The 123,499-nt window shown below is 39.8% G+C and overlaps 5 protein-coding genes and 2 long non-coding RNA genes across 7 annotated transcripts; 3 read left to right on the top strand and 4 right to left on the bottom strand.

The window, feature by feature from the left end:
- Positions 1-14,757: 14,757 nt before the first annotated feature.
- Positions 14,758-17,662, bottom strand: LOC124170187. The gene is made up of 6 exons (XM_046548881.1): positions 17,414-17,662; positions 17,162-17,299; positions 16,779-16,829; positions 16,483-16,697; positions 16,231-16,396; positions 14,758-15,658 (listed from the first exon to the last, which is right to left on the bottom strand). The coding sequence occupies exons 1-6, from the start codon at positions 17,439-17,441 to the stop codon at positions 15,516-15,518; spliced, it is 741 nt and encodes a 246-aa protein (XP_046404837.1). The 5' UTR covers positions 17,442-17,662; the 3' UTR covers positions 14,758-15,515.
- Positions 17,663-26,826: 9,164 nt separating this feature from the next.
- LOC124170413 lies at positions 26,827-32,397 on the bottom strand. Its single transcript, XM_046549134.1, has 3 exons — positions 32,191-32,397; positions 31,108-31,227; positions 26,827-28,139 (listed from the first exon to the last, which is right to left on the bottom strand). Exons 1-3 carry the CDS (start codon positions 32,395-32,397, stop codon positions 27,969-27,971), a joined length of 498 nt encoding a protein of 165 aa, XP_046405090.1. The 3' UTR covers positions 26,827-27,968.
- Positions 32,398-36,860: 4,463 nt separating this feature from the next.
- LOC124170453 lies at positions 36,861-37,479 on the bottom strand. Its single transcript, XR_006867466.1, has 3 exons — positions 37,399-37,479; positions 37,080-37,246; positions 36,861-36,964 (listed from the first exon to the last, which is right to left on the bottom strand). It is a non-coding gene; the product is annotated as an uncharacterized LOC124170453 (long non-coding RNA).
- Positions 37,480-38,217: 738 nt separating this feature from the next.
- Positions 38,218-59,881, top strand: LOC124170156 (zinc finger protein 12-like). Its single transcript, XM_046548854.1, has 8 exons — positions 38,218-38,621; positions 38,742-38,879; positions 47,283-47,402; positions 47,850-47,969; positions 49,046-49,165; positions 50,370-50,501; positions 56,274-56,343; positions 59,037-59,881. The coding sequence occupies exons 1-8, from the start codon at positions 38,433-38,435 to the stop codon at positions 59,717-59,719; spliced, it is 1,572 nt and encodes a 523-aa protein (XP_046404810.1). The 5' UTR covers positions 38,218-38,432; the 3' UTR covers positions 59,720-59,881.
- A 33,644-nt stretch (positions 59,882-93,525) lies between these two features.
- Positions 93,526-96,060, top strand: LOC124170412 (recQ-mediated genome instability protein 1-like). Its single transcript, XM_046549132.1, has 3 exons — positions 93,526-94,566; positions 94,976-95,355; positions 96,026-96,060. Exons 1-3 carry the CDS (start codon positions 94,454-94,456, stop codon positions 96,058-96,060), a joined length of 528 nt encoding a protein of 175 aa, XP_046405088.1. The 5' UTR covers positions 93,526-94,453.
- Positions 96,061-96,330: 270 nt separating this feature from the next.
- Positions 96,331-97,434, bottom strand: LOC124170411 (putative nuclease HARBI1). The gene is made up of 3 exons (XM_046549131.1): positions 97,007-97,434; positions 96,715-96,918; positions 96,331-96,634 (listed from the first exon to the last, which is right to left on the bottom strand). The coding sequence occupies exons 1-3, from the start codon at positions 97,432-97,434 to the stop codon at positions 96,331-96,333; spliced, it is 936 nt and encodes a 311-aa protein (XP_046405087.1).
- Positions 97,435-98,883: 1,449 nt separating this feature from the next.
- Positions 98,884-99,545, top strand: LOC124170009. The gene is made up of 3 exons (XR_006867291.1): positions 98,884-98,962; positions 99,073-99,143; positions 99,459-99,545. It is a non-coding gene; the product is annotated as an uncharacterized LOC124170009 (long non-coding RNA).
- The last annotated feature ends 23,954 nt before the right edge of the window (positions 99,546-123,499 follow it).

Raw genomic sequence — 123,499 nt, 5'->3', positions numbered from 1 at the left:
CTTTCTTTAGTTTATGTTAACAGTTCTGATTGATATTTTAATCTGGTTGGCAAATTTCTATCAAAATTTTCTTAATGTTAAAGCAATATTTGGAGTCATGTGCATTAGGGCGGATCGCAAAAATCGATTTTTTTCAAATCCATCTGGCCCAATGAAAAAAACGTTGTGGGACCGATCAAAAATAAGGCCTGAAAAATTTGAGACCTCTACGTGAACCCGACCCTCGCTCAAATGCAATTTAGGGGGGGAAGGTCAAAATTCGAAAAATATAAACTTTTATGGTCTTTCCCTATAGATTTTGCCGAGTTACTGCCCCTTTAGGACAAAAATTTCGTGCATTTTGACGTATCTGCCACCGTTTAGCCACAAAATGCCTAATTTGAGTCCGCGCCCGCGAAGAAAATATTACAACGCCCGCGCAGCGTCGCGGATACAAGAGCTGCTAGCCGATCCCGTCCCCTCCCCGCTCGCTTCTCCCCCTCCCATGCCTCGAATGCAGCAAAATTCATCTCGCGTGTACTGCTAGGAGGGCGATTATCTTTGATAATATAAATCGGAAGATGGTAGAAGGTAAAAAACGGTGCGTAGTGAGACGACTTGTCCCTTATTTGGCGCCTCGTCGGCGTTAAACAAATCGATGTTACCAACGTTTAGAGAAGTGATGAAATATTATTAGATCTGCGAACGCAGGAAAGGAGCCTGCGGTCTATGAAGACGCCTTTCGAGTGGCTATAAGGTGTGGGAACTTAGGATATACATTTCTATTCCGGTATTGTCCGACAGCTGTGTCTAAATGGATTTTGGGTGAAGGCCGCTCGCGTCCCCTCCCCGCTCGCCTCTTCCACGCCCCAAATGCACCAAAATTCACACCAAGTGCGTCGTTCTTCGTTAGTCTTACTAATATTTGATGTTTCAGCATCGTCCGGTGAGGAACAATCACGAAAGAATTACTCAAGTATCTGCTTTCCAGTCTGTATTTCTTATATCAGTGTCATTCCTCGTCTTTCGCTGCTTTCAACAAACTTTTGGTGAATTCTTTGACGAATATTTCGTCTGCATGATGTTTAATAAAAAGAATATTTAACTTCAAATTTGGACGTTCACAAATAGATTTTTAATTTCCATAGCGCTAATCTCAGATATAGCCGAAGGAACCGGAGTCTCTCTCCAATATATCATCAGCGTGTAGTCCTTTACGTCGATATTAAAATCCAGCAATTAAAAAAATCTCGGATTTGTCGCCAAACGCATCCTTGCATCAACGCAAATTGGGTCCCTAGATTACCCTCCCAATGGTTATGTCGCAAATCCAAGTCAGCATAGTGCAATTAGCAAATAGACCACTGTAAGGGATGAAATACGGATTTAATGCTTTCCCGACGAATGATGTGGGTAAACTCTCTTCGGGATTCAACAAAATTTATCTCTTAGGATGAGCCCCAAGTCGGAGATTGAAATGAAAAATTAACCCGGTGGAAATCCCGAGATGAGTTCGCCCACACTGCAAGGGATGTTGGAATTATGCTTATAGCAAAGGGATGATGCCTCCTTTTTTAATTTTGTGCATCTACTTTTCACTCCGAAAGGAATCGATAATCGCAGATTTTATAACTTTTGCTAATCCTCCGACGGGGGGGGGGGGGGGGGAAACCTCCAAAAGTGGGACCCTGTTTCTTCAAGTAACACCACACATTCCCCTCTAAACTTGTATTGATAAGTCCTCTTGCCTTTTTTATCAGACAAGAGTATAGTCTTTCGTTCCAATAAAATGGAGCCCTTTGATGAAACCTCTCTTTTTTATCCACAGTAGGCAGGGCTGGGCAAAATACAGGCCGAGGAGTATTTGAAATGCAAAATACCAAAAACCTTGGACTTCTGTATTTGAAATACAAAATAGTACTTTAAATACTTTTTAGAATACAAAATACACTTGTAAGGAAACGAGATTTTTCACTATAAAAATTATCAAATGTTGCTCTCTATGAATGAATTATTCCCCTTGAGGAATACAAGTTTTTCAAAAAGTTTGTCTGACAGAGCTCCCCTCACAGGGGTATGGATAAACCCAGCAAGTGAAAATAGTCTTTCCACTGGTGAAGATGAGCATAGGCATGTATTAAATCTGATGAACATTTTCTAAATATTCGGATAATTTTGTAAACTCGACAGCGATTTGTCAGTAGGTAGCATCGTTTTCTGTGTACGTAAGTGATTCTGGTACACTAGCTTTGATGTATCTTACGAAGTTATGACTTTTGCGTCGGCTAAAGTTGCGGGAACGATCATTGCTTTGCTTGGTTCTTGCATATACCTCTATCACAGTTGGCAGACGCATTTTCCCCGAAGAAGTTCCAATTTGAGTTTATAGTCCTTAATGTTTATTTTATGAGGAAAATAGAGATACAACTCGGCTAATTTCATTTTCTTCGAATGAATTGATGAAGAAAATTTTTGGTACTATTTTCCCGTACAAGAATTGACGATGTTGACTCATCGATCTCCGATTATTCCCTTTTTTTTCCTCAGTTGTTGAGTTTCTTTAGGATTCGATTCAGCAGCCGTCATCTTTCTTTTCGTCAGCTTGTCTTTCAAACTACTTCTTCATTGGGGGAAACGTATGCTCTCATCCTTACACTTACACGCAAAAATATCGCATAATTAAAAATGTTCCTTTAAAATTGTGTGAGTTTTATACTTCAATAAAACCCTACTTTTGGCCTATTTTAAGTTTCCGTAAGTTATAGTACTTCCTGTGGTACCGTTTAATCCATTTAGTCACATTCACAATAGAAGAGAAGCGCGTCACCATAGTTCGCACACCTTTATAGCCACTCGAGAGGCATCTTCGTAGACCGCAGGCTCCTTTCCTGCGTTCGCAGATCTAATAATATTTCATCACTTCTCTAAAAGTTGGTAACATCGATTTGTTTAACGCCGACGAGGCGCCAAATAAGGGACAAGTCGTCTCACTACGCACCGTTTTTTACCTTCTACCATCTTCCGATTTATATTATCAAAGATAATCGCCCTCCTAGCAGTACACGCGAGATGAATTTTGCTGCATTCGAGGCATGGGAGGGGGAGAAGCGAGCGGGGAGGGGACGGGATCGGCTAGCAGCTCTTGTATCCGCGACGCTGCGCGGGCGTTGTAATATTTTCTTCGCGGGCGCGGACTCAAATTAGGCATTTTGTGGCTAAACGGTGGCAGATACGTCAAAATGCACGAAAGTTTTGCCCTATAGGGGCAGTAACTCGGCAAAATCTATAGGGAAAGACCATAAAATTTTATATTTTTCGAATTTTGACCTTCCCCCCCTAAATTGCATTTGAGCGAGGGTCAGGGGTTCACGTAGAGGTCTCAAATTTTTCAGGCCTTATTTTTGATCGGTCCCACAACGTTTTTTTCATTGGGCCAGATGGATTTGAAAAAAAAATCGATTTTTGCGATCCGCCCTAATGTGCATTCCTTTGGGAACTCCCCTGTACTTTACCTAACAATTTTGTCCTTTAAGATTGGTTAATAGAAAATAATTACCAAAAAACACTTGCAAAGAATCCAAAGCATGAGATTGCAACCCTCTCATCAATTATGCGGTATTAATAGACAAAGTTAACATGGAACATGTTGAAATGAGGACACGGTTTGGTTCAGTTTTGAAATAATGGGAAGATTTTGCGTTGATACATACCCCATCCAATTCAATTTGTTGTTGTCATAGAAACTGTGCTTTATTAGGTCAAACACATATTCATGGAAGAAGTGAAATATGGGGAAAAACTAATTTGGCTAAAAATAGGCAAAACTCTATTATATTTCCTTGTGTGTAGAAGTTCTGGCTCTGGAGATTAATGACAGTAAGCGACCAGCCCATGCTTACTTATTCTTGTTAGCTAAGTTTTCAAGGCTATTGTTTCATCCAAATTTTTAATGTAGGTACAATGAAATAAAGGGCATCACCCTCATTGAGGGTGGATATGAGAAGTTTGTATAATTTTTATGTGATTTTGCATATAACTGCTAGGTATATTTTTTTCATTAGGATGCTCTAGTGCCATTTTGCATGTAATTGTGCACTGGGGTGTTTTCTGAAGTGGATATTTGAGGTTAGTATGTAATACCTTACTGAATTTCTCTGAGCAGCAGTGCCACTCAATTTGTGAACACATGTTAGGAAACAACCGTAAAAAATGAATTGCAACAGTTGGTATGTGCATGTCATTGAACCAAAAGATCGGTTAAAGTTGCAACTTAGATATCTGTGTAATGGTTATTACAAATTAGGTCATAGAATCATAGATTACATGTCTGACTTAACTTATCTTAAACGTGAAATTCCTTTCTAGGTATCGCAGCTTCTGAAAGAGCCTCAGCTTTGTTTGCTCTCATTGAACCAAAAATTAGAGCATCAAAGTCAGGGAAAGGAAGAAGAATTAAAATAAGGCAAGGTATTCTTAAGGCAAACTTTGGAGGAACAAGGGAGAGGAAAAATGTAAGGGAAGTGAGGAGAAACTTCATTGTAGATGGGAAATCATGCATAGATAGTCCACACACAACAAAGAAACCTTATTCCTGCGGTGAGTGTGAAAAGTCTTTCACTCGAAAGAGTGCCATTGTCCGTCACATTCTGACTCATACAAAGGAGAAACCTTATACCTGCGGTGAATGTGAAAAGTCTTTCTCTCAAAAGACTGACCTTGTCCGTCACACTTGGACTCATACAAAGAAGAAACCTTACTCCTGCGGTGAATGTGAAAAGTCTTTCACTCGAAATAGTCAACTTATATATCACATTCAGACTCATACGAATGAGACACCTTATTTCTGCGATGAATGTGAAAAGTCTTTCTCTCAAAAGAGTCACCTAATCCAACACATTCGGACTCATACAAAGGAGAAACCTTATTCCTGCGGTGAATGTGAAAAGTCTTTCTCTGTGAGGAGCAACCTTGTCTGTCACATGAGGATTCACACAAAGGAAAACCCCTATTCCTGCGGTGAATGTGAAAAGTCTTTCTCTGATAGGAGCAACCTTCTCCGTCACATGAGGATTCATACAAAGGAGAAACCTTATTCCTGCGGTGAATGTGAAAAGTCTTTTTCTCAAAAGATTCACCTAATCTATCACATTCGGACCCATACGAAGGAGAAACCTTATTCCTGCGGTGAATGTGAAAAGTCGTTCTCTCGAAAGAGTCACCTTGTCGATCACATTCGGACTCATTCAAAGGAGAAACCTTATTCCTGCGGTGAATGTGAAAAGTCTTTCTCTGTGAGGAGCAACCTTGTCTGTCACATGAGGATTCACACAAAGGAGAAACCTTATTCCTGCGGTGAATGTGAAAAGTCTTTCTCTGTAAGGGGCAACCTTGTCTGTCACATGAGGATTCATACAAAGGAAAAATCTTATTCCTGCGGTGAATGTGAAAAGTCTTTCTCTTTTAGGGGCAACCTTGTCCGTCACTTGCAGACTCATACTAAGGAGAAATCTTATTCATGCAATGAATGTGAAAAGTCTTATGCTACCAAAAGAAACCTTGTCTTACACATGCGTGTACATAGGACAGAAGCCTTATCGTTGCATTGATTGTGAAGACTCTCTCAATAGATTTATGTTTTCTCTCATTTTAAAACTCAGTGTTAGGCCTTAGTAGTCTAATTAATTACTGTTAATTAGTCATCACGATAAAAATTCTCATTACCACGATATCGGCATGGGGTAAATGAACGAATTTCCTTATAATGTTAAAATAATACAATAATATTCAATTAGGTCTGTGACCTAATTTCTAAATGTTCAAGGAAATTTACTCTACTATGTTTACTAGGGTCAAATAAATTATTCCTTTATCGTTAACTGCTATTATTAATGGTAGTAATGTGTATAAATTTATGTGGCATTTTTCAGTGTACCCCTCCCCTAAATTTCTCGTATCCCCCCAGAAATTTTTTCGAACTTCCTCCGAACTTATCCGCAGAACTTCTCCCGCTAAGGACTTTTCGCGCCAAGGATTATCGCGCAAAGGCCCTTCGACTCGGCGAAGTCTCGGTAACTCACGTCTCCGGAGAGTCCGGCCTCCGGAAAATCCTGCCTCCGGAAATCCTGCATCATCCTGCCCTCTCTTTTGCTCGGGCGCTCGTGGTGGATGAATGGCGCGACTGACATGGGTTATTTTAGAAAAATTATACACTGGTACTTAGTTTGGTAATGTTTCCTATGGGATCATTAGTTATCACCGTTGTTTTCTGTAATAAATCTGATTTTGAATACTTGTACTTAAAATAGATATTGATTGAAAATATCTCGTAAATATTTTGACAATTGTTTCTTAAGTGCTGATTTCTTGACAATCTCCAAGATTTAACGACGTAACGCTGCATTTATATAAAGGCCATTCATTTTAACACTTTTGATAAAAGTTTGAGGCACTTAGTCTCAAGAATAATTTTCTGTGGCATTGATTCTAATTGTATGATTAAATTATGTTTGTCTGTTCGATGTTACTTCATGTACTGCTTCTATGTAATTTTTATGAAAATGTCAAGTTAATGATAGTGTACGATTGATTAAGAGAGATCTAAAGTATAAAGTAAGTATAATAGAGGACTAACGTCATAGGAGGGAATCGTATTGACTGTTTTAATTCTGAAAGAGCCGATAAATGGCCCCGGAGTTGCGAGCAAGTGGCAAGAGATCCATCGTTCAAAGTCGTTCTAGTTCTCTCTCTTCTCCCCCTTCCTTCCCTGCCTCCCCTCTTCCTAAATCTCCGTCCGCCTCCAAGGCCTCCGGCTGAGGGAAGACGATTTTCGCCTCGGACTGAGAGAATAGTCTCTCCTACCAGCATGCGGTATCGGGACCTTGCGGCAGGGTCCTATAAGAGGGGTTCTTTCAAGCTTGGCGATCTGCGTCCTCCACGAATCCATCGATCTTCTCTTCTACTTGGCTTTCATCATTACCACTAAAACAGTTTTACAACATGGAGCTGTGAACAGGTAATGAAACGGTCTAATGTACGTCAGAGATCGAAGTGTGAATGCCTGGCGGAAGACGGAGGGAATTTTCAGGGGGGCCTCGGGCCCTATAAATATATATTCATACACTAAACGAATAGGCTTTCAAGTTAATAGCGTCACGAAAATGTTCGCTCAACCACCACGGATTATGACGAAATTGTGAGAAGACATATGCTCGAATATCGAATGGAGGTTGGTGGGGTTTTCATATTCAGCATGCTAATAATATGCGTCTATAATGATTCGTTTGACAAGGTACTGCTGCCTCCCTCAATGCGGTACTGGAAAATAGGCAAAATTGAGATTTAATATCGCCAATGGTATTTTGTCGGAAGACGTGGTACTGAGCCACATTGTGAAACTTAAAGGGGCACAATTAAAGAAGGCAATTAAATGTTATCCGTGGACAGGTCTTTGGACAAAATGTTAATATTACTGAATAGGGGAGGACGAAGAGCTCATCAAAGAGGGCGAGGTTAAGAAAGGGCAGACAAAAACCTAATGAATTTGGAAAAGAAAAATGGGAGAGAGCATGAATGGGTTAGAGAGTTTCGGTGTCCCATTGAGGGATTAGCGAGTGTCTGTGGTGAAGGAAGGGTCGGGAATCGACACAGGGTAACGACGCGTTAGGTGGGGCTCAACAGGGAGTAGAAGGGAGAGGAATGCAAAACACATCGGGAAATTGAAATGGTGGGAGAGAGCGCCGCACAGCGGTGCGGATCCAGAAAAATGTTGACAAAAATAGTTATGGACTTTTTAAATCCCTCTTTTACTATGAGAGTTAGGTTGCGATATGTCTGGGGTACCACACTTAATGCTTCCTTTTTTATGAAAATTTTTTTAACTTAGATATATTGCATAACTGTTGCACTTTTTTAACGGAAACGTGCTTTTTCTGTTTTTCTTTGTTCGAAAATTGCTTCATATATAATTTTTTACCTTACTCTGCCAATAATTTTGGTCAAAACAACTTCGTACTATATGCATATAGGCAATATGCTATTATAAAATCTAGATATCAACCTTTTAGGGATGGTGACGACTGCTGCAGGAGTGAGTGAAAGGGAGTAAATGTTTTCGAAAAAGATCGCATACATGTTGAGTTATAAAAAAGTGACGTCGATTTGCGCGGAAAACTAAGTTCGTGGCAAGAAAGAACAGTATTGTAAAGAAATAAGGTGAAGAAAAGCAGCTGCAAGTTTTTGCAAGTGAACGAATAACAGCTATCTTCGTGCGTATCCGCCGTACGCACGAGCGTCAACACGCAGGCATCAGCGCAGAGTAGTCTCGTGGTCAAATGTGTCTTCCTATATTTCATTGAAAAGATTAAAAAAGTAAGAAGTTAATTTGAAAGAGAACAAATTCCACAAGGCCGTACTCTTTGGTGGGCAAAGTGGGGAGGGGGTTGGGAAGTTAAAAGGCTGACAGGGGGGGTAATAAGCGGAAATCAAGCTAAATCATCGTGAAACCAAACAATCGCGCAGCACAAACACTCACCTTGCAGATTTGCTCTAAGGAAAAAATTTCCGCGAATACACACACACACATACTTCCCAACCCCCACTTTGCCCACCGAAGAGTACGGCCGTGGGGAATTTGTTCTCTTTCAACTGTTCAACAGACGTAGATCGTCCATTCACTTATCAAAAGAAGTCAAACATTTTATATATTATTTTCTATTTTATCACTATCCAAACTTCTTAAATGTAACGATAAATTATTTGTATTGCTCGATTGATGTTAAGCGCTTTTCCGACGCAGGGAGAGGAGGAGGAAAGTTTTTTTCTTTCATCGCATGCATGCACGACTTTAATCACCTTTTGGTAATCTTTTGATGTAAAGACGACATGCTGCTTGCACTACTATTGGGAAAACCCACCGTTGGCTTTCCTTCCTTCCGATCCGAAGTGGCAGGAGACCCGTTACTTGAACACCTGCTGCACCCAAGGGAAGTGGGAAGCTGTCCATAGTCGGGACATTCTGCTGTTTCGCATTGGTGCACCACCCAACTTGACTTGATGCTACACTGGAGGCAGTTTGACTGCAAGTAAAATACACGTGTTAACACTAGAATGTCCGGGGCAAGCCGCATACCTATAATGACTGCCAGCGGTCAATTGATCGTTCGCCCTTTTCTTGCGCTCTCTCATTCGTTTCCTTTTAATATTTTTACGCAACGAGGGTAGAAGTGTTTTGGTTACTTTTTATGTTCTGATTAGTTTCACGGTCAGATTTAGTGTTTACTTTACAAAAAATATTAATCACATCAAAAACATTTCTGTAAAATAAAAATGTTTATCACTAGTATAGTTAAAAAATAATACGTGATATGTTTAAAAACTGAAGTAGCATTTCAGAACACGTTTTTTGCTGAATTTTTCTGGGTTAAAATATATATATTTAAGAAGATATAAAAAAGAAAGCATCAAATGAAGCAATACACAGTTGGTCTCAAGGTATGTATGTTCTTAACTCTCTTAGCACGTTTGCAAATATTGTGATTACTTTCACGGCATTCAAATATGCATTTAGGATACATTTATTAGTGTTTAAATGAAATAAATTTCCTGGAACATCGAAATACATTAACTTTTGCCCATTTAAATAAAAAAGGCGATGAATTTTTCTGGGTCAGAAAAAGTGGCACAAAGGAGATGCAAAATGCCAATGTCGGCACTTCTAAAGACGCCCAGTGGGATTCAGAAGAAACTGTCGTCGCCCTATGACAAAAAAACTCTGTACAAACTCGAATCTTGAATGAATCAAGAACGCCTTGGTAGACTACGAGACAGTAAAGAGGCACCGCTTAGATGATGTGACCTAAGTTGTAGAATGAGACGCGTATTTGAATCTCAAGGAGGTAGAAAAAAAGGCTTCGGAATGTATTCCATTTTATCTATCCTCTGAGATTGTGATTAAACTGAAACCTCTCAGTAAGATATCTTCTAGAGACCAAGCGCAAAGGGACAATGAGAGAGGCATAGGGAGAACCGATTGACCCAGAAATATATTTAAACATGTTCAATGAGCGCGTTGTAGAAAATATCAATGGGACGTGCAGAACGGAGGAATAGTGAAGGAAAAAAATAGAAGAAGGAACGATCATGGGAAAGAAAGACGGAGTGAAAGCGAACAAGTTGACGGGGAGGTGGTTGGAAATATCCGTGTTTTTTTATATGTCAGACGGCACCTGGCATTGTTGGCAGCTGCTACGCACGAACGCAACAATAAATTTCAGCTGAATGAATGGTTATCACTGCCCAAAGAATGCCTGGTGGACTTAGTGGTGATTCTTTACGACGACACATACTTTGCTTTCGCTTATGTGTTCACAGGAACTGTAAAGTCATACGTAAAGACATGATAATCAAACTTGAGTAGGATTCGTGTGTGTTGAAGCGCACGATATGATATTTGATGAAACTGACACCAAGGATCGGCAAAGAGAGCTAATTTACGGTATAAAATAAAAAAAAAACGTTCAATTTACTGCTCGGGGTCATCCTAGGTAAAAGATGACATTTCTCTAGACATGATTTTTTTCCACACAAAAAATTTCGTTTTCTGATTAATTGTTCCGAAATGTCAAAAGTCAAAAAATCTCAGCGTTATCGGTCGGAAAATAACAAAAAATTGCGCGAAACAAAATCGCGAACGGTTAATTGACCACCTCCGGTCTTTTTAGTGTTAAGAGATGTGGTTTTTACCCTCCCTCTAATTTCACTTGGATAGGTTTGATTGTAGGTCCGCCGCTAGAATGCAAATCCGCACAAAATTCAAATATATCACATTTCTTACTATGCGGTCCAACCATACCTCTTCAAGTTAAAATGGGGAAGACCCAGGTCCCCATAGATTAATCATATTTTTTAACCCTTTCCAAGTTTCGGTTGAAACTGTTTGGAACTCTTCAGTTAAACGTTTTCTGTCGATGCCCTTCGCCAATTGACAAATACTCTATTGGTAATATTTTTTGTGATTTGTAGTGATCTCGTAAGGAAGTTCAAGAGTTTGGATAACTATAAATCTTGTGATTCATTAATTCGTGACAACCACACAACAACGATTATTCAACAAGAGTTTTAAAGTTTTGATTTTTCGCGTAGAGAACTGCCGGAGTGAAAAGGGAAAAACGTTGACCCGAGAAAAAGGAATTCGAACGAATTTCAAGAGATTTGTTTCAATTAATCGGAGATGAGGAGGCAAAACTTGAGCTTGTTTATTTGTGAATATGAAATTTGCTTATTTCGATGGGAGAAGATTGCGGGCTTGTTAGCGATAAAACTTTTTTTAGGGAAGAATTAAACTTGGTTGAATAAAATAATTGATATCCGTGATGTTGTCTTTCGCAACCTTCAAAGCACTGCAGATTTGTTTTATCCTGGTACTATAACGGTAATATAGGGTTCTCTGGGCGTTTGTTGTAAAGTTTTTAAACCTCTGACTTCGTTAAAAATAAGTGGGGGCAAAGAATGGTGCAGAAGTCTATCTTATAAAAGACGCTACATTGACTCCCACAATGCATAGTATTGATTCATGGTGCAGATGTGATCGTGTCGGCTCTTCTACCAATTGGGTAACTGTCGGAAGATGCCTAGGAATCGTGAGTTAAATGTGTAAGAAAATTGCGCGAGCATCCTGCCAGAAAAATATTTCGTCGTTACGCGAATGAAGATATTTTCCGGTGACTGGTCCAGACTTGGGGTCCTCATATTTTCAATCCATGTATTGATTAATCTCCGGAAGAGCACCCAAACTCAGAGAGCGAATGCGAATAGGAGAGGGAGGGGAGGGATTGAGGAGAATCTGATATTGAAATTTATTATTTTAAAGAATATGAGACATTAAAAATGCTCAAAGGAAAATGTAGGAGTTAACTTTCACCCCATCACTACTCAAAATCTTATTTATATATTACGTTTTTGTCCAAATAGCAGTATCTCAAGAAGCCTGAATATCACATATCTTCAACGTAAGTCAGTATACACCCAACAACCGCCGTTTTTGGTTATTTAGAAGTTTAATTTGTCATTAAATAATACATTTTAAGGAATTCCATTTCATTATCATGTTTAATAAATACGAAAGGTTGTTTATGCTGTCTGCGTTAATATTAGTTTTTGAATTGTAATTCCTCAATTATTTCTATCCCTACAAACACAAAGATTAAATCTGTATTAAACTCGTATTTTGAAATCCACGAAATCTCAATAATATCTAGATTTTATCTGTTGCATAGGTGTTGCTATGTCTTCTTTTTATCATATTATATCTAGATTGAATACATGAAATATCTCGCCCCACGCTACAGATTTTTCAGGGATTAAATACAGATTTCAGTATCTAGATTTTCCAGGGACACATTATAGTAGATTTTCATTTGAACTTTTATCAAGGAACCTTTGCGTTACAATTAATGAAATATACTGAGGATGCTGCCCTCAAGGGAAAACCCTCTGACCACCACAATAATATCTCTACTTATTCACCCCTTAACTCCAACAAGAATTATATAATCAAGCACCCAATAAGCAAAATCTTTAAAAATTAACTAACCACAATGCAATAATAAACTGACTTGAAGGAAAAAGATTGTTTATTTGGATTGAGAAAACATGACTCATAATAAATGATATTTTATTATAAAGGTAAAAATATCTATTTATATCACATACAGATTCCAAGTTTTTCAAATTACAGTTAATGTAACTGAGTTCTGTTAAGATCTTATGCAAACTCCAAACATGAAGTAAAGTGAATCTAATAGAATTCTGTTAACAGTATACACAAATTCCAAGCTTTTAAAACAGCAATGAATCTAATCAAGTTCTATTAACATCGTATACAAATTCCAATCATTTCAAATTACAATGAATCTACTTAAGTTCTATTAAAGTACAGTGATTGTAATAGAGTTCTATGAACAGTGTACACAAATTCTAAGCATTTATAATAACTGAATCTAATCAAGTTCTATTAAAGTGAAGTGAATCTAATAGAATTCTATGAACAGTATATACAAATTGTAAGCATTTAAAATAACTGAACCTAAAATAAGTGTATGCCGCATGTCCTAATGGAGATAGCCCTGACGTTTCACGACCGACTGCTGATCACTTTTTTCAAGGGAATAATGTTAGGATTGGGTTTTTGCTGCCTTTTTATATTTCAGGTGGGAGGGGTATCTCCATGCCAGTTCTCATCACCACCCTGCTCAATTAAACGCTGTGATGACCTCTCTAATTGAATGCTCGATCCGTCTGAGAGACCCACAGAATCTATCTTCAGAAATTATTAAGCTGAAATCCATACTACGTCTTAATGGTTACGACAACAGAGCTATATCCCGAAATTTTAGAGAGATTATCAACAAGGACAACAGGAACAATTCCCAAGACGCAGAAGACATCATTGACCAAAAGAAAGCCTTCCTCCCCTACGTGAAAGGAACGACTCATAAGATCGGGAACATCATCCAGAAATTCGACATAAGAGCCATTTTTAAACCACACGCCCAAGTACGACACCTCGGAAATGCCAAGGATAGGACGCCACTGCAAATTGAAGGAGTATACGAAATCCCCTGCCGATCGTGTGACAAGAAATACATCAGGGAAACCGGACGAACAGTCAAAACTCGGATAGAAAAACACAAGCGGGCCATTTGACTGGGTTACACTTCAAATTCAGCCGTAGCGGAGCACGAAGCCAGTGGACATGCGATCGACTTCGAAAAATCAAAAGTCATCGCGAGGGTGAAACATTTTAAAGCCTGACTCATCCGCGAGGCCATAGAAATAAAGAAAAACAAGAACAACTACAATAGAGATACCGGATTAAGAATCAGCAATACTTGGAACCCAGTCATCCGAAACATTTCGTTATCTTCCCCCTCCAGTCTTAAAGCCCGTATGACACTTGCCAATTTATTGGCCAATATATCGGCGCGCAATATTGGTTAAAATATTGGGTTTTAGGCATCGTATGACACGTACCAATATTTACACCAATATTGGCCGTTATAGTGTTCTAATACCCCACTAGAGAACGCCACATAACACAAAATGACAAAAGAGCATCTCAAGACGCAGATTGATTGCCAATGAGCTACAGAATGGGAGGTGGCATAATAATTGTAAATTTAATAACTATTTCGAGGGGCTGCAAAGATATTTTCGAATTGCTCGAAATTTCATTCGGGTGAGTTCCTTGAATGATGAGAGATAGAAAATATTGTGATCTCATAGGTGAGCCTAGATAACGTAGCGGCTCGTTTTGGCTGGAATATGTTCATCGAATAAACAGAGATTGTGTCATCAATTGGGACTTTCACCCGAAACTTTAGCGCTCAAATCATGAAAAATAGTTTAATAATTGTAATTTAAACAAAATATAGACGCAATCGAGGAGAATCACGACGTTTTTATTCATTAAATATCCGAAATGTTATTTCCGAATTACCCCCTTTAGACAGTTGATGTTTGTGAATTTATGTTCTCTCAAAGTACATATTAATTATTTGAGCTATTCCATGGATTGCTATGCTTCTAAAGATTTTATATATGATATTAAAATTCCGAGGTGAAATGTTTTGCAAAGAGCTTCTAGATTTGGCCACTAGAAGTCGACAAGACTGAGTTCTGATTGGAGATTGGCCTCGAGAAAATAGAACCCGTTCTAAAATCTAGATTGGCCAAGAAATTGTGCCCAATATTGTGAAACGGAGATTGGGCTGGAAATTGGTGTGTGTCAGTGGGTCCACAATCCAATATCCAATGGATTGGCCAATAAATTGGGAAGTGTCATACGGGCTTAACTCCCCACACGCTCCGTCCACCCCTCCCACCTAAAATATAAAAAGGCAGCAAAACCCCAATCCTAAAATTATTCCCTTGAAAAAGTGACCAGCAGTCGGTCGCGAAACGTCGGGGCTATCTCCATTACGACACGCGGCATACACCCGTATGTGACTTATTTTAATCATCATGAGCCGCGAAAGCTTCAATCAAGTAACTAACCTAATCAAGTTCTATTAAAGTACTGTGAATCTAATAGAACTCTATCAACAGCATACACAAATTCCAAGCATTTAAAACAGCAATGAATCTAATCAAGTTCTATTAAAGTACAATGAATCTAATAGAACTCTATTAAGAGTATACACAAATTCCAAGAATTTAAAACAGCAATGAATCTAATCAAGTTCTATTAAAGTACAATGAATCTAATAGGACTCTATCAACAGTATACACAAATTCCAAGCATTTAAAACAGCAATGAATCTAATCAAGTTCTATTAAAGTACAATGAATCTAATAGAACTCTATTAAGAGTATACACAAATTCCAAGAATTTAAAACAGCAATGAATCTAATCAAGTTCTAATAAAGTGCAGTGAATCTAATAGAACTATGAACAGTATACACCAATGCCCAGCGTTTAAAACGGCAATGAATCTAATCAAGTTCCATTAACATCGCATACAAATTCCAAACATTTTAAATTACAATGATTCTAATCGAGGTTGAGCATCCTTCGCTTGCTTCCTCCTGTCCCTTGCACCAGCCTGCCGCAGCCACTCTGCCACTGCCTTTCCAACCTCTTTTCTAGAGTGGTTGGCCAAACATGGTCTCCCCTGTATCACTTCTGAAATGAAAAAAGAATTCAGTGCCATAAAATTCCCACACGCAACATCTTGTTCTCACTAGGCTGACAAGTCAAAACCCAATGGCAACAAGATAAACAAGAGTGCAACCATAAAGAAACAAGGATTCTACCATTGTGAACTTTTGAAAACTAAATATATACTTGCATTTGAAAACCACCTTCACAAGACCAAACAGTATACAACAATTTAAGATCATGAGATATAATTCATATAATATTTCCATGAGATGTGTCACTTTTTAATAGAAAGTGAAGGTAAATGAAGTTATCTTATGGTTAAAAATGACATTACATAGTACTCTAATAACTTTAATGTTATTAATTAAAGGTGAAAGAAAATGCCATGACCCAATCCAAATATTGAATACCACAACTTGACATTTGGATGATTGCTCCACAGAAGTTATTAGTTTACACTGATTTCACATTAACTCCTTAATGAACTGAGAACAGCAGAAAACAATGCAGTGTGAGCAAAATAAACCTGCTGAAAACTAATGAGGTGAAAAAAATTCATTGGGTTTAAATATAAATGCCAATGCATTACTTACCAAATATCAATTTATCAAGCCTAGAATCTTTGAAGCTAAATTTATTCCGGGCTGGGACTCCCTTATAAGTAAAACATTTCCCCAAAGCATCCGTCATTGCATAGTACATTATCCCATTGACGGCAGTCACCAGTGAAGCCCCACCCTGGATCTTCAATACCCCTTTCTGGAAAGTGAAGGGATCGTTAGACATAGAAGTGAGAGCAATAGCTAAACAGGCTGTCATATAGGAAAATCATCTCCTCAACTTACCACTAACTCCCTGAATGCCACGTCTTTCAGATCATTCTCTATTACTTCATAGTCCTCGACAGTCCTCAACGGGAAATTCAGTTCAACATCTGGAACCCCTTGAAAATGAGAAGGTCTTTCTTTCAGGTTGTTCACTGCTGCAACCAGTGATTGTGTCGTCTCGAGTAGGAGAACATTAGTTGTCTCCACTCTTTTTAGCAAAACGTCAATCAAACCTGATTTAAAATAAAAGATGCACTTAAAGCAATTTAATTTAAAACTTCCACATAATTTAAAGAATACAGTTGAGTACTTACGTTTATTTTCCTTGCAGCCACAGTTGCATGCCCCACCACTGGAAAATTTATCTGAAATACAAAATAAGTTTTAATGGAACACTAAGCAGAAGGAAGAGAATAGAAATCTCATTATGTCCAAGGAAAGCATAAAATATACTGGCTTAATATTTGAGTAGACTTATGACTACGCAGTTAGACATTTGCTTCTATGAAGATAAAATATTTACTACACTCCACCGCCTATGAGGCCAGAAAATGAATATTAGAATGAGAAAACATGACTAACATAACTAACTTCATAGAAACAACCAATACTGATTAGTAGTATTTGCAAAATTACAAAAATGAAACCATGTTATGCACTGAATCCAACTCTGAAAACAAATTTGTGAATTACCAACCTAAAGAGGTACTGGTATCAGCATTAATGGCTGAAGTATAGCTTGTAGAGGGCCCTTGACTCTCCATAAAAATTGCAGCAGCTTCTGAAGTCCTTACATTATGCGAAATGAGCACAGATTTTTGTCTTGGTGTGGTTTCTATTACACCATGGGAATGAATATTATATACAAAGCATTATATACCATCACGTATAAATGCAAAATCACAAAGCAGTCAATAAGCATAACAAAGAACCATAGTTAATACTTCACCTTTAACCATCTTTGGAGGAGATGGCATTTTCCTCCTCGGGCAATGATCACTATCATCATCACTCTCATACTTTGCCCTATTCCCTCTTTGACCTCATCCAAGGACCTTATCGGCATCCACATCAGAGGTATCAATGGCTACTAACTCCAGCTCTCTGGCCTTCGCGTATGAATCTAAGTGAAGAATTTTACAGGTTATAATCTTTCATGCGAAAATAATTAGATAAGAATGACAGTGGAAATCATGACAAAACCATAAACAAATTTGACACTACTAAAATTAATTCCCTGAGAGTTATGCCAAAATTCTCAACTAATAACAAGATTCCAAGAATAACCAAATTTGCTCACCACAAACACTCTTAGGAAATTTTCTAACCCTGAACTTACTCCAAGATGGGTGTGACAGTGCATGGCTGGCAATGATGAAGATAATCTGCCTATCAGTCATTCCACTAGGGTAGCAATACATCATGGTACCCTTACTCTCCAACAGCCACGTAGTAGGCACTGCCTTGCAATCTGGCATGTCACCCTCATTGGCCGGTATGAACTCTACCACAACCCAACTATCCATTTCTATCACTGGTCACTGTACCTACTTTATTTGGGGATGTAATTAAACTTCTGAGCAGTAATTCTTCTCCAGAATTCAAGTTATACACTATTTCAATACCAGGTAACCTCCCAACCCTACATCTATATATACATACACTAAAACACCTAACAATGAAATCTAATTTGTTTAACAAATGCAACATCACTTCATTTGAAATCAACAAATTATGATGAACATGGTAGCTAACACAATATTAACTTATTTATGACGCATCACAGCAACATAATAGGACTCTGGAAATTCCAAAGTCACATTGGGAACACACATCCCTTAGTGCCTAATGGAATTAAAGGGCCTATTATGAACGGCTCACCGCATGCGGTGTCGTACGGCCCCGAAGCACGTTTACCGCCTCCGAGCGATTACGAGTGACCACCGGTCGGTGTCACACCACGGCTTGGGGGTCAATATGATACCACGGTCAGCTACCCCGGTGGTGAGATACCGACCCCTAATGGCGGACGTTTGTTCACCTTTTTCGGGTCAAGCTGGCATTTTTAAAACTAAATATCCGACGATAGAGACTCGGAAGCCCTCATATTTTGTGTTATTTATAATATTAATGTCGGAATAAGCGTATAAAATATAAAACTGGAGCAGTTGAACAAAAAATTATAATACCTAAATAACATCGTTGTAGCAGTCTGAGCCACGGCCGTTGGAGATGGATAAGTTTATTGTAAGTTGATCTTCATTCATTTATTTAATTAGAACAATTTGGAATTTTTTTAAATGTCCACTATGTTTTTATATGCAAAAACTTCTTCTATTTCTGGATAGGTACAGGAAAATTCGTCGGTAAGGACTACATATGCTTGTATTGTAAGGTGAATACAGCTGTTGCTCGCCCCTTGGAGATTTCTACGAACATCTTTTGTGGCAAAATAGTATTTTTTTCACGTGACAACTTCTTGTATTGTAAGGCGAATACAACTTCTGCTTGCTGCTTGGAAATTTCTAAGAACATTTTCTGGGACAAAATAGCATTACTTTCAACGTGATTACTGCTTGAATTTTAAGGTGAATGCAACTTTTGCTCACTGCTTGGAGATTCTACAAACATCTTTTGTTCCAGAATAGTGTTATTTTTAATGTGACAACTAGGTACCGTTAATCACAGTGCCAGTGGTTGTACTGCACAAAGTTTGACTACGATGACAAATATCTGCCAAGAGCTGTAATTATCAGTGTTCCATTTTGACTGGTTTGTAAAAAGTGGTATTACGCTATCGAGAAGTGTCTGGTAGTAATGTAAAAATTGTCAGTGGCCTTTTTAACCTTAGTTATTCAGTTGTGTTACCTTGGCCCAAACTTAACTCCGTAGAGATTACGTTTCACGACGAAGTTATCAAGTTCAAGGCTGTGTGTGAAATTTGTTTATGCAAGTATATCAATCGTACCAAGGAATTGTAATGAGAAAAGTCACTTGTGTGAGATAATGTGACGCTTAAAATCAGTGATTAAGTAGTAGTTTTTATCATAGCGAGCTCTTCATAGTGAGGTATACGTGATGAATATAAGAATGGTAGTGACTTCCAGTTTTTGATTATCGTATTTGCCTATTTCCCTTTATTTATAATGGCCCTGTAAACCATAATGGTTGCCACAACGTTGCAGCAACGTCTCACGGCAACCAACTGGGAGTTCCATGCAACGTTGTGACAACGTCTTATTTACTGCCAAACGTCCTCCGTACTACGTTTTCACAACGTCTTCACAACATCTTTGCAACGTGACACGTAACATGATTGCAACCTGCCTGCAACCTTCTGTAAACCATATAGGTTGCCACAACGTTGCAGCTACGTCTCACGTCAACCAATTTACTGCCAAAATTTAATCCTTACTACATTTTCACAAATCTTCGCCACCGGAAGCGTAACGTGATGCAACCTTTAATAAATAATACTTTAAATTGTGTCGTTTCAAAGGAAATTTTTTTATTATTCCTTATTTACAATTTGTTTTCCTTTCCTCCACCCTCTGATGCCTTGACTCAGCGTGCCTGAACCAGTCAACTGCCTTCTCCTTTATGTGCTTATGGCCATATTCCTTTAATGTGGGCTTGCAACGGAAAGCATCTGAAATTAAATTTTAGTAAGGATTTTAGACACAAGTAGTTTTATTGAACAGTTCCCATTTTGAAATAATTTTATAAGCACAACATACCAATAATACAGGCACACGTTCTGGTGGCACAGAACTGGATTTTTTTAGTGTTCATTTTGGAATGGCCGAAAAATGAAAATCTCCGACCAAGGTTATTGGTAAATAGGTGGTATAACATGCCGAAAACACCCTCAGTAATGTTATTCCGACCTCGTCTGCATAACTCTACAGTCTGAAAAATCAGAGGAATTTTTACAACACAAAAAAAACTCACAAATAGCTACTTATAAAAGCCCATCAAACAAATGACACTCAAAAGTTTTATTTTACCAGAGCTGCGTGGAATGGCTTTTTGAGGAGTTCCACCTTCAGGGCATCAAATTCTTCCATTGTATCCATGGGGAATTTCCAGGTCAATAATAAGTCGTTGTCACTTTCATCTGGCATCTGGCAGTTCGACTTAGCTCTTTTCAAAGCCCGAATTTCCTTTAAAATTTCCAGCTGCGTCTTCTCAATTCTCTTTAAATACTGAAGAAGGTCTTCAGAAATAACTATGGGACCAGCAGAAGTTTACATTACTAAAAAATATGTATAATGTACTTTTCATCTTATTATAAAGGTGAGAAGTAAATTGACTATAATATAATTAAGACAGTAGTTTTTATAGGGCCATTTTTAAATAGATGCACTTAACCAATAAGATGTGATGGTCAGCTGATGAAATCAGCAGGATTAGTATTGCACTTGCCACCTAGGTCAGAGCCCACAAATTTGGACTTTCTATGAGGCAAGAGTTGGCAAATTACTTCATATGAAATGACAAACAAGGGTTTGAGACACGAGCTTGGCTGCATATACTTAGTCATTTTCTTGAGCGATTCTATTATCATTACTGTCATTACATGAGATCTTGAAATGACCTCGATAATTAAGGCGTAAGCAGTTAATTTTCCCACAAAATCCACCTGATAAATTTAAGGCTGGAGAGTGGTTTCTTTACTTTAGAGAAATAAAAGTTTAGTCCAAATGTTAATGAAATAAGCAAGCACAACAATAATTGAATGTCATTCAAAGAAAACAGAAATTATCTCATGATATTTTTTAGAACAGCCAATCTTGAAAATCATAGGAATGGTAATAAAAATAATCGAATGCTAGGGTTGTATTGAAAGGGAGAGTACTAACTTTGAATACAACCCAAGAGACTAGAGAGCATAATTCAATTCTGGGCGCTGGACAGCACAAAATAACAAAAGTAATGTCCTTGCAAGAATTTCAACAAAATGCAAGGATGGATTGCTGATAGCTCTCAAGGAAAATACCTAAGCTACTGACATATGTTGGTCTCATTGAAGTATTTAATTAATAGAAATTTGAAAACTTTACTTACAGCTTAGAGCCAAATGAATGTGTGTCTGTCCAAACTTATGTTCCCTTTAAGGCCTTCCAATAAATAATATTTTGCAATATCATCTAAGAATGATGCTCTCAACCCACGCCTTGTTGCATCTGGTGGAGTAGAACCCCCAACTCTTTTCAAAAAATCAATCTGAAATAAAAATTATTATATTAGGGATAATTCATTGAACCAAAGGCTGTACACATCCACTATGACAATTTTACATGAAGAATACTGGGTGTCCCATTTATCTTGATCACCCGAAATAACTTTTTGTGCAGATGGAAATTCAAAAATGTGTCAAGCAAATGTTCATTAGCCGTCAGGGGGACATTAATTAGCATGATTGACTTCCTTGTAGCTTTATTATTTACAAAGATATGAACAGCGGTATGTCTTTTTAAAATGGCACCCTATATTTTTTATTTGGCAGTTCATTTCCTCTCCTAAAGACTTATTCAAAAATGTAGCACAGTGGACCATTAACATAAACACAGTGTTATGAAAAATGTCTGACTCAATAGCACTTAGTGCAGGAAGGCGGGTATTGGAACTACTCCACCAGTCATTCATAAAAAATATAGGGTGTCATTTAAAAAAGACATACCACTCTTCAAATCTTTGTAGAAACAAAGATACAAGGAAGGCAGTCATGCTGATTAATGTCCCCCTGAGGGCTTATGAACATTTGCTTGACACATTTTTGAACTTCCATCTGAACAAAAAGTTATTTCGGGTGGTCAAGATAAATGGGATACCCTGCATAATTGGAATCAAGATCAAACAGTCTGCTTGCTTAGAAGAAAACAATATTAGGGAGCCAACGCATCTCAAAGTCTTTGATCACTCTATTGAAAAGTGCTTCAAGCAAACATAAAGGAAGATGAATCTAAACCATTTCCTATACTGGGCTGGGTATTAATAATATTACCACAGATAAACTGATATTCACTTTATCATTATGGCCCAATGGTTTTATCCCTGAGTAATGTGCACAAATAGACTTGCCTCCAACAAATCAAATCCCATTACTTATCCCCTCTTTAACAAAATCACAGTGACATCTTTAACTACAAAAAATTATCAAAAATGAGACACAAAATTGATTGAAATGTTTTCTTTTAATAACAATTACCTGATTGGAACTTTGATCCAAAACTTTTTACATCATCATGAAGATGTTTTTGACATGAAGCTACACTTAAACCCACTACACCTAAATGAAAAATAAACACTATAAAAAATGTAAATAACTTTAAATGACTCAATAAATAGTAAAGCCGAGAAGTTTTTCTTCATAATCCTCCCACACTACGGTGATGCAATGCGTCAAGCATTAAAATAAATTTAAGTTTATGCATATGCAATGTTTTTCAATCCACAGAAGATGGATTGACTGAGCTGTCTCAGGAAGTGTGAGAAGGTTGAAAATATTAAGAATATGCTTCATTTAAAATAAAAAATGTTGCAATAAGCAACACTTCTACTTACCCAGATTCTGATGAAGGAAGCAAAAGTAGAACTTCAGCGGTTGATAAACTTTTGTTGGAGAAGTTTCGCAAACATAACACTACAAAATTACGTAGTAACAGTAGATGATTGCCTAGGTGCTGGTGAAACAAGTAAAAGAAGAACTTAAGAGGCTGATATGCTTCGGCAGGATCAATTCCGCTCACGAAGAACACAACACAGTTCACGTAACATTATTAATGTGCACATGAATACGACAACGGCCATCAAACGGCCATGGCCGTTGGCATGTTGTTTTTCTCTCGATGGAAATCGACTATTGGTGGAATCGACCATCGATGGTATCCACAATCGATAGCTCGACATCGCGGGCGGGAGTCTAAATCTTGGTAGGCGAAAAATTAAGTTTCGCCTTATGACTTGAGGAATAAATCCCACTGGGAAATATATCTTTTTTGTATCATCGCCTTAGTAGGTTAAAAAGCACGAGTGAAATCACATTTCGAAGAACATTCTTCTTTATGAAACGAGGAAAACTTATCAGGGCAGGATTTTTTTTACATCTTAAGGGAATTGATTGATTTTTTAATTAATCTGCATTTCATAGCACCCCAGGTGGACGGCGTTCTTGGGTGTTCCGAAAATAAATGATGAAACACACTGTAACAACTGTGACTCAGTTATTACATACACAAAAGCCTACTGTCAAAATATATACCGCGAATATCCCACAATGGTTCGCAATGTCTCTGGGACGAAATAGGGATATAAGGGATCAAAATAGGATATTCCAGGAATATCCTCTGCTGTGTGGGTACCTATTCTTTTAGCTCAATATTTTCATATTTTAATGAATGAGGGAAAATTGTTGTAAGGACGTTGCAAAGCAACCTGTCTGCAACGTTGCAAAGAGACCTAAGTAGCTCTGCAACCTCGTGCAACCTGTCTGCAACGTTGCCAGGACGTTGCAAAGAGACCTCAACAGCCCTGCAACCTCTGCAACCTCGTGCAACCTGACTGCAACGTTGCTGCAACTCATTGTGTTTACAGGGGGTGTGAGCTTGAATCGATTGTGGATTTCACCTGCAATTTGGAAATAAGTTGTAGCTTGTGTGTGTGTGTTGGCCGCGGAACCGATTCACGATCTCACATGCATGTGAGATCGTGAATGTAACATGTTTAATAACATGTTACATCCACGATACAGTGAAACATGTTTATATTGTGGGAACAGTGTTTTGCTGTGATTGTGTAACCGTGAATAAACCAAAGAAATGGCGAAACTCTGTCACATTGCATTGAGATAAAATTTTCTTGTAACCAGAAGTGCATATCTTGTGTTTTTAATTCTCTATGGCTTTTCAAATATAATAGCCAAAAAGTTATTTTTCACTGTTCAAATGTGCCTTTCGCGTTCTCTGAATTCACATTAGGTTCCATACCCCGATTCTTACACGAAAGGAATGCAGAGCAACAGATGCTTTGTCATTTCACAGATGTTGAGTGTTATATTGTCTGTGCTCTCTAGCTAAGTATCGGTGGTGGATTTTCATGTAATTTTTAGAATGCGCATTTTGGTCATAGCTCTGATGGAATTAGTGGTTCACCTTGCACTAAAAATACTTCTACCGCAATTTGTCGATGGCCTGTCATGCAATTTGCCACTAACTGCGTCTGCTCATACGTGATTTTTAAAAATATTTCTTCCACGTGGCACTGCTAATTATTGTTTTATTCAACTTTTTATCCCACAAGTATGAATAAAAGAGCGAAATTTGTTCATTTGTTAATTTTTAAAGGAGAATTAACGTAAAACACATCCCTATTAATCCATAAATACTACTATTTTTGTTATTGACTACCTCGGATGGGAATCTCTGTCGGACCGTAGATTGAAAAATAGACTAAACCTTTTAGATAAATTCAAGAGCAGTGTCTTTTCTGAAGAAGTTAATCATATCTTGCAGACGCCAACGTACTATGGAAGATCAGATCATATAAATAAAATAAGAGAGATAGATCGCAGAACAGACAGATTCTGAATGTCATTTTTTCCACGATCAATAAGAGATTATAATGGCAGCAATAGAACTCGTAAATAGATTGCATGACTTGTAGTGTAGCCTACTAACCCATGTAAAACTTAATGCATGTATCTGATATTTTATTCTATATTCTATTTCTAACAGCATATAATAGTAGAGTTTGTAATAATACGGGACGTTTTTTGGACGGTGTGGTGAGCATGTGGGAGTCCAAATGCATGCTGCATGCTGGTGATTGATCACCCCCTGCCAAACACCCTAAAGGTGGCTTGCAGGGTATTAAGTACATGTAGTGGAACAACTGTTGCCGAAATATTCGTCTGCTAGAAAGTTGCCGCAGATTTGGAACACCACAAGCCCTTCCCATGGGCTACAACATTTTCAGGTTGAAGGAGCTCAGAATTTTTCATACAAACGTCACTTCCACCACATCGCTCTTCACCGACCCCTAGAGAGTCTCTCTGCCTGGCGGTGACTCTCCGACCCGACCATTCGCAATCGCAAGGGACGGTGTGACACCGTATACGGAACGAAAACTCTGCCCGGCCGTGCGCACCGACTTCTCGTTCGTAATAGGCCCCTAAGCCTTGAAATAAATAAAAAGTTAAATTACCATCCTAATAATTCAAACTTCTCATATTCACCCTCAATGAGGGTGATGCCCTGTACTTCCCTGTACTGCTTTTAAAAGTTTTGGATGAAGCCGTGAGGTATTAAAATTATGCTTAGCCCATTTATAACCAAATCAGATTTTTTCCATATTTCAGTTCTTCCATGATTACCTGTTACACCTACTAAAGCACAGTTGCCAAAAGCACAAAACAGTGAATTGGATGGGTTGTGTATCAAAGCAAAATTTTCCCATTACATCATAATTAAACCAAGCCATTTTCACTCATTTCAACAAGTTCCATGTTAATTTTGTCTATGGACACAGCAATTGACATGGGAACAGGAATCATATGCTAAGTATTCTTCACAAGTAATTTATTGGGAATTATTTTCAATTAACCAGTCTCAATAGCAAAATTGTTAAGTAAAGTATGCTGGAATCCCATATGAATGCACATGACTGCAAATATTGGTTTATATCACTGAAGCATGATGAAATTTTTACTAGACATTTGCCGACCTGATAATATTCCCCAGAAGAACTATTAACATAAACTAAAAAGAGTATACATAGAAGACAAATTCAGATGCTTTATCCTTCAAAGGGGAGTGTCCAAAAACCGAATCTCAGAATTCAATCACATTTTACTGTTATATATAGTGCCAATGGAAGCTGCCCTTTAATCAGCCACCATTTGGGGTTATATAACCAAATTGTTTAAACTAAAATGCAGTTAAACATTTACAGGTCAAATGTAGTCATGCATAAGAGCCACTCTGCAAAATGAGCATTAGCGCAGTGGTTAAAGTGCCGAGTTGTCACTCAAGGATTTAAGGTCGAGACAAACATAAAAAATGTCGGTGAAATTTATTGAAATATTGATGAATTCCTCTGTAACATAGACAATAGAATCAATGTATGAAAAAATTTCATGGGTGGTAGGCAAAATTTGATTGAATGCTGAAATTTGTTGTTTTAATATTCCCATGTCAGATTTAGCTACAACTCTTTTCTGTGAAGAGTCAATTTCAAGCACTGAAGAGCACTCACCCACAGTTGCCCATCCTGAACCAGCCCTCCATTCCCCTTATCAGTTGGCTGAAAGTAAGCAGATTTCAGATTTACCATAAACAAGTGATACCTCTTTACTATTTTTTTTTAATGAAACAAGAATATTAACTTCGAGTGAATCTCTAGGACGAATACCAAAACAAATGAAGTGACAACACCAACAATTGACCTAAACACAAGCCAATGATACACTCAGTCCTAAATACTAAAATATACAGTCCTTCATGGGGAAAACAGGAGGGCAAAAGAATAAAAAAAGGCATGGGACAATTAATATGGGGCAAACGGTCTTCTTCAAAGCTAGTTCTTTCATTCTTGATTGGGGGATATAGAGGACTTCTTCGTGAATCTTCTAACCGTAGGGGGGATGTATTGGGGGATAACTGTTTTATTCATTGATTCTCAGTCATGGATGCAGATGACCTCCTCGGCTGGCTGCTGTCGGGGTCATTGTGTCTTCCTTAATCGTGAACTGAGAAAATATTTAATTTGAGGCATCGTGGGTTTATGTTATTCCTCTTGGCATGGGAAATCTACCCTTCTCTTCTCCTATTTCCCCTTCTTCACCACTCTTCACATCTCAGTCAATCCTCCATGATTCTCTTCTCTCTCTACCTCTCCTTCACATGACAGGCACACACCTTCAGCTGACCGGCACAGCCTTTGGCAATAAAATGAAGCCAGGGTCCAGGTGTCACCATGAGCTGAAATTCGTCCAGATGTTATAACCCACCGAGGCTTAGTTTTCTGGGGCAGGTGGGGGAAATCCGGAAAGAAGCAAGTTTTCTTAGAATACCCACTATGGGGAGGGTGGTTTGTCAAAGAATGTTCTCATTTTGTAGAGGGAGGGGGTATTAATTATGTCACCCTCTATTCCCTGCTTATAGGTGCTGTTTGGATGGAGGGGTGGGGAAAAATGGTGACATTTCACCGGTCACATACCCAACATGGAAGAACCACGACATCAGAAAATTGGGAAATCGTGGGGGGAGGGGGAAACACTTTACAATCGAGCCCATTCATGCTTCACTATGAACACAAACACACTCATACACGATATTGCATGAGCTACCTTTCTGCCATGAACACTGATATTAGGTTACCCATAAACCATGCCATGTGGCATCGGTTACAGAACATTGTGCCCAATTTTTAAAATAGTGATCAAGGTTTCAAAATAGCCCATGTTTGCAGAATTTGGATTACAGGATTACTCCCAGATATCACTTTCATCCATTAATTAAATTGAATGAGAATTTTATGCATATCTTAGTGGCATCAGTCTCCTTGGGAGATATTTCTTTCCTGGCTAACACCAGTATAGAGTCAAGATCTGTCACATTGGCTCCTGTGCATTTAACATCCGCCTCTTCACCTTGGGAAGATGTTGAGGCCTGTGCCTGCATATGAGTCCACAATCAGCATCATTAAAGACGGGGATATGGAAATAAAGAAATAGCTTTGTGAATTTGCCAAAAAAATTATTCCTATTACCCAATATCATTGATACATATGTACACACCACCCCAAAAAACCCAACTGTGAAATTTGTTAACAGCTTGTGCATCACAATTATATGCACCAATTTGTACAATAATCTATCATCATTTTTGATAAAAAAACATTAATTTTATCAAGAAAAGGTAGGATAAGTATCAAGTAAGAAATCACTACTAATGTGTGAATGAATATTTGTCCAATGCTTGAATGTGTGACTAAGACTTGAGTCAAACTTGAATTCCTTCAAAATACTGTTTTCACTGTTTACTTTGACTTGTACTCATGTAAAAAGCGGTTGTATTCTATAAATTGCATTTGCTAGATGGAGGTGAGTGATGATGATTTACATAACGGTAAGTCAACGTTGTTCCATTTACAGCATGCAGCAACAATGAATGATTTATTGAATGTCACTGTTCGGTGGTGAGGTATAACAAGTTTTTCATTTCCTCTCATACTCGAGTTGTGTACTCTACCAACTATATACTTACAACAAGCTCCATCAAAATAACCTCACTATGGTCAACGACAAATCCTGAGTCCCCATCATAATTTCCCCTTTACAGTTCACACAATATCCAAATCTGATATAGTAAGAATACGCCTTACATAAACTCTTTTTTGGGAACAAGTTTTCTTTGGCAGGAACGGCTAGAAACTGCATCATCAACTGATTTAGTGGAAAGGCAACCGACCATAACCAACGTAACCCAATTTCATTTCAAATTTATCATTCATCATTAATGTTTTCTTTTTTCATTTTCAACGATTTACCAAGGAATGACTCAAATCATTTGGTGTATTCAGCCGCACTATACTTAGTGATCAGTTGATCATCATAACACGATCACTGAGTGTGAGTGTAGCATATGCAACAATCGGTAACATGAATTTCACTTATTTTCCTTCCTAATGGAGTATGTCTCTTTATGGAAGTGAGGCTTGGACGTTGACAGCAGCAGATATGTCGAGAGGAGGTAGCATGTCAAATGTAGTATTACCTAAGAATGATGAAGATAAAGGGTATTGACCGTGTATGTAACAAGGAAGTGCTAAGAAGAGAGGGGGAAATGACAAGTCTTCTAAAAACCCTTAGCAAAATATAGAATTGTGCAGTTGGCCACATTATGAGACATGATGGTGCAATGAACACAATTGTAAATGGACAGGTGGAAGGAAATAAGGGCAAGGAAGGGCCTTGAATGAGTTTCATAGCACAGGTCTTTAAGGATGTAAAAGAGAAGAAATAGTTAGCTAAAAAATGTCTAGAGGATAGGAGAGCTGTATCAAACCAATCGTATGATTGTTTACTCGTGATGATGATCCTTCCTTCTGCTTTGTGGCCATCGGAAGAGAGCATAGTAAATATATCTATGCTCACAAAAGTGGGAAGTGCCATGACATCAGAGCCCTCACTTGCTCAGCAAGAAAAAGGTGAGTGATCATAGCACCCGTATGCCTCCAACCTGTTCAGTGCAGTGAGTCGCTCAATTTGAAAGATTTTTTTTCAAGAAAGACACACAGGGTTCCCACTTTAACCTAGTAATAAAATTCATTTTTTTCCAGGTATTCATAGTCTTCATATTGTCAAATTCATGGTCAGTTGAGGCACCATTTTACAATGAATCATTGATCAAGTAACAATCACAGGCCTTACAGCAACTATAAATTTAACAAATGTGGCAGATTCAGTGAATGCAAACACAGATATAAAAATTCTATTTCTTATGACATCACCAATGGTTAGAAAAATTCAGTGCTGGCTATAGGTTGTGAGTGGGAAAATAGAGGGAGAAGGGTCGCACGGAAGTTAGGTAGTGTCTGAAATTTCACCAGGGTTAATGAACATATCTAAGTTAGTGGTTATCCAGATTTGGTGAAGTCTGATGGCCAATGTGTTTTAATGGAACACGGACCAATACATGCGCTTTGTACATGTGTGTGCAGATAAATGAGTGATTGACCTTGAAATATGATAGTCGTATTGATTCTTTTTGATCCATCAATCATAGTTTTTCAATTAAGTTTCAGAAATTTTTCAGGTTTGATGACTAAATTAATGGCATATTTATGGTTTTAAGGATTAAGCAGTTATGCGGGAGCCCCGGACAAACCTCTATTTTAGTCAGAAATAAAAACCTTTGGGAATTCAATTCCCTTGATCTCCCTTACCAAAGTGGTCAGAATCTGTTTGGAAATGTATGAGTAAACTTCAAAATATGAATAGAAATGCAGCCCAAAAGTTTTTTCTGTAATTTACATGTCAAGTGCCAATGATAGTTCTAATGAAGAATTATGACCCATGTCAAGTTTACTTATTCAAATTTTAGAAAGTAAGCATAAAGCTTTTGTTTTTCTGGTCAAGCCTGAATCATAGCATCATTTGTTTTGTCCCTCTCTGATCAATTGAGTGAACGTTTTTCCATACCGGATAAGTATCAGCTTGAGATATCATTTTTCTGAACCACACAGCCCCTTCCTCTGTCACTTCTCCTATCATTTCTGATATCACAGCTCTATGATGTTCCCATGATTGACAAGTACTGCGCTGCAATCTCTCCATACCAGTAACCATTCTGATTGGCTGATATGAGGTTTCAGCAACAGAAAATGTGACCAGACGAGTGATGGAAAAGTGATGAGAATCCTCAGCTTCATAGTGATCGTAAACAACAATGGCGCTCGATGCTCAATTCAGAAAATCACTTGATTAAACAAACAAGAGTGATTGCTGTAGTGATTATTTGGAAATGACAAATAATGATCACGTGAAGTGTGTGTGAGTCGTCAGTGATATTGGAATATACCATGGAGGACTGAAGTTATGCAGTAGCAAAACTGCACCAAACAAAGGAAAATTACACTCACCCAGTCATCCGTTGCCAATGGCTCTGAGACATCAGTCGAAATTATGGCTGGATCTGTTGTGTGCATCACAGAATAATTTCCTTCAGTGAGAGGGTCTTCGTTCTCCTCTTTAAGATTAAACTAGAAGACAATGCTGAGTGTCAATCAAAAAAGGCATAATAATAATACATGACAATAATAATGCTAATGCATATGAGTATTAACAATAAAACCTCCTCTTTTACTTGAAAGCCAAAGTATTTTGCACAAGATGTTAGTGAACAACTACTATAAAATGACTAGTTTATTCTGCACACATTGATGTGGAATGCTTCTGAATTTGCCTGGCACAGTAAAATCGGTTAAAGTCTTCACCTTCCAACCCAGAGGATGCAGGTTTGCATCTCAACTGGGTGGCCTTCCCTAACCACGTTTTGCCTAAGTCTCCAGATATATGCCTCTCCTTCAACTTGATCGCAAGAGAGGACTTAAAAGTCATGAATTTTATCAATCAATACAGGTGAAAACACTTGTATACGTTTATCTTAGAATATGGGCCTTATGCTCAGTCGACACTATGGGGTCAACCAACCCTTGATACGCCATCAGCCCCAACATGAATCGATCACGCCCTAAATGTGCTATAACAAGCCCTACATATGGTCAATTTTGAAATAAATTGCTCCAACATGATCTAGGGTACCTGAACCAAACCTACACCTAAGGATGCCGACTTACAAAAATTATTGAGGGGGGGGGGACAAAACCTGGGATCTCGCCCCAGGATATTTTATGAGTAGTGAGTTTAAAGTAATTTAAGCATTTTTGAAGGGTCATATGATCAACATTATAACCCTGATAATTCAAATCTCGATATCTGGACACCCCAGGGAAAATCGACAAGCCTGAAACATTTTTCCTCACACCCATTACAAATTTTTGAGGGCGTTGGGGCCCCTCAAAAATTCGTTATGTGCTGGTGACTACCCATAGAAATGACTACAGTTACACTGGGCAAAAGAAATATCGTCATTTATCATAGTAAATCCCTACAAATTAAGGTCATTTAACTAAGGTTTTACTGCGGATAAGAATATAGCTTACCAATATATTAGCTCCGGGTTGTTGGGAGTCTGGCACAGGTATGTATATTTCAGTCGTTTGCACTGAGCAAGTGAGACGTGGGGTGCCTTGTATCTCATCTTGAATGAAGTCTTTTGTGTCAGCAGAAGACCCCAGTTTGTCATCAGCTGCCTCATCCCCTTGGATACTCTGTGGAGAAAGTAACTGTGATAAACTCACCTCCTTCATTGTCATCAAATGAAGCATATTTCTAATCTTGATAATACCAGATTTATAATGTGTCATTTCAGGTAATACCTAAAAATTGACATGCGTCTTTAAATCAATAACTCAAAAGCCAAACAACTACTGACACCAAATTATGCAGGATGATACTTGCTATACTGACTCACATCTAGTCCATATTACAACATCCTTGGGACCATGGAATAAGAAAATAAATATTTTCAGCAGTGGTGTCTTAAATATGAATGTTTGATGTGGAATATTTTTTTGATGCGTATCCATTGCTATTGACCTCTTGTTTATATGAACCCAAATATGAAATCTAGGAGGAAATAGGTAAATCTCACGTGTGGCCACTTTCTGAGGCAAAAAAGTATGAAATCCTCATCTTGATTTTGGAAGAGAGAGTTGTAGGGAAACGCCCAAGAGGAGAAGATAATGTCCATGGGCACAAAACGTCATAGATAGCGTAGCAGTTAGAGATACTTGGGACCAATTACAATGGTCAAGAGAGTATTGCCAGAACAGCCAATGCACTGGATATTGTTTGGCATGAGAAAAAAGATAAATAAGAACCTAAGAAATTCTGTCAGCTCCACATCAATAGTCTGGTGGATGAAACCCTTTTCATCTAGTCGATTTTTCAATTCAGCTTATTAAAACAACTTGTCTGTTTCCACACTATTTTATTTTCACCGACCATGGTTTCGGCAACTGATGCCATCGTCATGGTGACAAGTTGACAATGGCCAATGTCTTGACAATGGCACAAGTTGCCGAAACCATGGTCGGAGAAAATAAAATAGTGTGGAAACAGACAAGTTGTTTTAATAAGCTAAATATCAAAGATTTCCACCCATTCACGCCGGACACTGTCCTTTATTTCATGGATGTTTCAATTATTAAACCTCATCACTAATTGTAAGTAAAATACAAAGTAAATTCTTTTTCCTCTCTAAATTTATGTGAAAAAGTACTTTACCAAAGAAATCTGCATAAAGTTTAAAATATTACAAAAAAAATCTCAAAAAAATGTCATTTCATTCTCAAAAAAGGCAATTTCTGACCTTATACCCAAAATGCAATAAGCTAAATTTATTTAAAAAATGCAAAACCATTCCATTCCAAACACTATGGAATTACATACAAATCAAAATTACAATGAAAATACCCAGTGCAAATTTTACTCAAAACACTTTCGTCAACAACCCCAAAAAATGGAGCATATCTCATGGCAAGCCATGGATGTGAAGACTGTTACGTACGATAGCCATCTCATTTAATAAAAAATAGTAATTCATCAAATAAGTCATCTTTAAATGAAATAAACAATCCAGTACACATCTTAGCCATGCACTCAGAAAGAAAAAACATATATGAATGCCATAAAAGAAAAATTTGGAAATCCGAATATAATTTTGACTATAAGATTTATCAAAAAAAATATATTCTTTAACCAAAAAAAGAAAAACTTATGAATACTGCAGTGACATAGATGGTTCCAGAACATATAGCATACTAGAATTATGCAACATTGATGCACAAATAAAAGTGAAAATATAATATTGTAGGTAACTAATTAACTGACAGAGTAAACTGATTGATTCATTAAAGTTATATCACATAAGTTTTCTTATTTTTTCCAAAATTTATACAAAACATTTAAAACGTTTAAGGACTTTTTGCAACTAGATGTTCCAAAGCCTTGATAATGGAAAATAAGTTTCTGAACCGTAAGCAGGTATGTTATTATGAATAACGCAAACCACAGGAATTCAAATTAAAATAAAAACAAGAGTTCAATAAAAACATAATATTTTTCGTACGTTAAAACCTACCTATGCTTAGCAACCGATGAAGAAAGTAATCTACAGAGATTTTGTTGAAAGAACGAGGCAAACGTCGGGCGGAACACACACGTCTTTATTGCACGGACGACAGACAAGAAGAGAGAACAAGGCTTGAAGTGCACAGCAGTACACGAGAGAATGATACATAACAAATGAACAACGAAATGCCACTGGAGTGTAAACTCAACACTCCCTCTCACTCTAGGGACATTGGCAGTGAATTAAGTAACAATTTATACAAAACAAGAAATCAAGACAGTCCCAAACAGTCTTTTAGTTTTGAATGTTTAACCTTGCATAGACTTTTAGTCATAATATCTGCCACCATTAGATCAGTTTGTAGGTACTCCACATTCACTACATTTTTCTCAATCAATTCCCTAGTAAAATGATATCGAACATCAATATGTTTTGTCCTTGCATGAAACACTGGGTTTTGGCACAATTTGATAGCACTTTGATTGTCACAATAAATTTTTACAGTTTCCACAACATCTAACAACTCTGACATTAGGTATCTAAGGTATACAGCTTCTCGAGATCCCTCGGAGAGAGCTACATACTCGGATTCAGTGCTTGAAAGAGCAACACACTTCTGCTTTTGGCTTCTCCAGGTGATGGCAGCTCCAGCAAATTTATATACAAAACCAGTGCATGACCTTCGATCATTATGATTACCAGCCCAATCAGCATCGACATAGCCAGTAATGCTTTTGCCTGTAGGCTTAAACACAAGTTTTTCATTAGCAGTGTGCTTTAAATATTGTAGTACTCTCAAAGCACTCCTCCAGTGCTCACTGGAAAAACAATTGTTAACTCATACATACACAACAATTGCCACAGCTCATACATAGCCGGAAATGGTAAGAGATTTCCTTGAACATTTCAACATGCTCTGGTTACCCAAGCGAGTACTTTATAATGGATTTTGACATAGCCTAGTGGATATATTGCCTTTTGGTTTGTCATTTCCGAACTTGAATGTCCCACTTTGTTAACTTTGATTGCTTTGAAAACACGTAGTTGAATCAGACTACAAAATATCTTCACTTATCACCACTGAAACATCAACTGCAAGTTAATAAGCACTTTGCACGGAGTCAGATTGAGAAACGCAACTTGCGGGAAACTGGGCTAGTTTCACTATTCCGTCACCACTATACTTGGTCGTCGGTATCAAACCAGTCGGTAAGGTTCCCCCTCCTTCTCAAACAGGGAAAATCCGAATATATCCGAAGTTAGAAGTCATCTAACGTGTCTCCACCAATGAAAGAAGGGTAAAAACAAGTGAAGACTCATTGGCACAGTTTGTTGTCGTCATTCTCGATCTTTTTATTTGCGGAAATTACGACTTATTGCTAGATTAAGATAAACGATATTGGATAAGTTGTTAACAATGCTTATATAATGTGTGGTAGTAATGCTGTACCTACAGAATCGAAGGAAACAATATTACAACATCACAATAAAGTTTGTATGTGATGGAGATTGTTGTTGCTGGAATGGATTATTGAAACTATCCTTGAGATCGTAGTTTCTTTTTTTAAATATTGGTTCCGTATATTGCTATTTATTCATGATTTGGTAATATAGTTGTCATTAAGTAAGTTCCGTCTAAATGTTATCAACGGAAGGTTATGCCATTGGCACCGTAGCAGACGAAAATAACATACCATGGAACGTGAACGTAGGATTCAAAAGCAAATGTAAATGTCATATTAGAGGAACAAGTTAGGAAATTGTTATAAAAATATGGAACTGGGTGTAATTAAAAGAAGTGTAATGACGAGGAAGTAAAGAAATTGTGATTGGGTGAAATACATATGTTTAAGTTGCGCATTCCAAGTGAGAGAAAATGATAATATTGCGGTAAACCTCATACTTATTAACAAATATCTTCTTTTATCGCCAAGGGAATCAATGGCTGACGATAAAATGAAATATAGTTGCCTGTTACAAATGAAAGAAACAGATACCGTTGTGGCAAACTTCATACTTAAATAAAAAGATCTTATTTCTATGCCGAGAGAAACGCCAAATGATGATTGAGTGAAATAATAGTTGCCTATTCAGAGTGAGATAAAGTGATAACATTGCGGCAAAACTCATATTTAATCAAAAATATCTTTTTTATGTCAAAGGAGCAAATAAATGATGATAGAGTGAAAGAAATCCTATTACAAGCGAGTGAAAGTGGTAACATAAATGAGAGAAAGTCATTATATAGTGGCAAACCTCATGTTTATTAACCAATATCTTATATTTATGTCAAGATAATCAATATAGATGTTGACACAGTGAATTATAGTGGCCTATTCGAAGGGGCAGAAAAAGATAACATTGCAGCAAACCTCATTATTTACTCGGTGATGAGATAAAAACAAAATAAAACGTTCAATGCGCACCGGGGAGTTGATGAAACCCACTAGTCGGTGGCCGTACCGACACCTTTTTGCTGTCGGTACGGCTACCGACGATCTCTCGCCCTCACGTCGGTGCCGCACCGATCGGGTTCGTACAGAATCGCACGACTTCTTACCGGGAGTCGGTGTGACGTCGCACCCGACGAATCGGTGCCGCACCGATCGGTTTGGAGTTACAGAATACGGCCCCAGGTTTGCGTCCGATTCTAAACATATCTTTTTGAAAACACTAAATTCCGTGAGCTTCTTCAGACATACTGGACACAGGTTGCTAGGCAGACCATCTCCCACAGCAACCTAATATAGCAATCAACACGCTATACATTGAAAGAATATGAAATTATACTCATAACACAGAATAAAGAAATCAATATGAAAAATAAATATCGATAAGATGTATCGAGCTACTTACTTCCAAACCGAGTAATCCATGAATGGCATCCTTCACAGTTACTCTGCAAGCTACGTTTGAAGTGAATATGTTGTAATAATAATCATTATTCTTCATGCATAGTCTGCACAAGTCCGTGACAATCCCGGCAGTACGATTCATGCTCTAGTTTCAATCACTAATTCAACCTTTAAATAAGTTATATCCTCGATGAAATCATCTCCACATAATAGACTGAGATCTCCAAATTCGTCGCGAAAACTACATTCATGAATACAGTATATATTTTGAACGCTCACGGAGAAAGACTAGTTTAACTTTTAAAAATAAAATAACTCACAATGACCTCAAGAAAAAATACACCACAGCAAAATGGATAGAGACGATTAACGAGAATACTCACGAGCAATTTTAATATAAAATCATGCAAGCAAAGATTGGCTTGCATTGGCTGTCGGCTAGTTTTAACTGATACCGCTAGAGGCACAAACACATAGCAGGCTTACAATCAGTTCGCGTTCTGAATATTAATAGAAGAAAAAATGTGTTTATTTCAATTGTGATCCCCGCCGTCTTCCTATTAGTAGAGGTCGACGAGGACTATAAATACCTTAAGTCTCATTAAAGACTATGCAAGCAACATTAATGCTAATGGAAAGAAGCACTGTGTTGCGCGGTGATAGTGGACACATTAAACGACTATACAACGATAGAATTTTTAAAAACATATAGGTAAATTAACTTTAAAATAGGTCTGAAAAGAGTAGATGAGGTGACTAACTGTCTCTTTAAATTATAAAATATATTTAAAATTATACATATTGAGGAAATACGTTAGTGACACAAAATTAACTTTGAAAGAAAGCCATAGAAAACAATTTTCTCATTTGAATATTATGAGTGATGCTTTTGAATGATGGATTTTTTTTAATGAGAGAAGTAGGAATATTTTAAATATCAGGAATATAAAAATACACATCACACTCATTTTATTGGCAAACTCAGTCTTATACTTTATATTCACTTCTGCCGAAACGCGCCTTGATTAAAGGCCTGCTATGTGTATATGCCTCTAGCGGTAAAAGTGAAAACTAACACTAAGCGAAAGCAAGTCAATCTTTATTGCATGATCTTTTATTAACGTTGAGTATTACAGTGAACTGCTAACATTATCCATTTTGCTGTGGTGAATTTTTTGTTGAGGTGATTACGAGTTATTTAAATATTAAAATTTGAAGTTGTCTTTCATCGTAAGCATTCTAAATATATGTTGTATAATCAAATGTATGTAGTTCGCGCGACGAATCTGGAGATCTCGTTCTGTTTTGTGTTGATGATTTCAACGACAATTAGGTAAACATATTTGAATATTGAATGAGTGATTGGAATTTAAACATGAATCGTACAGCCGGGATTTGCGCCGCTTCATCAGAAAGGGATTCTGAGGGTACCTTGTGCAGACTATGCATGAAGAATAATGATTATTATTACAACATTTACACTTCCAACGTGGCTTGCAGAGTAACTGTGAAGGATGCCCTAAAGAGTTTGCTCGGTTTAGAAGTAAGTGGTTCGATGCCTACGACTTATCTATTTAGCTTTTATCATGTTGCTTTCATTATTCCTTGTGACCAGCATCATTTCGCACTTCTTCAATGTTTAGTGTGTTGATTGTTATCTTAGGTTGCTGTGGGAGATGGTCTGCCCACCACCCTGTGTCCACTATGTTTGAAAAAGCTCACGGAATTCAGTGTTTTCAAAATTACTTGTTTAGAATCGGACGCAAAGCTGAGAAAATGTTCTGGGATTAATTGCTTTTGGGTGAGTACTTTCGTTTATTCTCTTTTGAAGACTGGTGCATGGTATGTTTCTGAAAATGTTGAGTGAGAGTGTTTGGTTTGAGTCGACAGCAGTGAGAAATCCAGGTAGATTATTATTTGTGGATTCAACTTGTTATAACAGTAATTTGATTGGATTAATTCAAAAATGTGATTCATTATACACTTGATGTCACGGCTTGATAAGTAGAATATTGTATGACTTATTGGAGCTGGTAAATCCTACTGTATTTTAAAATTACTTAAATTAGAGATTAAAAATAAGTAGAGCATTATTTTACTTAATTGATAATATTGGAGAACTTTAAAGGTCGTCGTTCATGGTTGACGGAATAGTGAAACTAGCCCAGTTTCCTGCAAGCTGTGTTTCTCAATCTCCATGCAAAGTGCTTGTTACATTGCAGTTGATGTTTCGGTGGTGATAAGTAAATACGGTTTGTTGTCTGATTTAAGTATATTTGTAATGTTGCAATTATTAACTAATTTCTTCCTATTTAGTTAATCGCACCAATAGCAGAGCGTACAAAAGGAACTGGAACGTCTTTCTATTTCACTTACTTTACGTAAGACTCACAAAACAAGACATGGTTACACGTAGCAACAACATAGCAACAAACAAAGACAACAATCGTAAACTAAACAGACTACTGGTAATATTAATATGAACCGTATAAATGAAACATAAGCAATAAAAATCACTCACTCCAACACTTCCCCTTGATATTTATCAAAATAAGCACATCACCAACACTAATGTTCAATGTCCCCATTTCACAAAAAATAAACAGCACTTGCAAAAATGGTAATGTAACATGACAACTCTTAAAACAAAAACAAAATCACTTTACTTAGGGAACAGTTAGCCCAATCCTTATGGATAGTTCTCAAGTCTTTCTACCCGTCAGAGACTTCGTAAGTAGGTCAGCTAGGTTGTCTCAGGATATTACATACTGCACCTTAATCAGGCCCCTCTCGACGCAGTCCTTGATGAAGTGGTACTTGATGTTTATTGCCTTGGACCTCTTGTCGACCTCATCCTTTTCAGCCAGGGATAGGGCACCAATGTTGTCACCAAAAATGCAGGACTGTACACACCTCTCACTGGCCCCAACATCATGTAGAACATTCCTCAGCCACAGGCACTCTTGAGCAGCCACAGCCATTGCCACGTACTCTGCATGCTTGGTAGATGTGGCGACAGCTGTCTGCTTTTTGCACCTCCACTCCATAGGACCACCAGCTAGCAGCACCACCAACCCACTGGAGGATTTTCTATCAGCCTTACGTTGTTGGCAAAATCAGCATCACAATACCCTTCTACTTTTTCATTAAATGGGATTTTGCGTAATGGACGGTCAATTCCTTTCGAGTCAGTCAGTCCAAACTCATCCAGGATCCTTTCAATGTAAGCACATTGGTCAATGCTCATGCAATGATCGCCAAATATCAGTGCATGGATTGATAGGAAGTCTGAGATCTCTCCAAGCTCTCTTATCTCTACCTTGTTGTTTACATTTTCTTTGAACTTATTGAGATCATCCTCTTCATCCGCCCAAATTGCCAGGTCATCCACAAATAATCCCATATAACTCTTTCTCTCTTGGTCAATACTTTTTAGTGTTTCCAGTTAAGTCAGTCTTGATTTTGAATTTCTGAGTGGGTCCAGCAACAGTCTTCCCCTTAGGTCTGGGTAGGATATCCCAAGTGTTAAGCTCCGTGAGTCTTGCTGCTTCTTCATCCATAGCTTCTTTCCAATTGTACTTGCTTGGGCTGGCCTTGGCTTCCTTCAAACTTAAAGGCTCCTCCTCAATGCATTTGATGGCAGATGATGTGGCATATGCTGAACAGGTTAAACATGATGTATTGCTGCATTCATCATCTATGCGTACACATATCTAAAATTTTGGCCTTCTTTGTGACTGCCTTAGGACTTGGGGTGCCACCTTCTCCACTCCCACTTCATGGTGGTTGTTTGGTAGGTCAGGGATATCATGAATCACAGGATACTCGTTTCTCAGGTCATCCCGTGATATACTATACTCTTCACTTTCTTCAGAGACAGAGAGTAGCAATTCAGGGCAATAGTAATTGGTTCTCTTAGGAGTCTTTCCTGGGGTTTCCTTACATTGGAATTGTTTTTCATGAAAAACGGCATCCCTCCTTACAATGACCTCGTTTGTTTCAAGGTTGAGTGAGCAGTACCCGTCCTTCGTATTTTCTTCGTATCCAATCGTGTGGACCAATTCGAGAGGCCTACTTGCTCTTGAGGTGATAGCAGGGGACAGCTTCCTTGTCAACTTCCCCTGGATGCATGTTTCCCATCTCTCTCGGTCTTCTTTCTTTATTCTACTTGGCACATGGATCTTGCTGATTGTGTCCTTCCTTGCTCTGTCTTCTTTCATTATTCCACTTGGCACATGGATTTTGCCTATTGTGTCCTTCCTTGCTCTGTCTTCTTTCTTTATTCTACTTGGCACATGGATCTTGCTGATTGTGTCCTTCCTTGCTCTGTCTTCTTTCATTATTCCACTTGGCACATGGATTTTGCCTATTGTGTCCTTCCTTGCTCTGTCTTCTTTCTTTATTCCACTTGGCACATGGACCTTGCTAATCGAGTCCTTACTTCCATAACCGGGCCTCTTGTGCCAAGTTTCCATGGAATTCACTTGGAGTGCATCTTCTTGCCTGGTTGGTATGTTTACTTCCATTGCATACATTTTATTAGTAGAATTATCCTTCAATGCCCGAAATATGGTCTTCCCCTCCATCACTGCTATGGCAATTCCTCCTTCAAAAATTATTTTTCCGCCTTTCTTAGTCAGGCGGTGCACAGATAGATTGCAGTAGAGCTTAGGTACATACATTACTTCTGTCAAGGTGATTTTCCTCTCTGATATCACCTCAACAGTCCCGATGCCTTCTGCTTATAACTTGAGTCCGTCACCCATTTTTACAGATCCCTTTCTTGACGTGTCAAGCTCCTTGAATGCGTTTATGTCGCCACACATGTGGTCAGAAGCTCCAGAGTCAACAAACCATTTTCCCTCTGATTCTCTGCTTACGTATGCATGGGCACCACCCTTAGCCCAAAGAAGTACGGCTTCCATTTCCTTCTCCTGCTCATCTTTCCTTGCACGGCTTGCCACTGAAGCTTTGCCATTGGCATCTTTCATTGCCTGTTGCTCCTTGAAATCGAGCCACAATGGACAATGCCTCGCCATGAGACCAAGTCCCTTGCATGAATAGCACATCATTTGGCTTACGCTGTGTTCTCCTTTCCATTTACTTTGGGAACAGTTGCCACTCTGACTGTAATGCCTGTACTTTCCACCGCTTGGCCTGCTATTTTTCTCATTGAATGGCTATTGTTTCCTCCATGCTTGAGGACGTAGCTACCAGTTCTGACCTTCTTTCCTCCATTAGCAACCTTTCTTTTACATTTCTGGACGTAAGATCTCCAAGGTTACCTTCAAATGATCTTACGAACGAGTCGTACTCGGACAACGGTAGCCCCATGAGGAGAAATGCCGCGAAACACCGGTCGTCAATAGGAATTCCGCCCATTCTCACCTTTTGGATGAGCTCGTGCATCGTCGATATACACTTGGGCATTGACTTACCAGCCGTCTTATCTAGCCGTGCCATTTGCTTGAAGAACAGCATTGTGTGAATAATGCCGAACTCCCCGTACATTTGCCGTATCGTGTCCCATGCTTTCTTCGCGAGTTTGAGTTCGCCGACATCATAAATTGTGCAGCTATTCAGAGCATCGAATATTATGCCGCGCGCCTTTCGGTTGATTCTCAGCTGTTCAGCATTGAGCCCTCCAATGGCGTCTTCTTCATCGTCATTTTCGTGACGGCGTCGCCAAACCCCGGGTCAATTGCATCCCAGCAGTTTTTGTCGATCAACTTCGCCTCCAGTCTCTTTGACCATGGGTAGTAGTTTGATCCATCGGCATTTAAAAGCAATTTCGAATCTCTCGTTTCTTCGGTATCCATCGTTTCGTCCCCACTGCGTCCGTTACTCGTTGGCTTCTAACAAGTTCTTTTATTTCCGTATCTTATTCCTTCTTACTTAAATCGCGCGGTGTGAGGGTGTTCTGGGCAAATAACCTGTTGCAATCATTAACTAATTTCTTCCTTCTTAGTTAATCACACCGATAGCGGAGCGTACAAAAGGAACTTTTGTACGCTTTGCTGTCGGTGTGATTTTTCATTGGGTGGCAACCTGACAAGCATCCATCTCCAACTTGTAGGGGGCTGCAGATATACTTGATTGTAAAACAATAAAGCCTTTCAAGTTGCAACCCAGTGCCAATGATGGATTCAGCAGCTGAAAGTGCTTCTGAGAATCCTCTCCTACTGGTGACCTTTAAGGAAGGATGAAAGCATACACACATGAAATGGAATCAAGGAGTTAACTGCCTCATCATACTTATGTACAGTGGTGGAAAAAATTAACGCAAAGCTCGTTGGCGTCTGAGAGCGGCCAGTTCAGGAACTACTTGTCTTCCAAAATTTTGCCCTCGCAATACTCTCATACAACCGGGAGTTTTAAAAGCAATAGCCCTTATACCGGGGAAATAATCATACCCGTCGTATTATGACAAGGCGCAAAAGATCCAGCTACGAATTCTTCGCCATATTCTCCGAAGTATGCTTCGCCCTCGACTCACCTACCATGGAATCTGCTCTCGTCCGGACATCGTGGACACAGCCAACATATTGAGCATTGAGACTGCCTTAGAACCCAATCGTTCCGGTGGTGTAGTGGGTAAAGTATCATGCTTCGAGTCAGAGGTTCCACGGATCAAGTCCCAGTGACGGATGACTTGATGCTGCACACACACACACACACACACACACACACACACACACACACTGTAAACATTTTTCTGATCTTAAAACTTCGCAATACCTATCATTAGGTCCATAGGAGGTTGCAAGGCTATTAAATTCTTTCGCGCTCATTTATTTGTTGAAATTCAACCACCATATTGCATAGCCACTTGGGCAGTTGACTGTGGAGTGAATTTTGACTACCAGTTCCACGTCGTCCAGTACCGCTTCAAGGCCCTTAACATTAGCTGCATGTGCGATGTGTCACGGCCTACTACTCCTCCCTCATTTCAAGGGAAAATTCCTTGGAAGTTCCTCAGAGCTGTGTGAAGGCAGAACATCAAGCCGCCCAAACTCAGTAGTTATCAGTCGGCTAATTTTGAGCGTTTGCGTATGTATTTCATCAGAAACGTTGAGCAAACGGCCAAGTTAACAGAGGTTAGACATACCCTTAAATTGTCCAACAAAATGAGCATTACGCAATCATTTTTAAAATATCTCATCATTATTATGGAACTAATGTTTTTTCGAAGTCATAGAAATATTGGACTATTCGCGTTTTCCGCTATTTATTTAATCTCTACTTCGAACTTTTCGTTACCTTTAGCACTCAACACAGGTTAAGGAATAGCATAAATCTCACAATCAATCATTCGAGGTAATTTCGCGTCAGAAATGGGGTTGTAAGTCATTTATGATAATTTACAAACTAACTTTTAATAAATTAAAAATGATTTCTCATAACCTTCACCTATCAATGAAGAAATTTTATTCTTGTAATTATATGAATTACCATTCATTGCGACATCTTCATTTTATGGCCGAATTTCCAGTATTTTCTATTCATTGAGGAGGAGCGATAGAGTTTTGTTTTGTCCGTGCCGTGAATTATAGAGTGCGGTCGAATTTTCCCATTGTCTTATGAAAAAATATATTTCCAGTAAGCCACGTAATGCTTACAAAAATTTACCTCATATACAGCAGACATTTTCTTTTCACTTTCTTACGAAGGATTTACTTCCATGATTGTTGCATAATTGAAATGTGCATCAAAGATGGACTTCTGAAGCAGTCTTCGCAGCAAAAGAAAAGTAAATGAGTTTAATTGTGGACATTCAATATTTTTCGGAAAACGAATCGGACAAAAATGGAGTGGACAGGTAAAAGGCTGCAAGGTGTGTTTCAGAGAAGAGGAGAATTATGCAGGAATTGATTAAGAAAGCTAGCATCAAAGATCGGATTTGAGTGAAAGAAATATTCACTAGAATTGGAAGAAATAAATTCGAGAATCCATTGATTGATTATTCCTGAACGAGAAATTCACAAGAAAAAATATATCAGTCCATGAGATGCATCAACTTTTAGCAAGGAAATATTAATGATACCTAATTCTGTTACCACGGAAACAAATTCTAAATAAAATTCATTCCCTCCTATTGATTCAAAAATAGAGTCGAATTCCATTAAGTTCCTTTCCACCCATTCAAATTTCGAGTTTCCTAAATAACTTTTCAGTATGTGAAAATTATAATACTTTTCTGATTCTCATTTTACGTCAGTTTATAAAACTGAAAAACATTTAACGCTTAGTTCAAATACATCTATTTTGATAAAGATCAAATTTTTAATTGATGTTGTTAATCAAACATGCGTTCATATGGATCATCTATGTGATTAAAAATTAAATTTTGAAGACATTATGAAGTTCAAAAAACTCTATTTACTCCTCTCATTTCACTGTGAAAGAAATCGTTTACTGAACAAATTAATCAATTTCTTCGGATAACTTCATGAAAGAAATTATTGAACCTTAAAATGACCATAACATATTCCATTGCCTAAATCAATTCGGCTTCGCATTTCTTTTCAATTGCAGTAGGTTACAAGTTGCTCTAATATAATCCTCGGGAAACTATTATTAGGCGTAGAATATTAAGCAAAGCATTGCAACACTGAACTGAAAACAAACAACTGATTTCTCGGAGGTGGCTCATAAAAGTGCTTTCATTCTGCTTTGAGGAACTCTATACGAGTTTTCCCTTGAAGGGGAGAAGAAGTGTAGGCCGTGACACATCGCACATGCAGCTAATGGTTAGGGGCCTTGAAACGGTGCTGGACGACGCGGAAATGGCGGTCAAAATTCACTCCACAGTCAACTGCCCAAATGGCTATGCAATATGGTGGTTGAATTTCAACAAATAAATAAGCGCGTGAGAATTCAATAGCCACGCAACATCCTATGGACCTAATGATAGGTATTGCGAAGTTTTAAGATCAGAAAAATGTTTACAGTGTGCGTGTGTGTGCAGCATCAAGTCATCCGTCACTGGGACTTGATCCGTGGAACTTCTGATTCGAAGCATGATACTTTACCCACTACACCACCGGAACGATTGGGTTTTACGCCAGTCTCAATGCCCGATATGTAGGCTCTGTCCAATGATGTCCCGAGGAGAGTAGATTCCATTCTAGGTGAATCGAGGGCGAAGCATACTTCGGAGAATATGGCGAAGAATTCGTAGCTGGATCTTTTGCGCCTTTTCATAATGCGACGGGTATGATTATTTCCTCGGTATAAGGGATATATTGCTTTTAAAACTCCCGGTTGCATGAGAGTATTGCGAGGGCAAAATTCTGAAAGACAAGTAGTTCCTGTACTACCAAATAAAAAGAATGGAATCTGACATATTATGCCTGCATATTTTTTTAGATATGCAATATTGGTGGATAATTTTATACTCCACCACAGTAACAAAATGCAATATGAACTGGCTAGAGTCCATCACAATGCATTATGTGGCACAGAATACCTTTATTTTGTGATGCACATGACCAAATAAATTCACCTCATTGATCAACCAATTGTAGCAGCATGAAGTGTTGATGATGAAGTTGGTGGACTTATATAAATATATATATATATATTTAGGTGGGCTTCAAGCCTTTTACCCCTGGGTTGGTGACAAATACCTGGGTTAATACTGCTTACTCCAATGGCCATTTATACCTTAAATTGTACTTAGCCTCGCCAACTGTCTGCCTCCAATTCTTTCTATCTTCTGCACCTCATCCTTCCATATTTTTTCAGTCTTCCTGGAGGTTGTCTTCCATCAGGGTTTTCTTCCGAGACTTGTTTTACTAGGGCCTCTAGCTGTCTTTGTATTGCGCGCCCTGCTCATCACAATCTGCAGCTCTTAAGTTTCAGCAACTATGTTTGGCAAGTTGAAGTGTTGAGTTCCCTGTTGTGTTTTATTTACCAGATTTCATTTTGTCTTATGGGTCCAAAATATCTGCTCTAAAAACTTCATTTTAAAGGTACATAATAATTTTTTTTCTGTTATTTTGTCAATGATCCTTGATTCAGCTCTATATAGAAGGATCGGTCGTATTGTGGTTTCATACATTTAAAGTTTGGTTCTGATGGATACAGGTTTTGATATTAGGAGTCTGATGTGGACATACATACTTCTACTACATCAAATATTATAAAAAATATGTCATTATTATTAGGACTTTATTGAGTGTTGTGCTGCATTCTTTTCCAGTGTCGTATAAAAGTGGAGAATAAAGAATCTCAAAGAGAAGAGAATAATGAAAGGCTGCATGGAAGAGCTCCAGATGGAATTGAAAGTGATGCCATTGACCCATTGGGAATTGATGACATGGTAAGTGAACACTGTTTCCTTTTTTAGCACAGTTTAGTTATGTTGCAAATCCATTTCTGTCCAGACTTGTTTTACTCAAACCTCTAGCTCTCTTTGTATTTAGCTACTGTGTCTGGCGAGTTGAACTGGTACCTTATTTCCCTGTTGTTTTTCATTTTCCTGCCATACACCGTCTCTTGAGGATTCAAAAAATTTCCTTAAAACTTTATTTTCAAAGATAATTAACTTTTTTTCTGTTCTGTCATGGATAATTCATGATTCATAGCCATAGCAAAGGATACTTCATATAATGGATTTAAAAATTTTAACTTTGGTTCTGATGGGTAGAACGTTTGATGCTTGCAGTTTGTTGATGGCATTTATACTTCTACTAAGAGTAATATTAATGTTAAAAAAAGGTTGTTATTATTTGGATTTAATTGAGTGACACAAGGCAATCTCTTCCAGTGTCATGTAAAAGTGGAGAACGAAGACTCTCTAAGAGAAGTGAATTATGAATTGCTGCATGCACCAACTCCGGATGGAATTGAAAGTAATGCCACAGACCCCTTGGCATCCAATGACCTTGTGAGTGTACTCTTGCAGTGGTTAGCGCAGTTTTGCTATTACATATATTCATTCCTCGGTTGAAAATTCCCAGGATGACTCTGCAGAAGCACAGAATCTTCTCCCTCACTTGATCAAATGTGAATAAGAACTGAAGGGCTTTGTCTCTCATGCAAAAATTGTTCAAAAAGAGCGATTCGTTGTTATAAACAGAATAGGAGCATTCAACCATGCTAGGAGGTCTCTTTTGCTCAGTTGGATGGCAAAGAACAGTCATGTCAGCTATTTCATTTAAGTTGGTCACAAAAATTTCATGCATGGATGCATTTGGCCAATATGAGTATTCTTGAGTAAAAGAGGAGATTTTAATGTTATTATTGTTGTTATTATTATTATTATTACAGTTGAACCTCTATAGATCTTCATGGAGGGGGCCAAAGTTTAGGCAATTTGATCTATGAAGGTTCACTATAGAGAGGTTTTAGTGATAGGCACCATTTTTTCATATCCTTTGGAAATGAAAGGCTCTCCTGTCTTTTAAACCTTTATATTTGCGCGTTTAAATAAAAATGAGTTAATGAATATATATTAATCAATTAATGATAACAGAGAGCGAGTGCTATGGCATAATTTTTACCAAGATTCAAGAGAAATTGATGTGATCTCTCTCAATTCACCAGTCACTTAAAATGATTGGGATAGTTGGATACCATTTTTCTTTTTAACTGTTAGGTATGCTCTCATGTGGAACAAAATGGCCATAACTAATGGTTAGCGTGAAAATTTCAACATATTAAACGTAAATGAAAAAAATAAGTGTGAAACATTTATTGCTGAAAATATCATTCCATGTCGCGGCTGCATTGATGGTCTCCAGTTGACTCGGTATGATCTACGTAGGTAGTTAGGCCATCTCGGGGGTGTATCCTTGTAAAGGTTTTATGAGATAAAGAGGTTTGCCTATAAATTTACATTTTAATCTGATGGGACCTTATTGGTGGTATGAAGTCTGGAGGTTTATGATGTAAAGAGGTTCATTACATAGAGGTTTTACTGTATTTGTATTTTTTGGAGTGACACACAGCATTCTCTTCTAGTTTCCTGTAAAGGAGGAGAACATAGACCCCCTTAGAGAAGAGAATGATGAAGTGCTTTATTGGACAGCTCCTGATGGAATTGAAAGTGATGCCATAGACCCATTGGCAACTGATGCCTTGGTGAGTCTACACCTTTACCTTGTTTAGCACAAATTTATCACCATCATATGTCAACAATCATGAGATAGGTTTCACACTGTATTCTGATGCACTCTCATTATCTGTTAACTTTTTTGTGTTATGTATTCTTCTCCTTTACATTTGTAATAGCCTGTCTGATGAAACAAATTTAGTCCATTGCCCTTCTCCGTGTCCACTTGAGCTTCAAGTATGATCTTTATCAGGCCATTGTATCTCATGATATGGCCAATTTAGTTGTCCCATCTTTCATTTATGTGTTTTAGTTTTATCTGCTTTTTCTTTCACTCTCCTTATCACTTTCTCATTACCTTCTCAATACATGTGATTTATCATCATTGTTTATCTTTACTTTCACTTTATCTTGCTGGCCTTAGTAATTTTAAATCACTAGAATTGATATTAATGACCTGAATGATAACCTCAAATAACTTTGAAACCCAATATTGGCAGTACATATGTATCTTCTGTAAATCTGTGTTTTTGCAATGGCACTGTAATCTCTTGCAAAGGGCTCCCTCCGTATGCAATTTATCATTATTAAAAACATGGTATTTGGAGGTTGGCAATACGGGAGTATTGCTCTGGGGATCATCTCAGAGATGTTTTAAATGAAGCATTTGTTATAGATCATGTTAAATATGATACATGAGAAGTTTAGGTTCAGCATTTTGCGGGTGATCACATCTGAGACTTTGTAAATAAGGAAACAAAACTCTGACATTCGAGAAAGAAACAGCATTTCCTGAATTGTGGAGCACCTCACGCAGCTTAAACAAAGTGAGAGTGCAACAAGGAACTGCCAAAATCGAGACTGCTAGCAATGAAGCTACAAAATTAGCAGCCAAGTACTTTTGCTATTATTAGGTGAAATTTCCAGAATACCATAATTTACCAATTAAGTGAAGCCCAGCAAAACCAGGACTTTTCAATAAGGATAATGTATTAACTACAAGACCTTACAAGATTACGGGGTCTTGGTTGTCCACATGTCAAACTTGAGAACAAAATTTAAAAAAATTAAAACTCCTTGCACTGTGGTGGTGTGGCAGCCTATGGTGTAGTATGTAGGTACATGCTGGAAAAGGATCTTAAAATTTATTCAAATGCCTAAATCTTAATATAGATTATTTTAATTTATCTCTATTTTTGTCATTAATAATGCTGGTTGTGGATTCTCTTTCAGCCCCAGATCTCCACTACTTCTGGAGGTGAAGAGGTGGATGCTGAGGGCAGAGGAGCAATCATGACAGACCGCGAATGGAATCTGGTTGGGGCCAAGAAGGAACCATCTCATGTTGAGAATGATGACACTGAGGTATGCTTGAAATTCATAGAAACCCATTACCTTCATTCATGAACTGATACTTGGTGGAAATTCCAGATTTTATGTACAGGAAATGAAAGAAACTTTGACTCTAAAAATTCATGTTGATGACATGAAGAAACAATGAGAGTAAGGTGCCTTCATAGCTCTGCATTGCATCAACTTGACGAGAGCTCCCGCCCCATCTGCAATATTTGCCATTCATTGCTCTAGGGCTGCTATTCTGGATGGAATTACACCACTCTATTCGCCGATATTATACTAGGTGTAATATTATTGCATATTGCACCCCTGTGGCAATACAGTATTCTGAACGGGTGTAATCTGTGTTTCAATTGCATTTCTATAGCGCCGGTGCAACTCTGTATTCTGAAGGGCAAATCGCACCAGGTAGGGCTGTAATAATATTACACCGTCTCCCAAACTGGGCTATTTGGTATTTGTTAGGTTTTATGGTCAATCAATCAATCAATCTTGATTTTCTCAATGGGGTTTTTTAGTCAGTGAAGAACATAATGGCTACACAATGACTATCAATGACTATGACTATTATCAGGTGCTTCTCTCCCTCGCCTCTGGCTTGCATCCACCTTACATGTCCTCGGCTGCCGGATACATGGAATGAGAGGGAGGGAACCTTTCGAGGGAAGGAAAAACACACTGAGGAAGGGAAAAACACAAGAAAGGGAAGTCAAAGAGGGAATGGGTTGGGTTCCCCGACACTCCCTGTGCCTACCCCAACAGTATTACATGCGGTAAAACATGTGCATAGTCATGTTGAATTGTTTTTCTGAGATTAAAGTAACCTTAACACATTTTGAAAAATGGAATAGTAGTTAAAATAAAAATGGCTATTACTTTATCTTAATCTATGAAGTCTACTTTGTTTTAATTAAATAATTGTAGCATGCATGATGAATATTTAACTAGTGAAGCCAATTGTGTAGAAATTAACATTCCCGCTTCATGTGTGGAGCACTAGCTTGCTTCATCGACAGTATGTAAACAATAACAATTCATATAATGAATTACCAGTTATGGCTAAAATTTTCTGCAATTAATTCATATTTACAATGCGTAATTTTATTTCAATACTTGACGTGCGATGAAAACATACTCAGTGTGGGTTATCAGGTCAGTTCTTGAAAATTTTCAAGCTTGTTTTAACTCACTGACTAGCTTAATGATATAATAGCTTACAATGAAAACAAATGATACCATATATTTTGATCAGCCATTCATTTCCTCAATTTGACAGTATGCACAAATACAGTTAGATATGGATTAAACATCTGCGCATTTAATGTTTTTCCTCATTTAAGGTTTATTTTTTGAGCTCCGGATTCATTCTCTATTAACACAATGTGAGCATTATCCTTGTTAAGCATTTGCACAGCCTACATTTTTCCACAATGTGTCATAAAAATTTTCCCTACACAAGATTTTTTTCCCTGTGTAACGTTTTCTCGTAACATTTCATACAAATTATTATTCAACCATTGCTGATGATTGTCACTGGCATTAGTTTTGAATAGGATGAGGGTCCATAAGGTATCATAGGAAGGTATTATTTTTATAGTGTAGGTATTTTGCATATTGCATTAAGATAGGGTTTGCTCTTGGTAATAGATGCATAGTAATAGAACTGCATTTTCACAATTTCTTTATAAGACGATGATGATGTGACAAGTAATGCATGAAATCATTTAAGTTTTGTTGGGTTTTGGAGAAAAATGAATGTAGAACTGCATGCCACTTAAAGAATTGTGGTGCACAAGAGGAGTTAAATTTCCAGAAATGCAGGTTAGCAAAATTGATTGCTAAATGAGCATATTCATTATTTCTTGCATCACTAATGTCATCATATTTGGAAAGAGTCACTATTTTTCAAAATGAAACATCTTTATTTCACTCGTCTTTTCTAATGATGCAATGATGACGATTTTTCGAGTATATATCGCCGCCTACACCTCTCTTATGCAGAATAAATTGTCAAAATGTATTGAAACCTCTGAGAAATGCATACAAATGGAATTATTAATGTTAATAACCATCCACACTAACATTCCCTGTGGGATTTTGCTGTAACTCCATTTTTATTCGGGAAATGTCCAACTTCTACTAGGTGCCGTGGTGACAACAGTAAAATTTTAACCTAAAAAATGCTGATGTCAGCGTAATGCTATTAATATATTTCTTGTATGTACTGCAATATGACTAAAAATAATGATCTCATGGAGAAAGCGTCGTAAGTTATAATGCACACAAGGTACGAATTTGGCTCTTAATAAGCACTTAATAAGAATTCGAAAAATATTTGTGGGATACATGTAAAAATAACTTTTGGCCAATTGTAACTAAAACTCCATATCAACAATTTTTTTCATTGGGAAAATGGAATTGATACTTGAGTTCATGAGCTTAGACTATCTTGAAACTTGGAAGGAGAAAATCTCAAGTTACGGCTGCACAAAAGGCAGGAGGGTTGAATTATAATATGTTTCGCCCAAAGGCTCAAATTATTGTACTGAAGACTTAGGGTCGGATGGTCGGCAGGATGGGCTTATTAAGTTGTATGAGAGATTGGAAAAAAATACAATGTATTGTAGAACCACCTTTGAAGCCAGTGAGCAGTGTTTCAGAACAGAGAGTTCGTGACTTGAAATCATGTTTGTGATCAAGTCGGAAGTGTTGAGGCAACTGAAACCAAAGGGAATACAAGGTAAAACTCTTTCACTACGCCACAAATTGACCAACATTAGACTCATAAATGCATTTTTGATTTTGGGATGGCTTCGAAGCTTTGAAGAAAAGAGAAAAATTATTGAGGAGGTGGATAAAAATCCTCGCTTGAAGAGACTTGACTTGGCAAAGAATCGGCTTGTACCAGTTAAAACCTTGAACAGCATCATGATGAAAAGGGAAACAATTTTAAGAGAAGCCGCATCATTGGGTGTTTTATCTAAGCATCGCAAGCACTCAAAAAAGTCCCCATTTGAGGAACTAGAGAGCCACCTACTCACCTGGTTTCAGCAAGCCAGAGCTATCAATTTACCCATAAATGGCATTATGCTGAAGGAGAAAGCACATGAAATAGCTACAAGACTTGGTTTTGATGATTTACTCGATCCAGTGGATGGATCAGTAAATTCAAAGTCAGGGGTGGACTGGTGTTCAAAAGTGTGTGCTGAAAGCAGCAGCATAAATGAAGAAACTGTGGAATGCTGGAAAAGTGAGCGAGGGAAATTAATTGAAGGCTATGAGCCCTGAAACATTTTCAGTGATGATGAAACTGGGCTTTTTAATCCCCCTCTACCAAAAAAACACTAGCTTTTAAAGTTAAAAAGTGCCATGGTGGTAAACTAAGCAAAATATGGTCAATAGTTCTTTTTTGTTGCAATATTGATGGGAGCAAAAAGTTGAGAGGCAATATAAAGATGAAGAAATTGCATGTATGTTTTCCATGGAGAGCTGGGTCTCAGATGTCAGTAAAACTTCATAGTGCTGTAGTCAATCGGGAGATGTCCATGAGTCACCTCCCACATGGGGTGATATTACCAATAGTTAAAGCAAAAAATGCAGTCACACATTTACACAGCAAACATATTGCCATATAAACTGCACCTCTGATAAATTGTGTCGAAAGTCAAATGGTAATGCTGCCTGGGTACCATTCCGACGTCCTGGGATTGATTCATATGTTGGCAATTTTTTCACAATTTCTTTCCACTTTTTGTTTTGAAGTCCAGCTATTCATCATTATTTCCATGTTTTTCATTGGAAATTTTATTTTCTGCATGGAAATCTAATTCTGAAACGCAGCGGCATCTGATGTTTTCCGGTTTTTAGACATGGAAGCCTACTTTCAGTCATGTTATTTCCACATCCCAACTTGAAGTGCTTTCATGCTAGACGTACGTTTGGATACTCTAAATTTTAATTATTTGACCATAACCAGAATATACTTATTTGGGGAAGCGTAAATAAATTCTACTACTTGCAGGTCCAATTCTACTATTAGCAAAGATGCACCCACATTGAAAACTCAAATCTTGCTCAAGATTCAGAAGGCAATGACTAGCACTGTCTTGTCTTTTCCCCTGCTATTGGGTTGGGTGTGCAGGTGTAAAAACGCTCATAAAAATCTTATGAAAAGAACTATTGAAGTCAGAAGAAAGAGTTTCGGGGGTTGGGCAATGAGGCTTCTGCTGGAGTTTTGGGTGGTCATCCATCTTTTCAGCAAGCAGTCACTATTGTATACAAGTCATTGCTAACTAGAAGATATGGAGAAGCATCTAGTTAGCGAAGTTTGCTTTCACTTCCCCCAAAAAGGGAATGGCATTACAAACTAAAATTTATATCCCAAAATAATCTTTATTTTTTGTTAGCTTATGGTAAGGGGAGTATTAACCCTTAACTACTGGCTGGTAAATTTTTTGTTTACTTCCAGGGTGATTTGGCAAAATTTCTCAGCTACTTAGTAGCTTCAAGTCTATTCCCCCCATTCCCACCAAACTGGTTTTTGTCAGTCTATCTCACCCTTGTGACGTATGAAAATTGTGCAAAGGTATCTGGGGACTCAGTATGTCCCCATTCCACTAGTTACCCCTGTCGATTTCTGTAACAATAACGCCTGTTCGTTGTCTGTTCAGTTGGCTGTTCGTTTCCTGTTCCTTGACCAAGACAGAACAGGCAGGCGACTGTTCATGGAATGTAAATTGGAACGCCTAGTCTGTTCCTTGTCTGTGAGAAAAGGGTTACTTGTCTGTTCCCACCCTGCTAAGTAAGCGGAATTCTCTATTCCTTACTTGTTGGACCACAGCCATGGAACAGGGAACTGTGTGCGGTCAGTTTGTTGCATTTTTTTAGGCTGTTAGCTCCCTGTTCCTTGTCCGAGTAACAACAGCCAGGCGACTGTTAGTAGAATGTAAATGTGTCACTGTTGTTCCCGAAATGCTTGTTGCCTGCATGTTAAGGAACAAGCTGCAAACAGAGTGCATACTGTTGGAAGGCTGTTATTAAGTTGTTCCCATTTGTGTATGGCCCGAAATTGTTCGTAGGCTGTTTATACTCTGTTCACTTAATCTCCAACAGACTACCAACAGACTTCAAATGGACAGCAAACAGGCATTGCTGTTACAGAAATCGACAGGGGTGTTATGGTTACTTCGTTTTTTTGCATTGAAGTAATTACCATTGTGAAGTGAAGTGGTGAACATTAATTTATTTTTATTTTTTACATAATAATTGAATTATGAGTTCCCAGGACATGAATGAAGAGAAAATTAAGTATGATTTTCTGTTTTCACAAAAATGCAAAGTTTTTCTGAAAATATGAAATATGAAAAATATAAAAATTTAATAATCTATGCCTGTTGAAAATAATTTTAGCTTGCAAAAATGCGTGGTGGTTTTGGCAAAATGTCAGTAGTTATTAAGAAATTAAATAAATAATTTGGGAATCTGGTATAACCCACATAAGTACTAACGTCTCAAAAAACCATGCCAGTGGTTTAGGGTTAAAAACTCCATGTAAACCATGTAAAATAAGATATTTAGTCACAGTATTTCAATAAAAAAATTAAAATCTGTGGAAAAGGTTTACTTTGTGACTGAGATATTATTTTCAAAAAGATAGCATTTTTAAAAAATATTGCCTTTCATTTTGTGATGTGGGAATTATAACATTTTATGGGGATGTGATATTTTTAATGCCATTGTTTTCTCTGTGCATTGCTGAATTTTGGAAATTCCATTTCTTAGTTTCAGTATACTATTGCTGAGAATGGAGAGAATTGGACAATGGCCCTTGGGTCTGCATCAGAAGCAGTAGGTGAGTCCTTTATATTGATACCTAATAAACTCTTAAGACAGAGGATTTGTAATAACTGATTGTAAAGGATGAAGCTCCTGAATCAGTCATACATCCAGACTGTCTGGTTACTTTTACTTACTTACCAAAAGGCAATAAGATTTATTTTTATCTACTCTTGCTTATTTGTTCGTTGCTTTTCAAATGAAACCAAATGAATTTTCCTCCTCAAAGTCTGAGTATTTAATTACTATTTCCAAAGGGCTTAAAATTTTTTTGTAGTTCGATGAATTGCAGCAGTTTTGTCAAACTAGATTTTCATGTAATTGGAGCCAATATTTCACCTTTGTGATCAGTTTTAGTGAAATAAACTTGCAGGAAATCATCCATGCACAATGGTTAGAATGAGAGCACAGTACCCATATGTGAATGACAATTCGTATAAAATTGGGGAACTTGTCTGAATGGCTGAAACTTGATCTTGGGATTTGTTCAACTTTTAATCTGCGGAAAAATTTTTTTTAAACTCGGAAGAGCATAGTTTGTTATTAAATTTATGAGCACTTGGCAACTGTGCTTTATTAGGTCTAGCAGTGAAGTGTTGAAGTTGACACCTTGGACTGAAACATGAGCGGGATGTAGTATGGAATTGAGAAGTACACTCTGGAAAGGAATCAATGCATCGAAGATAGAGCTCAAATTAGCTTTGTTGCACAAGTTTGATGTTGTAATTTTGCAGAAAAATTATACGGAGCATCCAGTCCACACACATTTTTTCTTTTGAGTTAAGTCTTACACCTGATAATTTTATCCACCTTCCCACACCCCGCATACAAAAGTTACTGTACAACTTAAAATATTTTTGTTTAGAAACCAGACCCTATTTGAGGGTAGATATTATGAGTGACTTATTTGGATGATAATATATCTTATGCATGGTATGTGTATTTTCTTGTTTGAATATTGTTGTAACTTTCCCTGCTACCATAGATTTGACCGTATCCCTGGAAAAACTGATGTTTCAAGGGTAGGCTTATCCTCCGTGTTTAATATACCCTTTTACACGATTTCAAGCATTTGGGGTGGATCAGTCACAATGCCATATTGCCAAAATTGGCTCCATAGCAGCAGTGACATGTTCGATTACCATTGAAGACGTTAGTGGCTTTGTGTTTATGTATGTGTCGTCGTGCATGATTGTGTTATTGAGTAAAAACCTTAGATATTTCTGTTTACGCAGTAAAAGGTCAAGTTATGACGCAACTCAAACATCATCATTGTGTCCTTGGATTTGACGTGAGGCATATTAAAATGTTTGTCGTAGAAAGCGAAACATCCTAGATTTTCGTGGATATTAAGGAAAGAATCATCTACAGTGCAGTTATTGTGTTGTGAATGCCAGGTATTTGTTATTACAAATGCAAATTTATTGGGTAACTATAATGGATTTTGTTTTTAGGGATTTCAACCATGCATAAGGTATTTGAGCAGTCTCTACAATGATGTGGTAAGGTTAGAATGAACTGTAAGATTTGTGGTTTACCGCTGAAGGTATGAAGACTGCATCATGTCCTACTGCAATGGATGTTAATTCTTGAAGAATAATTCATTGAATTCATCAGTTGTAGAGCAGTCATTTTTTTATTTTCCAACTTTGTTTACTTTTCAATTTTCCAATTTTTACAATTTTTGACTGTTTGAAACTAAATTTATTCTGATTTTTATGAAGTTTCATTCTGGAGAAATTCAAAATTCTAAAAAATAGATTTTGTTTTGAGGGCAGCTTCAGGAAATGGGTAAATTATATGAGGTAAAGTCAGGAAAATTGGAAAGTTAATATTATTGTACTAAGGGGAAAGCAATAAACTATTACTTACTATAAGCAATAACTTTTATGTATGAATCAGACATGACTGTGATTGTTGACAAGATTTAGTGGTGATTATAGGAAATATTTCCCGTCTTTATGGCAAAACATGTTAAGAGAATTCTGACAATTTTTTTACCAATAATGGCCATTTCAGAGAAATGTGCAATATTGGCTTTAAAGTCAAGAATGATATTTATCTAATATACGCGTGGCATTTGATGTGCGTTGTCTCAAATCAAACTCATATTTAAAGTCAAGAGCCAACGAATTATTAATTGATTATGCAATGAAGTGTTCTATGGGTTTACTGTGCTCCTTCAATGCAAGAAAATGAAAATGATCTATATTGTTTATTGTTGCCTAAGTGAAATGCCACAAAATTGAATAATTGTAATTGTTGGAAGGTGATTCATTTAGAAAATATTGGTTTAATCCAGAATATTCAATGCAAAATTAATCATCCACCATTTTTAATATAACTTATGGATTATAAAAAATAAGACAATCTTTTCCTCTCATTTTGCCCTGTTAATGAGAAACTCTTAAAAGGCTCTGATTCCATTTTACTATAGCAATCATTAGCCAGATATCAGATAAGTATTGAAGTTCGCTTTTATTTTTTGGTTACTTTATAAAATAGCATTGTGATGAACAGAATTTATGGACAACTTTTTTACTTCTCTTAATACTTCCTCTATTTATCTGCTAAGTTAATGATTGATTAAAGTAGCTACACCTCTATCAATAAAATGTATTTTGTATCCCACCAACCTTCTTGGAATCAAGTAAAAGATAATAGATTTCATATCCCATTTTGATAATTTTATGTGAAATTCTCCTTCAGGGCTCCTAGCTCATGTCAGATCACCCGTGATAACAGCATCAGCTTCTCATCTGCTGGCAGAAAGAAATGTAAGGATTGATCAATGTAATGACCGTCTTGCTCACTCAGCCTCAGGGGCACTCATTGAATCCGAGTCTGGAGCATCTCATGCAGAGGAAGGAAGGAATGTGATTGATAAAGACTTGGAAAAATGTGGTACTATTCATCGCGATCAGACATGTGGCAGCTCAAGGGAAAGAGTTTTCTCATGCAGTGTTTGCGCTAAGACTTACTCTCAAAGTAGTGACCTCAATGAACACAAGCTAACTCATACAAGAGTGAAGTCTTATTCATGCGAAATATGTGAAAAGAACTTCTTTGGAAAAGGTCATCTAAACGAACACATGCGCACGCATGCAAAGGAAAAGCCTTATTCATGCAATATCTGCAGCAACTCTTACCTTCAGAGGCGAAGCCTGGATGAACATATGCGGAACCACGGAGGAGAGAAACCGTATTCATGTGATGTTTGCAATAAGTCCTTTTCCAGAAAGAGAGTCCTCGTCACACATTGTCGGACGCACACAAAAGAGAAACCTTATTCATGCTACATCTGCAGCAAGTCCTTCACTCAGAGGTGCAACCTGTACACACACATACGCATACACATGCGTACACACATGAGAGAAACCTTTTTCATGTGATGTTTGCCATAAGTCGTTCTCTAGAAAGGGAGAACTCGTCATACACTGTCATATGCACACAGGAGAGAAACGTTTCTTATACTAAATTTGCATCAAGTCTTTCTGACGTCATTCACCCTTTCTCTGCTGTTCAATCTCCGAAAACCTTCCCCTCGTATACAGTGAAAAGGTTAAAATGCGTTTCGTGGGCCCACGAAGCAGGTACTTCCAGGATGGGTGTGGTACACACTCCGAAGGGTCGCTAATCCGCGACCCTATCCTCGACGACCTCACCCACACAGGGCCTTCTCCTCGACCCTACCAGCAATCACGAGCTTCTTTTAACCGTATTTCCGCGATGAAAAATAACGATTTTGTTAACTTTGCTAAAAACGTGGCTGCGAACAACCGGAAAATGGCCATTTCAGCAAAGTTAACAAAATCGTTATTTTTTATTCCAGAAACACGGTTCAAATACGTGCTTGATTCCTTGATTGGCATGAGTGCGATGAAAGCAATCATTTCTTGATGATCGGATTGATTGATTGATTGATTGATTGATATTCAAATTGCAGGCAGAGCGGTCACTTTTCGTGAGCTAGGCTGGTAGGGTCGATGATACGGTCCTGCGTGGGTGAGCTGGTCGAAGATTCCGGGTCCCGGATTATAAACCTTTCGGAGTGCATCGGCGTAAGTGCTGACCGCATGGCAGGGACGAAGAAAAAGTACGTCCTCAGCAGTCTGCCGCGCATACGTACTATAGGTACGTCCACAGCAGTGAAAGGGTTAAACACAGCGGTACACTCACCAAGGCTAAGCCTTATTCCTGTAATCTCTGCTGCAAGTTTTTAAATCAGAATTACAACTTTGATAGGCACAAATGCATACGCACAGGAGAGAAACCTTTACCACAATGCATTTGCTGCAAGCTTTCTCTCTGAAATTTTGCCTTGACAGTCAAATGTGAGCTCATTGTCATCTGGTGGGAGTGTTATGAATAGGCATTAATGAGCCTTCGAATTGTGTTCATCTGTATGGTGGTTTATGCATCTGTCTTCCCCTTAACAGCTCAATTATTGTTGTGTTTTAGGTTTAAATTTGCCTTATTATCACTGTGCAATGGTCTTTCTTAGTCATGTGACAATAATTAATTTGGTCTAGAAAATATCGCCACCCATTGTTGGGGCTTAAATATGGGACCCCTGAAAAATGTAGGGTCAACTTCAGTTGAATTACCAAAAACGCCCCTGTTAGTGTCCTTTTCTGGCATGAACCATTTGACTTTTCTGAACTATTTAAAGATATTGTATTTCATTTACATGTAACTTCACTTTTCCTTGGCTTGGACTACGACTTCTGGTGATTTTATGTTGAACATATTTTTTGTGATATTAATTAACCAAATATTAATTAATTAAAATATTAAGTATCACTGTTACAATGAGAACAACTCGGTATGTATTGAGTTTTTATTCGTTCTACTTTTACCATATTACATGGCTTACCTACATTCAGCTCTTCTTAAATTTTGTAAATGGTTCCCTTAATTTTGAAATGTAAATGATACGTAATAAAGCCTTACCATAATACAGAAAAATATGTAAAATCTCCTCTCTCATTGGTTGTGAAAACTGTCGAGAAAGGTTTTCTTGCAGGAAAGGGTGGGGTTTCCAAATGGCTCGTGCAAGAAGCCCCACCTTGCTATTCCGAAGAATGAAAATCACCCCTTCGCTCAGGAACCAGTCGGTGTTATAATAACCCGGGAAATAGCAACTTTATTCCGATTCCTTTCCCAGAATTGCAGCTATGAAGCTACTTCCGCAACTTCAAACAAGGCACCGCGTTAGCGTCACGATGCGCACCCTAGAGAGCCGGTGCTTCAGATAGCCACCGTCCAAATACATAGGGATTTCCCGTGAACCAAGTGGTGCATGACGCTAATATTTCGCTCTATCCCGTTAGTATTCTTCCTGGTAAATAAGAAAGGTGTTGACTATTTTTTGGTATTCTTCTGTTCTCATTTTCTTTGATGAGGTCGCATATGCTGCATTAATTATTTAAAGCCTTCAATTATTGCTATTCAACAAAGCTGTGGGAGAGTGATAAACTTTTTAACTAAACATGCATGGTTCGGAGTGAGCTATGGCTAGTTCTAACTTGTTGATTCCATGATTTGGAGAAGTTAAATTAAAAATGTTGTTTTTTATCATTTCATTTCACTTGTAGTCACATTTTTATTAATTAAATACGCTTGTGAAGGCAAAACTTATATTCAGTTATTATTATTGTTGTTACAATAGACGTAGTGTGTTGTAATGACAGTACAAATGTATACATCAAACAGATTACCAATGTTAATATATCCGCTGCACAGAGATGAATGCCTAATTTGTGCCAGTGTCTATACATCTATACATTCCCGTGCAATTTAAGTAACGATCATTAGAAAGTGATCTTTGTTGAAAAGTGATTGTCTAAATAGATATTATTGCTACTTGGATGCATACCCTTGGAGAGATTATCATGTTTTCTTATGTTTTCTAATGTGCTATAAGGTGAATAACAATAAATTTCTTGCTCCTCCAATGAATGAGTCTGTTTATGATCCCATTCTGATTCCATTTGTGTGTCTTTGGCCGTAAATTCACATTGAAATTCAGTGCCGTTAGTAAAGACTGTATTTATTTTGAATTTTGACAGATGATTGGGCATTATGCCGGCCCTTATTTTTGAGTATTAAGAAAATTTATGTTTTCCTAGTCTCAAAATGTTACAAATGAGTTTTTTATTCACATGTTAAAATTTGGTTATTGTAAAATAACGGCAACCCGTGCCCCAAGGGCCCTAGGCACTGAGGACCATCTATTAAATTTTTTTGGAGCAGAAAAAGTGCTATTTCTATGTGAAACGTAAAAGTAAAGTCCTTTTGGGCCGATTTTCTGTTTGTTTTGACCTATCTCTAACCTTTAAGGAGATATCGTCAATCGAAATGTAACCCACCCCCCCCCCCAAAGTGCCACTCCGCACCGCGGCGCCGCTGTAGTACGGCCTGCACCACTTACTAGACACTTCCCCTCCACCCCCTAAGCTCCCTCGACAAAATTTTTGCTCCCACTGGCAAGATCTAGCCTCTGAAGATATGTGCTTGCGTTATAAAGAGTTAAATTGCCGTAACAATATTTCCAATCTGATTGATCAATTTATTTTCACGCTGCCCATGAATTGCAGTAGTCATCAACCAAAATAAAATACATATTCAGAGTACTTCTAATCTTTCACTGACACCACATATTTGGAAATTTAAGTGTTCTTGCGCACCTTAGGGGCTGTGCTACGATGAATATTTACACTTAGTAATAAATTTTGAAAGCTCTCTTCCTTCTACGTGATTGACTTAGAACCTTGAATTTGTTTCACCCCTCCCTCTGCACAATCATTTACAACTTGTGGACCCCGAATAATTTGCAAATCGTTCTTGGATGTTCATCCCAATCTCGCATGTGCGAATCAAATAACGGAGTCCGTATTTACAATGTATTAAATAGCTTTCTCAAATTAGTAGTGACAACATTGGATATAGTTACCTTATTCATTTCTTTATGTTTATGGAATGCCTTCTTCGGTGGATCATATTTTCCATCACATGTCCACATACGGCGTATCACGTTTTCCTTTTCATACCTATAAAGGGATCCGTCAAAGAATGACAGGCTTACAACTCCTCATGCAGGTACCACAAGTGGTTTCAAAACCTCTTTAGTACTACTTTCGCTATGTCCTGGTTAACTTAGTTACTTTCAGTCGCGCGTGACGTAATGGGATAGGAGTGGGGGGCATAGCAGAAAGCTCTTCCAGCATTTCCGTTGTAGTTCGTTATTAAAATCCACAGATGCTTTATATTAAGCATTTACAAAATTAATGTTATTATTCTGAAATCAACTGAATATTTTCTATCGTTTATTTAACCCATTAATGCCGAGAAGATTTCAATGTATGATTTCAACCATGGAGATTGATTGAACTTGATAACTCTGTGTACCCTTTGCAGAACAAGACCTAGGGAAAGAGCCTGTTTTAGATTAACGTAGTGAATAATATACTTTGTCTTATCATAAAGAGTTGTCAACAGTTTTTGGTGTTTGCCACCAGGTAGAATTTTATTTTCAGTGCACAGAGGAAAATGGGAGTTCAAGTCATGCAGTTCTCGCGAATATTCGAGGTCAACCTCAAGAATATACCCAACTTCACTTTCATCTGAAATGTTTTCTATATTTCAATTTTCAATTTCCTGGAATGAGAGCCACTTAAAATTTGAGAATGGTGGTGGATTCGACCAGGCCCAACCGCACAGATTGTTGGTGTCTAAATACGTCAAGTAATTTATATTTTCTCTAGATTTATAATTATCCATGTCCTTGTTTTTATTGTTAGATTTATAAATATCCATGTACTTGTACTTTATTTTAAACGCCGTCTTCAAGTTGTGTTGAAGCCTGAGACAGTCGCTCAAAGCTTTTTTATAAAAAGTCAACAGCGATCCGAGTTCCCTCAATTTTGTCGATTCCCGCTGAGCGAAAAATTCCCTCGATTTAATTTTTAGTGTTTCCCACTTTATCCCCGGGATGAAATGAGTGAATCTACAATTCCATTCCCTCCATTTATTTTTAAAATCCGTTTGCAGATTTTTATCCTGAAAAATATTTGTATTTATTTTGTGAACGCGGCCAGATTTTGTGTGTGTGGTTATTATTTACGGATACAATTAGGACGACTAAATTATGGTCGCTATATTTTACTGGAATACTTTCCTGTGCTTTCAGACTTACATCTGAGTTCCTTTGAAGGTAGAACCGATCAACTCTTGTCGCGTAAGTTTTTTAATTAAAGTATAATCTATTTTACCTGAGGCGTCAGCCAACTCATTCGTGTCAACAGCATTAAAAGTGCTGAGTAACGTTTTTAACTCCTTATTAATAGGATAAATTATTTTTTGATCGTTGTTAAAACTGTCCTTTGCGTCTATTATGGCATTAAAATCACCCCCCAAAATTGTCTTTGTTGTAAATCCATTCATGTCAAAAGGCAAGGTAGATGTATAGAACTCTTTTATCTCTTGATGTAGTCTACTGCCCGCTGGGGCATATATATTTATAACTTTAACAAACTTAAAATCTACAATTAAAATTCTACCATCTGGACTTAAAAAGTATCGAGTGGTTTAAAAAGATTTTTAAGTAATAACCCAGTTCCCCTATTCCCGTTTGAGTTAAAAATAAAATTACAATTGTTTCCATTCCAAAAAACTGAAGGGATGACTTCTTGTAATAACAACATATCACAATCATTTGCCAGAAAACAATTTATCACTTCTTCCACTTTGTGTCTTGCGGAGATGCCACGTATATTTAAAGTCCCGATCTTTAATTGGCTCATTGGGATTCTTTCTGCGAATCCCTCTTAATTACACCCTTAACCTTTGGTGTATTTTTCCTTCTATTTTTTTGTTTGTCCCATAAGTCTGAATCGCTGAACTTTTCACTCGTACTCTTTTCCCCGCGATCGTCAGCTGTTTTCAAGCCGACTTTCTCGTCCGTCAGCTGTTCGCCTCGCGATTCCTTCACCGCGTCGGCCAACACACACTTTTCACTCCCTTCCCAAACTGGTTTTTCCTCACCCTCCCTTTGCCCATCTCGCGGCTTCTCATGCGTGACGGCCGTTTCACTCTTCCCACTCCCCACACCTGACTCGCCTCGTGGTTCGCCAAGCGTGACGGTAGAATCACTCCCCTCACTGTCCCTATTTCCCTTTCCCTCTCCTGTCTCGCCATGCGGTATTATTGTATCGCCAGGCGAGGCACACTCCTTACTCCCCTCTCTTCTTTCCCTATCCATTATGGAGACCCAGTCCATGTTAATGCTCTCGATATCAGAGTCCTCTTCCCTTTCGCCTGAGGATCCCTTCCCCTGCCCCAAGCAAACCAATCTCCCTGACTCAACACACTTGGTCGTGGAAATTTCCACTTCCCTTCCTTCGATCTTCAATTTTTTGGCATTTTTTACGTCTTTAGCCCGATCGTCTTTTTCCGTGTTCTTATCCGATTCAGAGTCAGAGCCACCACTGTTTTTCCTTACCCTCCCTTCCCTTCTCCCCCTATCTCCCCTTCTTGCCTTTTTCTTAATGACTGATTCTGTTTTCCCGTTATTTTTCTCCACTATTTCACTACCCGATTTCCTGAGTGTATCGGAACTATTTAATCCACTGCCTTAACCCACGAGTTTTTCTTGCTGATGACATGTTTCCATTAACTCTTCCTCCTCATTTGTCATGGCTTTTGCCGCGTCACTATACCCTTTCTTTAAGACCACCATGAGGTTGGGACATTTTACTCTCAGGTGGTCTGTACCCCCGCATTTTGAGCACGTTTGCACCTGTCCATCGTAATGGACTAGTGCCCTTTCCCCGGCCAAGTTTAGATAGCTGGGGATATTTTTGTCTAGAACCATCTTAATTGTCCTATTTCCATTCTTAGTTTTAAACCTATACTCTCCTCCCCATTTAGTCTCGGTATAGTCAATAATTTTGCCATAATCCTTAAGGACTTCACATACCTCGTCCTTCGTGATCTCGAACGACAGCATGCATACTCTGACGAACGTAGTCCTTTTTGTCGCTGGTTCGATCCTTACAAGTCCTCTTCTATTCTTCCGTGAAGGGAAGGGCACGAGTCCTTCAGCTTCCAGGAGGATCCTTTGGACGACCTCCTCCGAGGTCATCTTCGGGAAAGCCGTTTTCTTGAATGGCCCGAACTGTAGTCGTACGAGCTCCTCTTCTTTCACTCCAATCTCTTCCTCGACGAACTTCACAAGTTCATAACTGGTTAATTCGTTTAGCACTTCGGTAAGCGTGATCTTAATTGTTGCAACACGTTCTCGGGGCATTGCAACAACTAAATGCCGTCGCGTTTCCGCGCTCAACCACTCGAAAGGCCAAAAAAACTAGCGCTACTGCGCCGCGTAGAGTTTAAAACAGAACACTACCGCGTTCGCCGAAGAAAAACGGGGCCCGGGCGGATGCCGAAGGCAAACGCCGGGCAGCGAAAACCTGTTTGGTCGGACAAGCGGATCGACGGAGCTCGCGAAAAAGACGTCCGCTACATGACGGCGGGTACATGACCGAATCCTTAAAAAGTTATCATGACCGTGGCGACTTGAGAATCGGTGTAATATATGGTATCTTCGCGAGCGTGTTTGAAGTAAATCCTGTTGGATAGTTACCAATTTCAGACAACCGTCCCGTGATGCTTAAGCAACTCTCAATTCCGTTATTTCTTATAGTCCATCTTAGAAAATGTGTTACTGAAAAGGGACCTCAGTAACGGTGTGCTTGTTGGTGTAATGGCGATTTATTTCAACTGTAATCACTCGGTAAATGTCGCCTGTTTTATTTTCTACTGTTTAATGATCGATATAACGCAAGGAATTGGTAGGCAATAGGTGATTATGTAATTCGGATATGAAAAAGAGTATCATCGTAAGGGAATCATTTTGAGAAAGATAATTCTCGGCGTTCCAATTGCTTCATGTACATCTTCCGGACGGTGTTAAGTGAAGTTTCTGGGGGAAATAGTTTATGAATGCAGCAAACCGGATACAGAAATATTTTCTTGCAATGAAATGTGTGAGAAATCGTATCCATCGTTCGTGGAACAAAGTCTTTTTCACTGTATTCATAATGTTTTTGTAATTTCATTTCTCTCTCCCAACACCAAAACTGGTAATGAATTGTGGAACAGTGAGTGGTGCCACTTGAAATCGTTTCATGGGAAGGAAATGGGAGTAATTCCATTGTGCGTGAAAGAAAATGTTATGCAAACCCTCGTACGCATAAATTTCGACGGAAAAGTGTAAATCGTTCTCCTTAGGGTATTGAAAAAAATTAAAAAGTAACACCAACAGCACCCGGTGTTCCCAGGCGGTCACCCATCCAAGTACTATCCGGGCCCGACGTTGCTTAGGCCGTGTCTCAATCCAGAAGGGTGCACCCTGCGCCCTGTGCCCTACCCGCCCTTGGGGTATCTTGCGCCCTTCGTGCTCTTCGAACCGACGCCAGCGCCAAAGATGGAATTGGTCATTATGCGAATCATAAACAAATGAGTCACGGTTTCCAAAAATTCTGATTTTATGCTAACATAACCATAATAAATGGTTTTTATTGTAATAATTGTTACAAATTGGTTCTTATCAAAGTAAGAATATAATTATTAAATAAAAAATAGCAAGAAGCCTGCATGTGCTGCTTCATTAGTTTTAAGATTGAGTCGTGTATATAAAATATTTACTATGTTTATCACGTGAAAAGAATTCCTAAGTGTAATAGAAAGATTGTTTAGGTGTCGTTTAGGTTATATACATCTGATTTTTTGGACCATGGTGAGGTTAAAGAGTACTGGTACAACCACTTAATTACGGCTAGACGGGAATTCTGTGATATAATGATTAACTTTCCATGAACCAGTACCACAGTTGTTGTACCACTACCTCCAGAAACCACTCCACTTGATTGAATTAGTTTTAATATAATGATCAGCTGAATACAAAAAGTAATCTTGATCTTAAGCTAGGCATACTCAAGTACCTACTAATACCATGCCAATGCCTCGTACCACAAACCCTGCATCGACACAAGCTGATGTGTTATGGAACAAAATGAGAATACACGCTACGGAGGGATTAGGTGAATGCATGCTTCATCCACATTCACGAAAAACTTACTTAAACATATTCACACACATTTACGATTACAATCTTCACTTACGATTCTTTTTATTACGATAAATAGTTTAATCTATGTCGACTTGAATGAAGAGAGAACACGTTTCGGAGGTACTGAAAGAAAACCTTCTTAAATATCGAACTTGTGGAATTAATTCCTTCTGGTAACAATTTATTTGAGCTGCAATTGCCAACAGACTAAAATTAAAAAGCTTAATAACCTTCCCGTTCACAAAATGGATGCATATGATACGGAAGAACTAATATTACCTGCACATACGTAAGTAACCTAAGCAACCATTATGCAAGAATCCTAATGTCAATACCGAGGTTGATGCAAAATTGAGTCGGACAAACACTTGCAATATAATAGCACATGGTTCGGAGATGAGGATTTAAGAAAACGGGAAATAATATGATGTTGAGGTTGCACTTCACATCATGCCGATAAATATTGCTTATTTTTGCCAAATACGTACCTTATACACGGCGGCGTGTAACCTATGCTTTGAAGCAATAAAACAGCAACCTAACCTTCAATAGCACGAAAGCGAGAGCACATGGGACGTAAGACACATTTAAGGATTGTAGCTTCATTTATTATTTGTGCAACTCAAGCTTCGAATTACAATTATCCCTTTAAATTATACAACAGCATTATTTAGGGCCATGGAACAAACCATTCCCTTGACGCCAACCTTTATGGAACTGACACTTGTCCACATATTACGCTTTCATCCACATAATTATCACGAAAACTTCCGTTCATTTGTTTAAACAACATGCACTTAAACAGGCATGAACAATCGTAAGTGGTTAATCCATTCCGCCGGCGTGGTTATCTCCGATCCTTCCGTCGCGTCCACCGCTGAAGGGCACGTAGGTACCTTTCTCGTACCCTTCATGCCCTTCACTCCACACGCCCTTCAAACCCTTGCACTGCGCGTATTTGGACGACCCTTACCTGACGTCACTTCCTGAACGTGACGTCAGCAAGGGCACGTAGGGCGCATAACCGTGGATTGGGACACGGCCTTAACTTCGGTGATCGGACGAGAACCGGTGTATTTTTTTCAAAATTTTCATAATATTTATTGCCAAAAATACAACAGAAAATAATACAATTATCAATCTAATGAATTTTTAAAATTTTCAAAAAAAAAACAAAAAATGAGAATTTAACAATCAACATTTGACAATTTATAGCTCTTTCATTCCAACATCCTTTGAATTGGAGGCCTGGGGACTCTAACGCCCGGCCTCAACCACTACACCCCTCCGCTAACAAGCCGGACGTCGATCCACCAGGCCACCGTCGCCTGTTGCACTAATCACATAAAATCATTCATTAAGAGCTTCTGCAAGTCCTCTATGGCCAATTCATTGATTCAAATGTTGTTTTATTTATTCTTTCTTTTCGTAAAGGTATACCTTTTCGTAAAGGTATACATTTTTTTATGGAATATGTGTTTTTCAGTAACACAAATCGCATAGTATTGTACATTTACCTTATTATCACATAATTGAGAAATCATCACAAAAAAGAAATATGTTTTGGGTTTAAAATTTCGAGTACATTCATTGTTACAAACCAAAACAGCTAGTTCGGTAAAGTTAAAATACAAAAATTAAAACCTTGTAATTAAAAGTAATTTACAGTTTGTTTTACATTTTAAAAGGTGGTAGTATTCATCTAGCGAACAGAAGGTACCCTAACAACACCGGATATCCTCCGGATATCCGTTTCAGGTCCGCTATGTCCTATCTAGGTCCGCCGGCAATCAGGATATCCGTCGGATCTCCCACGGATATCCGAAGCCGGATGATCCGAAAAATGTACGAATGGGATGATCATAGGATATTCTGTTACAGAGCTATAATAACAATAATATACAATTGTTACCATTATTGCATTCAGATTTGCACAATACCAATGCAGTTGTACCATATTCATTGATGAAAACTAAATGAATACAAATAACAACTCTGACTGCAAAAAAAATCGAGTTAACATTTGAAGTTTTTCCTGCAATTTTTGGTTTTCGCTCATTTTTAATATAGGTTTTCTGTCGATTGCAAGCATATAGCAATGCAAGCAGAATATCCGTTTCAGGTCCGCTATGTCCTATCTAGGTCTGCCGGCAATCAGGATATCCGTCGGATCTCCCACGGATATCCTAAGTCGGATGATCCGAAAAATGTCCGAATGGGATGATCATAGGATATTCTGTTACAGAGCTTTAATAACAATAATATACAATTGTTACCATTATTGCATTCAGATTTGCACAATACCAATGCAGTTACAGCAAATTCATTGATGAAAACTAACTGAATACAAATAGCAACTCCGAATGCAAAAATTATTCGAATTGGCATTCGAAGTTTTTCCTGCAAGTTTTGGTTTTCGCTCATTATTAATATAGGTTTTCTGTCGAATACAAGCACCTATAGTTTGGAATTGGTGATTATAGCATTTACAAATTTCCTCCACAATTATAATAATTATATTTTTCGTTGGAACCATTATATTACATACTTATCTAATAATAACGGATTAAAAATTGTATTTCTATTCTAGAGAAACTAAAATCTGCTCTAGAAAAATTTGCCCTTACGTTTTTAAAACAAATAATGCACTGTTAAAAAATCTTTGGGACTACGAACCTCCGCTGAAACCAAAACACCGCCTCCCCAGATGTGCCCTCAACCCTTCCCATATCCCTATCCCCTAATTCCCTGTCAAGTATTAATATGCCATGACTCTTCTAATCAGTAAAACGTGATAAACTAATCTGCCTGCATTATTACTAAACGAACCCCCCAGGAGACAGCTGCAAAGCTGGGAACTGCGGAAAAAACCACGACAAATATACTTGGACTTGGAAAATCGTGTTCCGAAACTTGCGCCATAATGACCGGCGGCCATCTTATATAACATGTGACTTACAGCGCCCACAGCCATCGCCACTAAAGTTGTGTTTACATTCGTAGGTACTGTATTTTTGACTTTGTGAATTTAGCTGTACTGTGAAATCTTATTTTACAAGCAAATTTACGTTGACGTACGCCATGGAAGAGGAAAATGATCCCTTGTTTGCAGTGGAGACTGGCAAAGAGGGATTAGAAGAATACAGTTTGTCAGCATTGACCCATCTACTGTTTACTGACCATTTAAATTTAAGTAAACGGAAAATTTTTCTCTATTCGATAGTAAACCAACGAACTTGTGTGTATCTAGCCTTTCAGGACTAATTTATTTCTCAGTGTAATTAATATTTTGTATGATCTTTGCGTGATAAAATACAATCCATTCAGACCGATTAAGTTTAAATATCAGTTCTCGCAGTAGAATCCATTTTTTAGCTGTTCTTTATGGCATTTAAGTATTATTCTCTATCTCAATGAACTCGTATATGAAGGGTTTTTCTCACAAATGAATAACTATTGAGAATATGTCGAAGAATTATAGTAATTAATGAGCAGTTCAGGACATAGCCATCAATTAACTCTCTCCGATCATTATCATTTAGGTATTGATTTGTGTCTTTAGTAAAATATTCGCTAATGCCTTACAGTTAGGAGAGGATGCAGAAAAATACATCTTCTGGAAAATGACGTGAGGTCCTCCGAGGATAAAAACAACCGTGTGAATGCCGGGATAAGAACATTCCAGTCTCTCCAGACGCCCCGTAACTAGGAAGAGAAAAATTCTATAGCTACTGCAGGAGCATGAAGAGCCCAAGGAGGTGCAAATGTACCATGTAATCCCCGGAAATGGTAACGAGGAGGTTGATGAAGATAATTCGTATCTATTGATTCACATTCTTCCGGAAGGCATGTTTACACTGTACATTAACTCGTAGGAGTCATTGTCTAAATGTGTGAATGCATAAATTTACTCGAAAATGCACCATGTTATAGGCACCCAACTTGTGTGAAGTTGTGTGCCTAACCATTGTGTGTTAACCCTCATATGGATTTACAAATTTAGTTACGTCGTTGGATTTTCGGCGCCGCAGCGGCGCCGCGTCATTTTTTGCTATTATCTTTCAAAGTTAGCCTGAATTTACAAGTTTTCTGATTGATAATGGTAAATACATCTATTATCTTTATTTCTCTCCGTGTCTTGCTAGATTTAACCCATTCTTGTGGAAGTTATAACAAAAAATCTTGAACGCGCTATTCTTTTCCATTTTTTGCCGTAATTCTTTCTATTTTTGCTCCCTTTGTCTGTTATTTTCGAATGAAAGTTCTAATTTCGCGTGTAATGGTTGTTTAAAATATTTTTTCTGATACCTGCTGGACTAACTCCGCTTTTTAATGTTTATATTTTTTATATTTTAATGTATCTAAATACTAAAAATGAGCATCGAATAAAAGCCGTTTATGCCCATATGACATAATTTTGCTTCACTGCGTCCACCCATATGTTTTATTTTTGTAGTGTAAACTGAAGGATAAGTTTTTAAACGTTAATAATGAAACAGCTGTAGGTGAAGTGAGAAGAGACGAGTGTTACTTTCGTGATTTTTACAGGATTCTGGCGATCAAGGCAAATCTTACGAATATTATGGGAGCTCATAACCTGCAATGAAAAAAATAAAGTGCTCTAGGTTTTGAATATGGGATATATAACGAATATGGGATAATTAGCGACGTGTCCAACAACCCAACGCCGCTTCGAAAGTGGAGCTAGAAGAGCCGGTATTTTTTTCCGTCCGCGGGGCCCCATTCTCTCACTGAGGACGTTTCCTTAGAGATGGACAAGTAAATGTGATGCACGGGAGTGTACCAGATGAGGTTTTACTCCTGGATTGGTGGGAAATCCAAGAAAATAACTTCTTAGAAGTATGGGTTATAGGTGGTAGGGAAGAAGGAACAGGCGCCTATTTTCTTTCGTCCAGCTCTACGTGAGGGACTGAAGGAAGAATGTTCTGGGGTGACAAAAATACCTTCAAGCTGGGAGGACTTCCCTCACCTTTTCTTTCCGTAGCGTTTCACTGACCCAAACACTGAGACCATTGAGACTATCCATACCTTCCCACTAAGCTTCCTTATTCGTCATTCACCGCCTTCTTCCCCCCGCCCACTAAAGTTGATTGAACTTCTCTCCATCCTAATGACCCACCCGAGCTGGACCTTCTTGGAATGAAGGGAGGGCCACCAAGAGGCGTTTTGACAAGGCTTTTGTTCCCTGTCCCTCATGCAGCGATGGAAAGATAAAGAAAAAGCAGGCTATTGTATCTAATTGTCTCCTTGCACTCCCAACCTTTTTCGCGATAAGGGTTTTCTATGCTTACCTGGCCTAACGATCTGGGTATTCCCCGATCCTTGTCAGTCAACACACTACCACCCCTTCACCTCAAAACGGCCTACCTGGCATTCCTTCTCCTTTCTCCTCCTCACTCACCCCTTCACGTTAGTAAAACCCCCAATGAATAAAATATCTGTGCATTTGAGTACACAAAGAAACGAGAAATATATTTACACATTTTCACTTCACGGTAAATTGTCTATTCTCCTATTCATCATGAAACGATTTCTACCAAGTAAATACTGAACTAATAGTTAGGAAAAAGAAATTATTTTCTATCACACAATTAGTTGGGTAGTAATCTTGATTTCACCCCAATGGTAAACTGTCGCGTCATCGGTAATCATATAAACATCAACAATTTAGCATTGACTATCGTAGCCGCAAAGGAATATTTTCGAATTAGAGGTACAAGACATATAACAGTGACCGTGCAATGTGTTATTCACGGTAGTCAGTGAAACCTCTGAATCTCCTGGCAAGTTACAGTTGCTCATTCAACGAGAAATATTCACATGACGGTGAGGAAGCATTATTCTACGAATTCGGACAATGCATTGTGTTAAAATTTTCTTAGAATTCCTGCTTGGTGTAATTCTAAACAGAGTAAAACTGGGATTTACTCAAAGGTGACTATGACCACGTGGACGCGGAGCGGAGAAGGTGCCCAAGCAAAACTAAGACGGAAGCCATGGAAAAAACAACCTAGCTTAGCCATGAGTTTCTATGAATGATTATTGCAAAAAGATGAAGTTTTATCAATGAACATTATAACGAGGCAAACATAAAAAATCTTAGCTTAAAGAGAAAGCACAATTGATATTGTAATATTTTCCTTTTGTTAAACAATTTCACTTGGTTTATAAGTTAAAAAATTACATAATAGGATTATAAATAGATCATAGCAATTCATACGAAACATAATTGCTTTGACATTAGCGTTCAGAGTGCAGTCCCTGACGTAGCGACGAGGAAATTCTCGGCCCAAGCAACACTAAGTAGGAGACCCAGGAAAAAACAACTGTGGCTAGCCATTAGATTCTATGAATTATTCTTGCGAAAAGATGAAGTTTTGTCAATGAACAATATATCGAGGCAAACATTATGATTCCTAGTGAAAATAGAAAGAAAAATTGGTATAGTTATATTTTCCTTTTGTTTAACAATTTCATTTTGTTTATAAAGTTTAGAAAGTTAAATAATAATATTAAAAATAGATTATAGCATTTCATACGAAACATAATTGCTTTGATATTAACATTGAGAGTGCAGTTCCCGACGTAGCGACGAGGAAATACCGAGCGCCGCAGCGGCGCCGTAAATCCAACGATGTAACTTTTTTCATTAGAGGCCAATAAAATGTAAACTATCGACACTATGCTAACAACATTTTATATGTAGACGAAGAAAGCAAAAAAAATTGAATACTGAAAATTTCAAAATGATCCATTGGAATAGAAAATTTTTACACCACTTTTAAAACCACGAGCGCCGCTCAGGCGCAGATAATCCATATGAGGGTTAAAAATGTTAACGTTGGAATAGAAATTCTTTGTCATTCCTCTTACTCAGGTGTTTATTATTTCGTTGTTTATCTCATTTTAGTCTATTGTGCATTCCGTGAAAATAATCTACAAAGCATTGCTCTGCTCACATGTTTTCGCACTGTATTTACTTAGTCATAAGTGTTTTGGAGTTCAGAGATTAGGTGAATTTATTGGTCTTACCTATATGGACAGTTTATTTTGTGCCAATGTAAGCATGAAATTTGTTTCCATGTTACGGGTTTGCGTCCGTTATAAAATAGAGCAAGAAACACCTCAGAGCGGGGGCGACGTAAAAAAACGAGTAATTTTGAGGATGCGAAACGTACGGGATAATTGGAAGGGGAGGTTGAGGGTGAATGACCACACGTATTCCTGGGTTGCGAACACAAGAAATGCATTTATTGACAAAGATCGTAATAATTAAATTTAACATACAAAAATATGGGGAGTAGCACTTGAAAACATGTTAGTAGGGCCGGATTGTCAAGGATCAAATACAAAATACAAAGAAACCAAAAATCAATTTGATAACATAAAAGTAAACTTGAAATGAACTGCATTTAAATCTTTTCGCAAGGTTTAAAAAGTCCTCTGCTGCACCTTTGAGATTGAAGATTCACTAATCGTTCCAGCGCTTTCTTGCAATGGGAAAAGAGGGGGTAGGAGGGAGAAACGTTCTCGACGCTGCTTCGACCGGGGACAGTGTGGGGACACGGTTGGTTACTGCACCTTATTCGGGAACACGAGGTGGTGACGTGGCCGAGTAGACTTCTCATGCGCTCGTGATGGTTCCTCGTTGCATTTTCCAAGCAGACGACTGGGGAGTTGCCAAGGTGCTTTCTCTCTATCTCCAGTAGCCTGTGGCTCCAATGCTCCACCGCCTCTCTCCAACGTTGGTGGCTCGATCAATCTCGACCGTCCTCTCCACCGTCTATCTCCGATGTTGAGTGGTTCAATGAATCTTCGACCGACTCCTCTCCACCGTCTCTCTCCGGTGTTGAGTGGTTCAAAGACTGGCTGTCTCTCTCCGATGTTGAGTGTCCCATCACTGACTGTCTCGTGAGAGGGGAAGGGAGGGGAGGGCAGTGGTTCCACTAGCGCGCTCTGTCGGGTCGCGATTCACCTTGTTTGCGCGGTATTTAAAAAAAATGCTATTCACACGCACACATGAAACAATTACATTTATACCGAATACACTCAAATAGTAACAAAAAGGAAAGGGTAGGAATTGTGACAAGTGCTACTCTTAAATGATAATTAGCGCTGCCGTTACATTGCCCCCACGACGAAATTTCAAAATTTTCGTACAGAAATTTTGAAATTTTGTCTGTCGGACGGCTAGCTGATTCCAAAAAGAAATTTAAGGCAAAGATTGTGAAAGAACCCAAGATCGCAGGTTTAGGAGGTCAGATTGGGATCAGTGCGGGATTACAGGTGGGTATCCGCTCTGAGATAATCCTCTGCGTCATGCCTCAAAATAAGGCCTCAGGTTATGAAAATTGAATACTCCGATATCTCTCCCTTCAGAGTTCGTTAAGTGACACGCATTTGGACCAGACATTCTCGAAATTTGAAACGGGCCGGTATATAAGTGGAAGAACTTCCGGAACAGTTTAAGCTCCGTGCTTGATTCACGAGGCGTTCGCAGGAGTACCTTTTGTCCTAACGAAAAGGTGCGTGTTTTCCCTCTCTGGTTACGGATGCGCGTCCTAGCGGCACGCCTCAGACGCTGGGAAGCAAATTTCAATAACACTTCTTGGGTGGCGGAATCTTCCATATTCTGGAGGTTCACGCCATCGGGGAACTCAAGTGCAGGTTTATGGCCAAAATGCAGTTCTTGAGGGGTAAGATGTGTGGACTCATGGGTACACAAATTGATCCACTTATTAATCCAGGGGATTAACTCTGGCCAGTTATAGTGTTGCCTACTACAATAAACTCGAAAGAGTCTGGATAATTCGCGCATAACGCGCTCACTAGGGTTGGATTGTGGGTGACGAATGGAGGAATATACAACTCGGACATCTAATCTTTCCAAATCCTCGCGCCACCGCCTACTGGTAAATTGCGTACCGTGGTCTGACAGCACCCTTTTGGGCACGCCACACAAATTAAAATAATGTTTAACGAGATGATGGAGGCAGTTCTGCGCCGTGGGTTTGTTCAAGGGATATGTTTGGGTGAATTTGGAAAATACATCAATTATAACTAAAATGTACTTATTTCCTCTTCTTCCTTTTGGGAGGGGGCCATACACATCAATGGCATACAAATCTCTCGGTCCTTCGGGGAGTATTGGTGCGAAAGGGCCGCAGAATTGTTTATTCGGAAATTTTGTGCGTTGGCATATATCACAGGTGTTTAAAACTTTCCTTACGTCTTGGCGTAGGCAGCGCAAAAAATATCTGATTAACAGGATGGCGCTGGTCTTTAGAGCACCAAAGTGGCCATTTTCTGTGTGAACGGAAACAATAAGTTCCTTTCGCAACGTTTCCGGAACCCATATCTTTGGTTCCCACACCAAGGGATTGACTTCGTTACGCGCACGACGTAACAAGATGCCATCAAAGATTTCGGAAAACAATGCGAGTCTACGCACGCGCTCAAATTTAGGATCGGCGGTATCCAACGTACCCTCCAAATAGTTAATAACAGTGGTCAATTCGGGGTCAATACGCTGGAGCACGCGAATATTGCGAAATCCTTCTATGGGGAAGGGGGAGACCATTAAATCTATCCCTAGAACGCGAAAATCTTCTGCGTGAGAGGGCTCATCTCTTGACTCATTAGACGGGTTCCGACTTAACCAATCAGGTATTTTATTCATAGACCCCGGGATGTACCTGATTTCAAAATCAAACTCTTGCAAGTACAACGCCCAGCGTGATAGTCGACTATTATCCAAGTGGCACGTCATAAGAAACGTCAGCGCGTGGTGATCAGTAATAATTATTAATTTCTGACCCAGAACTAAGGTTCTGAACTTGCGCAACGCCCAAATTATCGCAAGGGTTTCCTTTTCCGAAGTGGTATAAGCAATTTCGGGTCCCTTTAAAACACGACTGATAAAGGCTAAGGGGACTTCTTCATCCGCGGTTGTTTTCTGATATAGTACGGCACCTACGCCGCGATTGCTAGCGTCGGTCTGTAGATAAATTGGCGACGAAAAATCGGGGTATTGCAACACCATAGCGTTAACAAAGGCCTCCTTTATTTTAGCAAAGGCTTCCTGATGTGATTGGGTCCATTTCCATTTGGTGTGTTTGCGCAACAGCTCCAAAAGGGGTTCAAGTAAGCGGCCGTAATTCTTGGCAAACCTAGCATAGTAATTACAAACGCCCATGAATCCTTTTAGTTGTTTCGGGTTTTGAGGGGGTGGAAATGATTGAATGGCTTCTATTTTCATTGGATCAGCACGAATACCTTGGCGGGTCAACAGATACCCTAAGAAAGGGACTTCTAGCTGACAAAATTGGGACTTTTCGAAGCTAAGGGAAAAATTCGCCGACTGAAGTCTTTTAAATATCGTCTCCAGGTGGCCTAAATGTTCCTCAAACGTTTTTGAAGTGATAAGGAGGTCATCAACATATGCGGTGACGTAATTTCGTGTGTCTGGACCTAAGACATCGTCCAGACATCTAATAAGGGCCGCACCACTGTTTCTCAAACCAAAAGGTACGCGACAAAATACATACGTGCACGACCGGTAAATGAAGGCCGTGTATTTTTGGTCTTCGGGGTGGATGGGAATCTGCCAATACGCAGATACGAAATCTGTGGTTGAAAACCATTGCGTGCCATGTAATTTATACATGATCTCGGGGATACGGTGGGGTTCATCATGCTCAGGGATGGTTACGCTGTTCAACTTTCGTGCGTCAATGCACAAGCGCAAACGGCCGTCTTTTTTTTCACAACCAATAAGGGACTTACATAGGGACTTGGGGATTTTCGTATGATGCCTTCCTTTAACATTATATCAATTTGGCGATCTACTTCATTTTGGTGGGCAATGGGGATTGGATATGACCTTTGAAAGAAAGGTCTCTCATCACTCAAGCGGATCCTATGAACAACCTTGTGAGCGACTGAGGGGGAGGGGCTAAATACGCGCTCGTATTTTACGAATAACACGTTGAGCTGATGTCGCTGCGCGTCATCCAACACTTGGGGAAGGGGGGGTTGTGGCTCACCTTGGAGTTCGGTCGGGCAACTATACGCGATTGCTATCCCTTCGTTTCCGGGGGATCTGGGGGGGGCTTCATGACATACAAAATTAAATATCCCTTTCGAGAAATCAAGAATTATACGGTACCTGGATATAACGTCCATACCAAAAATGACAGGAACAATTAGGTCTGGGACTACAAGACAAGTAACCGACAATTCCATTTCATGGACACGGCATGTTAACAATATCTGTTTCGTAATGGGCTTAGATTTTTTGTTGTTCGCACAAAGAATTTGGGATCTTCTAATAGGAAATACTGGGAGAGTGGGATCACGGGATAATAAGGTTTCGTACATGTCATATGATACGACTGAGATTGCACTTCCTGTGTCAATTAGCACGTCTAGGATTGTGCCTTTATAATTTACCTTCACTTGGGGGGTTAATAGTTCGGGTCGTGCGAATACTTCTTCGTGCAACAAATCATGCGGATCATTCCCTACTACTTGGTAAGGTAGGACCCATTGGGGTTCACTACCTCTCGTCTCTCGGTTCGGTTCCCGGGAATGCTTGGTTCCGAACCTACTTCGTTTAAAGTCGACGAAGGCCGGCAGGTATCACTGGGTCGTGTTGGGTGACGGGGTGGAAAGGGGAGCAAAGGTGGAGGTGAAGAATGAGGGGTGGTAAATGGAGGGATGGGCCTGTTTGTTCGACCATGTGGTCGTGAGTGAGGAGACTCGCTCGCTGGCGAGGGAGGGGAATGAGAGGAGGGAGGGGAATGAGAGGGGGGAGGGTTAAAAAACACGTGGTTCTGAATTCCTCGTTCTGGAGGCGCGATGTTAAATGACTCGTTGGTATCGCTTCGGGTAAAGTTTCTGCGTTGGGAGGGACGTTCCTCGCACATGTAGTTTACGCTGGATTTTTGCTCATGACGATCAGACCACGCGGGCAAACTCTCTGCGGAATGGTCATACCAACCTAACAGCTGTCTTAAACGTTCAATTGATACGGGACCCGCCGAACGTATTAAATCTTGGATGTTTATCGGGAACTGCTTAATGATAGCGGTTAAAAGATCGGGATCGTTCAGGTCGAATCCGCTTAATCTAGCTAACGCGATCTTTCTCGTGAAGTATTCTTTCATGGTCCCATGGTTGGGGCGATGATATTTCCCAGTCGTCACCTTCATTTTATAAGAATACCTGGTGTCGTAATCCCAGTAATTCTCCAAGAACTTTGCCTTAAACTCGGCGTAAGTGGGAGGAATTGGGTCTAGCGAATCACTCCACATTTTTGCCTTGCCTTCCAGCAAATAAATAGCAAGACGGGACTGATGTTCGGGCAGAGCATTAGTGAAATTGAAATAGTTCTCCAAATCTCTAATAAAAGCCAAGGGGTGTTCCGATTGCCTTTCTCTAAAAACAGGTTTAGCTATTGGGACAGGAGTCACGGTTTCCCGGAAGGGGACGGGTCGCTCGGTACCTAACTCGTTGATGCGCCCATTCAACTTGGCTACTTCACATTCAACACGTGGTATAATCCCTTTCAAATCCGCGATTTCGCGTCCTAAGTTCACCGTTACCTCTTCGTGAACATCGGAAATTTCCTTGCGGCATGAATTTATTTCTGTGGTTTTTGCCCGGGACATTGTTTCGAGTTGGCTTTCAAAATTATCCTGAACTCTTTTTGTTTCGTGTCGTATCTCGGCACGTACATTTGCTACGTCAGACCTAAAGGCTTCCAATTTGGTATTAATACAATTAATACTCTTCTAATGGGACGCCGCGAAGCTAGAGAAATTATTTGTAATCTCGTGTTGGAACGCAATCATCTTCCCTTCTATCTGAGATTGAACACGATTCAAATTGTCTGACATTTTCCCTTCCACAGCACTTAAATTATCAGACATTTTTTGGACTAGTGCGAGCAAACTGTCGAGTTTATCAGGGGAAGTGACGGATGGGGGGGAATTCATCGGGGATGAGGCGACGATAGGCGTCTCGTCCTCCACTTCAGTTGTATTCACCACGGAGCTCGTCTCCCATTGAACCGATAACGTCTCAAAATGGCTGGCCAAGGATTTAAACGGGGTCTGCTCATCGCTTTCGGAGTCGTCATCCGACCGCATTTTGGTCGTCGCGTCACGGTATTTAGTGAATGCTGTCTCCAAATCACTCATCTTAAACAAAATTAATTATCCACGTCGTTCCTTTTTTTCTTACTCGTCCGTCTCACACATGAAATTAGCAAATAAATGGTAATGACCACAAATAGAAACTGCGGAAAAGAGCACAGAAATGGCCTCTGACTCAAAACAATGAATATAATGTTAAGTTGACGATTTAACACGTGGCGCGGAGAAAAGTTCCCATTCCACTCAAATAGGTATGGAGAGGCCACGCTCCACCAAACAAGAATGACGGCGTCAAATGCGTGATCAGGCAACGGCGTGGTTGCGGTGCCACTAAATATCTCGTCAAACGAAAAATCGGGTGAATTCGTGATCATGCAGAAATGCGTGATCGAGCCCCACACGTTGGAGCGCCAAAACATGTGACGAACGGGTTTGCGTCCGTTATAAAATAGAGCAAGAAACACCTCAGAGCGGGGGCGACGTAAAAAACGAGTAATTTTGAGGATGCGAAACGTACGGGATAATTGGAAGGGGAGGTTGAGGGTGAAAGACCACACGTATTCCTGGGTTGCGAACACAAGAAATGCATTTATTGACAAAGATCGTAATAATTAAATTTAACATACAAAAATATGGGGAGTAGCACTTGAAAACATGTTAGTAGGGCCGGATTGTCAAGGATCAAATACAAAATACAAAGAAACCAAAAATCAATTTGATAACATAAAAGTAAACTTGAAATGAACTGCATTTAAATCTTTTCGCAAGGTTTAAAAAGTCCTCTGCTGCACCTTTGAGATTGAAGATTCACTAATCGTTCCAGCGCTTTCTTGCAATGGGAAAAGAGGGGGTAGGAGGGAGAAACGTTCTCGACGCTGCTTCGACCGGGGACAGTGTGGGGACACGGTTGGTTACTGCACCTTATTCGGGAACACGAGGTGGTGACGTGGCCGAGTAGACTTCTCATGCGCTCGTGATGGTTCCTCGTTGCATTTTCCAAGCAGACGACTGGGGAGTTGCCAAGGTGCTTTCTCTCTATCTCCAGTAGCCTGTGGCTCCAATGCTCCACCGCCTCTCTCCAACGTTGGTGGCTCGATCAATCTCGACCGTCCTCTCCACCGTCTATCTCCGATGTTGAGTGGTTCAATGACTCTTCGACCGACTCCTCTCCACCGTCTCTCTCCGGTGTTGAGTGGTTCAAAGACTGGCTGTCTCTCTCCGATGTTGAGTGTCCCATCACTGACTGTCTCGTGAGAGGGGAAGGGAGGGGAGGGATGTGGTTCCACTAGCGCGCTCTGTCGGGTCGCGATTCACCTTGTTTGCGCGGTATTTAAAAAAAATGCTATTCACACGCACACATGGAACAATTACATTTATACCGAATACACTCAAATAGTAACAAAAAGGAAAGAGTAGGAATTGTGACAAGTGCTACTCTTAAATGATAATTAGCGCTGCCGTTACAGTATGTTTAATAATTTTGTCTTTTAGAGCCATGCATGTTGTATTTGTTCACAGAGAAGTGCCATTTTTGTTAATTTTATAAGCTGAAATTTATATGATGAATCAAACGATTGTTTTATCTGGTTCTTGTCAATATTCAACTGTAACCAAGTGGTTATCATTCTTAACTAATGTTTGCTACAATTTTTCATTAAGGTCACTTTACAACGTTGAATTTATTCATTGATACGGAAATGCAAACCCAGAAATTGTATCATCTCAGGTTTATTAGTAGGCTTAGTTGGAAGCTTGGGTATATAGATTTTACCTATAAACAATGTCATTGTTGATGTGATTCTTCAAACCATTGAAATCTCAAAGCATAAGATGTTACGATCTTCCTTGGAAATCATTTTTCTGAACTTTCAGGGTATGACCTGTTCCATTGGAATTCTTGGATTCACTAAATTTAAATTGATCCAATTCCTAAGAGGTAACATTAATTTTGAAAGTCAGTTTGCTTGAATGTAATAACTCAAAGTAAATGAAAAAAGGCCTTACAAATGACAAAATAAGAAATATTAAATAGTTTTTAATGCAAATTTGTATCTTTTTATTTAATCAGTAGTCACTAGTTAAAGCATTAATCATTCGAATGAAGGAATCTATTTGGTGTATATTCTTGCAACAATATGCAAAAAATGGTATTAATATCCGGATGGGGACGTCCTATGGATATCGGATTTTGGGACATGCGGATGGGTCACGGATATCCGAAGGAAATCCGGCGATATCCGTCGGACATCCGTCGGATATCCATAAGTCCCAAAATCCGATATGCATAGGACGTCCGCTGCCGGATATTAATACAATTTTTTGCATATTGTTGCAAGAATATCGGATTTGGGACATGAAGACTTCTTCCACCTTGATAAGGTTGTCTATCATGTGCAGGAATCTTTTTGGTGTATATTCTTGCAACAATATGCAAAAAATTGTATTAATATCCGGCAGCGGACGTCCTATGGATATCGGATTTTGGGACGTATGGATATCCGACGGATGTGCGACGGATATCGCCGGATTTCCTTCGGATATCCGTGGCCCATCCGCAACGTCCGCCTTGGATATCCGACGGACATCCGTCGGATGTCCATGTGTTGTTAGGGTATATCTTCCCTAACAACACCGGATATCCTACGGATATCCGTTTCAGGTCCGCTACGTCCTATCTAGGTCCGCCGGCAATCAGGATATCCGTCGGATCTCCCACGGATATCCGAAGCCGGATTATCCGAACAATGTCCGAATGGGATGATCATAGGATATTCTGTTACAGAGCTATTATAACAATAATATACAATTGTTACCATTATTACATTCGGATTTGCACAATAACAATGCAGTTATACCATATTCATTGATGAAAACTAGCTGAATACAAATAACAACTCTGACTGCAAAAAAATATTCGAGTTAACATTTGAAGTTTTTCCTGCAATTTTTGGTTTTCGCTCATTTTTAATACGAGTTTTCTGTCGAATGCAAGCATATATTTATATAGCAATGCAAGCAGGATATCCGTTTCAGGTCCGCTATGTCCGATCTAGGTCTGCCGGCAATCAGGATATCCGTCGGATCTCCCACGGATATCCTAAGTCGGATGATCCGAAAAATGTCCGAATGGGATGATCATAGGATATTCTGTTACAGAGCTTTAATAACAATAATATACAATTGTTACCATTATTGCATTCAGATTTGCACAATACCAATGCAGTTACAGCAAATTCATTGATGAAAACTATAACTGAATGCAAATAGCAACTCTGAATGCAAAAATTATTCGAATTGGCATTTGAAGTTTTTCCTGCAAGTTTTGGTTTTCGCTCATTATTAATATGGGTTTTCTGTCGAATACAAGCACCTATAGTTTGGAATTGGTGATTATAGCATTTACAAATTTCCTCCACAGTGATAATTATCATATTTTTCGTTGGAACCATTATATTACGTACTTATCTAATAATAATGGATTAAAAATCGTATTTCTATTCTAGCGAAACAAAAATCTGCTCTAGAAAAATTTGCCCTTACATTTGATAAAACAGATAATGCACTGTTAAAAAATCTTTGGGACTACAAACCTCCGCTGAAACCAAAACACCGCCTCCCCAGATGTGCCCTCAACCCTTCCCATATCCCTATCCCCTAATTCCCTGTCAAGTATTATTATGCCATGACTCTTTTAATCTGTAAAACGTGATAAACTAACCTGCATGCATTATTACTAAACGAAACGCCCAGGAGACAGCCGCAAAGCTGGGAAATGCGGAAAACAACAACGAGAAACATACTTGGACTTGGAAAATCGTATTTCGAAACTTGCGCCATAACGACCGCCGTGGCGGCCATCTTATATCACATGTGACTTACAGCGCCCACAGTCATCGCCACTAAAGTTGTGTACGGTTGTGGACACAATCGTGGGTACTCTATTTTTGACTTTGTGAATGTAGCTGTGTTGTAAAATCTTATTTTACAAGCAAATTTACGTTGACGTACGCCATGGAAGAGGAAAATGATCCCTTTTTTGCAGTGGAGACTGGCAAAAAGGGATTAGAAGAACAGAGTTTGTCAGCATATTGACCCATCTACTGTTTACGGACCATTTAAATGTAAGTAAACGGAAATTTTTTCTCTATTCGATAGTAAACCAACGAACTTGTGTGTATCTAGCCTTTCAGGACTAATTTATTTCTCAGTGTAATTAATATTTTGTATGATCTTTGCGTGATAAAATACAATCCATTCAGACCGATTAAGTTTAAATATCAGTTCTCGCAGTAGAATCCATTTTTTAGCTGTTCTTTATGGCATTTAAGTATTATTCTCTATCTCAATGAACTCGTATATGAAGGGTTTTTCTCACAAATGAATAACTATTGAGAATATGTCGAAGAATTATAGTAATTAATGAGCAGTTCAGGACATAGCCATCAATTAACTCTCTCCGATCATTATCATTTAGGTATTGATTTGTGTCTTTAGTAAAACATTCGCTAATGCCTTGCAGTTAGGAGAGGATGCAGAAAAATACATCTGGAAAATGACGTGAGGACCTCCGAGGATAAAAATAACAGTGTGAATGCCGGAATCAGAACATTCCAGTCTCTCCAGACCGCCCCGTAATTAGGAAGAGAAAAATTCTATAGCTACTGCAGGAGCACGAAGAGCCCAAGGAGGTGCAAATGTACCATGTAATCCCCGGAAATGGTAACGAGGAGGTTGATGAAGATAATTCGTATCTATTGATTCACATTCTTCCTGAAGGCATGTTTACACTGTACATTAACTCGTAGGAGTCATTGTCTAAATGTACGAATGCATCAATTTACACGAAAATGCACAATGTTATAGGCACCCAACTTGTGTGAAGTTGTGTGCCTAACCATTGTGTGTTAAAAAAGTTAACATTGGAATAGAAATACTTTGTCATTCCTCTTACTTAGGTGTTTATTATTTCGTTGTTTATCTCATTTTAGACTATTGTGCATTCCGTGAAAATAATCTACAAAGCATTGCTCTGCTCACATGTTTTCGCACTGTATTTACTTAGTCATAAGTGTTTTGGAGTCAGAGATTTAGTGAATTCATTGGTCTTATCTATATGGACATTTTTTTTTGTGCCAATGTAAGCATGAAATTTGTTTTTATGTTATAACTTATGCATGTTTAATACTTTTGTCTTTTAAAGCCATGCATGTTGTATTTGTTCACAGAGAAGTGCCATTTTTGTTAATTTTATAAGCTGAAATTTATATGATGAATCAAACGATTGTTTTATCTGGTTCTTGTCAATATTCAACTGTAACCAAGTGGTAATCATTCTTAACTATTGTTTGCTACAATTTTTCATTAAGGTCACTTTACAAGGTTGAATTTATTCATTGATACGGAAATGCAAACCCAGAAATTTTATCATCTCAGGTTTATTAGTAGGCATAGTTGGAAGCTTTGGTATATACATTTTACCTGTAAACAATGCCATTGTTGATGTGATTCCTCAAACCATTGAAATCTCAAAGCATAAGATGTTACGATCTTCCTTGGAAATCATTTTTCTGAATTTCAGGGTATGACCTGTTCCATTGGAATTCTTGGATTCACTAAATTTAAATTGATCCAATTCCTAAGAGGTAACATTAATTTTGAAAGTCAGTTTGCTTGAATGCAATAACTCAAATCATGTAAAAAGGCCTTACAAATGACAAAATAAGAAATATTAAATAGTTTTTAATGTAATTTTGTTTCTTTTTATTTAATCAGCAGTCACTAGTTAAAGCATTAATCATTCGAATGAAGGAATCTATTTGGTGTATATTCTTGCAACAATATGCAAAAAATGGTATTAATATCCGGAAGGGGACGTCCTATGGATATCGGATTTTGGGACATGCGGATGGGCCACGAATATCCGAAGGAAATCCGGCGATATCCGTCGGACATCCGTCGGATATCCATAAGTTCCAAAATCCGATTTCCATAAGACGTCCGCTGCCGGATATTAATACAATTTTTGCATATTGTTGCAAGAATATCCGATTTGGGACATGAAGACTTCTTCCACCTTGATAAGGTTGTCTATCATGTGCAGGAATCTTTAAGGTGTATATTCTTGCAACAATATGCAAAAAATTGTATTAATATCCGGAAGCGGACGTCCTATGGATATCGGATTTTGGGACATATGGATATCCGACGGATGTCCGACGGATATCACCGGATTTCCTTCGGATATCCGTGGCCCATCCGCAACGTCCGCCTTGGATATCCGACGGACATCCGTCGGATGTCCATGTGTTGTTAGGGTTATAACATGAGGAATAAATAAATATGATTAGATATTACATGACAGTGTTCAAATGACTAATACGCATTGTTTTATTTCTTTGTTGGAAATCTTGGTACAATATTGCAGAATGGCTTGCGTGTAGGTTTTTTCCTGATTCTTCCTTCTAGGCTGATTGTTACAAAGATTGCAATAAGTTTTATAATGATGTTTCTTTTGAGTGTTGGGATGATGTTGAATTTTAGTTCTAGAAGGTCTCTGTCGGTTGCACTCCCTCCACCAAAGGTGCCCCATTTTTTGTAGGGTGTTTTGATTTTTTACCAAAATATATTTTTTCTGGCACAGCCTAAGATTTTGTGTTCGATGTCATCTGTGGTATTGCATGTTTCGCAGTTTGGTGAGGTTAACAGTCCACATTTGTATTTAATTTCGTTTGTAATTATTGTTTTAGTCATTGTATAAAATAGATTGCTTTTTTTTGCTATTGTGAGTTCTGCTTTGCTGAAATTTCCCCAAGCTCTGACCCCGGGCGGTGGTATTTCTATTGCTTTATTTCTTTCGGTTAATTGTTTTTGGTATTCGTCTTTCACGTTTGTTGTCGTCTGTCCAATTTTCTTTCTGTATTCCGTTATTTGTTTCTTTAATTGTTTCAGTGGGGGTATGTTTTTCCCTTGTTCCATTGCTATTTCCAATAAGTTGATTCTCGGTCGATCTCCTGAAGTATATATTTTATTCAAGCTGTTTAGGTGGATAATCTTCGCCTTTAGGCCTGCATCTTCTACCTTTAATCCACCTTTTTCATGGCTCGCGTATAGGCTCTGTCTTTTGGTTTTTATAATGAAACCTCTCCATAGGAATCTCTTCGTTATCTTAATGATCAATGCATGATATTTATTCGGAAGCGGCCAAGTGTGTGCATAGAACCGTAGAACCGGGTAGATGTGGACGTTTATGATGATTATCCTCGCTGCGAATGGTAGGTGTTCCAGTTGGAAGTTGCTGCATTGCCATTTGATTATGTTTATAGCATTGGTCTAGTTGTTTTCGATGGTTTGTCTTACGTTGGTTTCCCATGGTATGGCGATATTTTTCATTTTGTTGACCGTATTCCACGAGTGCGTGTTTTCTATTTTCTTAAGCCGCGGTAGTTTTGATTTCTTTTTGTTTATTTATATTCCTATTGGTTTTTATGCTTCGAGGATTTCGTTTACTTTATTTAAACCATCTTCTGTTTCGTAAATATGGTGACGTCATCTGCATACACAACGGCGGTGTATATTTCTCCTCTTCTGTATGTTCCTATTTTTTTCATTGAGTTCTCTGATGAGTGGGTCCAAGGCTATGGCGTACAGTAACATTGATAACGGGCATCCTTGTCTTACTGAGCTTTTTATTGAGAACTTTCTTGACAGCATGTTTTGAAACCGGATTTGTGCGTGTATGGATGGATATATGTTCTTGACGGACTTTGTAATCTGGTTCGGTGGGTTCATCTTTTCCGTGATACGGAGTATCCATTCGATACGTATGTTTTCAAAAGCTTTATTTAGGTCCATTCCTAGTATGCCTGGTTCTTTATCCATTGTTCCTGGGGCTGATGTCAGGATATCTCTGATTGTGTTAATTGCATCCGTTGCATTTCGGGTCTTTTTTCCCGCATGCTGATTTTTGTGTAAGAGATGGTTGGTGAAGGGTTCGATTTTATTTATAATATATAAATTTCATAATTGGCATTTAGCAGGGAGATTGGTCTGTAGTCTTGCACGTTCTTAGGATTTTTTATTTTTGGGATTAAGGTAATCGTTGCCGCCTTCATTTGTTCGGTCAGGCCATTTTACATGATGTGGCTCAGTATTTTGGTGAGTGCGGGTTTTAGTTCTTCCCAGAAAGTTAGGTAAAATTCATACGGTATACCATCAGGGCCCGGGGATTTTCCCTTCTTTAATTTATCTTTTACTGCTTCGAGGTCCTCTTGCGTCACTTCGTACTTGAAGTCTTCTTTGCATTCTGTCGTGAGTGTTTGGCATAGTATTGTGGTCGGGAGTATGTCGTCCTTTCAGGATCCGTATTTATTGTATTGTGCTTTGAAGTGTAGTTCTGCTGCTTTTATGAAACCCTCTTCATTGGCCTCTCATCCGTCTTCCAGGGTGGGGAACTTTGTGTTCTTCAGCTCTATGATTTTTTTTAATGTGGCGAGTGTGATGGGGCCCCAATGTTCCTTGAAGATTTCTCTCTGCCAGCTTTTTGGTGCATATTTTTCCATCTCCAGGTCCTGAATTTTCTATTTTAAGTCCTTGATGGTTTCATACTCGGTGTTATTTCCGTTGTTAATGTGGTTTGTGAGTACATCTCGGTAATATTTTATTGTGTTTGTTTGTGCGAGGCGTGTTTTTTGTGTAATCTTCTTCATTGCTGCAGTGATGTTCTTTTTGAAGACATCCTCCCACCACAGGGAGATGTTGCCTTCTATAGATGGGTGGTTCAGGAGTCTTCTTATCTGGCGGGCAACATCCTCTCGTGTGTCCGGTGTGCTTAGGATTATGTCATTAAGCCTCCATGTTCTTGTTGCTCTTCTATTTCTGTCAGTGGTTCCTTTGTTTAGCGTAATCAGTAAAGCGTTGTGGTCCGACGTGGTCATTGGTATGTTATGGAAGTTTCTTAGGCTCTTTTTTAATGATTGTGATGTTAGAATGTAGTCTATTCTATTTATTGAACGTGTTCAAATTGTAGTATATCCTGGGTTGTTTGGGTTTGCGTGTAGTGCTGCATCAGTCGCCGAGATGCTATGTATGAGTAGTCTTAGTGGTTGTGAGATCGGGTACGTGATATTTTCGGAGTTTGCGCTACTGTCGTTCCTTCTGTAGATTGCGTTGAGATCGCCACCTAATACAGCTTTTTTATGAAAGCATTGAACGTATGGTAATATTAGGTTGGTGAAAAACGTTTCCCTTTCTCTTTGTTTTTCGCATCCAGGGGGGGCATATACATTTATTATGGTGACGTCTTGTATCATGATGCTTAGTATTCTGCCAGAGTCGTGTGCGCGTGTGTGTGTTACTGGAAGTGTTGATTTAACTAGGGTGCATATTCCCAGGTTTCCCTCTCCAAAATTTTCTTAGAACCCGTTCACATTACGTCCTTTTTACGCCGGTTAGCCCCGACCATGGTTACAAAACGAGGTGTGAACGCAAGTTCCCGTTAACCGTGGTTGGGATTCTGACCACCGTTTTCCGACCATGGTTGGCGGTAGTTCATGCGTGTGTGAACGCAAGTTGGTTAAAAGCTGGTTAGAAAAAGAAGAAGGCGAAGCAGCAACGAAGTGGGATAGGAGGAAAGAAAACAGAAAATAAAGTTTCGAAGAGGAGACGGCCGTTATTGTTGAATTATATTCGTCAGAATTAATTCAAAGGAAAGTGCTATTGATTTTTTCCGTAATGTGTTGTTAGTATGAGATTTTAAACCTGATTTAAGTTATGCGATATACTTTATAGTTCGTAGTGAATTAGCTATTAGTTCGTATTGTATTGTTATGGACAGATTGAATAATCTATATTAATATTTTGCTAGAATTAAGTAAAATGTGCGAAACTACCATAATAAAAATCCGAAGGTCACAATGATTTTAATGTTTTGGTAAGAGTTCTTTGTCCCAGTTTGAAAAAGATCACTTATGATCATCCTTGAACAAAAGTTCTTCCCATATCAATATAATGTATCAGGCTAACGGCTAGTCAGATGTAACGATAGAAAATAAATTTAGAAACGTCGGGTGATACCACATATCGCAAAAATTACCACGTTCTCTCTCTTATTTCATAATTTAAATTTCAACGATCGTCACATTTCTGCAAGTTGTTCGTCCACATTTGAAGAAGAGGCAAAAGAGTTTAAATTTACGGTATAGCATCAGATTGGATCATGTCCTTTGTCAAAGTCAGAAAACAATAATAGCTAAGAATGTAATGCAGTGAAAAGTGTATCTCCATCCCAAATCACAAGTGTCTCAAATTGAGGCTCAAGTCTCAAGATTAGGTCCTCGATTTTCTTCACCTACATCAATGATTTGTCGACACATCCGAATCATGGGCAAGTAGTAGTATATGTTGTTGATATCAACCTAATTATCAGTAATATTCGCTTTCATTCGTATTAAATAGAGCAGTAGAAGAATGCAAGCCACACTATGGATGAAATGATTGGTTGGACAAACACATTTGAATTACCATCTACGTAGCAAGGAACAATGATTTTCGACGCTGGAATGCAATTTTTAATTCATAAGCAGCTCATAATATGCACATATGTTTAAATTCATCATCAATATAAGTGCAATTAACACAAGAACTTTTCCCTGCACATTCTATATTTCCTTCCAACAAGTTATTTGCTCTTGTCAATTCATTTTTCACTTGGAATTCCTCTACCACTCATCAGATGTCGCCAGGGTCTAACCATGGTTTAGTGTGAACGCGCGTTGGTTCTGACGTCATCTTACGCTGGTTAAGAAAGATGTGGAAAATGTGAACGGGGCATTACATATTGTAATCAGGGTCTACCCAGATTGCATCTTTATACACTTCCTGTTAGAGAATTACATCTGCTTTCACTTGTTTAAATATACTTAGGCCGTGTTCCAATCCATAGGGTGCACTCTACGCTCTTGCGCTCTTACGCTCTGAACGGCTCTTTCGCTCTTTCCTGTGCCCCGTTTACACCACAATCGTCGCGACGTTGATCCGTACGATCGTAACCTCAAAACGTCGTGTAGACGCGCAGAGTTACCATCGTAGGCCTTAGTACCTAACACTGCCGAACTTACGATGGTTAGCGCTAGTGCGCCAAGAAAAAAGAGTAAGGAAATGAAGATCGATGCATAGTCTTTCAATTTTTATCCAGCCTTCCCGCCTTTTTAGAAGCAGAGGAGAATGGATGGAGATAAAGGCAAAATTTTTTCGGAAGAAGAGGTGGAGGTGCTACTCAATATCTTCTCTGATGACGATATTCAAAGAAGGTGAGTTTATTGTGCAATATTTGTGGGTATTTAGTGACTTTATTTTTCCGAAATCAAGTAATTTTAATCGCTACTTACGACAAATTGTGTTGAGCACATGGTGTCGTTTTTAAAAATACTAATTTGAGGTATGGTGCTTGCATTTAGAATGCTCTGATGGTTGTTTGGAAAATCATTTACCACTTGTAACAAATGTGTGATAAAATGTTGTACAAGTGGATAGAATAACTCAATTCATTTGAAAGTCTTAAGTCATGAAACCGTAAAATGCTGAGTGCCTCATTGATATTCGGAATTGATTACGCGCTCATAACACATGGATTAATACGTAAAAGGTTATCGTGTTATCTACCCTTCGTAAAGTGTCTTGGTGAATAGCAAAGCATAGCAATGTGTTTATCTTTCGTGTTCTAATTAAACGACGAGGATGTTGAGGTGCTACTCGCCCTTTTCTCGAATAATATTATTCAAAGAAAGTAAGTTTATTGTACAATATTTGTGGGCATTTGGTGATTTTATTCTTCGTATATTAAGTAATTTCAATCGCCACTTACTACAAATTGTGTTGAGCACATGGTGTCGTTTTTTTTAATACTAATTTGCGGTATGGTGCTTGCATGTAGAATGCTGTGATGGTAGTTTGGAAAATCATTTACCACTTGTAACAAATGTGTGATAAAATGTTGTACAAGTGGATAGAATTACTAAATTCATGTTAACGTCTTAGGTCATCAAACCGTAAAATGCTGAGTGCCTCATTGATATTCTGAATTGATTACGTGTTCATAACGCAGGGATTCATACGTCAAAGGTTACCGTGTGATCTACCCTTCGTAAAGTGTCTTGGTGAATAGCAAAGCGTAGTAGTGTTTATCTTTCGTGTTCTAATTAAACGCTGAAGTGTAGGTTCTTACGCTGTCCAGGAGATGTGCCTACGTGAATTATGTGTATCCTGAAAGTAATTACGGTCCTACACTCAACTATCATGGGTTTCATCTTTTTCCTCGTTCCTCTTCCTTTATTTTCGGTGTCACTGTTATGACTTCCTTGTTGCTGCATAGGCTTTGAAATTTCTTTCCTTCCTAACTAGTATTGGAACAGAAATTTCCATTCTTATGAAATGATTTAAATTAAGTTCTCTCGTCTCGGAAAACTTCTAATCAGAATATCCTATTGAGAGCAAAAGGTTTCTGGGGCCCTTGCCTTGCTTATGTTAATGGCTCATCTCTTGTAAATGCTGAATTTCCATAACTTTGTGAATGAAAGTGGGCAATAACAATGGTACATTTTCCCTCTTATCATAAGAAATACTATTTTTAGTCAGTTGTTGCAAAGTAGTTGATCACTTTCTTTACTTTGAATAGGTTGCAGAGCAATCAGAGGAGCCATGTGGGAGTGTGGGTGGAGCTGGCGGAGCGGCTGTCAACCCTAGGATACCCTAGGTGTGCTAGCCAGGTCAAAGACAAGGTTAATAACCTTAGGCGGAGGTACCTAGGGTTGAAGCGGGGGATGCGGTCAGGGGACTCTCCGCCGAAGTGGGTGCATTGGGATGTACTCCATAAACTTTATGCCACTGCTCCGGCGGGGACTCCTGAGGCAAGGATGGACTCCCTAATATCATCGTAAGTACTAACTCATAGAATGTAACTTGTGCTTCAATCACGTTATCAATTTAATGTTGCTTAGAGATATCTCTCCGTGGTAGCTTTTCATTCATTTTAAACAATATTATATGATGGTAAATATGTAATGTGAATAATTTTGTTGCTGTGAGCTAAGGCATAATTGAAAGATGCAAATCACCTAACTAATGTAAGTGAATGCTTGTTTGAATGAGTGTAACCTGGCATTGCACAGAATCACCGTAACTTGGTAACCCATTTGCTGTTTAGTCACTTAAGGACCATAGGGAATGGAGTCCTCAATCGGTTCCCTGTGTTTTCCCATTTGATATCATAGAAGTTCTAAATAACTGGCACGATTCATATTCCATTGTTTGACAAGTAATACTTCCTTAATATTGTGTTGCAGACAAGTGCTCTCGGGTGATGATGGGGGTCCATCCACCTCAGCTGGCCCATCCACCCCAGCCACTCCAGCCACTCCATTAATATCGCGGAGGAAGAGGAGGAGTGAAGCGGACATCACAACGTACCTAAGGTCTTCGCATGAAGAGTATATGGGGATGCTGAGGAGCCAGGAAGAAAGGGAGGAGAGGGCCCTGGACTACCTAAGAATGCTCGTGGAGTCGGTGGTGAGAGGACCTCCCTCCAACTATTCTCTCCCATTGTGCCACCCTAATGTCAACATCTCCCCTCCTTATCCGAGCCCCCCAATTTCCATACCTTCTCCTAGCCCCCCCATCCCCACACCAACCCCCAGCCCCCCCATGCCCACACCAACCCCAAGCCGCTCTATTCCCATGCCAACCCCAAGCCGCTATATTCCCATACCAACCCCCAGCCCCCCCATGCCCACACCAACCCCAAGCCGCTCTATTCCCATGCCAACCCCAAGCCGCTCTATTCACATACCAACCCCAAGCCCCACCATCTCCCCAACAACCACCAGCCCCACCATCTCCCCAACAACCACCAGCTCCACCATCTCTCCAACAACTGCCAGTCTATGTACATTGTCCTCTGTTCAGTGCATTAGGAAAATTGTTGTGTTGCGTCCCAAAAACCTGAAATAAAATTTGAAAAACTGAATTTTATTGTGTCTCAGTTGCTTTTCAACCCATTCCTCCCCAACAGTGCTAGTTTTCCTTCTCATAATTCGATGAGAATATGTAATTCATATATTTTGCTTGTGTAGCTCAGCGATTCGTGAGGCATAATGATTTTTATTCTTGAAGATGTTTCATTAGGTTTGTTTCTGCTGTAACAATTTCCTAAGGTAAGAGTGATCTAGCTACCACAGTTGACAGGCCTCATAAAAGCGAGTGAGTATGTAAGGGTTAGGAAATGGTTGAAGGATGGTCCATTCTCACAGCGGGGTTTGCAAGTGAGGGGAAAGGCCCATGAGGGATCACATTATTGCAGTACTATGTGATAACTTTATGTGCACTGGTCACTATAGGTTATGAGCTAGGTACTAATGTAAAATGTAAGTGATAGTGATAATTTACTTATGAAAAACTCATTTCTGCTCCATTCTTCCCTAAGTACTTGGGAAAGGGTCTTTGTAATTATGATATAATTGCTTAAAATACAGTGCCTGCTGGCGGGTTTTACAGCAAGGTTAGAAATGAAGGGCATAACTTGGGCTGTTTTCCTTCAGGTAGGAACAGGGTTGTAAGGAAAGCTTTGTCATGGAGAACAATTACCCTGGAGTAATTGGTAGTCCTGAAAAGGACTGGTTTATGAGTTGAGGATTTCGTCGAATTATTGCACAGCATCATAAAGTTGCTGCGCCAGAAATTCTCTCTTCTCTTCCCCATCAACAAAATTGTCCCCACCAGCTTCATCTTGGGGTTGCGGAAACATATTCTCAGCAGCATTTGCTTCTTCGAGCCAATCCGCCCAGAACACCTCCCTATTTTCCTCACAGATGTTGTGTAGGATACAGCAGGTATTTATCACTTCCACTAGCCTTGCAACGTCCACTTCAGAGGCTTTAAGGAGGACTCGCCATCTGCCCTTGAGGCGCCCAAAAGCATTCTCCACTACCATCCGGGCCCTAGAGAGTCTGTAAGAGGTTACAATAAATTAAAATTCAGAGGATAACATGACTATGACTTCATGATGGGTACAAAACAGGAAACCCACCGGTAATTAAAATGCTCTTCGTGGGGTCCATTTGGCCTCGGGAAAGGCTTCACCATGTTGGCTCCCAGGGGGAAAGCCCCATCACCAATTAAATGGTACTTCCCAGGTAAGCCGCCATTAGTGATGACATCCCACAAGGCACTAGCCCGCAGCACACCAGCATCATGGACCCTCCCCGGATAGCCACTATTGCAGTAAATGAACCTGCAGAAAATAAAATGTTTTTGAATATATGTATACGTGGTCAGCGTGAAGTATATAACATTATTTTTAACCATTAATGACTACTTACCTATACTGACTGTCCACTACAGCCAAAAGGATGACCGAGTGCCACCCTTTGTAATTGTAATAATCAGCTCCTCCGTGGATTGGGGTCTTCATAGGTATATGGCACCCGTCAATGGCACCGATGGTTCCCGGGAAGTTCCACTGGGTGCGGAAGCAGTTCTCCTTGGCGGCCATTCCCTCCTCCGTCGACGGGAACACTATACATTCCATAAAATATCTGTCAAGGACAGCTCTGCAGAAGTCCCTTACAATGACATGCACAGTAGCTTTCCCCACGCCGAAAGCAAGGCCTACCACTCCATAATCAGCCCCAGATTTTAAATAGAAGAGGGCTACAGCGACCCTCTTCGCCACCGGTAGGGCAGGCCTCATTACCGTATCCTGTCGACCGATGAACGGTGCCAGTTCTCGGCATAACATGTCAAACATGTCCCTAGACACACGAAATGTTTGAAGAAATCTATCTTCCGGCCAAGCAGGGACGTCTCTCTCCCATACCGCTTGGGCTCGAATATAAGCCCAAGCTCTTCTCACGGCTCTTCGTCGCCTAAAGTTCATTGCAATTAACCGCTCCAGACGAGCAATTTCAAATTGCATATTCTGTCGCCGGTTCCGTATCATACGGTATCTTTGGTAAGCAGCTATAGCTGCTATTATGTTACCGAAGTCCATGGCGGTTTCGACAACACAAAACTAAAATGAAAATTTAGAAATAATTGTCAATCAATGGAAGGCCATTCACAAATATTCAGCATAGGCGATTTTCCTTTAAAATATTATTACACGTATATATACACAATTGCAGTTTTACAACATTAAATCGTTAATATCATTCACATACTATCTTTCTAGAATTATATTTACCTTCGCGTGGTCACTTGCAGTCACTTGTTATGACACAATTCCCCAACGAGGGCAGCACTGAGTTACGATGGTAACTTTTAGACGTGTAAACGTGCAGTAGTCGCGATCAACGTCGCGACGATCGTGGTGTAAACGGGGCATAAGTTGGTGTGTTCTTTTTTTCCTCCACGATAAGTCCAAATTTATCCACTGCCGATTTAATAATCTCAACAGTAGTTCGTGATGATTTTTTGTACGTTGTTTTTGGCATTCTGAACTTCACACGGAAAAATCGAATTAACGGACAGAATGCCTTTCAACTTTCCAATCAATGCTTAGAAGATCAAAGTTTAAATTACAAGAACCTTACAGGGTAACTTATCGCACGTCAAATGTTTTCGCCGATTTCTCCCTTCACTTTTTTCCGACGCTGTGCATGTGCTCCGATGTACGCCGCCATATTAACTGCCGAGCTGTAGCGAGGAGGTCCTTCACGTAGAAACGAATTCTTCATTGAACTTTTGAGAAGTATGGAGTATGACGAGAGCTCACTGGAAAGTTGGTGCTGCAACTCCAGCATCCGGGGGAGCGAGAGGGAAGGGCGGCAAAAAAAAGTGGAGTGTTACACTTTTACAGCGACAGCACGACGGCTGCCGTAAAAGATTTAGGCGGGTATATTAAGGACCCCATAGTCAACGAGGACTTCAATATAACTTGGGAAGGTCGCGAAGAAAGAGTTCGCGTTACTCAATGTGGCGATAAGTATTTAAATTTGTACGAAGTATAGTGTGTGCGGCAAAAATTAAGCGGCCTTAATTGCAATAAATATTGGTTTTGCTTTCCTTAGGATCAATGGAGGAAGCCAAGGAGTCTCAAATGTATTTCGAGAGGCTCATGGCAGTCAATGTGCCCATCAAAGAGGCCATTGAGCTGCGCTGCTACCCCGCACATGCTAATATGCGCATTAGGAGGGAGAAAGCTAAGTACACGACCAACGCGAGACGGCAGGAGTGTGTGGCGGCAATACCGGCCGGAGATGCCGTAATTGGGAGCCCCGTGCCGCTTCGAAAGCCTGACGCTATTTCCGAGCTGACGGAGGAATTGCGGAATGCGGGTAAGTGAAATATTTATATACATGTATATGTAATCGGCGAAATTCAACCTAGATCATTTACACATTTTTTCCAATTCCATTTATATTTTCATTATTCTTTCCTATTTTAGGGAGTGAAGCGCAGAAGGGAGACATATGTTTGAAATATGCAGCCATATTTCATGGCGGTGGAGAGGAAAAGGTAAGAATCATGTCATTTATGGGGTCTGGGTGAAGTCCTCCATTCTGTAACAAACCTAGTGGAATTATCATGTAACCTTGTCAGAGGCATTGTATGCTGTGTTCCTTGCTATCCTTCTCCTTATCGAGATAGGTCGATATGACCCCACTGTGGTTAGTCTAGTTAGCTATCTATTCATATTGTGAAGGTTTTTATTCCCTCCACGTAATACATTTGCGGCAGCAAGCCACTGTCTTGCACCTACCTTTTAAAGGCATATTGCCGTATCTAGCGCCTTAGAGTGAATTTACTCAATTACTCATGCCTATCTTTCAGGTTGTACTGTACCCAGGGTACAAAGTGAGTATAGGACGAAATGCTAAGGCAAAAATAGTCCATTCTGCAGCCGGGAATCCGGCGAAAATGCAGCGGCAGTTGCTGCGGGAATCAAAAGGGAGGGAGTACATCATGAGCCACTCGGCCACTGGCCAGAGGTTTGGCGCAGATAAAAGTGGACTCCCGCCAGCAGACAAGGATACCTTGAGTGCCGTGGAACGTGAGTTCTTTCTATTTTTCTGCAAGATAAGGCTGCAACTTATTCAATTGTTAAATGTTAATTATTATCTCTCAATCATAAAGATGCGTGCGATTTTTTTGTGGTGTTAACGCAAATCTACTTTTTTCACAGTGTTCGTAAAGTTCAAATGCTCGGGGATGCCCACTCCAGCGGTGGCCTCAACCTTAAACAAATTGGCGGGGAATCTCCGGATGTATGCCCAGCGGAGGGAGGGCAAGAAATACAGCTACCCCCGAAAGTCGACGAAGTAAGTTACATTTCATAAAGAATTATTACTCGTTACTTTATACAATTAAAGAAGTACAGTTCATTCAAAATGACTGGTAGTAAAAGGTCTTGCTCGCCGCAAACCTAAGTTCGTTTTATCCAAATTTGAAATTCATTGGGTGTTTTGTTATTTGAGGTCCGCTGCAGCCACCATGAAGGCAGCCGATATCCCCGAGGACGTGCGGAGGATGTTAGAAGGTTTGGAGGAGGACGGCGAAAATTCTATCTAAATTGCATGTATCTCATTGAAATGTATAAATTGTCACCACTTGTGTTATTTTTTTAGTGTTTTTTTCATTTCAAAATAAATGTGTGAAGAGTATATGTTGTTCCATTGTAATGCAATACTTCCGTTCAGTTAATGCAGTGAAATTAGTCCCTTATCATTAAGGCGCGATTGTCTTGCCGAGTGTAATTATATTTTGATGGAGGAGATTCTATAAGAAAGTTGGGTGAGTACTGTGAGTTCATCTGTGAATTTTAAAAGTGGAAGTAACTCGTAGGTGGTGAGAATCTAGTCGCAAACTGGACTTAACACTGTAAGAAGGTGGAAAACAGATTCACCGTAGCAAAAGTGGGAAAACCAGATTCAAACCTGTAGGATGGTGAAAATCAGATTCAAAAATATGGGGAAAGAGATTCAAATCTGTTGAACGGTGGAAGCCAGATTCAAATCTGTCGAATAGTGGAAATCAGATACAAACCACCCGCGAAGGAAATGAGTAGGAAAACAGCCGCCATATTGGACATTTCCAACTGTCTTCCTACTACTTTCCAGCTGTTTCAATTTTCAAAACAGATTCAAATCGGAGGGAAATCAGTGCGTCAAACCTGTTGGAAATCAGTGTCAAATCTGATGGAAATCAGTTTTTCTTTGCTGGGTTATGATTCAATTTTATTTACTCTTTTACTGCAGAAAAACTTCCCTTCTACAGAACATATTATACACACATCTAAAATTTTATTGATATCAATATTTTCAAATTCATGACTTTCAATTAATTCAAACAAAAAATCATTTTTTGGAAGTTCTTTAACACACACAGTGGAGCACTTGTTTACAATCGCTTTAAATTTGCATTTACAGATGCAAGTACTCTCACAATCACAAAGTTTATACTTCACAAACATTTTCACAGTAGCAAAAGAATTGTCACCACAAAGGACCAGAGATGAATCATTTTTTAAGCCACCACTGCAGACATAGTCCCTCCCAACAATAATACTATTTTCTGTTCTAATTTTATTAAAAATCCAAACTTTTGGCACATTTTCAACATGGCAAATATCCATAAGCATTTCAATAGTTTCCATTAAAAATGCACTTGGTTAAAGTTCTGATCTTAGGGTCCCAAAACAAATGTTGTGCCATCAATCTCTTCCGTAAATCTTATGCCGTGATGCAGCCTTGTCACGTAATTCTTAGAAGTGGAATCACAGCAAAGCTCATTTATGGCTGCAGGTAAGCACTTACGCAGCTGAAAAGACTCAGAAATTTTTATTTCTGCTAATCGAGTTCCTGTGACCTGGGCTTTAATTTGGCCCAGTAGGGACTCCAAGGGAAAGCAGGAACTTTCATAGCCGGGTCTATGTAGACGTACGTAATCTGCCAAATGGGTCAGGGCATGAAGATGAGCAGACATAAACCTTTCTCCATATATAGCAGAAAACTCTTGGACAAATTTCTTAATGCGTACCTAACTCCGCAACATCAACATCTACTGCCCGAACAACATTTTGGTTGAGCAGGTACATAGCTTCAACCAACAGAAAATAATGACAAAAAACTTCAGGAATTAGCATGTCATGCAAAACAGGGATGGAGAAGTAATATAACCAGCTTTTATACTCAGCAGTTTTATAAAATGGCATACATGTTTCAACGCTCCTAGGAGGGCGAGTGATAAATACATGGGGTTTGAGTTGTCTTGGTCTCTTGTCAATGACTTTAACTTCACGGTTTATATTACATTTAAGCTCTTTGAACCAGGGTTTCAACCACAGTTCCATCAAGCGCTTTGACACACCAAAAACACAATGCATGAAATCAATTTTAGAGTCAGAAATGAAATCTGGCATAATTTTCGATTGTTGAAGCATACCTTTAAAACCAAAAACAGGCTTCTTCGTCTTTTCAGCTTCAAGGAAGTGCCTCTTTGAGGCTGTTGCAGTTCGCAGGAGTGCAATTTCATCGTATTCATAACAGAAAACTCAACTTTTGCATGAAAGTAGTACAGTCTTGCCTTTATTAAGGCATTTAATACAGCCAACAAAACCATTGAAATTTTTCATATTATACATAATCGCCTTGGCTGGCATATCAGCAATGCTGCTTAGCACAAAGCTTCCTCACTGTTTCCAAAGACCTATCACAAATAATAATTGACATGCCATTCTTGAGTGTTTCAAACACTTCTATGAAATGGTGCAAAACAGCATTGAAATCAGGTTTGGCGGAACCACGCCATAAGCCACCTAGCACAATGTTTTCCATCAAAAATCTTTTAGAATAAGGAAGTTCATTTATCACAAATAATATGGGCCATAAAGTAATTTTGGAAGAGTTAAATAATCACATCCCATCAGTATAAATCATGAATGTGAAATCATAAGCACCCTTTAAGTACTTATTGAACTGCTTATACAATCTACCATCAGTCCACAGCTGCAAATTATCATCATCTCCCCCATTACTGTGAAATCGATGAGTTAGAGCAGAACAGAAATCACTTTGGAGAATTAGTTCCTTGATCTGGGCTACTACATCAAAAATAAGTGCATTGGCTGTTAGTAGTAGAGTAGTAGAATTGAGATAAAGGGTGCGTCGACGGCAAGGTCATTTTGCACCACTACTCAATCGTTTAATTCAACACTCATTATAAATGGATATTTACGACGCAATTTTTAACATAAAATAGAGGGAAGCTTTTAAATTTTGTTGAAAAGACCAATTTCCTTGAGAAACAAAATTGTACTACTTAGATTGGTGGGGTGGTCTCCTAGAATAGATTCTAGGTCCCCATCCAGATTGAACCGTGTCCGCGCATCACGGTATTTGTCGCACTCTGTCAAGATATGTCGGATGCTTAAAGGGCACCTACACTCGTCACATTGAGGAGCTTGCTTCTCTTCGGTAAAAAGAAAGGCATGAGTCAGAGGGCAGTGCCCTATACTCAAACGAGTGATAACAACTTCCTCTCTTCGATTGATCCTGGTAGAGGAAGGCCAAGCTGACGTTGTATGTTTGATGCTTCGCAGTTTATTGTTATTCAAAGTCCTCCACGACTCCCTCCACTGTTCAAGTAAAACATTTTTTAGTGACCCTCTTAGGTCTTCGTACGGAACTAGCGTTGATTTAGTCTCTTCGTTAGTAAGAGCTTCCTTGGCCAACAAATCTGCTTTTTCGTTTCCACGTATCCCCGCATGTCCCGGAACCCAAAGAAAGCAAACACTTATTCCCTTGTTCATGAGAGTCAGCAGCGTGGCATGAATGTGTTGAACAACTGGATGCATGGGTAAGAAGCCAGAAATGGATTGTAAGGAGCTAAGGGAGTCGGTGCATATGACAAACGAGCCATTTTCGTCACTCAAGGCTTCCAAAGCCATTTTATTTGCGAAGAGTTCCGCCGTATAAATGCTGCACAGCGGATGCAGCTTCGCCTTAGTGGCTCCATGTAGAGGAGAGAACGCTGCACATGCACAGGCAGAGTTACATTTCGATCCGTCCGTGTAAATGGGGATTAAATTGGAGTGGTTCCACCGAAACTTAAAATACTCACGTTGGTATTCCAAGGGAGTAGTGGAGGATTTTGGCCGAGATAGTAAAGACATATTAACTGTAGGAGTGGGAGTCAACCAAGGTGCGTAAGTTGAGTATGCAACAGGGTATACGTCTGGTAGTTTAAAATCACATCCGGGAATAAAATCATTAAAACGAATACTTACAGGTCTCGTTGCCCTAGACCTTCGATTAAAAACATTTAAAAGCCGAGGTTTAAAAAGTATGTCGTAGCATGGGTGACTCGTCATAGATAAAATTTTGGATACGTAACTGCAAAGCAGCCAAGTCCTACGGTAGTACAAGGGAGGTTCTCCTGCGTCAGAGTGGATGCTTGGAACTGGGCTGGTTCGAAAGGCCCCAGTGCAGAGTCGTAGCGCGGCGTTGTGCAAAGAATTTAACGCTCGTAGATACGATGGGCGGGCAGATGCATAAACAAAGGAGCCGTAGTCTATTCTAGACCGCACCAATGTGCGATATAGTAGGAGTAGGGTGGTACGGTCTGCTCCCCACGATATGTGACTCAAAAACTTTAAAATATTTATAGACTTAGAACAACTTGCCTTCAGATTATTGATGTGATCTCGCCAGTTGAGTCTTTGATCCAATGTTAGCCCCAGAAAACGGATTGACTCCACAAATGGGAGATTTCTTCCGCTAAGACGAAGTTTAGGAGGAAGGTGGACGCCTCTGACACGGTGGAAGTGAACGCATTTGGTTTTCTCAGTTGAAAATCTAAAACCGCTACTATGGGTCCATTGGTCTAATTTGTTCAACGTGAGTTGGATCAATCTCGATATGTTGGCCACTCTAGATGACCTGTAGAATATCGCCAGGCCATCAACGAATAGAGTGGCCATTATCGGCGTCTGGATGTATTTAGCTACGTCGTTGATCGCAATAGCGAAAAGCGTCACGCTCAAGACGGACCCCTGGGGGACTCCGTTGTCGAGAGGGTAGGGACGCGTTAGGAGCTGCCCCGTCCTTACTTTAAAAATACGGTTTGTTAAAAAATTTTGAATAAAAGTTGGTAAGTTGCCCCTAAAACCCCAATCATGCAGAGTGCGTAAGATTTTTCTGCGCCAAACCCGATCGTAGGCCTTCTCTATGTCGAAGAATACCCCAACCACGTGTTGGCGGAGGATGAAGGCTTCTTGGATATAATTCTCGATCCTCACCAAGTGGTCCAAGGTGGAGCGGCCTCTTCTAAATCCACTTTGAACATTGCAGAGAAGGTTTCGGCGTTCCAACCACCAAATGAGCCTCCGATTAACCATTCTCTCCATGAGCTTGCATAAGCAGCTGGTGAGTGAGATCGGACGGTAAGAATTTGGGTCAGTCCTATCTTTCCCATGCTTGGGTATGGGGATGATGACACTCTCCCGCCAGGTTGAAGGAAAAGTGCCTGCTACCCAAAGTTGATTATAGGTTCGCAGGACTTCCAGCAACGCGGATTCCGGGAGGTTACGAAGGAAGGCATTGTGGATTTCGTCTGGTCCTGGAGAGGTATCATGTGATTCGTGGATGGCAGAACGCAACTCCCACATAGAAAACGGAATGTTGTAATCTGCCGTCATGCACGTCTCCTTAAAACAAATAGGGATGGTTTCTAGGCACCGCTTGAAAGAGCGAAAAGATGGGTCGTAGCTTTCGTCGCTGCTTATTTTGGTGAGTAGCTGGCCGAAGATGTCGCCGATGACAGGGAGTGAAGTTATGGTGGTTCCGTTGACTTTCAAGTAGGAGACCCCACATTGCTGACGGCTACCCGAAATTTGCTTCACTTTACGCCATACCTGATCTAGTGGTGTCCTAATATTAATACTAGAGACGTATTTCATCCAAGAGTTCTTCTTTGCCTCTTTCACAACTTGGCGGGCTTTCGCTCTTAGGCGTCGGAATGCGGAAAGGTTATTGGCCGTGGGATACTTGTTGAAAATTCTCAACGCTTTCTTACGAAGACGGATAGCCTTGGCGCATTCATCGTTCCACCATGGAACGGCAGGCCTCGACGTAATGCCCCGAGACCGTGGCACACTTATGTCCGCCGCGTTGATGATAGCTGCCGTTAAACATTTGACATTGGAGACGCTATCGCGGTTTTCATCACATATATACTTAAAATTTTCTTTAAAAGTATACCAGTCGGCTTTCTGGATAACCCAGCTGCCCGGTCTGATAAAATCAGGGTTAAAATTTCGGTCCTTGGAAAGTAAAATAGGGAAATGGTCGCTTCCACTAAGGTCGTCGTGAACGCGAAATGAAATTTTTTTGACCAAACTAGTCGATAAAATACACAAGTCAATGGAGGAGAAATCGCCGCTAAAAGATTTAAACGGGTTTTTTCGCCGTTATTGAGTAAAAATAGGTTAAAATCACTAATAAAACTTGATAAAATACGTCCCCTGCGGTTGCACTGTCCCGGGGTGCTTCCCCATAGCCGATCGTGAGCATTAAAATCTCCGAGTAAAATAAAAGGCTGAGGTAGCTGGTGAACAAGGGATTCTAGATTAAAACGTGTGACGGGTGCACCCTCCGGCAGGTAAACGTTGCACACCGTTATCGCCTCGGGAGCGTGCACCGTCACCGCTACCGCCTGGAACGGTGTGTTAAGATTTATTCTGGAGGTGTAAAGTGCCTCCCGAACAAAAACCGCCACTCCACCATGGCCTCGTTGGCCGCTGGTATCGTCCAATCTAAAAGCGTTAAAATGTTTTAAATATCCCTTGTCCGTGTCCTTAAAATGTGTTTCCTGCAAACATATACAGGACGGGTTAAAATCACTTATTAAAATGTCTAGCTCCTCCTTATGCCGATAAAAACCGTTACAGTTCCACTGTATGATAAAAGCCATTAAAATTGATAAAAATTAAATAAATAAATAAATAGATAAATTAATTTAAAACTGCCAGAGGGAGAGTCAACGCTTAATGCGTCTTCTCTCCTTAGCCTTCGCCCGGATGATTTCTGACTCGGAAATATATTCGTCTTCTTCCATAGACTCTGGTTGGCTACGCGTAGGCGAACCAGATGGACCCGGGGACTGAGATTTTCCACGCCTGCTTTGCGTGGCCACGGTGGGTGTTGTGGTTGGGTTCTTCTTTGAAGAGCCCTGACTAGCATCGTTTTTTTCCGGCGGTGTGCCCTTCTTCGTTGCCGGCTTGGTAGCCTTATCCGGCTTCGCTTGCTTTGCATTCTTAATAGTATGTTCTTCCTTATTTTTCTCTTGCGTGTCTGTATTGTTAGTTTTCTCACTGTCTACTACGGCAGCATACGAACGGGAGAACGTAGGCGCGATGAGTGTTCTGTATTTCTTTCGTGCTTCTTGATATGGCAGCTTTTCCACGGTCTTTATCTCCATTATTTTTTTCTCTTCTCTCATCTTGGGGCAAACACCGCATGGGGCTAGGAATGAATGGCCTTACGGAAACAGATTCGTATCCCACATAGACCTTGTCAGGAAGTTTGTCACGACAGAAAGTGAGGATGACGGACGTGCTGTTGGTCAGCTCACCGTTCCTCTTTGTCTTTAGACGGCGGCAGTCTATTACACCCTGAGACGCCATCTCACTCTTTATCTCATCTTCAGAGACGTAGAGTAGGTCGTAATGCGAAATGACTCCCCGACATGTATTGAGTGTTTGGTGCACCTGGACCTTAACGGGTATTTCGTTAAATTTTGTCATTTTCAATAACTTTTCGCTTTGTGTTTCGTTGCTGGTTTTAATTAACAGTGATCCATCCCTTAATTTTTTGGCCGATTCTAAGTCACCGGGTATCGCTGCCGACAGAACTCGTCTTATTAGAAAGGGAGATACCTTTGTCAGGGTCTCACCATCATTAGCGCATCTCATAACAAGGAATTTACGACATGCGGTAGACTTACTTTCTCCCCCACCCACTTCCGGACGGGATCTTTTCGTTGGAGGAAGAAAGTTGTTATCCATGGACTCAAAACAGAAATTCATCCCCTGGGCTCCCCACCCACCACGGAGCCACACATTCGGGACGCCACACCGAGATCCGGTGTGGTCGCCAGGGCTACCCGAGGGACATAGGAACCTTTGATAGGGGATCTCTTTTGGGTTAGAACCTCCAGCGCGGGGGCCCTCCGAACCCACGCACCTTCGGCCGCCCTACGGAGACCCCCATATCTCCAGCACTAACCCGTCCTGGCGTACGCTCGGAATGAGCCGCCAAGCTCCCCAGCCGCCAGGAGCCGATTGACCGAGCTGGGCTCTTTTCGGCCGCCCGCTTTTCGGGGAATCCAGGGCCGAAGTGGGGTGTTGAACTCCGGCCCATACCGGGTTTCCGACGCCCAGCTGGGTGCCGGAGAACTCACCCACCAGGATTCCCTTTTCCCCCTTGTACGGGTCTCCACGCACGGCAAACACGTGGGTGAATCTGGACGCCAGATGTTTCGGCTACTCAGCACAGCAGAGTCACATGCTGTCTGGACGCTATCCTAGCGTACGAAGGGTTTTTTGACGAGGTTGTGTCCCCGGTGGGCTCGGGTCCGTGGGGGCGCGACTCCCCAAAGGAAGAGATTACTCTCTTCCCCCCGTGCGGGGTAAAATTCCATAGGGAGGCATGAAAGGATGTTCTGAAGTCCTCCACTGACACTGGCGAAATATTCAAAATAAAACAAAATATCCAAAATTTAGAAAAAGAGATAACGGATTTTAAGACATCCGAAAATTGTAACGATTATGTGGAAGGGGAATTGTCTTCGCTTTTCCACCTGGTAATTGGAAAAAGAAAGCAGAGGAAACCAGGATAGAATGTATCGAAAGCGAAGACGGAAATCGGGTATTGACAGAGGGGAATGAAATAAAACTGTTTATTTGCAAATACTTTAAAGAAAATCTGGAACCGGCACAGACGGTCAATCAAGGGCACTTTACAACTAAATTGCAATTAAGAGAGGAAGGGAAAGAAAAAGTAAGTAAAAACTTTGGGTTTGAGGAAATGAGTAGAGCAATCAGGGAACTAAAGAAAGGGAAGGCTGCGGGAAACGATGATCTGGGCTCAGAATTTTACTTAGGCTTCAGCGATTTGATTTCTCCGGAGTTGTTTGAATGATTTTTGTTTTGTTTGTCACAGGGGAAGCTTACAAGTTCGCGAAGGGAGGGAAAAGTTATCCTCATTCCCAAAATTGCAATGCACAAATAAATAACGGTCTATCGTCCAATAACTATTCTAAGCACGGACTATAAAATTTTCGCGAAAATTATAAAGAATAAAATAATGAATGCAGCCGATGACATAATACACCCATTGCAGTATGCAATTAGTAAGAAAGGAGAGAATAGAAACACGGCTACTAGGGTAATAAGGGATATAACAGCTGCAAAGGACAGTCTAGGTGTGCCAAACTTACAACTCTTGGCAGTGGACTTTGAGAAGGCTTTCGACAAAGTCAACCTTTTGTTTTTAAACTCAGTAATGGAGAAAATAGGATTCCAAAAAAGGACAACAGATGTAATAAACACCCTATATAATGACCCATATGTAAAAATAGAAGTGAGTAAAAATGAATACACGGAATGGATACCATTGGGCAAGTCCTTAAGACAGGGATGTCCCCTCTCGATGATTTTTTTCTGTATACAACTGAACCCCCTCCTAGATATGACAGGAATGTTGGACTAGAAATGGACTCCTTTAAGATCCCATACATAGCTTATGTGGATGATGTGACGATCATCCTAAAAGACGAATAAGCTCTTATAAAAACATTTTTTTTTAAAACCAGCCTTTATATTTAGATTACAGGGGATGAGCAACGTTTATATATGACACAAAGCAAAAAAACTCAGTGACCCCGAAAAACCAAAAGTGACGTATTAAAAAAGTCACTATATTTATTAAATTTTCAGTGAATGGTAAGCCTTCTATGTTTCAAAATGCCACCCCTATGCTTTTAAATGCCTACCCCTATGTTAAAAATGCCACGAAACACGAAAATCGACCATTTGGAACTTCTTAGATCAAAAACATGTTTTGGGGGGCTATAGGTTGACTGGGGGGTGGTTACAGGGGGGTTGGAGAGAAAAAGTTATATTTTCATGTATTGTCATCGGAAATGAAGAAGTGTGCAAAATTTCAGCGTTTTTGCTTCACAGGAAGTGAGTCAAATTTCAGTTACAAGATTTGTACCAGACAAACAGACAAACAGACAGGTTGGTGAGTTGATATAAAGACTGTAAAAAGAACACAATCTGGTCCACAGTATTCTGACATCGTTCTCCGACATTAGCGGCATGTCTGATAATAGGAAAATACCTGCTATCTGTACTTAATCAGTAAAGATAATTTTAAAACGGATTTGTAGGAAAACAAGGAATCAGTGAAAATAATGGGGATTCAGTGGGAAAGAAATGTAGTTAGAGCTGTGGAAAACAATTGGGAGAAATTGAAAAACGCAATGGTGGGAGCATGTATGAAATCGCATGAGCGAAAACTGAACCTAATCCAAAGAGTACTCATTTTAAACAATTGTATTTGAAGTAAAATGTGGTATGTGGGCCACGTACTGCCACCACCAAACCACCTTGCTGCTAAAATTGTCAAATCCTCAAATATTTTCATATGGAAAAGCTATGTTTTTAACTGGCCAGACATCAGACGATATTTAAATGGGGACAAGGTGGTATTAGCCAAACCGATTTTTACAGCAAGGCAGCAGCCTTATTTTATAATGGTATGCTTAAAGCTTCAGAACTAGCAAGTCCTTGGGAAAAAGCCTTAACAAAAATGGCAATCAACAGTCTAGGGAGTACACCGATTTTTAAAAGATATATTAAAGATGCCATGAGTTTCCTCGAGAAGACAGACGTGGAAAAATTAAAGAATGTTAAATCCATATATACCGTCTTAGTGGAAGGGATTGTAATACCAAATCGTTGAGCCTACATCCCACCAAAGGTACTTTAAACTGTAAGAGAGTGTGGAAAAATATCAAAAATGTAAATATCAGTGTGAATAACAAATTACTAATTTTTAATGTGGTTAATAATTTATGTACAACAAAGGAAAAACTAAAGAAAATCGGTATGGTCACCTCAGAACTTTGTGAATGTTGTAAGATCACTGAAGATTTACAGCACAAATTTTTTACTTGTGTAAAAGTAAGAAATATATGGTGTAATGTCAAAACTATGTTTAGGAAGCTAAATACTTTTGGAGAAAAAGATATGGGTGATCTAAATATTTTATGCTTGGAATATACCCTTTTTCCAAGCTTTAAGATGGACGCACTGGGCCTTATATCGGCGTCCTTTATAAATCAGATTGTAAAAAACGAAGGTACCTTTGACAAAAACTTTGAAAATATGGATTTAAACCTTTTAGGTCAGGAGGTAAGAAATATTCTGAAAGTGTTTTTTATTTTCCTAAAGTGTATTTTAAACATAAATGACTTCCTCTGTAACCTAACAATAAAAAAAGAAAGCCTGGTGGATAGAAGCCCAATCAGTGTGAAAAAGAGTAGTGTGGTGTGGGTCGGGCGTTCGATTCCCCAGGACCCCAATTTCCGATTTTTACTGTGGGAATTTTAATTCAATGTCATCTGTGTTTTGGTATATGGTTAAAATCTATTAGTATCAGTTTGTGTGAGTGTTTCACTTTGATGAGATAATGTATCTTTGTATATGAAATCCCCTTGTAAAAAAAATCTTCTTTTTGAAGTGACTGTATGGGTGTTTAGGGACGCTCTTACAGAGTGTTTTTAGTGGAGAGTGCAACCGGTAGCGGTGGCCTGGTGGATCGACGCTCGGCCAGTGAGCGGAGGAGTACAATGTTGAGGCCGGGCGTTCGAGTCCCCAGGCCCCCAATTCGCCGGAACAAAGTAAGAGGGTATGAAAGGTCTCCAGCAATCGATATTTTTACAGAAATGTAACCATGTGATTAATGTACCAGATTTGATTTGCATTGTTTTTTTCTTACTGGCAATAGATATGATTTTATAAACAAAATACCACGTTGAATACTCGGCGGAGAAGGTCGTGTGTGGAACGAGCGCTGAGAGTTTTTTGACCGTGTGTTGTTTCCCAAGCCCCGGCGATCGGCTTCGCGATCGCCGGGAGCCTTGCTGAGTGCGGGCTCGTAAAGTTGTTTGCGAACTAGCGACGTGAACTAAAAACGTGTGACACACTCAAGTGTGTTTTAGCAAGTTTAAATTCTAGTGCCACAGGGGTTAAACATGGATTACCCAAAGGTTAATACCCTGTGCATGGAATTTGAGAAGAATATAGAAGCACCTTAGCCCCTTGAGATCCATCATTTTATCATGTCCGAGCTCGGGGTACGATCTGAAGATGCAGTAGCGGTTGTTATTACCAACAAGAGAAGAACGGATTTTTTGAAGTTAAAGATGGAGGGAAAAATGGAGGAAATACTCGCCGCAGGCGAGTTAAGGAAGATGGGCAACAGGGAGGTAACGATATCATCGGCGAGTAGAAAAGTGACGATTGTCAAAGTACACTTGCTTAATATCGAGGTACCGAGAGAGGAGGTGTTGAAGGCACTTGCTCCTTAGGGGAAAATACTTGACTACCAGTGTAACACTTGGGCAGTTCCCAAAACGTTAGCGGGCACTTACACGGGTGCCCGCAGCGTGAAAATAGAGCTGACAAAAGATATTCCGTCGTATCTACAGGTAGCCAGGTACAGAGCAGCAATATATTATTACGGGCAGAAGCCGACATGTTCTAGGTGTGGGGAGACATCACATTTGAGGATAAACTGCCCGCTAATACTAAGTGTGGGCACCACTTCTACATACGCCGAGAGGGTGAGGGGGGAAGACCCAATGGAAGTGAGTGACATAGGTAAAGAACAGACAAAAATGGAAGAAGAGGTGGAGAGAGCGGGGCGGGAGCTAAGTGAGAAAATGCAGGAAGAAGCAACCAGGGGGGGAAACATCCCGGGGGCGGAAGAGCAAAAGGGGACTGAGAAGAAAGCAGATAAGGGTGAAATCGAAGAAGTTTCGGGGGGGGAGTGAAAAAACAGAGGATGCGGGAGTTACTTCGGAAGCAGTGAATGTGGAGACGGACAATAACACACCACGAAGAATAAGAAAACGAAACAGCGGAAGGCGAGACAAAAGAAAAATTTCAAAGTCGCCGACAGGGTCGGGGGGAGTCACAGAAGAGGGAGAGAGAAACATAGACGACTCCTCGTCAAGCACATCGAACGCTGAAATGGAAGTCGAGGAAATAATCATAGAAGACGAAGAAGGCAAGGAAGAAGAGACTGAGACGAAAGAGGAATGGACCTTTCCCAAGGTTTCGTTCCCAGGGACGAAAGGCATTAAATTCACCATGGGGAGGGAGACTGAAGAAGAAACAGAAGAAGAAGAAGAACCAGGAGCAACAAGAAGGGGGTAGATGAGTTTCCATAAATCGACAAGATTACAAAGTGAAACAGAAACATTTAAAAAAGCATTTCTAAAATAGAACACTGACTCGGAAAGGAGCGAGCCAAAAAATCCGAAAAAACACAAGACACAACGGAAATGAAAGACAAAAAATCATATATAAAATCGGGGGGGTGGGGGGGAATAGAGGAGGTACGCTGTACTGAAAACAATTTTTTTAACTTTATTACAGGAGAAAAGATGCAGTTTTGCCAGGGGAGCGGAGACGGGAGCATGAAGTCCAGTGAATCGGCGAGAGCTGAGATTCAACACTACAAGGTTGGCAGGCCGAGCTGCAGAGGCCAGAGCAGCACGACACCGAGGGCTATTTTTAGCCGCAGCGGTGGAGAAGTCCCGTTACGCGACCTACTTCGGTGCGAGGAAATTCAAGCCGCCGGAACTAACCAGGCTGACACATCCCACAAACGAAACCAAGGCAAGAAAAAAAATTTCGATTTTATAATTTGCAAATATGCATCTACGCTAAAAATAGACAGTGCAACCAGGTTGTTACCCATGTTCTTTGTAAACACTAATATAATATGTATTCATCATGTGCTACATTTAAAAACAAAAGAACATAATACCTTAAGAGAGAGATTTGACATTAAAAATTCAGAAAATACCTCATGTGTCCAGTTGGCTCAGGGGATGTGTCGCCAATTTCAAGCAGAGTTTGTAAAATATCGGGTGTTCGAACCCAGGAAGAGACTGTTAAAGATGTTTTTTTCAAGTGTTCTTTTTACGTGTTATTCTTCGTCCATGTCTTTGGTTTTCAAACTCAAACGATATACTATGTTATGTAGTTGCAGTTAGATGCTGGTTTTGCGTAAAATTACTTGAAAATAACATAATAACGTCCATGAGAGAAATATTTAATGCTAAAATTCTGCTGTTTTCCTCACATATCCCCGTGGCGCAGTGGCAAAGCCGCCAGTCTCATGTGGAGAACATGCCGAGATGGGTAATCGAATCCATGAGAAAGACTCGGAAAAGTATATTTTTCGTGAATTTATGTTTAGAATTCGTCATTTACGTGTTCAAAAAGGTAAAATCACAATGTGTTAATTTATTTGAAATGTTTTTTGTAAAATATGTTGGGGAAAAAACATAGGGAAAATAGTATTAAGCTAAAAAATTGGTTACTTTTCTACACACGATGAAACTAGTACCTTTCAACACTGTAGGGGTTACAAACCCACAAAAAATCGCCGTAGTTATAAGATTTTTTAAAGATATAGATGCTGAGATTATACTACTCCAGGAGGTGAAAAAAGACTCTGCATGGATTTCAAAGAATTACAACACCTTCACAAACTTTAGTGATGGCTCCCTCGGAGTAGCTATAATGACCGAAAAAACAATTGAAGTAAAAAACATTCGAAGACACGAATCCGGGCAAATTATAAGCCTTATGGCTAATGGTATCACAATAATAAATGCATATGCCCCTTCAGGTGCAGAAAAGAGGGAGGAAAAATACCAATTTTTAAATCATGATATTGTACCTTATTTTAACTGCTTCCAAAAGGAAGCCATTCTGGGGGAAGACTTAAACGCTATATATCGAAATGAAGATAGTAGTGCAAACACATCCAAAATTATTTATCAAACAACCACAGCATTCAAACTGCTAATCAGAAACATAATGGCAACAGATGCAGCTCTATTAAAAAACAAGAAACACACCCCGTTCACCCGGTATGGAGCCAAGTCCAACAACAGACTTGACTACTTTTTTACATCAAAAGCCCTGGCCAGTCAGGTTACAGCTTTTGACACGATACCAATGTTCACATCAGACCATCATGCGATAGCACTCACCATCACTAACCCACCCAACAAGAAGAAACAAGCAAATAATAGCCTAACATAGATGCTAGATGATCGCATTCTAGACAGTAAAAAAGACAGGGAAAAAATCAAAATCAAAATCAAACGTCTACTAAACAGTCCCAAAGTGGACAATAACTTACAGGAATGGTGGGAACAGACATTTAAAAAGGAAATGGCTGGTTACTTTAAAAAACTCACCAACCAACTATACAAAGAACAAAGTGAGACATTGAATTTCTACAGAGAGATCTTAGACGACCTGTTAAAAACAGCAACACAAAGCAAAGAAAAAGAAAGGAAGGTAAAAGAACTAAAAATACTTATCAGAAAGCGAGAAATAAACAAATATGCCCCAAGGAAATGGCAGAGGGAAATACACGGGGAGACAATAGTTACAACGTTGGCAACTCCCGGCATGCCGGCCCAGGCACCCGCCGCGACCAATAATGGTCCTTTTCAGGGCCGTGAACGCCTAAATTCATCAGGAAGTGGTGCGGCAACATCCCGATGGGTTACTGTCATTCCTGGTGATGCCTCTTCAACGGCTGGGGCTTCTACGGCCAGGAATAACGGTAACGGCCCTCTTAAGGGCCGTCAACATCAAATATTGCCAGGAGGTGGTACGGCATCATCCCAATGGACATCTATCTCTCCTGTGCACGCCTCTTCAACGGCTGAAGGCTTTTCGGCCACGGACAATGGAATTGGGCCCTCTTCAGGGTCCTCAACAGCATAATTCCTCCGGAAACAGCGGGACGCAGACCGATTGGACAAGAGTCTCCGATGAGGATCCACGGAAGAGGTCATCACCCTTCTTGTCCATACAAGATATGGCGAAAAGGCGCCAACCAGCACCTGTACCAACGAGGAACTCCTTCGCTCCGTTGACACCTGCCGCAGATGACGATATGGAAGCCGATGACGCACAGCCAGAGGCGGAGAGATCAGCACGGACCAAACGCCCGCCGCAGCTGGTCGTGTATGCTGTCACAGATCACGCCGGCCTGGTCAGCCTCATTAGGGCTACAGTTACGGACAAGAAATTCACGGTCACTCACACAGCGGACAGCAGCCGCATCCAGCTACGCAGTACGGAGGACTACATGCTGCTGAAGCAGAAGCTCGAGCAGCACCAGGCACAGATGTGATGGCACCTGGGGATCTAAGGGGGACAAGACGAGGTTCTACGCCATTCGGAATCTCCCTCTTGATTACGATGTCCAACTACTCCGAGAGGACATGGAAGTCCTCGGGATCGACGTCGTCCGAGTGCATCCGGCCAGGCGTGGATCCTTCTTTCTGGCGGTCATCAGGGAGACGCCGGACTGGACTATTAAGGAGATGAAGAAGCTGCGATGGCTCGGAAACAACGGAGTACGAATTGACAAATTCACCCACAGCGACCCGCAAATGTGCTACCGTTGCAACCGCTTCGGACACTCCTCGGCGCACTGCACGGCGGCACCTAGGTGCTTCAAATGTTCCGGAGACCATGAGGGAAGAGACTGCCCAGACAAGGACAGGCAGCACACCAAATACTGCAGCTGCGGTGGAAACCATCCTGCCTTTTTCCGCACCTGCCCGGAATACCAGCGCGCTAAGGAGCTGAAAGAAAAGTGAAAGCCTGCTCCGAAGAAAATTCCTGAAACTACACCGAAGCCAACACTCAACGCCAACCGAAACCTGGGGCGACAGAACGTCTGGTGAACTGGAGCTCCGGCCGGACCTCCTACGGGACAGCGACCCACGATGAGACCAACCTTGGAATTCAACTTTCCTGGCCTGCCACCGAGCAGGCCCATACAAACGGGAGACGGTGGAGGAAATCCGCCAACCACTGCGGCAGAAGAATGCCGCCGCTGAAAATCGGCAGGAGCCGATTGAAGATGACCTCTCCAGCCTGCCTGCTATTCTTCAGGCACTAACAACAACGGCCGCACTGCTGCAGACCCATCTGCAAGCCTTAACCGCTGTCATGAGCCGCTTTCTAACCCGTAATGGCGACTAAATCTGGGAATAGAAGATCCGTCGTCCTGGCCACCTGGAACGTGGGTGGAAGTCTACATAGGAAGATCCCGGAACTTCTAAACTTCTCCAAATCAGCGAGAACCGCAATTCTTTGCCTACAAGAAACGCACCTTCAGAACAACTCAACCCTCAATATCCCTTGATGGCAGCTCCACAGGGATGACAGAGAAGGCCGCAAAGGAGGAGGAACTGCAATTGCCGTCTCAACAAACATCATCTCAAGACGCTGGACGCTGCCTGCCATGCAGACTTCAGAAGCTACAGCCGTGGAAGTGGAGACCAGCTTGGGCGTAATACGAGTTGTCTCGGCATACCTGGCGCCTAAACAATGATTCCACGCCGATGACTTCGAGCACATCTTCTCCTCGCCGCATCCGGTCATTCTCCTGGGGGACCTTAATGCTGCGCACGAAGACGCATTCCCGGGTGCGGAATCTGCGGGGTGATGCCCTGTACAACTGGGCTACCAGAGCAGCGGTGAAGACGGCGGGACCGCATGCACCAACTTGACTCCACTGGAATGGCAATGAAGATGTGCTGGACATTGCACTCCATAAAAACTTGCGATGTTCACTGGCCCTGGCCACTTCCACTACCTTGGACAGCGACCACTATCCGGTGTGTGCATACCTGGGCTGCCAACAAATCCTTGCACCACCGAAGGAAGTCCGATATTGGAGCAAGGCGGACTGGAACCTATACCGCCAACAATTAACTGATCTACTGCTAGCAGAGGAGCCGCAGCTTACCAACGACGATAGAGTTGAAGAAATAGCAGAGCGTGTCACAGCGGCAATCGACACTGCACTCCAGAGAGCGGTTCCGACTACCCAATGGCGACCCTTTAACCATCTGGAGCTACCGGATTACTTACTCCTGAAGATACGGCATCGGAACCGGCTCCGCAGGGGATTCCAGAAGACCAGAAGTCCGGCGGATGGTAAAAAATTCAGGCAGGCCAGAGCCCAGCTGAGACTCATGATACAAGAACATCGGCAGAAGGAGTGGGACAAGAGGATGGCCCAGCTGGACACAGACGAAGGAGGACTCTGGAGGATGGCAGATCGCCTCAAGTCGAGAGGAGCAGTAGAGGATTCCCCCCTTACAACTCCTGGAGGCCTTCTCAGCACGGAGGACGAGAAAGCGTCGTACGCGGAAGAATACCTGGAGGGATCATTCACCTTGGACGTTCATCCCCTGGCTCCTGATGGACCTACATCTCAACTGGGAGACACGGACGTCGACCACCCTGACGAGGAGCCGCCAACCTTGCGTCCGGAAGACCTACGGAATGCACTTGGGAGGCTGAAGAAGCGGAAGGCCCCTGGCGAGGACGGGATTCCTAACGAGGCGCTGCTTCAAATGCCTACCTCCCTCGCCTCCATTCTTCTCATACTCTTCACGGCGTGCTTCCAAATGGGCTACTTTCGTCAGAGATGGAAACCAGCTAAAATTCTCCTGCTGCCAAAACCAGGAAAATCCAGGAGAGATATAGCCAACTATAGACCAATATCGCTCCTGGCTACGCTTGGAAAACTCCTGGAAAGAACGCTGCTGCCGTACATAATCCAACATATCCAGCGCCAAGACATCCTTCCGCCGGAGCAGTATGGCTTCAGGGATCGCCACTCCAGTACACATCAGCTGGTCCGGATGGTGGACTACATAACAATGGGCTTCAACAGGAGATGCTGTGCGGCGGCCGCCTTCTTTGATGTTCAAAAGGCGTTCGACCGCGTATGGCACCAGGGACTCCTCCTGAAGCTGAAGTGGTTTGGCTTCCCATTGTGGCAGAGAAGACTGAAAACATCGTACCTTCAGCTGAGGACCTTCTCCGTAATCTGGGGCAGAGCGATCTCGCATGAAGAACATCCGGGCAGGAGTCCCCCAAGGATCCGTCTTGGGACCGACACTTTTTAACGTCTATACTGCGGAAATACCAAGGAACTTCGGCTGGAACACAATTGTCACCCTCTTCGCGGACGACGCAGCGGTGGTGGCAAGATCTTGGAAACCACAAACGGCGGCTTTCTACCTTCAACGAACGGTCGACAGGCTCCTCCCATGGTATGCAGAATGGCGCATCACCATCAACGCGAAAAAGACAAATGCTGTCTTCTCGGCAACATCGAATATGCATCCCCCGGGAGAGATACTCGTCGACATGGAGGAACTACCATGGAAGACGGAAGCGCTGTATCTCGGAGTGATGTTTGATAGGCATCTCACCTTCCGCCAACACGCCCACTACGTGTCCACGAAGGCAAGAAGCAGGAGGTTTCTGCTGGCACCGCTGTTCCGGTCGAAGTTCCTGTCCTTGGAAAACAAGACGAAAATATACAAGATGGCCATCCGGCCTACCTCATCGTATGCGGCACCAGCATGGAGCGGCCGCATGCCGAAGACGTGGAGCAAACCCATCAGAGTGACGGAGAACACTTCACTACGACTGATGCTCGCACTGGGATGGAACTACGCCCGGGAGATTCTCTACGCTCTAACGGACATGGAGCCATTCGAAGACTTCCTCCGACGGATTTCCAAGGACTTTTCCGAGAAGGCGAAGACCTCGGACATTGAAGAAATCAGGAGAATAGCAGCAGATAAGCCGTCTGCCTACGACAAACATAAGAGACCATGCTCATCTACAGGCGAGGAGGAGGACCTTCCGCCGAAGAAGAGACGGAGGTGAAGGACCCTCAAGAGAAACATCGACGGGAGATCAACTCCGATGACTCCGCAGCTGAAAAACTAAACGTTGGTCAGCTAAGTGGTTCAGGCAAGGAGGACAGCCTGACCAAAACATCACCCTTCTTCTTCATTAAATTCTGCTTCTTGTTTTCAATAAAATATACAGGGAATGCAATAGCCACATCAAGACTGTCAATTATTGATTCATGGAAAGAGTATTAGAGTAAAAACTGTGCTATGGCAGCTGCTCTATGACTGTGCTTAGGCAACAGTACTGTGACTGTGCTATGACAACTCCACTGTGACTGTGCTATGGCAACTCCACTGTGACTGTGCTATGACAACTCCACTGTGACTGTGCTATGGCAACTGCACTCTGACCGTGACTGTACTGTGATGTTTCAATTCAAGTGCAGTCTAAGTAGAGTCACAGTACAGCCCTTTTAGCACAGTTACAGTGCAGCTTTAGTGCAGTCACAGTCACAGATTTTTTTGCCAGAGTATGCATATTGTTAAACTTCTTATGCTTTGTATCTATTTTCATACATCTTCTTCCCTGCTTCATGCTTCATTCAACATGTTGATATATTCATGTTCTTCAATTACACAGCAGTGTACAGCAAGAGACCCTTTCTCATGGCAGCAAAAGTGAAGAATCTTTTGCCTCAAAGCATCATTTATACTCCCCTGAGACATGAGTTCAAGTACAAAATGAGACTTCTTTGTGCGTGGTTTAAGTTACTTCACCCTAAATGAGGTCTTGGAGGTGCATTCACATCACAAGACAAGTTGATTGTTTCTTTTTATTTTTGCATGCATGCATTGTATTTGGCTTATGTTTTACTAAGTAAAATAGTGGGACCTTTAAATCATATCTGATAAGGCATTGAATTTAATCAAGTATAATATTAATATAATTGACATTAGTGCTGAAACCCGGTGGAAATCCTTTGTCGTGGGAGTTGAAGAAATAAAAACTTGGCTATTACTTTATAGTGATTTATTGTGACGATGAACTTGCAAGCATACTCTCACAACAACTGTTACAACATAGTTGCGTATTAGTTTCATTTGACGTAGTGAATCTGTTGCCGAATATCCCAAGAAAGGAAGTAGTGCATTTTTGGAAATCACCCTCATCGAGTCAGATACACCATATCCAGTGAAAAGTGAACTTTGTGAACTCCTGAAGTTGTGCAAAAATCAAGACAGTTTTTTCTTCATTGGCAGGCATTACAAACAATTAGATAGCCTAGCTATGAGATCACCTTCGTCCCCTGTCATAGCCGAAATTTATATGGATAATTTTGAAAAACTTCAGTTCCCTATTACATGTCCTCCTAAAAAAAGCATAAAATGATATCGATATGCAAAAAATGTGTTTTTAGAGTCACAAGGTATGTCATTACTACTAATGCGATTTCTGAGAGTGCTCAATTCATAGGATAAATACATGTATAAATAAATAAATACAATTTTTGGTAGGGAAGTCAAGAAGGAAGGCATACAATTGAATGTGATGGGTGTAGACCACAGACTCAATTGGATTACGCTTCCACCGATGTTTATGATTTTTATCGTTTTGAAAGGATGGAAAATGAAATACCTTTACATTTGCTGTCATTCATAGAGAAAGCGTATTTTATCATAAATATAATCGATTTAATCTTGTTCACATGGAAATAAAAGCTAATATGTGAGTTTATATGATTGAATAAGTGGTTGTATTTAATCACCTGCTGAGATAGGTCCAATTCCCTGTCCATTCATATTTTGATGCTTACTTTCAGCCTACTTCTATGGAGAAAAGAGAGCAGATTCAGAAACAGGCAATGGTCATGGAGTCCATGACGGAGACAGTGCTTGGTAAGTGCCTGAAAATTACTTTTCACAGAAAAGACTAATTCTTATTAGGCAAATGTCCCAAAACTGGATTTCAGAATTCAATCAAATTTTGCGATCCTGGCATGAAATTTTTCGTGCTTTTATTCTACGTTCTATTCCTCAGAAGCATGTTATTCGTCAATATTTCTATAAATTTTGCTGAAAATTTTATTTTTATGCGTGGCTTGACACCGGGTCCTCTCTGTGACAACTGGACAGCTTAAGATCCTTGGAATTCATTCGGAGTTGGGAAGTGATGGGGAAGTGGACAAAAACTCTTTGAAGTTTAATGGGTGGTATTTAAAAATGGTGACGATTATTTTTAATACCCTTGCAATTCCTCGTCTTTGAACATTTTTAAAGTATGGGGATTTGGCAGCAAGAGGTCCGAAATTAAATACTCCTAGTACGAAATTAAGTAGTTGAGTGCTACATTATGCCGGAGAAGGACTATTATGTAGCTTCTCCTGAAATCAGTTGAGGGGTATATAGTGCGTATTAATTTTTTACGTTGACAAATTTATGTTGTTAAAAATAATCTTATTCTTTGTTTTTAAGGTATTAATGGTGTGTCTTCATTTATTTTTTTTATCTTCATAGGATAATTGAGGAAAAGAGGTTTTTGGTGGGAAAATTTGATGACAACACTGTCGAAGTATTTCCCCGCGAATGGCTATGGAAGTGTACGAAGAAGGTGTTTTGGCCCAGAAATATGAGTACGAGGAAGATTGAGAATGCCATAATATCCTCAGCTCCACCTAAAGACCACTGGAAAGCTTGCCCCGTCAAAAGGGTTATTTTCCAATCAGGTAATTATTATTTACTTCTATTGCTTGCAATTATTCCTTATTTGTCAGTCTGGCCCTATGGAATGTAATGAATATTCAATTTAGGTAGTCTTTGCTTAAGGAATGTTTCACAAAACCATAGATGTATATTATATGATGCATGCCACCAATTCAAATCCAAGTTATACATTGTATAACGTGGATTTGAATTGGTGGCATCCAAGTGCAGTAAAAAATCGATGAGGTCATGCTTGTTGGCATAAATGTTTTGGGGTAAGTACTCTTCAGCAAACAGACGGAACAAGTAATGATACCAATCTTGGGAGTGGAAAACTATTGAAAGAATTTAGCTGGTTCCTCCATGGTTTACTGTCCTAATATTGATGAATGTTTGTGACTACTTAAACCTTAAAGGTATTTGCCCAAATATTATAAATTGTCATTTTTGTGTGTATATGTGTGTATATTATATGACATGTTATTTACCAACACATAGATACTTTTAGCAATGCTAAAAGGGAAGCGGCAATGGCGGAATATACTTCGTCTATATCTGACACGGAGCCAGAGGGGGAGAGGGGGAGCGTTAAGTGGCCCAACCGCTTTCTCTCCGAAAGTGAAGGATTCCGAGGAGGAGGAGTGTTTCAAGTGAAGAAGAAAGTGAAGAGGAGCCACTTAAGAGAGGCTCCGACAATGAGCCAGGTCCCTGTGCCCGAGTTTCCCCTGGAATTCGGGCTACAGGATCTGGAAACTGACGGTGCCGGTGGAGAGAAAAATGGCGTGTATTTTATTATTTCTTTACTTGTAGGTATTATATATGTTTGGATCCATTTACTATTAATTCGTTTTGCTTTTTTAACGTTACATTGAAGAAAGTGATGAAAGTTCTGCACTCTCTTAACACTCAATGCGGATGCCTTGAATTCAAGGCATCCCGCGCTAGCCTAGGACGCGGATGCCTTGAATACAAGGCATCGGTCCCGTTAGGTTATTCGGCCCGCCATCTGCCTCCGCGTCTTCTACTAGACCCTGCAATTGTGCTCAGCGTCTCAGTGTGTCTTTTCCTGTGACTGGATACAAGTCGTTTGCTTGCAGCAGATTTTTTGCCTTCAC

The sequence above is a fragment of the Ischnura elegans genome, chromosome 13, assembly GCF_921293095.1.
Source record: "Ischnura elegans chromosome 13, ioIscEleg1.1, whole genome shotgun sequence".
Classification (NCBI taxonomy): domain Eukaryota; kingdom Metazoa; phylum Arthropoda; class Insecta; order Odonata; family Coenagrionidae; genus Ischnura; species Ischnura elegans.
The sequence above is the reverse complement of the archived record's forward strand: the minus strand, read 5'-3'. Positions and strand labels throughout refer to the sequence as shown.

Excerpts from the sequence above, each read along its gene's own strand:
- LOC124170187 (XM_046548881.1), bottom strand. The coding sequence starts at position 17,441 with ATGCCATCTCCTCCAAAGATGGTTAAAG. Across the intron at positions 17,300-17,413 it reads TCCTCCAAAGATGGTTAAAG|AAACCACACCAAGACAAAAA; the intron begins GTGAAGTATTAA and ends ATGGTGTAATAG. Across the intron at positions 15,659-16,230 it reads GCTTGATAAATTGATATTTG|AAGTGATACAGGGGAGACCA; the intron begins GTAAGTAATGCA and ends TTTTCATTTCAG.
- LOC124170413 (XM_046549134.1), bottom strand. The coding sequence starts at position 32,397 with ATGAAGGAGGTGAGTTTATCACAGTTACTTTCTCCACAGAGTATCCAA. Across the intron at positions 31,228-32,190 it reads AACCCGGAGCTAATATATTG|TTTAATCTTAAAGAGGAGAA; the intron begins GTAAGCTATATT and ends ATTGTCTTCTAG. Across the intron at positions 28,140-31,107 it reads CATTGGCAACGGATGACTGG|GCACAGGCCTCAACATCTTC; the intron begins GTGAGTGTAATT and ends ACTCATATGCAG.
- LOC124170156 (XM_046548854.1), top strand. The coding sequence starts at position 38,433 with ATGAGTGATTGGAATTTAAACATGAATCGTACAGCCGGGATTTGCGCC. Across the intron at positions 47,403-47,849 it reads CATTGGGAATTGATGACATG|TGTCATGTAAAAGTGGAGAA; the intron begins GTAAGTGAACAC and ends AATCTCTTCCAG. Across the intron at positions 49,166-50,369 it reads CATTGGCAACTGATGCCTTG|CCCCAGATCTCCACTACTTC; the intron begins GTGAGTCTACAC and ends ATTCTCTTTCAG.
- LOC124170412 (XM_046549132.1), top strand. The coding sequence starts at position 94,454 with ATGCGGTCAGGGGACTCTCCGCCGAAGTGGGTGCATTGGGATGTACTC. Across the intron at positions 94,567-94,975 it reads ATGGACTCCCTAATATCATC|ACAAGTGCTCTCGGGTGATG; the intron begins GTAAGTACTAAC and ends ATTGTGTTGCAG. Across the intron at positions 95,356-96,025 it reads GCCCACACCAACCCCAAGCC|GTTATGAGCTAGGTACTAAT; the intron begins GCTCTATTCCCA and ends TGGTCACTATAG.
- LOC124170411 (XM_046549131.1), bottom strand. The coding sequence starts at position 97,434 with ATGTTTGACATGTTATGCCGAGAACTGGCACCGTTCATCGGTCGACAG. Across the intron at positions 96,919-97,006 it reads GTAGTGGACAGTCAGTATAG|GTTCATTTACTGCAATAGTG; the intron begins GTAAGTAGTCAT and ends TATTTTCTGCAG. Across the intron at positions 96,635-96,714 it reads GAAGAGCATTTTAATTACCG|ACTCTCTAGGGCCCGGATGG; the intron begins GTGGGTTTCCTG and ends AACCTCTTACAG.